General features: G+C 47.2%; 2 protein-coding genes across 4 annotated transcripts; both read right to left on the minus strand.

The window, feature by feature from the left end:
• Positions 1-12,998: 12,998 nt before the first annotated feature.
• TRANK1 (tetratricopeptide repeat and ankyrin repeat containing 1) lies at positions 12,999-99,454 on the minus strand. 3 transcript variants are annotated; one of them, XM_057706041.1, is made up of 25 exons: positions 99,277-99,454; positions 97,259-97,387; positions 79,743-79,874; positions 74,923-75,049; positions 73,391-73,541; positions 70,868-70,986; positions 67,970-68,053; positions 67,012-67,150; positions 65,094-65,225; positions 62,697-62,867; positions 55,813-55,974; positions 55,012-55,266; positions 54,160-54,336; positions 50,665-53,565; positions 43,130-43,329; positions 42,710-42,847; positions 37,333-37,479; positions 35,866-36,022; positions 32,236-32,324; positions 29,815-29,918; positions 29,585-29,717; positions 23,448-23,593; positions 16,473-19,522; positions 15,508-15,606; positions 12,999-14,498 (listed from the first exon to the last, which is right to left on the minus strand). In XM_057706041.1, the coding sequence occupies exons 3-25, from the start codon at positions 79,871-79,873 to the stop codon at positions 14,398-14,400; spliced, it is 8,913 nt and encodes a 2,970-aa protein (XP_057562024.1). In that variant the 5' UTR covers position 79,874; positions 97,259-97,387; positions 99,277-99,454; the 3' UTR covers positions 12,999-14,397. The 3 variants fall into 3 exon arrangements, with proteins under 3 accessions (XP_057562024.1, XP_057562025.1, XP_057562026.1); XM_057706042.1 differs by lacking the exon at positions 99,277-99,454 and having other exon boundaries at positions 97,259-97,427; XM_057706043.1 differs by lacking the exons at positions 97,259-97,387; positions 99,277-99,454 and having other exon boundaries at positions 79,743-79,918.
• On the minus strand, positions 34,349-35,062 carry LOC130835047 (protein kish-A-like). Its single transcript, XM_057706265.1, has 2 exons — positions 35,026-35,062; positions 34,349-34,602 (listed from the first exon to the last, which is right to left on the minus strand). The coding sequence occupies exons 1-2, from the start codon at positions 35,060-35,062 to the stop codon at positions 34,349-34,351; spliced, it is 291 nt and encodes a 96-aa protein (XP_057562248.1).
• Positions 99,455-102,353: the final 2,899 nt, after the last annotated feature.

The raw sequence follows: 102,353 nt of genomic DNA on the forward strand, positions 1-102,353 counted from the left end.
ACTCTTACCTAAGATAAAATGCAGGATTTCCCTTGGAGGACGTGGTTGCATATAATCTCTCTTCTCACTCTGGTTCAGATAACTGTGTGTCTGCTGTGTGTAGACATGATTTCAGGAATATATCTAAAATATGATACCACTTTTCCTGGATGCAAGCTCCTGCTTTTAGACAAACCAGTTTATTTCCAATGTCTGCTAAACTTGCCATCTGGGCCCTCCTGATGCCCGAGAATATGGCACTCGGTGCGATAAAAGCAAGATGCAGATAATTGTTTCTGTATTATAGCAATAAAAACAAACTCATTTGCAAAACCACTAACTGATTTTCAAATGTGGAATGGTAGTAAAAGCTAGTCCAAAATACTCTCCAGCCCTTACAGTATAGTAGCAGATTCAGGGCAAGATTTCAAGTATCACAGGACATGACATTCTCAAAACACTGCCTATAATTAGGTATAAAAGCTAGAAAACAAAATTGGGCTTAAGTCTGAAAAAGATAGACTGTAGTACAAAAATATGTGTAATCTCTCTTGAATCACCAAACTTGCCCTCAAAAAAAGAAGAGATAATAAGTAAATGATATCCAGTCCTAAGATTCCAGAATAAAACATGTAGACACACAAAGTTAAAGCCATAGATGTGCACAAGCATATTTACAAAATGTGATGTATGGTTCATGCCTATGTAGGGGCTACACTGAAACTGAGAATGTTATAAAGAAATTCCTAAGTTAGGGGCTCAAATTCTCTTACTAAAAACTTTAAATAAATGTATCGGTAATTCAGTTGGCCTCAAATAAATTCTTCCTGTTTTTCTTAATATCATATACAGGATAGAAGTTCACCTCAGATGTGAGTGCTGTCCTCAAAGATAAACAGAGACAGGACTTCCCAGGTGGCGCAGTGGTAAAGAATCTGCCTGCCAATACAGGGGACATGGATTCGAGCCCTGCCCTGGGAAGATTCCACAAGCCATGGAGCAACTAAGCCCGTGCGCCACAACTATTGAGCCTGTGCTCTAGAGCCCGTGAGCCACAACTACTGAGCCCATGTGCCGCAACTACTGAAGCCCACGCACCTAGGGCCAGTGCTCCACAACAAGAGAAGCCACTACAACGAGGAGCCTGTGCACCTCAATGAAGAGTAGCCCCCACTCGCAGCAAATAGAGAAAGCCCATGTGCAGCAACAAAGACCCAACACAGGCAATAAATAAATAAAATAAATAAATAAATAAATTTATATTTAAAAAAGATAAACAGAGACAAAGTTACTGCTGTGCAGGGGTCTGCAAACTGTATGGACAATGCAGCAAAATCTGGCTTGTTGCCAATCTGTGTAAATAAAGATTTATTGGAATACAACCATGCCTATTCATTTACATAGTGTCTATGCTGCTTTTGAATAGTTGTGGCAGAGACCACATGACCCACAAAGCCAAAACTATTTATTATCTGGTCCTTTACAGAAAAAGTTTGCAGAGCCCTGCTGTAATGTCAGCACATTTCTGTGTTCTGTCTTTCAATGAAGAAGTGCAAGCCACCAAAGTTTACTTCTTTATATGCTGAATAATGATGAGAACTTTCCTGGGAAAAAAGTTTCTCATTCTCAGGTTTGCGACAGTCATTTTGCTTTAATCTAACCCTTTTGATGTCCAACCCACTTGGCAGATTTAGCTCCTTCTCTGAATATTCTTAAAATCTCTACCAAGTGGAGAAGCCCACTATGAGAGGAGAGATGAACACTTCCTTTTCTTTTTTTTTTAGGACTTTTATTGAGATACAATTGATGTACAATAAATTGCGTATATTTAAAGTGTACAATTTGATATTTTTTTCTTATTAGTAATGTGTATATGGCAATCCCAATCTCCCAATTCTTCCCACCCCAACCTTCCCCCCGCTTTCCCCACTTGGTGTCCATATGTTTGTTCGCTACATCTGTGTCTCTGTTTCTGCTTTGCAAACTGGTTGATTTGTACCATTTTTCTATAAGAGATGAACGTTTCTGAACCACCTATCAGGAGGTTCCACGAAGGGACATCTCTTTTAAAACCCAGCACTCTGTAAGATAGGGTCATTCTTGCCATTCTTCTGAGGCTGTCTCCTGTTTTTAAACACTTGAGAAAGCCTAGAATCAGAGAGCTAAAGAAACTCACCCAAAGTCACACAGTAGCCTAATAAGATGCAGAGGCAGAATTGGATTCCAGGTCTGTTTGATTCCAACGCACGTGCTCCTTCCACCATACCTTGCTGCCTGATCAATGTATTCATTTATTCACCCAGTGAATAATCACCTAGCAGTTTGGGGGTATCTGCTGCTTTCAGTCATTATGCCAGACCTCGAGGACACAAAGATCACGAAAAACAATGAAGAGGGACTGACACCAGGGTAAGATACATTTCAAATAAGATTGATGTGACCTCCCCCGGGTCAGAATCCCCTCAATCCATAATTTAATTTAAAAAATTAAGAGTAACCATATCCTTATGAAAGATAGTTCCATCATTATACCTTCCTAAAAGATGTAGTGTTGACTAATGAGATGGTAACCCTGAAGTATAAGCATAATATATAGACTGTTGACATCATATCAGAGAAGTTGCCTGGCTCATGAATTAAAGCAATTTCTCAAACCAATTTAGTTTTTAAAAATCTAGATTACTTTTGAATTTCTATTAACCACTATACCAGACTTAATTCTGGTGTCCTGTTGGCATGGAACCCACCAGACGGTCGTGACATACATAGTCACTATTCCCTAGTCTCTAACTTGGGTGTCATTATTTCTTCAATGTGGTCTTGGGCAATTTTTTTGTCTAATGCTTAAAATATTGAAAGTTCAGGGCTTCCCTGGTGGCGCAGTGGTTAGGAGTCCGCCTACCAGTGCAGAGGACACAGGTTTGAGCCCTGGTCCAGGAAGATCCCACATGCTGCAGAGCAACTAAGCCCGTGAGCCACGACTACTGAGCCTGCGCTCTAGAGCCCATGAGCCACAACTATTGAGCTTACGTGCCACAACTACTGAAGCCCATGCGCCTAGAGCCTATGGTCTGCAACAAGAGAAGCCACTGTAATGAGAAGCCCGCACACTGCAACAAAGAGCAGCCCCCATTTGCCGCAACTAGAGAAAGCCCGTGCACAGCAACAAATAACCAATACAGCCAAAACTAAAAAATAAATAATAAAATAAATCTTTTAAAAAATATATTGGAAGTTCATTTTACAATCTTGACAGAGCATCTTTAATTTCCAACAGCAGCCCTGCTTACTTAAGGGATGATTATTTCTTTCCACTGAATCTTCAGAGCTGTATGAAGCCTTTCATAGAATCCTAAAAGTGCTAAAGAAAATAGTACTATACATTTTGAAACTCTAAATAATGCTTTATATGTAAATAGTGAAGATTCCAGGAGAAGTAGCAAATGTTAATCTGTGCTGGAACAAATGGCTGGTATGTGGTTTCACACAGTCAGAAAGGTTTTTTGCTCATTTGTTTGTTTTAAAAAAGCAAGTAAGGCTTCCCTGGTGGTGCAATGGTTAAGAATCCACCTGCCAACGCAGGGGACATGGTTTTGAGCCCTGGTCCAGGAAGATTCCATATACTGTGGAGCAACTAAGCCCATGCACCACAGCCACTGAACCTGCGCTCTAGAGCCAGTGAGCCACAACTAGTGAGCCCGTGTGCCACAACTACTGAAGCCTGAGCACCTAGAGCTCGTGCTCTGCAACAAGAGAAGCCACTGCAATGAGAAGCCTGCGCACCACAACAAAGAGTTCCCCCCACACTCTTGCAACTAGAGAAAGCCAGCACGCAGCAATGAAGACCCAATGCAGCCAATAAATAAATAAATTTATTTAAAAAAAAAAGCAACTAGGATGGGAATTCCTTGGTGGTCCAGCAGTTAGTACTTGGTGCTTTCACTGCTGAGGGCCCAGGTTGAATCCCTGGTTGGGAAACTAAGATCCCACAAGTCACTCAGTGCAGCCAAAAAATAAAATAAAATTTAAATAAATAAATAAATAAATAAACAAACAAGTAGGAGGCGCAACAGTGAAGATGTGAAATCCGATCATCACTGCATCAGCAATCTCCTAACCCCTAATGCTAAAGAATTGTCTTAAAACTGTCAGATGGTTGGCAGGAAGTCATCTACACATTCATTATTCTCAAACTAAGCACAGTGACAGAGCCACAGTTATAGGTAAACCAAATGCTCTTCACTCCCCCCAGAATAAGTCACATATTCCACTGTGAAACTGACCAATTATTAATTAATGGCTGAAAAAAAGACTAAGGCTCTGGTGCATCACTCCACTTTGAACTCCTTACAGCAAAAACAGGAGTAAGTATCCTAGCGACAGAGCAGAGATGATTATCTGCAAACATCCTTACCAAATGACAGTATAGGAAGTCCCACAAAATCAGTGGGACACACAAGAGGAAAGAGCCATCTGTATTGTGTGTGTGTGTGTGCACGCGCGTGATAGAGGTTTCTTCAACTTAGATTGGGACAAAACGCTGCAAAGCGTAATCTAACTCTTGACACAGGCGTGGCACAGACTCGAGGGAGAAGTGCTCAAGGACTTTCATGCAGCAGGAGGAGAGGTCGTTTGGGCAGCTGTGTTGTAAACTGGAAAACAAGTGTTGGGTCAGGGTTGGGGGAACATCAGCCACACCTGAAGCAAAAAAGGAGTATTTCTGTACCGTTCCGGTTCTGCCGCTGCAGGCCAATCCACACACAGCTTTATTGACAGTGGACAGGCAGTGGCCGTCAGCATGCCCTCTGGCCGTGGGACCATGTCGAGGGAGCCAGTGAAAATCACCAGCGTGATCAAATCTCATGACTTAACCTCAGCCCTCTCGGCATCCATGGGCAACAAGGATCTGTTTTGTATGATTTATGTGAATCACACTCAAGTATGATCACAATCAAGAGAGGTGTGCATCCATTAAATTATGGAGAAGAGGAATTTATAAAAATGGTTTTTCACATGGCTGATAATGTAAAGAAAGACCTCTTCTATCACTGTAACTGGCAAGTGTCAGTGACATGCTTAGTATCTTAGGGACACTTGAGCTTCTAACCTCAAAGCTAATATATCACAATTGTAAATATTGAAAATAAGATATCAGGGGATGTCCCTGGCAGTCCAGTGGTTAAGAATCCGCCTTCCCCTGCAGGGGGCTTGGGCTCAATCCTTGGTTGGGGAATTAAGATCCCACCTGCTGCATGGTGCGGCAAAAAAAAAAAAAAAAAAAGATATCAGAATTTCATAAGGAGGTTGAACTGTGGTACAAAAGACTGTTACTGAGTAGGATTTTTTTCTCATTTATTTTCTTCATTCACCAGAGAAAGAAGTCAATATCATATTATCAAACCTGTTGAAAAGTCACATTCAAACACTGCACCAGACCATGAAGAAATTCTTTCCTGGGCCAAGTCAGCCAAGGGTAGAACAGGATTGCAGGCAGTGTTCCCTTCCAGGCTCAAATATTCACCCTCCTGGGCTCCCAGTGCAGTGTAACTGTCAATCTAGCAGCCTCGGAGTGTAGCCTTTAGTAAGAAATTGCTCCAATATCCAAACCAACTAATAGAGCTATCAAACACCTGCTGGTGTCCTATGTGCCTACAGTTATGTTAATAGAAGCAAAGAGTTAGAAAAGAAAACAGCTAGAGAGTTAGCATGGTCTACTATTCAAGCCGGCAGATATAGATACCCTAGCGGGGAAAATAAAATACTTTTCTCTTAGGTGATCTGAAACTATTGTTATTAATCTTGACTTTTTAATGTCATGCTTTGTAATATTTGAAAGTTGTGATGACTTTTTGAACCTAAAGTTGGTAAATGGTATGATCCAAATTCCCATGAATTGTCTAAATTTACAAACAGAATAAATTCTCAAATAAGCATATTAAAAGCAAAGAAAAAGCAACTGCAGCACAGCTATTTTTGCATCATGAAAGCAGTGCAGTCATAGCTGCGTCTGGATAGCCATTGTTCTGTGTGTAGTCCTGGTCTTTGTTTTTTGCACTTGCATAAAACCTCCCAGTTTGAAATTTCAAGAATTTTGCAAGCGTTCCATGAACCTTTAGACCATCCCACTTACACTGAGAGTGGGTGGAGAACAGGAGACCCAGGGAAATGAAAGAGCCTCTTCTGTGTCGGAGAAGAGAACAAGGATGGAAAAAATGTCGTAACTTTGTTCTGGTTCATTTTTAATAATGCCATTTCTTGCAGCATTTTAGCAGCAGGAAAATTGAAAAAAGAAAAGAGAAGAAAACCTTAAATCATCCCTAAGTTTCAGGGAAGGTAGAAAGTGTAGATTTTTTTAAAAGCTATTTTCAGGAAAGCATTTAAAAAGTACAATTATCTAACAAAGCAAAACTGATAATTACATAATTCCACAGCACTTGGCAGCAGGATAACTTTTGTTTAAAGGAACAGGTGGGATTCATTGTATTCCTTCGTGTCTACAGATCTTGGTGCCTCAGACCTCTAGAGATCTCTAGTGCAAAACACGGTTAACATTAATCAAATGCTTTGCAGGAACAGACACTGTTTATCTTAGTCTTTGGGAAAACAAAAGTTGAAGAGTGCACATGGAAATTACTGGTAATGAAAAAGTCAAGATATGGTTGAAAGAAAGCTTTCTTTAAAAAATGAAAGCAAATGACACATAATTGATGACAGAAGACATGGCTCCCAGAAAGATGGCACCTCCTACACCTTGAACTTTAAGCAGGGATCAGCAGGTCTTTGGAAGAGGTGCTGGGACAGGAAGACTTGATTGAGAAGTGATGAACACAGCAGGGAAACTGAGGCCCCAGGAGTGATGGAGATGTCTTGGAAGTAAGATCAGAAAAGACAAACAGGAGGCAGGAGGCAGAGCTCAAAGGACAGCATTTATTACCCACCTACCCCACCCCTGCCAGCCAGTCGCCTGAGCTCCTCCAGCACCAGCAGCATCCTAGTCGACCAGATGACTAAAGCCTTTGTTACCCTTTGCTCAGCCAAAATTTTCATTCCAGGCTCTCCTCTCTGTGACTTGAGGCTATGGTTCAACCAAACTCCTTCTTCCTCAAGAGTTGCTCAGAAAAGCTGATGCGTTATCCTGGTGCTATGGGCTGTGTCCCTCCCAAACTCATATGTTAAAATCCTAACCCCCAGTACCTCAGAATGTGACTGTGTTTAGAGAGCGGGTCTTTAAAGAGGTGATTAAGTTAAATGAGGTCCTTAGGGTGGGCCCTAATCCAGTAGGATTGGTGTCCTTGTAAGAGGAGGAAAGTTGGACACAGACACGCACGGAGGGAGGAACCTGTGTAGACACAGGGAGAAGACGGCCGTCCGCAAGCCAGGGAGCGAGGCCTCAGGAAAGACCAAAACTGCCGATACCTTCTCAGACTTGGAGCCTCCAGAAGTGAGGACATACAGCTCTGGTGTTTAAGCCCCCCAGTCTGCGGTACTTTCTCATAGCAGCCCAATATAAGCAGACTAATCCACCTGGTCATCAGCAGTGGGGTGACAGCCCTAGTCAAGAAGGGCTCTAGTTCTCTCCTTAAGTGCAGCCCCTCCCCACTGCACGGAGCTCCCCCTGCCCCTCCCTGACCACCCCACCCACACACCTACTCCCATCAGTGCAGGGTGAAAAAAGGGTGTGTAGACCCTTCAGATTGCAGGCTCCCACTTGATTTTTTTAAATATCTCCCGTAAAAGAGTAGACAAAACAGTGTTTGTCCCTTGGCGAGGACTCCTTCTCAGATGTATTCGCGGATTGCAGTTCACTTGGACGGAACTGCGGTGGCTTCATTCCACCTGGACACCCCCGGGCAGCCTGTGCACTTTTTTTCCTTTGAGTTAAATACAAAGAAGGAACAGAAGGGATGAGAAATTCAGCCACATGCACCTTCTTCCTCCATGTCCTTTTCCCTACACACACACACACATACATATGCACGCACACACACACACACACACACACGTCCTGCCTACTCATAACTGTGCCCTTGGAGCCAGGCCACATTGCCCCTCCTCCAGCACAGACAGCCTGACACACTAACATCTTCAGAGTCTACTTTTATTCTAATAGGATTTCTGCTTCTTTAAGAATTTTATTTTAAAGCCCTCTGTAGGAGGAAGACTAGAGTTCTTCCGGAAAGTGTTTCAATTACAAACCCAGGTCTCCCTGAAGACTCTAACCTGACTTGGGTTCTTAAGAGCTGAGTGTTTTTGCTTTGGTTTTTTTTTGTTTGTTTTTTAAGTGTATTTATTTATTTTATTTTTTATTTTATTGGCTGCATTGGGTCTTCGTTGCTGCCCGCAGGCTTTCTGTATTTGAGGAGAGCGGGGGCTACTCTTCATTGCAGTGCACAGGCTTCTTATTGCAGTGGCTTCTCTTGTTGTGGAGCACTGGCTCTAGGCGCTCAGGCTTCAGTAATTGTGGTGCATGGGGCTTAGTCGCTCCGCGGCATGTGGGATCTTCCCAGACCATGGCTCGAACCCGTGTTCCCTGAATTGACAGGCAGATTCTTAACCACTGTGCCACCAGGGAAGCCCCAAGAGCTGAGTTTTGATGAGCTGAGAGAACTGATGATCAAGGTCAGCCATCCCATGGTCGGTTCCAAGGATTCCGAGGTTGGCCTCAGGCACACAAACTTTAGGAAGGCACGCTGCATCCTCTCCCTTTCATCCAGCTTTCAGACATCTCGCAGCCCCGGAGGGAGGGATAAAGTGTTTCCCCCTTGCTCTGACCCAGAAGCTTTGAGTAAAAAAGAAAAAGTCACCAACCTGGTCTGTGCTGTTTCCTTCTCTGTGAAGTCAGGAACATCCCATGTGAGAGGCTCTTTCCCTCCCTTGGATATAGCTGAGCCCTGTATTGGCCCAGGGGTCCCATTCCTAGGCCGATGAGACCAGAGACATGGTGGAAAAGAAGCCCTGAAGCTCTCACCCAGGGAAAGGGACTTTGTGAGCAGTGACAAAAAACAGCCGCTCCCCTCCACCCCCCACTGCCAAATTAGCACCTGCAAGATCAAAATAGTCCAAGGACCCCAGAAAATTGGAAACACACCGACATCTGCATGAAGGAAAACTGAAGGGAGGAGGAAATTGGTGGACTAGAAGATGAAAGAAAAGTGGTTTTATTCTAAGAAAAATTCTACCCTTTCTGTATCTGTTCAGTTCAAACGTACCTGTGATCCCCACAGGCTAGTGCTGGAGAGGGGAGTCCTAAGGGACAGGGCTAGATGGAGCTCTCAGAGCCCCAGTTCTCATCTGTATAACGGATGTGATCACGACATCTCCCTCATGGGGTCCCTGTGAGTACTCACTAGGGTGGTACCTGCATGAGCCAGCATGGAAGTACTCGCTAAACGACAGCTGTTATTGCTGCTGTTTGCTCTGTCTCAAGCCCCGTAGTGTGTCCTCAGAGTTTAGGAAAGAAGCCAGGGAAGGTAGCTGGAAGATGCCATCATCTGGGAGACTCAAGGGCAAGGATGCTCTCAGGGAGTATCCTTGAACCAGGATTACTAAGAGTAGGATGTACCAGGAACAGGTGATAAAGTTCAAGGTGAAATTGAAGGACAACCTTAGAAGCTGAGGGGCCCTCTTATTTACCGCTGGCTGCAGACGCACACCAGTTGGACGGGGATCAGTTGGATGAGAAGCACAGGACAGAGCTAGACCTGTGAGACCTTAAGGGGTGTCTCAAAGAGCACCCTTTCCTACTGGATTTTCATCACCTCTTAATATCACTTTGCAAGCACTTGAGTCGATGGGGGCATGCTCTTCTCTGACCACCTCTTTGAGCAACAAATACTTGCCCTCCTGCACCTCTCTGTTTTGATCTCCAAAAATATCTTTACTGTTTTTTTGTGACCACACATAGACTCCAAACTATTTTTAAAATCCCAAGTCTTGCAGAGTACTCAAGATCACCATCAACAGCAATTTGGAATTAAATTATTTGTTTTTACAAAAGTGGATTGAACCTTAGAGCCTCCTCTTTAGCTTGAGTTTTCAGGGAGCAACTGATCTTCGCCATGTCTCCATGTCAGCACACGTACATCCTTCCCCAACCTGACCCATATTCACGATGTTCAGCCACCCCCCAGCTGAATGCTTAAGTTGTCTCCAATTTTGCGCTCTCCTGGAGTCTCCAGAAGTGGACATTTATTTGGGCACTAGCAGGAATATTTCTCTAATAGAAATCCCTAGGGAATTTCTCGGCAGTCCAGTGGTTAGGGCTCTGTGCTTCCACTGCAGGGGGCATGGGTTTGATCTCTGGTTGGGGAACCAAGGTCCTGCATGCCGTGAAGTGCGGCCAAAAAAAAAAATCCCTAAGAGTGAAAATGCTGATAATATACATACAATAGAATATTATTCAGCCTTAAAAGGGAAGGAAATTCTGCAATATGCTACAACATGGGTGGACCTTGAGGACATTATGTTGAGTGAAATAAGCCAGTCACAAAAGGACAAATACTGTATGATTCCACTTACCTGAGGTCCCTAGAGTCAAAAATCTTAGTCACAGAGAGTGGGATGGAGGGTGCCTCGGCTGGGCGGAGGGGAATGGAGAGTTGCTGTGCAGTGGGCAGAAAGTATCAGTCTTGCAAGGTTAGAACGTTCTGGAGATGGATGGTGATGGCTGCACAACAGTGTGAATATATTTAACACTGAAAAGTGATGAAGAAGGTGAATTGCGTGTTGTGTGTATTTTACCACAATTAAAAATGATAGCAATTAAAAAACAAAACGTAGGAATGCTGGGTCCGAAGGGGAATCCAGTTTTAAATTCAATAGACACTATCGACATGCCTTCCAGGAAGGCTGTCCTGGTTGTGTTCCCGCTGCCATGAGCAAGCCCACCTCCCAAGGCCTCATCAGCGTGGGTGTCAGCCAATCTTTTCTCCACCATGATTTGATTCTGGCAAACGGAACGGCAAAAAAGATGGAAAGAGGGCAGACACTGACTCTCAACTTGAAGTGTGAAAAAGGATGTTCATGTGGGGACTTCCCTGGTGGTCCAGTGGTTAAGACTCCGTGCTTTCACTGCACGGGACATGGGTTCTATCCCTGGTCAGGGAACTAAGATCCTGCGTGCCGTGTGTCGTGGCCAAAAAAAAAAAAAAAAAAAAGGATGTTTGTCTGCTTGGCCCCTCCAAACACTCTAGAGTGGCCACAAAGGAAATAGGAGCTGCAGCGTTCGGCAGGGCAGGGGTAGGTCTCCGTGGATGCCTCCAGAAACTCGGGAGTTATTCTCGTTCTCCTCCCCCATCCCACTCCATAACCTTAAAATGATGACTCCAAATATCACAGAGTGGCCTACATGCTTGCCTGAAACAGCTGTCCTGCAGAATCACAAAAACTTGGGCTAAAAATAGTTTCAGTCTCTAAAAAGGTTGGGCCCCTGGGAACAAAGGCCTCTTAGAAACATCCCCCTCCGCCCAGGCTGCACAGAGCTAACCCAGCTCTGTCCCCAGAGCTCATCATCCTTCGTGACCACCCCTCCCTGCCCTGGAAATAGATGCCTGGAATCTTCCCATTCTTGGTCCCTCTAGGGAAGGGAGGCAGGGGAGGAGGGAAGATAACGCAATTACACCCGAGCTCCAAGCTTGTGTCATTATTTCCATTTTATAAATGCCCGAACGGGCTCAGAGATTTTAAATAACGTGTCTGAATGCCCACGGCCAGTATAAGAAGCCAAATTTCCATCTTAAGGCTTACTTCCAAAATCCCATGGTGACAGCTCTCCTTTTAGTGCAGCCCATCCCCCCAAAAGGTCCTATCCGATCCTCAGGTCACATCGCCACTGAGGAGGGTGAGATGCTGTGTCCTCAGCAGAGAACATACGATTCTGAGTACTGTTAGGATTCTGCAGAACTGGGAGGCAGATTTCTCAACAACAACCCACCTAAAGAACACCCAGTACCTGGCTGATGGCTTTCCCTCCCCCTTAGCAAGCGAGGAGACACATTTTTCTGCATGGCGGGGGGGAGTGAGGCTCAGCTCTGCACTGTTGCTGGCAGGCCTGCTGTCTCTGTCCTGGTAAGGTGTGTGGTTCAACAAGGAGACGCCCCATGAACTCAACCTCTATGCTGTTATGGGGGCTGCTGGGCAGGGAGATGGTTCCTGGGGGCCCCACCTGGCTTGCACTCTACAGGCAGAATCTCCGAAGCATGTTTAGAGGGACAGGATTGGATAAAGACAGTCTCAGTGCTGAGGAAAGATACTTGTGGCAGAGGGAGAGCAGTTAGCTGCTGTGTCGATTTACCCATCCTCTAGATCAGGCACTGAAGGATGACCCAGGGATGCAGATTTCTAGCAATTACATGGTATTGATCTGGGAACACACTGAAGGCAACTCAGACCCTGAGTAAGCCTGCTGGAGACAGCCCCGGAGAAGAGAGAAAGAGAGAGGTCAGGCACTGAGATTAAGATGGTGTCATGGCTGGAGGGCCCGTGAATGCCAGATTCCCCGCCTGCAGAGACCCTGAAGGAGACAGATGCCCGAGGAGGAATGACCAGCACAAGTGGCACCATGCTGTGTCGCTGTTAAATACTGGGCCCCAAACCCGCCACCCCAGATCCCCATTCTGCTGCATTCTGGCCTTCGGGAAGTATGGACCAGGTCTGACTTGTCCCGGGCTATACAGCTCCTTGGGGAAGGACCAGGATCCGATTCCAGGTCTCCTGTCTCCCAGGGAAGTGTTCTTGTTATAGGGCACAGTCAAAACCCCTTCCAGTCCACACCCTGCTTGCGTAGAAACATCCAAAAGGAAAGAATTCACACAGGCAGGCCCTCAAGAGATCATGCAACCAACCAGCTGCGGGTCTCTGGGCCCCTGGATTTCTCAGTTTCAGAAGACACAGCAAGCTTCTGACCACCAGCTGACCAGAAAGAACCCGCTCCAAGATGTACCTCTTTACCCTCTGAGTAGAGATGAGAAATAAACAAGTGGACAGCTGCATGTAAGAGAAATGATTTACCTTTATAAAAATGGGATAATACAGCAAGATTTGATTGGTTTTCTCTTCCCTTTTTTTTTTCCTGGCAAGTGAAGTTTATAAAAACATCTGGAATAAAAATTAGAACCATAACCTAATAAAAATTAGAAACCTTACATTTCAAGGAAACAGAGTCATTTAGAAAGACAATGCAGAAAAAAACAAAGAGCCGTCAAAGCAGCGGTAGCACGGGGAGAAGGCTGGTTCCACGGTGATGCTGACATGGTGACGGACCCACGTGAGCCTGACCTTGGGCAGCAGGCCAGGCTGAGAGGTGGGGCACGGGGAGGGCCGTGACCACGAGAGGCGGGCGAGCTTCCAGAAGGGGGCAATCTGATGGCTCAGGGGGCGGCAGTGGCCTCCTGCAAAGAGGCCCAGGGCCCCCTCTTCTTCCCAGACCTGCCCGCCACGGGGCGGTGAGTCACGGCCAAATCCCCGCAGATCGACACCGCAAGGCGGGCTTCTCCTCTGTCTGACTGTCCCCAGCCTGCAGCTCTGCCGGTTCCAGTGCCCCCATGGGGAGATCGGTGAGGGGAAACTCATCGGAACGTCCAGGTAAGCTAGGACGGCAAACTTGCCAGGGAGACCCAAGGAAACGAGACGTAGAGGGCTACATACAAAACACTGTTTGGAAGGTCTGCACCAGAGCCAAGGTAGGGTTGGAACAACCTCGGAGAGACAGGCCGGGAACTCCCAGCAACATCCCCTGGCCTTTCCTTCTAGAGGGCCGGTCCTGAGGCTGGCCGCCCGGAAGACAGTGGGGAGATCTTGACTACATTCTGAGGTAGTCTAATCACGCCTTGCACAGGCAGCTGAGAACGGTCTCAAAACACGGGGTGGGCGGGGAAGGCAGCAGAAAGTTGCCACACAGAGAAAAGGCTAACATACATAACAGAAGGAACCACGCCACAGGTGGGCTCGGAGATGACCAAGGGTGGCCTAGGGTCGGGGGTGGCCGGCAGTGTGAACAGAGATGAGGGGATCTGGGGTGGGGGGGTTCCCAGGCCAGGGCAGTGGCAACTCTGAAGTGAGGGTGTCCCTGCTACTAACCAGCGTCACGGTGATGATGGGCCGGAGACTCGGGGGGCCTCGGGGGGAGGGTCCCAAGGTTCCCTCCAGCGATGACTCCTCTCACCTGAGCCCGTTTTAGGGGGAATCAGTACTCCTGGACTTGAACTTGGAAAACACTTCGGCGGCCCCTGCTCGGAGGGAGCAGTCAGACCCTAAGCCACCACAGAGAGAGAACTAATAAGAATGAAAAGCAAAGGCATCGTTAAACCCCTCCCCCCACTTTTTACGCTAATGTGTATTCTTTTCCTCATCTGCCCCAGCACGCAGCATTCTAAGTTAGGATGGAATGTTCGGAAGGTTTAGGACAGAGCAGTGTGGACATCAGTACTTTCTCTTCTTCGCATATTTCCGAGGACGCCTCCTGGGACGGAGCTCACCGAAGTCTTCCACTTCATTTTCATAATCATCCTCCTGAACGACACCTGTTTACAAAGTGAAAAAACAGAACGTGCAGAATGGTGATTTTTTTTTTCATGCTATTGCAGTATATAATAATATCCTAGTAAAACCTGATGTCTCTGGGATCACTGTTTTAAATTAAAGGAAAAAAAAAAAAGCCAGAGCCAAAGTACACACCATTCTCCACAATGTTCATTTACAGGCTAGTTCCTCTAGTCTTATTTGAGAGGCTCTTTAAGTGGAAAATAAGTCAAACAAAACCTAAACTGAACTGCAGCCTTGAGCTGGTATTCCAGTTATGTTCTTCTGTCTGAAACAATCACAAAAATCATAATGCCAGCAGGGGCTATAATCTAGAGATTTTTTCATTGGCACAGACATTTGTGTCAAGTCTTTTCCAGCTTTCCCTGGCTCCGGGGTCTGCATTTTCCAGCAGCATCTGGAGTATGAGGACTAATCTGGGGCAGGTGGAATACCAGGAGGAAGAAGAAATAAGGTCCCGCCAAGAGTAGGGGAGACTTTCCAGATAACACAGAACTCGGCAAGATGAGCCTGACTGTCAGGAAACCTGACTCACTCTACACCTGTCTTCAACCCTCTGAAGGAAGATGTATGCAAGTTGCCCCAGTGGTTTTTATGTGTTTTATTCACAAATTTATTTCATATCCCCAAGCCCAGGACAGTGCTGATACATTCCAGACACTCAGTACATATTCATGGACTTCCCTGAACGGTTTTGCCCAGGCAAACATTTATCTGGGGATGGCTTTGCAACACTTGCCCACCATCAGAACATCACTGATAGCAGCCCACGAGTGGCAAAAGTTTTTGGAAAAGCAACGGGCACAAACCCTGAATAACCACCCTCACAGTCAGACGGGGGCACCCAGCCTCTCTACCGTTAACGACCTGAGTCACTGGGGTCGGTGCTTCTAGACGGTGAGCAATTACTGCTCGCATCACAGGCGGCCCCATTTCAGAACCAAGGACCACGAGACCCAGAGCATCACCCTGGCATGAAGGGCTCCTCACCTTCCTCCTTCAAGTGCAGTTCTCGTCTCCTCAGCCACTCCTGTGCATCCCTCACGGACGGGATCAGGGAGCTGACCAGCCGAGCCATGACCTCCTCCGCTAGGGAATCAAAGAACAAGAGCTCTGAGTGACAGGGCGGCTGCAGGGACCAGGACACCCAGGACTGGAGCCAGAGCCCCCACCTCCCAGGGAGCTTGTCCCTGCTTCCCCTGAGAGAAAGGGCAGCGTAAGGCTGCTGTCTGCCACCAGGAGCAGAAACTACAAGCAGATGCCAGCCTGATGCCAGTGCTGCCTGTCTGGAGACACTGCCAACAGCAAGCCTCTCGAGGAAGCTTTTGTTCAAAAAGCTTTCATTACCTTAAACCAGAGCATCTGGATTCTAGAATGACTTAAAAATATGCAATTTCACTAATTTTATACATCACGTCCACTCAGCATTGCTAAGACATAGCTAATAAGGACGTCAGAGGAAATCTGATTCACGGACCACATAAGAATTCTTATTAAAGGCTCTCACACTGGGTATGGTGTGAGGACCCTCCTAAAAGGAAGAGCCCAGCTATGCACTTCTAGATCTTAGTCAAGGGTTCAGCACATAGTAGGTGCTCCAGAAACGATCACTGAATGGATGAATCAGGGGAAGTTTAGTTTCCTCAAGGCTTGAAACATTCCCCCTCTATCTTCTCCATAAAACTGGTTAGCAAACCCTTTTCTTCTCTGTCATGCCCAGGGAAACCATCCTGACCTGAGACGATGACACACCATTAACGGGGGGAGGGGTGGTCCGAATAGTGAGGCTTTGCTATAACTGGATAACACATGGTTTCCACTAGTATTTCTGCTCACGCCAAGATGCCATCATCCCCAGGTGTCATGATCCATCACGATAAAGGACTCGAGTCAGACATGTGTTCTCAAAGCCCGGGTTCTGACACCATCTGGGCCCCACTTCTGAAGGCCCTTACCGTCAGCCCAGGCCTTCCGCCTGTAGAGGTCCTCCACCGTGTCTGAGACCTTCTTGATGTTCTCCTGGACCTTCCTCTGCAACACGTCGCTGTGCTCTTTGGAGCCCAGGTCGCTGCGGACCCACACGCTCTGCTCCATGTCCTGCACCACCAGCTTGCCTTCAACAATAGCTGGATCCACCTTCTCGTGGAAAAAGTCTGAGTACTTCTGGTAGGCCACCTGCTGCCTCTGGTGGCTTTCCAGGTGGATGTGCTGCTCGTAAGACTCAATGCTCCTCTCCCGACCTTGCTCGTCTTCCAGCTCAGCCCCGGAAAGGGCCACAGCCTCAGGAGCCTCTGCCTCGAATGCCTGATTGGGGCTGAAATAGTTCTCGGGCCCATGCGTGAACTTCACTCCACACAGGTCGCACTGGGTCCGGTCCACATCGGCCTTTTTGAAGCTCCCGGCCCCAGGCTCCCTGCCCTCCTCCCTGAAGTGCTCGGCTTGGGTCCCCACCCTCCTTCTCCAGCTGATGCACAGGGACACCACCAGGCACACCCTCCGCAGCTTCTGCTGGATGGAAGCCTTTCGCTGCTTCTGCGACAGGATGGCGGCCAGGAGGTGGTCCCGGTCTTCTGAGGCTAGCTCCTCCGTCTCGTCCTGACCAATCTCACCCTCGGGTTCGACAAAGTAGCCCGTGGGGTCCACAGAGAACAGGCGGTTCAGTCTGACCTCCTCGTGGTAGAGGCCTCGGACCGTGGTCCCTTTGGTGTGCCCGCTGTCCCACTGCCAGTGGCAGTCCATCAGGTACTCCTCATCTCGCTCAAAGAGCAGGTCCTGCAGCGCCTCCGCCACCGACTTCACGTTGACCGCCAGCCGCACCCGCTTCACCACTCTGAGGAGCCTCTCGGGAACCTGGCCCGGGCAGTCCGTGCTCAGCACCTGCAGCTTGGCCTCGATCTCCTGGAAGTGGCCCGACAGGAGAGGCTTGCAGGACGGCTGCAGCACCCCCTCAGTGTTCACCAGCATCACCAAGCACAGCACCAGGGTCCGCTCCGCCTCCCCAGACACCACGTAATCAATTTCACCGAAGGCGTCGAGCAGGACATTGAAGTTCTCATTCTCGCAGCCACAGAGCACCTTGACGAGGTAGGACAGGTGGAACCGGAAATTCTGAATGGCTCTGGTCACCTCCTTGGGTCTGTACTCCTGGATGATGGTGAACACGTCCCTGAGCTCCCGGTCCTTCTTGCTGAACAGGAACTCCCAGTAGTGCAAGAGCGCGATGTAGCTCTTGGGGAGGCACAGGACGGCGTTCTTACAGAGGCGGACCAGGACTGCCCCGCAGTGGACGAACTGGAACTCCAGCAGGGCCACTGTGTTCCCGATGCTGGGGATGAGCGGCTCTTTGCACCTCTTGACGAGGACGTTCATGAAGCGGAAAAAGCGCCTCTTGTAGTCTTCTGGGTTCCTGCACACGTAGAACTGGTGGATGGAATCCTCCAGCAGCCGGATGAAACACAGGTGGGTCTTCTCCGCACTCGCATCGTCCTTGTTGGGCGCCAGCATGCCGAATTTCCCTTCTACTCCTTTCACCCTGCTGCCCCTCCCCCTGCCCCTTTCCTCCTTTTCAGCCTGGAGGGCTTTAAGTTCCCGGTTGTAGCTGTCCTCCTCCTGGTGGAGCAGCTTATCCAGCTCGTCGGGGTAGCTGGAAGAGAGAAGGAAAGCCTGCATGGCGCTCAGCCACAGGTCCGTGGACTCCCGGCGGCTTCGAGGCCTTTCGTTCTGAAACAGGACACAGATGTACTCTTTCAGAGCGGACCTGAGGAAGCGGGAGGATGTGTTACGTGGTTTGAGGACTTCTTTGCATGCCACGGGGTTTTCTGACAACACTCTCTGATGGAAATGCTTAGGGAAGAGGACATTCAGCAGGGATTTGCAGAGGCCATACTTATCCGGAGACAAAATATCGTTGATTTCTTCAAGGTCTTCAGCTAGGACTTTAGGGAATACTTTTTTGGCTTCCAAAAGCAATCCGTTGATCACCACCAGGTGTATTTTTGACTGAACCAAACACTTGGCCTCGTGACGCCGCAGAGGCCTATGGAAATCTTCACAGCGTCCATCCTCGCATTTTAAGCCCACGATAAACCTCGTGCAGATGCCCGGGTAGGTCTTCCCAAGCAGGCTCCGCGTGATCTGACAGAGCCTGCGCAGAAGGTGTTTGTTTAAGGCTAATTTCACCTGGTCCGTGGTGATCAAGAAATGCTCTTTCGTTTTCTTCTCTCTCAAGTTCAAATCCAGGTCAAAAATGATTCTTAATATGGGCCCCGGGTCGCTCTGAGCTATCTGGCAGTACGCGGCATCCACCTGTGAAATCCCAAAAAACTCGAAGCAAGACTTGACCATCTCCTTCTCGGCATTGTTGTTCACTTTCTGGAGGGCCCGGACCAGATTGAGGAGGACCTCCAGGCCCCACGGAGCCAGGGCCAGGACCTCCTCAGGCCGGGCCTCGCAGAGGCTGGTGGCTTCGTAGAGTGCCTCCACTGCCCCCGCTGAGTGGCTGAGGCTGTTGAACCTCCGGAAGGCGTCCTTGAGCTTTCCAAAGTCTCTCTGGATCACCCCCTGCAGGAAATGGGCCTCAGCGATGCCGGACGCCTGACGGGTCTCATGGCACAGGTCCAGGGCTTCTCTGAGGATGGCCTCAGTGTGGTCGACATCCGAATCCCTGGCCACGTTGAGGCGGGCGGCCGCCAACAGACATGAGGCCTGGAAGGCCTTGTCGGCGGTGAGCCGGGCAGCCTCTAAGAGGCGGCCGTGTTGCTTCATCAGCAGGGCGGCCTCTTCCCTCCGACCTTCCCTGTTGAGCAGGTCGGCGGCCTCCGTGAGCCGCTTCCGAGACTTCAGGAACACCAGCTGGTCTTCCGTGTCGAGCTTGGAGAGCACAGCCATCATCTCCTTCATCTTATTCGCGCTCAGGTACTTGGCTGCAGCTTCCAAGTAAAACTGACTGGCTGAATAGGAGAGCTGGGAGATGGGAAGGGTCTTGGCCCTTAGCATTTCTTCATACCTGCAATGACAGACAGACAACACCAATGTCAATTCAGTATCACCCAATAGAAAATTTACAAAATGTAGCACAGAACAGCTTACATAAAACGCCCACAGGTAGATAGGACCTGCAAAATAGGATCTAAAGTTGCCCAGCATCTTTATCAAGGCTTCATTTTACACCGATAAAATGAATTCTTTATTCCCCAAAGGAACTGAGCATTAGTATGTTTAATTAATGAAATACAGTGGAGTTGCAGAAAAAGAAAAAATACTAAAAAAAAAACCCCAAACAAAAACACCCCCAAACCCCCCAAAACAAAAAAAGAATAAAGAGAAAAAACAAAAAAAAAGAGAAAAAAAATTTTTAAAGCAAAATAAAAAAAAGAAATATACTAGAGTTGCAACCTAGGCAAATGACAGTTACATTGGAAAGTCAATCTGTAGAGCAGAAATTATGCATAATCAAAATTATTCTTGAAAAAAAATCCTTTAAACTTGCATAAAAGCTTGCTAATCATTTCGGGTACATAACCCTGTTCAGTCTGATACAGGATTAATGAGAAAGAATGGAGATGGGGGCTGCAGATGCACCAGCCATTACATCAATCTTCCTCTTATTAACCAACCCATGACTCTTCTCTTTTGCCAGGAATGCATGTGGTTGAGTTAGTGTGAGATGAGTGAAGCCCCAAAGTCAAGCTTCCCTTGACTTTGCTGATCGAACTGAGTATATTCCACATACCAATTTTCAAGGCATTGGGCCAATTCAATGAAACATGCTTACTTTTGAACTCTTGCAGGAGACAAAATGTGAGACATTTCCTCACAACCAGAGAGGTACCCAGGGACCTCCTGATGCCCCAGGGTCATCCCACAAACATCATATCGCCTCATATGACAGGCCCTTGGTGAAGGGGTGCAATTGAGGATGAAGGAAGGGAATATACCTCGCTCGTGAGCTTTGGCTGATGGAGTAGGGGTTATTTATAGCAAGTTTAAGGAACTAGCCAGGTATTTTCTTTTCAAATCCAAAATGTCCTCATTACATTTTGAGTCAGGCCAGTCAGCAACTGAATTCTAAATCCAGTATGTAGAGCATTCAAAAGACACTCAGAGAAATCGAGTGTGAGGCTCCAATTACTGCTAATGACATTTAGATCTCAACTCAACATACCATTTAAGAGAGTCAGTTGAATATCTCAGGAAAGCTGATAAACAAAATAATGAGAGACGCCAAAAAAATGTTTCTGGGGGATATCTATGATTATTCAATGCTCTCCTGGAAAAGTGAGAACAGATTAACTGAAGAACTGAAAGTACAAAAAAACCCTCTCAGTTGGTTTCATCACATCACCTCACAAGGGAATTGGCTTGGTTGATTACTCACGGTACACAGCACCCTGATAATTGGGTACCCAATCAATGTCACAGGGGGCACCCTATTATGGATGACAGGTTGTGTCCCCTAAAATTCATATGTTGAACCTAAATGTCCATCAACAGATGAATGGATAAAGAAGATATGGTACATATATACAATGGAATATGACTCAGCTGTAAAAAGGAATGAAATTGGGACATTTGCAGAGACATGGATGGACCTACAGACTGTCATACAGAGTGAAGTGAGTCAGAAAGAGTAAAACAAATATCATATATTAACACATATATGTGGAATATAGAAAAATGGTAGAAATCAACTGGTTTGCAAGGCAGAAATAGAGACACAGATGTAGGGAACAAACATATGGACACCAAGTGGGGAAAGCGGGGTGGGGGGGGGGTTGGGGTGGGATGAACTGGGAGATTGGGATTGCCATACATACATTACTAATGAGAAAACAAACATCAAATTGTACACTTTAAATATATGCAGTTTATTGTTTGTCAATTGTATCTCGGTAAAAGTTCTTAAAGAAAAAAAAGAAAAAAAAACTTCATATGTTGAAGTCCTAACCCCAAGTATGGCTGTACTTGGAGATGAGGCCTCTAAGGGAGTAATTAAGGTTAAATGAGGTCATAAGGGTGCAGCCTCGATCCAACAGGATTAGTGTCCTTATAAGAAGAGACACCAGGGAATTCCCTGGCAGTACAGTGGTTAGGACTCTGTGCTTTCACTGTCAAAGCCCGGATTCAACCCCTGGCCGGGGAACTAAGATCTCACAAGCTACTCAACGCAGTCCAAAAAGAAAAAATAAGAGACACAAGAGAAGGAGAGCTCTCTCGCCTACAATCTCTCTCTCCCTCCATGCTTAAGCACCAGGGAAAGTCCATGTGAGGACATAGCAAGAAAGCAGCTGTCTGCAAGCCAGGAAGAGAGTTCCCACCAGTAATCCAATTGACTGGAGCCTTGGCCGTGGACTTCTAGCCTCCAAAACTATGAGAAAATAAATTCTGTTGTTTAAACCACCCAATCAATGGCATTTCACTATGGCAGCCTGAGCTGACTAATACATACACACTGTGTATATCTTACACATAATGGCACCAAAGACCTGGATAAAGGAATATGCTCAACTACCAACCATGGCACTAGACACCTACCTTTCCATTTCCAAAAATAAACTCAATATCTTTATCTAGGTGCTGGTTACATAAGCGTAAATACTTTGTGAAAATTATGTGCTTTTTAAAAATATAAGATATATTTTAATAAATGCTAACTTCAAAATATAAAGTTTGAACACTTGGTTAATCATGTTCATTTCGTCACATGTATAATTTGGTAGAAAGCAAAGAAAATATACAACTGAGCCATAGCCTACTTTTCCAGGAGCTGTTGAGCTGAAATGCAGACTAGCAGACCCTGCAATTCTAGCTGCCTTACTCCACCAAGAAGACCTCCTACAGGCACCTACCCTATGCTGTTTCCAGATTCCTTGTCAACCACTAACCCCACCCATCTGCACTTCAGCTTTGGAACATCAGTTAGGCTGAAGGCTCAAGGAGGCTCCACTGGACAATGTATGAAACTTGTGTGTCCCACAACTGAGGGCATGTGTACATACATATCATACACATACAAGGGTGAGTCAAAAATTATCCGCACTCCAGTTATATTAAACTTCTGTTGGCCGCACTGTCTTATCAGCGCTTCCCATTCAAGGCTACTGTCTTCCCAGTCACTGCTGTGCAGATGTGAACATGTTACATCGGTTCATTTGTAACTGTGGTGTGAGCAAAAATGGATGCCATACTTGTGATTTGCAGGAAAGAAGCGTGACATGCAATGATTCGTTTTTTGTGGTCTGAGGGAGTACCTAGTGCCATTATTTATCGAAGACTTTGTGCACAGTATGGAGACAGTGTTTTGTCTGGGAGAAGTGTGTGTCAATGGATAGAGAAGTTCAAAAAAGGTCGCACAAGCGTTAGCCATCAGGAAGGAGCCGGACGCCCGTCCACGTGAAGACAGTGGTGCATTCATGGTTCGTAGCTCAGCATAAAATATTTTTTAATGAGGAAATATGAAAGCTTGTTGACAGATGGACAAAGTGTATTGAAAAGCAAGGAGATTATATAAAAAAATTATGTAATTGTCTTTTCCAGAAGTTAATTAAAATAAATTCTACAGCCAGAGTGCCAGTAGATCATGATGAAGCAGAATCCTGGCCACCCACTAGTGCTCTGATCTACCTATCCACACATCAGTGAAACTGTCAACTCAGCAGGTAAAGCTGGAGAGGACAGAACTATCATTAAGCACAAAATTGCTGGGCATATTATACACACTCATAACGCATCCTTCCTCTTGTTCTACCCCTTCTCCTCATGACACTGTATTCAAGGAGCTCTTGACTCAGTACAGAGGCTACCACTCAAGTGGAAGGACAGTGACATAGTCAAGTCACTTCAGAAGAGCAAGATAACACCTCCCCAAGGAACAACGGGAAGGCAGGGCTTGGGGGGTTTGGGGGAGGAAAGAAGAGAATAAAACCACTTACTTTTCCACTGCCACAGCAGCTTCTTCAAAAAGTTCCTCTTGGCAGTACATTTTGAGGGCTAGATCAAATTCCTGAATCTGCTCAAAGCATCTGAAAGCATCTTGGTAGCACTGGCTTCGCTTATAGAAATAGGCGGCATCTCTTATCTAGGACAGAGTAAAATTTTACTCAGAGTATTTATAACAAAACTTTTCATCCTAAAAGTAAACCAATACCATGAACAATAAAGAGGATGTCTGTATGTCTGCAATTTGTTAGAATCTAGTGAAAAACACTAAAACATAGGTAATTTAGGAAAACTAATTCTTTACAGGGGCAAAAATAAAGTGAAATCCCAACCTCACACCATGCACAAATGGAAGCTCCAGATGGGTTAAAGGTCTAAATGAGAAAGCTATTGGAGGAGAATGTATGAGAATATCTTTGTGACCTTGAGGTAAATAGAGTCTTCAACAAAACTCAGAACACACAAACTTCGGGGGAGAAATGGATGGATGTGATTACAGCTGACCCTTGAATAACACAGGTTTGACCTGCATGGGTCCACTTATATGAGAATTTTTTTCAATAGTAAATACTACAGTGTGACATAATCTGCAGTTGGTTGAATTCCTGATGTGAACCTGAGGATACAGAGGAACCTCAGATATAGAGGGACAACTATAAGTCACATGTGGATTTTCAGCTGCACGGAGGGTCAGTGCCCCAACCCCCGCACTGTTCAAGGGTCAATTGTACATCACAACTGTTCAACAAAGAGCACATCAAATAAAGTTAACAGAGAGAAGACAAACATTAACATCTAGACCAGCACTGTCAAACAGAGCCTTCTGTGAAGATGGAAATGCTCTGTATCTATCTATCCAACACGGTAGCCACTAGCCAGGTGTGAACAGTAAGCACAGGAAATGTGTGGATAGTGCAACCAAGAAACTGAATTTTTGATTTCATTTAATTAATGTTAATGTAAACTGCCACATGTGGCCACTGGCTACGGTACTAGAGTGGGCGGGTCTAGAACATAAAGTGGATTCTTGCAAACACAAGACAAAGACTTTCCAGAAAACTATGCAAAGGGTATGAACTGGCAGTTTGCCGTTGGGGGAAACTTAAATGAATAACAAATAAATGAAGATGCTTGACCTTGCTAACAACCAGAGACATGCAGATTAAAGCCACAGTGAGCTACATCCATGAGGTCTGCAAAAATGAGAAAATCAGAACCCTGTGAATGTGCTCATGGATATGGGGCACATGGACCTGTCATGCACGGAATGGTACGGCTGCTCTGGAAAGCAAAGTGGCTTTCATCTTTCACTTGGTGAAATGAAACACACGCATCCCCTGGGGTCAGCAAGCCCACTCCTAGCAGTTCACAGTACTGGAAGCGGACGTGCTGTGTCAAAGGACTGTGTGCGGCAGCTGGGAGTTGGTGGTGACTTGGATGTTCACCACCAGGGAAACAGTAAGTCAGGCGCAGTGGGTGTCCATTCTGGAATACGACCCGTGGTCAGAAACCTGGCTGGACCTTAACACCACAGCAGAGGGTGGAAAAAGCAACAAACAGAACAAGATGCTATTTAGATAAGCTTAAAATAAATATGTACAGGGAATACGACACTATTTATTCTTTGGTTACGCATGCGGATGGGGACATATATTAACTGCACCGGAACGGCTGCCAATGAGACGAGAGCAGAAATGGCCACGAGGAGGAAGAGGATGGGGAAAATAAAACGATGGTGGGTTTGTGTGAACAGAGAGTATATCCCACTCCTTCCTCTCACGTTTCCTGTCCAGCCCATCGGCTAATCCTGTCGGCTTGGCTCTCCCAACATTTGCCAGACGGGATCCCTTCCTTCCTAGCCCCTCCACCACTACGGAGGCCATCCAAGCTGCAGCATCTCAGCCTGAGCCGCTGCTCTCCCCTCCTAACTGGCCTTTCTGCTTCTACTCTTGCGGCCTACAGAGCTGTCCACAGAGCATCCCAATCATTCGTTTCCCGTCACCCCTCCCATCAACACTCTCCACTGGCTCCCCTCCCCCTGGAATAAATCCAGTCCCTACCATGGACCACAAGGTGCTATCTGATTTGTTCCTGCCACCCTCTCTGGCTCATTTTACCATTTCGACCCCACTCACCCTGCTCTGGCCAAACTGGCTTTCTTGCTGCTTTTCAAATGCGCCCAGACTTCCCTCCTTGGGGGCTTTTATCTGCGATGCCCTCCGGAGGCAGCTATTCTCGTGGTCTCTATGCAAAAGTCAGCTCCCTGGGACTTCTCTGGTGGTCCAGAGGGTAAGACTCTGAGCTCCCAATGCAGGGGGCCTGGGTTCGATCCCTGATTGGGGAGCTAGATCCCACATGCTGCAACTAAGAGTCTGCACGTCACAACTAAGAAGCCCTCATTCCACGACTAAAAAAGATCCCACCTGCTGCAACAAAACATGCCACAACTAAGACCCAGCGCAGCCTACATAAATAAATAAAATCAATAAATATTAAAAAAAAAGAGTCAGCTCCCTGACCCAGCCCACATCTAAAAGAGCAACACCCGACACCCCCTCTCCCCTCCCCCAGGCATCTTCTGTACTATTGGCTCTGTCACCTCTCTCCCACGCGAGGAAGGGAAACTACAAAGGCAGAGGCCCCTGCCCTGCTGCCTGCTGGTCGCCAAGCACCCCCAGTGCCTGGCAGGCACTAGGCGAAGGCAGGGTTACCTATGTGTTGAACACCTCGCTTCCTAACTCGACTGGCTGCACCTGATGTCCAAAGAGAAAACAGAATCAAAATGGAACAAAACAAGATGTGTGTGCCAGACTCTCTAATTAATAAATCTTAGCTGGGGTTTATTTAACGAGAGAAGCCACACGAAATGCCAAAATACGAAGATTCAGGTGTGAGGTTCTTCTATGTCCAGAGACCTCACGGACCAGGGAGCTCCCAGACCTATCTTGCCACGTCGGTCACACCCCATTAACCATAACCCCTCGCCACCGCTTCCTCTCCTTGACGAGGCTGTTTCTAAGGAAACCCCCAGGGTGAACGCAGGCCCCCTTAGGTGCAAGCGTGCACCCAACTGGGTCAAGACGGGGCGGGCTGGCTCTAAGCAGGCCCCGCTCTTGGGTCTCTGGGCTCCCGTCACCCAGAGCAAGGGCCTTGAGAGGTTTCCAGGGAAACCAGTGCTGCTCTCTGGTGAGGCAGGAAGCAGGCACGGCAGAGGAATCCCTGAAAGGAAATCTTCCGTTCCCACGCGCCCCTCACAAACCCTTCTCCCCAGGGTCAGCACACGTTTGGGGGGTGGGAACAGGGAGGTCGTGTGGCCTAAGGATTTTGCAAAGGATGGTCGATTTGAATCATGCTGGCTAGTTTGGTGGGATGGCCACAAGAGTGGCCTGAGCAAAGAAAGGGACCAGGCTCTTTCCCGGGTGGGGCTCGGAGCTGCTGGAACATGCTGGTGAGAGAACGTGGAAGGAGCTGGCACCAGGGGTCAACCCTGGGGATGTGAGGAAGGCCGGCAGGCCGTGCGTGTCCGCAGGAGCAGGGCACCCTCCACATCCTGAAGGCACTGAGGTCCTGGAGAAGGGAACGTGGGCTGGACGTCTGGCCTCCTGGGCCCCACCCCACTTTCAGAGGCGGAGCTCAGCAGCCTGGGGGAGGCACGGTGAGCAGACAAGGAGGGGGGCTCGGGTTCAGCCGGGACAGGCGCTGTCAGGCAAACAGGGGAAAGCGACAGGTTGAGGCCTGTCCCCTGTAGCTGTCACTGCTTAGGGCCCAAGGGGGTACCTTGGAGATGGAGGCCGGGGGACAAAGGAACGTGGAGAGTTCAGAAACCATTCTAGTTCCGGGAATCTTATGACCCAAACTTCCTCCCCATGCTGAAATCTCCATTCCGCCCGCTTCTCCCACATCCTAACTAGTCACATCCCACAGTAAGCATGGGGCAGGGGGCAGCCTTGGGAGGGCCTTATCTTCTCGGACACTGACTTGGGGCCACACTTCAAACTTCCCAGTAGGTCCCACCCACACCCCTCCCAATGGTGCTCTGAGGGCCCAGGAGTTCCTCCAGTTTACATACAGACATGGACACCCGCCTCCCTGCTGGACGGTCATAACACCTGACGCAGGAGGAAATGCAGCAGCTGCAGCCAGGCACCCTAGAGCAGTACCCGTGGCGAGGACCAGATGGTTTCACGTCCAACCCACCACAACAGATACAGTAAAAATGAACGGCTTCGTATTATTTACCAAGATATGGAAGCAACCTAAACGTCCATCAGCAGATGGATGGATAAAGATGTGGTACATACACATATACACACACACACACACACACACACATATATATATAATGGAATACTACTCAGCCATAAAAAAGAATACTACTCAGCCATTGCAGTAACATGGATGGAGAGTACTGTGCTAAGTGAAAAAAGTCAAAGACGATATCACTTACATGTGGGATCTAAAAAATGCAACAAACTAGTGAATAAAACTAAAGAAGGAGACTCACAGACACAGACACCAAACTAGTGGTTACCAGTGGAGGGGGAGGGGCGAGAAAGAAGCAGAGGATTAAGAGGTATGACGTATGAGGTAAAAAATAAGCCACAAGGATATACAGTACAAGACGGAGCATATAGCTGCTATTTTATAATAACTATAAATGGAGCACATCCTTTAAAAATCGTGAATGGCTACACTGTACACCTGTAACTTACATAATATTACTGTACCTCAGCTATACTTCAATTTAAAAATTTTTAATTAAAATTTTAAAAATGAACTGCTTTATGTACAGCACTGTGACGGTAGTTAATAATAGTGTATTCTGTATTTGAAAGTTGCTAAGAAAGTAGATCTTTTTAAGCTTATATTTATTTTTATTTTAGTATTTTTCGTTGAAATGTAGTTCGTTTACATTAGTTCCAGGTACACAGCACAGTGATTTGATATTCTTACAGAGGACACGCCATAGAAAGTTGGCAGGCTGGCACAGGCCACAGACTCTTACATTGGCTATAGTCTCCGTGCTGTACATTACACCCTGTAGCTTATTTATTTTATACCTGGTAGTTTGTACCTCTTCATCTGCTTCACCTATGTTACCCCCACCTCCCCTCCCCTCTGGTAACCACTGGTTTGTTCTCCGGATCCGTAACTCTGTTCCTGTTTTATCTCTGTTCGTTTGTTTTATTTTTTAGATTCCACATATAAATGAAAGCAATCTTAAATGTTCTCATCACAAGAAGAAAAGACTGTCACTATGTGTGGTGACGGACATTAAACTTACTGCGGTGACCATTTTCCAAATTATGCATCTATTGAATCATCATGCTGTGCATCTAAAGCCAATATAACATTATACACCAACTACACCTCAATAAACAGAAGAAAAATGAATCACTAAGAAAGTCATCGCCTCTCGGATGTCACAGCAATACCAAATTATCATAAAAATCTCTATTTTCCTCTTTGGAGTTAATCGTGTTGCAGATAATAAGAACCTGTGGCCTGTGCCCGCCTGCAGGCCACGCTGCGGGTTCTGTGCTCGGACCAGCAGCTCTGTCCACCAGTGCTCCCAGCGTGATGGAGATGTTCTATCACAACACGCACTTGAGAGGCGGCTAGTGAGACTACAACTGAATTTTTTACTTTATTACACTTTAATTAAGTGAGATGTTTAATTAAGAGGCCACATGTGGCTAGTGGCTGCCAGACTGCTTGGTGCAGATCTAGAGTAATTGCTTTGGACACAAAGAAACCTCCATGTAACTGCCACACCGTCCACCCGGGCCGACTCCAGACTGAACATGGGAAAGGAAAAGGCAGGACTATTCTAAAACCCGTCTTCCCTTTGATGTGAACATTTAGCCTCCCTGTGGTTAATAACGGGTAACAAACACTCGCACAGACATGGATACACACACACACACACACACACACACACAGAGTCCTTGGAACCACCTAAATGCTTGAGCAGATGGAGAAAGAAGGGCCACCCACAGAGTCGACAGGGCCAACCTCTCCCTCTTGGGAGGACAGGAGCCCATCCTGACACAGGCGGAGGCTGGGGGCCACCTTTCCATCTGTCCCACGAAGCCCAGTTCTCCCAGGAGCAGCTGTGGGCCGGGCGTACCTTTCCCAGCCTCTCGCACAGCTGGGCGCACAGCTGGAACTCCTTGGCATAGCTCAGACACTTAAGGGACAGCTTTGGCTCCTTGCAATCCAGATATGTTTTGGCCAGTTCCAAATACTCCACCTGCTTTTCCCTGGAAGGAGGAGATAGAACAGAGTTCCCATGGGATGTGACACCAGGAGATTGAACTCTCATCACAGCAAACCTGAAATGACCCCCAAGGCTCTTACTTGGGGCTGACTTTCTTGGACTTCATGTTCAGGGCGGTGTTGTGGGCCAGAGCCAGCTTCTCCTTCTCAATCGCACCTCCCTTTTGGTAACACTTGGCTGCAACCTGGAATAGACCAAAGGTTTCTATTCCCAGCAAGGTCACAGAGGTGACATAGGAACGAGAGTTAAAGCACATATTCCATGTTCGCATATACAAAGCGCTGGGTCTCGCCCCAGCCACATCCGAGGGGGAGGGGCAGGAAGGTGCTGAAATGCTAAAGAAAACAGCCTCAGTTGGGATTGATAATATACATACTACTATATATAAAATAGATAACTAATAAGGACCTACTGAATAGCATAGGGAACTCTACTCAGTACTCTGTAATGGCCTATGTGGGAAAAGAGCCTAAAAAAGAGTGGATATATGTATAACTGACTCAGTATGCTGTGCGCCTGAAACTAACACAACATTGTAAATCAACTACACGCCAATAAAAATTAAAAAAAGAGAAAGAAAAAAGAAAACGGCCCCAGAGGATAAAGCCCAATAGTGTTACCAGCTAACACTTCAGACTCAAAGCTTCCTTTTGGAAACACCTAGGAGCCATGGAAAAGGCACATCAGACATATTTTTACAGGTCACCATAATAACACCCTCATCTAATCTTCAACAGCCCTGCTCGAGATGTTTCATCCTTCTCACTGTATTTGGTAACAACCTCGGGTCAAGGACATGGAGCAACTGGCCCGAGGTCACCCAGTGGCTTTTCTGGGCTCAACGCAGGTCCCCTCTAGTTGGTCACAAGCAAGGCTCGTGGACAGTGTTGGTGGGGCAGCGGCAGGACGCCTACTACAGTAGAAATGGGGACAGAGATGGTGTCCCGCCACATCCCAGAAGGTGACTGATCAGCTCCTCAGCACATGCAGACCTGTGTGTAGCAGACAGAAGAGGGGCAGACACGTGTCCCGGGGGAATCAGTCTGCTCCCTGATCCCTTCCAGCAGAAAGTTGCTGACATCACGTCTCCAAGTGAGGACTACAGGGCAGAAAGTTCATGGTCTGCCCAGCATGTAGAGATTCAGCCTCAGCGTGGGCAAGGGAAGGGTTAAGTGGCACTTACTGATAACATGGACAGGACGGCATCGCTCCCCCTGGGCTCTCTGTTCCAGCCTCCCCAGCCCCGTGGGCCTCCTTTCATTCCCGTGACACGTGCCATGTGCCTTTCTGCCACCGGGCCTTTGCACACACTCTTCCCTCTGACTGAAGTGCTCTTCCATCTCTCCTCTGCCTGGTTCATTTTATTTATCCTACAGGTCCCAGCTCAAGGCTCCCACTCAAAGCAGCCTTCCCTGGTCTCCCCCTCCAGGACAGGTGGTTCTGGAGGCAGCTTGTCATTCACATGTGACATCTGGAACCGCTGCCACTGTGCCCTCTTCTGTACACCTGTCCTGCCTACCTGCCTACCATTGTAGCCTGCAACCTAAACACAATGCTGGGCCCACAGCTCAACAAGAATATGCTGAATGAATGAATCTCGAGGGGTTTCCATTTGTACGGTGGTTCTGAGACCCTCACTGACATGCAGCCGAAAACAATAAACTTTCTGAGTCCGAAAGCCCTTTAGTGGAGTCAAAATAAAGTCAGGTGAGGAGGACACTTTTTATAACATTCTCATCTGTACTGTTTCCCTCAAAAGATTTTAGATTTAAACATTCGAAAGGTATCTTTAAAGGGATAAAGAACTGGAAATCCACGGGCAATATGTATAACACCAGCTGTGTCCTGAAGGAAGTAAGGGGAAGACCTTACGGTTTTCTAATTTCATACCCACACCTGCTGCCCACATCATCCCTCTCTACCCCCTCTCCGAAAAAAAAAATCTTGGTTTTATAACAACAGCCAAGTGTTTAGTCTTCCGTGCCCATTATAAGGATGGGCAATGAATACGGTCTGGGCTCAGTCAACTTCTGCAGCTGCATATTCACAGACATACTATCCCCACACAACCAAACACACAACAGTGCAAACTGTCTTCTCCTCCCTTACCCTTGATTGCAGGGGTGACCACAGGCCTCCACCCCTCTCTGTATCCACCCCAGCCCCCTTACAGAGAAACTCTGGAGCTTCTCCCATCGCAAGTTTGGCCTGTTCTCCATCCCTCCTGAGAGAAGAATTCCTCAGTGGGCAGGGGCAGGACCCTCCCTCTTCCTGACATCACACATTGGCACTTGGCCAACAAGAAGGGCTGTCGTGACGGCACGGGGTGGGGGAGGGGGGGAGAGGGACCGGAAGATCTCTGCATGGTGGGTGACCTGATGTTGCAGAAGCGGCAGCAGCACAAGGACCATGACCCCTGACCCCCGCCCTGTCCTGGTGACACATGCAAGGATAAGAAACCTGCCGGTGAGGCCACGGGTCACGCAGACCTCACCCCTTACCTTCCAGCACTGGTGTTTAGCATAGTAATCTCCTTGGGCGATCCACTCCGCAGGGGTCGAGGTTTTAACAAACATGCTATCGTCGAGGTCTAAAATGAAAGAGAAACGAGAGCTTGCTTCTCTGGGGATTCCTTCACTGAAACCTGTTGCTATAGGCTCAGTTTTGTTCTCCTACCCCCCAAATTTCCAATGTTGAAGTCCTAACCCCCAGTCGCTCGGAATGTGACCGTATTTGGAGACAAGGGTCTTTAAGAGGTGATTAAGGTAAAATGGGGTCACACAGGTGGGCCCCAATCTGATCTGACCGGCATCCTTGTAAGAAAAGGAGATTAACACACACAAAGAGACACGGGGCGGGGGGGGGGGGGTGGCTGACACGGAAGAAATGCCATCTAACAGCCAAGGAGAGAGGCCTCAGAAGAAACCAAACCACTGACAGCTTTATTGATCTTAGACTTCTGGCTTCCAGAACTGAGACAATGATTCCTGTTGTGTAAGCCACCCAGCCTGTGGTATCTATTACGGCGGCCCGAGCAAACGCACACACCTATGTTGTCTGTTTAGTGTTCACGTAAGATAGAATTTAGCTTACCAAGCCAGGTCATGGCAGGTTTTGGGACAAGCGGGTGGGGGTGAGAAAGGATGTTGTTTGATTTTTGAACTTTGGTCTGCTTTTCTTTCCTAGAGATATGAATTAGAAGACAGATAGCAATTTCTAGTTCCTCCTTGAAAACCCAAAGCCATGTAGCTCTTGGCAAACTCCCCTGCCTGGGCCTTAGCAAGGGACAAGGTGACAGGATGTGACCGCACTTCCACTGTGCCCTCATCCCAGGAAGCAATTTGACACATTCTGGTTGGTGGACATTGACCGCTGCCACCACCTGCTCTCCGCCCCGTCTGTGAGCTTCAGCGGCCGGCAGGACTGCGCTGGCCCCGCCTTCTCAGGACGCCTGAACATTTCCAGTGGGGGCATGGGCGGCGACACTCCCTGGGGGTACCGAGCCACTGCTTCATAAAACACACCGGGGGCTGAACACCGAGACGACGACAGAGACAAATCTGAGCCGAAAAGGTCAGAGTCCCCTGGGCCAGCAGATGCCAACCCGAGAAGCCCGGCAGACAGACCGGCTTCGCTTAGGAGGTGCAAAAACACACACAGGACCCCCGCCACCACGCACTGTGTGCAAAGCTGAATTCGCAGAGGCTGTATGCACTGTGAGTGCCCAGGTGACATCTTATTCCCACAGCAAAGCCCCACACAGTATCTCTGCATCTGGCTGGTGACCTCTGCTGGTGCCACATTGAAGAGACCCCCAAAGGCAAAGCCACCACACTCATCCCCAGCTCCCTAGAACAGGGAGAGCAGATGTCCTCGCAAAGACTTTACCATGTGCAACTCGTAACTGACAATTAAGACCGGACTTTTCCTTGCACTCTTTTTTTTTAAAATTCTGAATTCTTTCATGTTAAATAGGGACATTTTCTCAATAGTACTCAAGTCACATCTCATTTATCTTCCTCCTTAAGAACTGCATAGGCTTGTTTTAAATAGTTTAAACACCTGTAAGAAACTACGGTTTGCTAAGAGTAGAGGTACTCTGGTTAATGCTCAAAATGCTGTGGCCAGAGGAAAAGCAAGCACTATTAAATATGAATGCAATCCTTACCAACACAAATTGAACCTTTTTTTTTCAATAAAAAAGCTAGTCCAAAAAAAGGTCTCATCCTATAAAGATTTATCATTTCCAAATCGCAGTGAAAGGAACTTAAGTAATTTACCAATGTTGTTTTCTACTATGTGCCTTAAAGATACCTCACTAAACACTGGTATCTGACACAACAGAATGACATATGTAGAATGTAACATTGTAGGGACGGTACTGAGGTTGATGGTTACAGACACATTTAAACCAAGTATTAAATGGTTACATCCTAATTATTTATATAGAACATTGGTCCAGTAACAAAAATAGAGAACCGCAGCTGACAATGTATCTCATTCAATGTTGAGAGAGAAATGGGTTAACCATTCTTTCCATTATTTTCTGCAGATAAATCTTTTTTTTATATATATTGAAATCTGATGGCAACTGAATTCTGGCATTTTCCCAAGCTATTGTGTGAAGAGGATGCCGAACGCCATCACAACACAGCGTACTGCAACGTCAGGACCCTTCCATTCACCAGTCCTGCCACACTTCCAGAAGACAGCCAACAACCCAGTTTTACTTCTGTCCAGGGGCCTGGGCGCCAAGGCTCGGATATACACACAGGTACCTATAAGCAGCAAGATTCCAGTCAACAGACTCCGAAAACTGAAAATGGCAGACACAGTGAGGCCGGCGAAGCCCCTTCCTTGCACGCGTACTGTCAGCAGGAGATAGGATAAATGGTAATCCTTTTTCCTTTTGAATTTTTAAATTAGAAAAACTGCCGATCTTGATGGTCTCTTATAATGGGTTGCCAGGACATATTTTGAGATAAAAGGACTAAGAGCTGCGGGGAAGAATAAGAGCCCCCACGGTAGGCCAGCCCACTCATTTTCCTTTTAGTCGAGGAAGTGGAGGCCCAGGGAGAGAAAGTGGGAGCTGAATGAAGTCCCGTGGCTGCACAGGGGAGAGTTCTAACGAGAGGCCAGGTGAACCCCAAGCCTTCCACTTTCCCCATTACGGCACCACAGTCAGGGCCCAGCAACAGAGCCTCTAATCCTGGTCCCCGATGGAGCCACTGGCTGTAACCAGAAAGAGTCTTCCTAAAACGGGCTGGAAAATGCTCAGGAAACCAACCAACCTCTCTGCAGCCACAGAGCCCTGGGCTTTCCCCCCATCTTTGGCGAAATTCACCATGGCCCGGAGAGGCCAACTCAACAGCTAACCCCCAAGAAAGAGAACAACTTTCTCCTTTATGAGGCTTGATTATTTATCTCCCAGTTATCCCATCAGGAGACCTTCATTCCATTTTTTAATTAGCTAGACTTTGGAAATTATGAAAGACAATACATGACGATGTTGGGGTTTTGTTTTTGTTTTTTTAAACACCGCCAACAGCACAGAAGGGTATCATGATGAAAAGCGGAAGAGGTCCACATCTAGTCAATAACCTCACACCCACCGGTCCCAGCACCGGAGGAGCCACCGCAAAGAGTTCCATCTCCATGGACACTTAGGTCATTTTTAGTTTCTTATAATTACAAACGGGGCTGTAATGAACACGCTTGTGCATGTATCTTAGAGCTTTTATAAAAGAGTATCTCTGGATAGATCCCTCCAAGTGGAATTACTGGGTCAAAAGGTATGGGCATTCTTCATTTTGACGGATATTGCCAACCAGCTGTCAAAAAGCCCACAGTACTTTGTATTCTCCCAACAAAGCCTATTTTCTCTATTCTTTGCCCACGATCCTCACCTTTAAAGGACAAATAAAAGTTCTTCCCTGAAGGAGTTAACCCTCCCAATCTCATCACAGCCTCAGCCTCCCACACACCTCAGCAATAAATAGGAACACTCATTTCTCAGAAGAATGTGGAAAGAAAGTGCTTTCCAAAAACTATACCCTTTACACCTGGCCCTAGAGCAGCTGAGAGTAACATGCGTTCTGTCCAACAGCCAGAATATTTTCATGAGCTCTTACCTTTATTTTCATCCATTTTCACAACTTGGACAAAATTCCTTTTCATGAAATATTTGAAAGCAGGAGCCCGCTTCTCTGGGTTTTCGTCAAAGATCCAGAGGTTGACCCGAGCCCGGGTGATGGCTGTGTACAGCTGCTTCAGCTCCCCGTTCAGGAGCTTGAGACAAGATCAAGACAGAGGCATGAGCCTTCAGGCTATAGTGCAATGTGTCTCACTTCAACAGGCTTACTCTGATTTTGGAGAAATATTCAATGAAATACAGCCCAGGCCCGAGCAGGACATGGAAGAGCAGCGCTGTGGCCGCCACACAGGGAAGCCAAGCTCCAGCGAGGGAGGCACCGTTCGTACAGGCCCACCCTTGAATCTGCTGTACTTGTCCATTTTGAAATAATTACAGACTCATAGGAAGTTGCAAGGATACTGCAGAGAGGTCCCATGTACCTTTCACTCAGTTTACCAGAATAGTCACATCCTACCCAATTACTGTAACTTATTTTTAAAAATTAGAGCCATGGGAATTCCCTGGAGGTCCAGTGGTTAGGACTCTGCACTCTCACTGCCAAGGGCCCAGGTTTGGTCCCTTGTTGGGGAATTAATATCCCGCAAGCTGAGCGGCATGGCCAAAATTTGAAAAAGAAAAAAACAAAAAAGAAAACGCTGGAGCAGTCATACACTTCTCTTGTGACTATCATTAGCAGGACATTACTCCTGACCTACCCCATGTCTTGGACTCAGGGAGGGCCTCCTTGATTACATCAGGCACATTTCAAAACAACAACGGATTTGTGGCTACCCAGAGGTTTGCACAGCTTGTGGTGATTTAATATCTATGTGCAGAGCCTTCCAGGTATTTACAGAAATAACCTGGTAACTGCTCTTCTGTTTATTTGTTTCCTACTTTGTAGGAGACATAAAACTAGGACAGTAGCTTCTCCCAAAGCTTTTGGTTTTGCTGGTTCAGTTTTCTGTGGTGCCACGCTCACTCTCGAGGCCTCCATCAGCCTCTCTCATTCGAGAACTCTGCAGAGCTTCTTGGCTTTGGGCTCCTTCTCGGGGATGTAGTGGGACACCCAGGGGAAGAGAAGCAGGGTCCCTTCACAGACAATGCTGGAAGACAATGGGCCCCACTGACTATAGTCGTGGACTTCACTTCTGAGTTCACCATCAGCAAGGTCAGAGTTTCCACACTGAGCTCCAGAGACGAACAGAAGGTGCCACCCTGCCCTGCCACCACACCCACCCCAGCCCCACCCCCGCCCCACCCCCGTCAAGCCTGGCTCTCTGCTGAGAAGAGGGGGGTGACCAGTGCTGAGCCCGCCACGCTCCCTTTCCCCCCCTCCACCCCCCAGTGCTAACGGACAGGAAGACCCCTAGCACAGGCTCTGTCTTTAACCCCATCTTCTCGGCCGAGCCCTGCTTACCAGCTCCTGGTCAAACAAGCGAGTGGACCTGCGGCTGATACGCACCTTGTACATTTCCGGGTTCACCGGGAAAGCCCGGCCCTGGGAGGAGCTGCATGTCTCCAGGGGCACCTCCATCAGCGGCAGGCTTTCCTCTCTGGACTCAGAGGATGAGGCAGTAAATGAGGAAATGATCTTCCATTCCTTGTAAGCCTGAACAACAAAGACAAATGAAAGACCAGCAGAGTGTGCGTCTGAGCAGGCACCCAGCCTCCCCGCGCCTCACAGAGAACGGAGCCCCCTTTGCCTGGCATGGGGCCATGCCTTCAGCACCAGCCGTGAGGAGGGGGCCCTCCTATGGCCTCAGAGTGGGGGTCAGGGCCCAGGTGGTGCAGGCAGGGATCAGGGCAGCCACCGGGAAGACCCCCAGACGCTCGGCCAAGACAGCCAAGGAGCAGGCACGTGTGCTCACTTCCAGGAGTGTTTAGGGCCTGGAGGTTCCTGTTGTTGAAAGCACGTCCACAAGCAGAATGGAGAAAGGAAACCAGTGTCCTCACCTCTTTACAAAATGTGTTTAAGAAATGCCACGTAGGGTCAGTCATTGAGACACAAGTGACGCTTAGCGTGGTACCCTCAGGGGCCATCCATGTTCTTACAAAGGGCAAGATATCAACTGTAAGGTGACAATGGGAAACTAAAATTTTTTTAAGGTTCATTTTATTATTTATTTATTTATTTATTTAGGCCACGATGCATGGCATGTGGAATCTTAGTTCCCTGAGCAGGGATCGAACAGTCGCCCCCTGCATTGGAAGCACGGAGTCTTAACCACTGGACCACCAGGGAAGTCCTGGAAACTAAATTTTTGGTGGTAAGCATGCTGTAGGGTATGTAGAAGTAGAAATACTATCTTGTACACAAGCGATTTATATAATGTTACAAACCAGTATTGCCTAAATAAAAAATAAGTCTAAAAACTATAAATACAAAATAATTTGTGTTAAGCTTTGGATTTCATACGACTAAGAGTCACAAACAACAAAGATAATAAAAATTTAATTACTGCTGTTGCATGTGGATAGTTTAGTAATGTTTAGATAAGTAATAAAATTAAGATGTAATAATTCAAAAATTATTTTTACATCTATTAAATAGTCTTGCCTTTATGTCAGCAAAATTATTGAATTTTCATATAATTTGTGTTATATTAAATGACCAAGATTAAGAGATGTAGCTGCATTCAAAGTGTAAATAATTTAAAACATTTTCACAGAAAATATGAATGCTAAGAAATGTAAGAATAAAAAATTAAAATTATTTTCTTATGATTTAAAAAAAAAGACACAGGTGACAAAATTTCCTAACCAAGTGATTCAATCAAGTATGGAGCGCAGGACTTCCCTGGTGGTCCAGTGGTTAGGACTCCGTGCTTCCACTGCAGGGGGCATGGGTTCAATCCCCAGTTAGTTGAGGAACTAAGATCCTGCAAGCCATGCAGCCAAAAAAAAAAAAAAAGAGAGAGGATGGAGTGCCATTCAAGAGCCCTGGGGTACACTGTGCAAGGTGGACTCTGAGGTCAGATGGAACAAATTAAATTCCAATTTGTCCACTTATTATATAACCTTGAACAAACGCCTCTTCTAGGTCTCATTTTCCTGTTCTGTAAAATGCAGGATGACAGAACTACCCACATTTGTTGGAAAAATAAAAAGGAGATAATCAATGTCATGTATCTATACAATGCTTGATAAAGAGTTGACATTTTAGCCATTTTCCCCTTTACCCAAATCAAACCACAAAACCATGATGACTTATAGACCAGAGTCTGCAAATTTCTTTGCTAAGGGTCAGATGATAAGTAGTTTTGGCTTTGTGGGCTATCTGGTCATCTTGCAACTTACTCAACTCCATTACTGAAGAGCAAAAGCAGCTCTAGTCAACAGTAAATGAATGGGCCTGATGTGATGCCAAAAACATTATCTTTTGACACTAAAATTGAATTTAAGACAATTTTCACATGCCACAGGATGTGATTTTCCTTTTGATTTTTTTAACCATTTAAAAATGTAAAAACCATTCTTAGCTCACAGGCAGTGAGCTGGGTTTGGCCCCCGGGCCATGGTTTGTAGACCCTGGGGAGGCAAATGTTACCAGATTACACCCGGTGTTTAGAGTGAAGAATTCCCATGAAATTTCAGTTTTCACACTTTATTGTGTGTCTTGGGGGAGTAGGTAGTCAACTCTCCTATCCTTCAGTTTTTCATAAAATGGGGCTACTTGCCACCTGTGTATCTTTTCAAGCATGATGGAAAGGTCGAGTGGATATAGTTCATTACCTCCCTTCAGTTCCTCTATAACGCAAAGTCTATAAACATTAGGTTAAATGCCTTAAACACCACCTGTTAAATAAGAGTGGCTATGCGACTAACCGATTAGGGAATTAATCACCATGTTCTGAGAAGAGATGTGAGTCATGTTGGAAGTTAAAAAAACATCTCCAGGACACATCTGTGACTACCTTTTCATCTTTATAGAGCTGTTTACCCAACTTAACTGTTTGCCAAAGAAAGCAGGCAAAAGGCACACATGCTGCCATCTGAGGAGGGTTGGCAGGCAGCAGGAGGTGCAGGCTGCCTGAACTTGGAAGGGCCAGCAAAGCACCTGTATTTTGAAACGGCTTGAAGGAGACACAGAAGCTGCGTGCGTGGCACACGACTAACCTGTTTCCGTGAATAAAACACATTTCACTCTCAAGACAGAGCTCCCAGGAGCGAACATGTGTGTTTCTGGCAAGAATACAGGCCTGCAGCACGTCCCGCAACAAAAGGAAGAAGCACTTAGAAGTCTTCCAGCTTCTTCTCTGGGGATTCATAATCGTGAAGGAAGAAGGCAGCAAGGCTTCCTTTGTGGGGCCTGTTCTCTAGGCTAGTTCAGCAGCCCTTGAAAGCTGTGGTTCTGAAGGTCCCTGCTGTCCTAGTCACACCCGAGTGTGAAGGAAGGGACCCCCCGCTGAGGCCGAATGGCAATGGCAAGCACCCCACCAAGTCCCCACAGGAGGAGAGTTTGGGGGCGACCAGAGTGACTGCCCCTCCCCCAAACGAGGCAAGTCCTGCAAGAGAAGCCCGTGACAGAACCATTCCTTGGTTCCCTCCTCATTTCAGAAGATGACCCTGGGGTCCATGTGGTTGAACAGGTAACAGCAAATCCTCTAAAGAGGAGAATCACAAGCCAGGGCAACCAGAAGCCCCTACACACACACACACACACACGCGCACACACACACACATGCGCACACACACACATGCGCGCGCACACACACACGCGCGCGCACGCACACACACACACACACACACACACACACACACAGGGCCCGCCAGACACATAAACAGGGAGGAAGAGGAGGCCAGGGATACAGACAGGAGTCTTCAACAGTCTCCTGTGTCAAACAACAAGGACTGGTCATCAGCCTTCACCCGTCACCCCAAAAGAAACCCCATGTGAGCAGCCAGACCACGGACGCATGGGGACTTAAGTGACCTCTGTCTTTCCTCTCCTTGGACTGTAGCACCTCCTCCCATCTGCTGACTGGTGCCTTTTGGTCTTGTGGTTATAAATGATAAACCAAGGGTGTGGTTTGTGCTGGGGGAGGCATGATTCCATTCCCTGGCAACTGGGAAGCATCACATCACAAGTCTTTTCAGAATTCTCATTTTATACACAGGAGAAAATAGATGTTACCACAAGACTTAATTTGTGATTGTTTTAATTTCATGCAATTTGCTAAGTCATTGGTGGGAGCTTAGGGTCAAGGAATCCAGGATTTTGCCATTTCAGGATCAAGGTGAGAAAGAATTAACTCATTTTTCTTTCACGGAGTTGACCACAAGTTACCAATCCATAAGTCCAGAGCTCCTGGAGCTTCTTACTAGCACAAGCATACAACTGGCACTTAATAAAGGACAGGAACAACATAGTCTTACCCCTTCCTCTTTTAGGAGAGCCTCGGTCCAACCATGACCAATGGATGTATTATGAGAAAAAAAAGTTAGTCCTCAGAGATTAAAAATGGTTCCAAGGTTAATGAGAATGCATCTGATTTTATTAGCAAAAGTCAATAGAAAAGGAATGCACTTAAGGTATGGTAATGATGCATTCATTGTGGAAGGCTCTGCAAGCTGATTTGCATGCAGGTAATTAAAAGGAAGGGAGTACAGTGGAAAGATTGTGAGACTTGGAACTCAAAGCATCTGAGTTCATATCCGAGCTCTGCCACCTACATTATGACTAGAGGCAATTTACTTAATTTCCATGACCCTCAGTCTTACGTGTAGAATGAGGGTAATAAAAATACACACAACCTCAGAGGGTTGGTGGAGGATAAATTGAGACGATGCATTAAAAAAGCACTTTATAAAACGTAAAGCATCCATTGCAATATCAGTCATAGGTATTATCAAGGCAAACATGACATTTAAAAAAAGGTCAGGAAAAGAAAAAAACCAAAGGACTCCATTTAAAGGGTCAGTTCTTGGGCAGATTTTAAGGAGTCAACGCTACCAGTGCTCCTGACTTGGGTATGAAAACAGCCCCTTCAAGCATGCGCCGTGTGCAGCGGAAAGTCTGCAGTGGGGACCGGGGCACAGCCAGCTAAGTCCCCAAAGGGGACCCCACAGCAGGGTCAGCAGCCAGCCTGAGCCCCCACCAAAGACGGTGGTGAAGAGAAAGCAGTGGCTACAAAACTGAGGACAATGGCCTTGAGTTGGTGGCTCTACCTATAATGTTCTGAGCTCGGGAAGAAAAACCATCACAAGGACTCCAGCCAAGTCAAAACAATGGGCTGGCACAGAGGTACCCGGGGGTCAGTGCAGGGGCTCTTTCGCTGCTATTGTGGCCAAGGGAGGCAAGCAGTGGTGGCAAAGCCATGCCAGAGGGGAGCTCAGACAGGGCAGCTGTTCTCATCCCCTGCATTACCTGATCCCGTGGGCAGGAACCAAGGCTCATATGTCTTCCGGCAGTTGTCTCTCTATGAATGACCTTGCCCAGTTCCCTCCTCATAGGGTGGGCACTGCTAAGTTTGCCTTGGTTTGTAAGACTCTCCTTAGACCTTGCTCCAACTTGAGCATCCTTGGGAGTCAAGGATAACAGTAGCTACTGAAAACCGGAAGCGGGCACTTGGGTACCAGGCATTCATAAAAGATGAATACAAGAGAGCAGGGAAGGGCAGGGCACGGGGAGAGCCAGCCCATGACACACTATGAAACAACCCACAGCCATTGTCAAAACCCACATCCAAGCACACGAGACCCCACACCAGATGGATGACGCTCCAACACGGAAATGGTCACTGGTGATAAACTCTCATCTACTCAGCTCCAAATTCTCTTTCCTGGTGTGGAAGTGGAGCTCATATGCATACATGCGAAAAGAATTCAGTCTGACATACCTCAGAGTCAGTGAAAAAGTTGTAAAGGAGGACGTCATCAAATTCTAAGCCCTTGGCTTCGTAAACTGTTAGCACAAGTGCTAATCCCAGCTCTTCTGGAATTTTCTCCTTTGCCATTTCATGGGCTACAAGGATTACCTAGAGAAAAAAAAGGGGGATAGAAGAAAAAAAATTCAAATTGTACAAAGAGAAATCTTGTGATGCTGAGTCTATTTCTACGGGAGGCAGGTAATGTCTTTGAAGAGGAACAGCCGGCGTGGTGGGAATATTGATAACAATTAGTCACCTGTCTCTGAAACGTCCTCATCCTGGGACAGGGGCTACTGAATTCTTAGCCCTGTCAAAGAACTCAGCTTCTCAAACCTTTTTTCAATCGCAACCTGCCTTTTATTTTAAAACATACAATCTCAAGAAACTCACCTGGTGGGCTCCAAATTCAATGGGCTGGGTTTTTCTTTTGTTGCCTCGAAGCAATATTGCCAAGTCACTTACACTGCAGGACTCCAGGACAATTGGTTTGGGACCATCAAAGAGGCCAGAATCCCTTGGAAGGCGATCAAAAGATTCAGGGAAATAGAACTGAAGTAAGTCTACTACTCCAGATGCCAGATTGAGGATTCCTGGGATAAAAGAAAAAACAAGTCAGATATTGTACAACACGGCTGGGTTTTTTGTTTCTCTTTTTGTTTTGATTTTTGGCCACGCTGCATGGCTCACAGGATCTCAGGTCCCCGACCAGGGATTCAACCCAGGCCATGGCAATGAAAGCCTGGACTCCTAACTGCTAGGTCACCAGGGAACTCCCATGCATTTTGTTTTTTTATTTCGGTTTTGCTTTTTTCCTGAGAAAAGGTATGGGTCCTCAGAGGACATATAATTGTAGCCAGTTTCCAGATCCCATCAGATTATCACTTTGGCTCCTAGCTGTATTACTTTGGGTACAGCGGACAAAGGCAGAGATGCGTTTGCTGTCCTGAGAAGGTTTTGTAGAATCTCATTCCTAGACTATACTCATGCTGGAGAAAATGACCTCATGGAGAAGAGTCAAGGCAGAAATGCAACTAAACACTTCGAGCTGTTAGAATGGTAATACAGGGGCTAATACACACAGTTAAAAAACAAGAACTATGCTGTCCCCTGTCGTTGGTCCTCAGAGCACTGGAGACAGTGTTACGTGGTAAGAGCTGGACGTTAGCTAGGGCAGGAACCTCGGCTTCCATTGCCCTTTTCCACCAGGTTTACACCCAGAGGAGAGAGGACTATACTAAGAAAAACTGGCAGAGCTGGGTAAAGGATTTTCTAAAGAGCCTTCTCCCTCGGTCCCATTTTTATCTAAGCGCTGCAGTAACACTGATGGTGATGTTGACCAAACAAGAGGCACCTTCATAAAAATTAACCTGTTTAACCCTCACAAAAGCCCAGTGAGACGGACCAGACAACCCCACTTTTACAAACAGGGACTCCAAGGTCTGAGAAGTTAATAAAGACCTCCAAGTGTCAGGATTCAAAGCTGGACTGAATACAGATCATCCTGGATCTCTCACTATTCTTAGGGGCCATGTGCCCTTTGCCTAACACCAGCTAGAATTCTGTGCAACGGGCGTATGTGTACTCATTACTATTACCAAATACTAAAGGGAAATTTTATGATCCAATGCTACTATTATTACAAGTATGCAATATAAAGAAATCAAGAGTATAAGTGAAGACCGTTGAATCTAAGCCAATCAGCTGCGACTGTGGTTCAGGATGTACATTAATGAGAGGATCAGAAAAAAGCACACAAGTGTTCCAGTGAAAAACTGGAATCCACTTAAATGCCCTGCTAGGGAACTAGATAAAAATGTTTATGTAAACATACTCAAAGAATAAAAGATGGTTCAGCTACAAAAAGCAATAAAGTACTGGATACATGCTACAATATGGAAGAACCTTGAAAACACTGTGCTAAATGAAAGAAGCCAGACACAAAAGGTCACATATTGTGTGACTCCATTTATATGAAGTGTCTAGAACAGGCAAATCCACAGAGACAGAAAGTAGACTGGTAGTTCACAGGGGAGGGGATGTGGAGGGACTGCTAATGGCTACAAGGTTTCTTTTGGGGGGTGATGAAAATGTTCTGGAATTAGATAATGGTGATGGTTGCACAATTTTATGAATGTATTAAAAAACCACTAAAGTGCACATTTTAAACAGGTGAATATTACACTATGTGAATCTCAATTCAGAAAAGAATAAAAGATGTGGGGAAATACTCATACTCACTACATAATCAATCAATAAATGATAAATGCATATAAGTACATGGAAAGTAAAGAGATCAGAAGGCAACAAAACAAAATGTGAGTAGTGAGCAGCCTTACAGGTGGCTTGAATTTTTTTTTAAGGTTTTATGTGTTTTCTAAAGTGTCTCAAATCTAGGGACTTCCCTGGTGGTCCAGTGGTTAAGACTCCGTGCTCCCAATGCAGGGGGTGCCTGGGTTCCATCCCTGGTCAGGGAAGTAGATCCCGCACGCCACAACTAAGAGATCCTGCATACTGCCACTAAAGATCCCTCACGCCACAATGAAAATCCCATACACAGCAACGAAGATTCTGCGTGCTGCAACTAAGACCTGGTGCAGCCAAATAAATAAATATTTAAAAAAAAAAAAAGTGTCTCAAGTCTAATACATATTATTGGGGCTTTTTCTGATTCTATACAGAAACATAGATACACAGTCTTCCCTCCATCCTGAGAGGAGAAGGGAGATGGGGATTAATGTAGTGATCACCTGGGCAGGTTGCTTAGTACATTCAAAAAGAAAAACTGTTCACCAAACAATTCCCTTTGCCATGTTCTATCTTGCTGATCGTAAAGGGTGCTGCCTCAGACCAGTGGTGCTGACCTGGGGTACACATTGGAATAAGGGGCTCATTCAACTACTCATGCCAAGTCCTCCCTACAGGATCCAACAACGAAAAAGGGGGTGCCATCCAAAGCTACTCCCGGGGACAGAGAAGTGTAAGCGTCTTGGTCATGGAGCCCCTGCACAGTGCCAGGCAGGGTAGGGGCTCAGTAAATGTTTCCTGGGTGGATGAAGGAAGAGTAAGGTCTAATATTTCCTACGAAGAGCATAAACCTCTTTGTGCCAGTTCTTCCTGCACAGCACAAGTAGAAGGTCACGGGAAAGCGAGAGCTGCTCGGACCCAGCCACTGACAGGCAACACCGGCAGGGCTGTGAGAGCCCTAGGAAGCTGGGCTGAGCTGTGTGGTGTATGCTGCGCTTTGTGAGGCCACCTGGCTTCTAATCGTTTTCTGCATCCTTAGCTAAACAAATCAGAATGTTAATCTACTTTTACCCTGTATGTGTGTAAGAGTACCCGTGTGTGCGTATGTGTATGTACATGTATATGTGATATGTGTGTGTTTTCTCTTTCCATCAAACCACAGCCTACCTGAAACGCACCTAGAAAAAGAGATCTATCAGAAACCTACAATAAACACCAGACTTCAACACGAAATGTTAGAAATATTCCCATTAACTTCAGGGATAACACACAGATGCCTGTTATTGTTTCTATTTAAGGTCCTAACCAATAAAATATGATACGAAAAAGAAATGACAAGTATAGGAAAGAAGATCAAACCTGCCCTATCGGCACAAAAATGTCAAAATCTAAATGGTAGAAGTAGTAAGAGTATTCGACAAGATTGTGAGATACCAGATCAATACACAAGAGCCAAAAGCATCCCTCTATACCCGTAAGACATGGCTAGAAAATGTAAAAAAAGAAAAAAGCTACAGCCATGATAGTAACAAAAAGTACAAGGTTCCTGGGACAAATTGAACAGCTGTGTAAAATGTCTGGGGAAACTTACAAAATATTATTGAAGGCAGTAAAAAAAAAAATCTGAACAGAGAAATATACCAAGGTCATGGTTCAGAAATCCCTATAATGTAAAGATGTGAATTCTCCCCAAAGAGTGAGAAATTCAATGAAATTCCAATCAAAATTACAAAGAGGGCTTCCCTAGTGGCACAGTGGTTAAGAATCTGCCTGGCAGTGCAGGGGACACAGGTTTGATCCCTGGTCCGCGAAGATTCCCACACACTGTGGAGCAACTAAGCCTGTGTGCCACAACTACTGAGCCTGTGCTCTGGAGCCTGAGAGCCACAACTATTGAGCCCACATGCCACAACTACTGAGCCTGTGCTCTAGAGCCTGCGAGCCATAACCACTGAGCCTGCTCTCTAGAGCCCGTGCTCTGCAACAACAGAAGCCACTGCAATGAGAAGCCGGGGCACCACAATGAAGAGTAGCCCCTGCTCGCCGCAACTAAAGCCCACGCGCAGCAATGAAGACCCAATGCGGCCAAAAAATTAATTAAAAAAAAAATAATAAGATAAAATTTAAAGTACCTGCCTACTATAGAACACTGTTCATAAAGTTAAAACGACAAGCCACATAAATGGGAGAACTTGCAATAAATAATCGACAAAGGATGAGAAGGCAAAACTCACAGAGAATTCTTCACAGATCAACAAGAAAAACATCTCATTAAAAAAGCAGGCAAAGGATAAGAACAGGCAATGCACAGAAAAATACCGAATGACCAGGAATCACATGAAAAGATGCCACATCTTGAAATGGAGCAGGACACTATGGTCCCTCCCCGCATGTCCTCTGCCTGCCTATTGTCTACGGAAAAGTTTTAGCCAAAGAATAAGTTTAATCAGAGAAGCGAGAAAATGTAGAAGCAAAGAAAAGCAGTCCAGCAAGACTAAATAATAGTTTAGTCATTAAGCAAAGTCAAGGGCCTTTAGTTCCTCCTCAAGGGCTATACATTATATTCTGAGCCATGTCCTGTGAGCTGTGTTGTAGATATTGAAACCCCCACCAGGTGGAAGAAGTTAACTGCATGAGGACTGGACTATAGAGAAACAGGAACAAACTGATCCTGGAACTGAATAGTAATCGTACTTAAAAGAATCAAGACGATCCTAATTAGACCAGCCCATGAGCAATTTCAAGATGACTGTCAGAGCTGACTGTGCTGTTTCTGCATGGAGCCCCCTCCCTCCATCTATAGGCCCCTGCAATTCCCCTTTAAAAGCTCTTTTAGATCCTGCTTGCCGAAACGAAGATCCCGAGTGCTGCAACTAAGATCTGGCATAGCCAAAAAAATAAATATTGAAAAAAACAAAAATAAACTCTTGCCCTCTTGCCCACTTATTATCAATGGGGGGAGTCGACCTTTGAACACGAATCTGCCCAGCCCCCTGGTTGCTGGCCTCTGAAATAAAGCACACTTTCCTTTTCACCAACATTACCCCTTTACTGCCTTTTAAGTGCAGCTGGACGCACTTTCGGTAACAGACTTGGGCTCCCAATGCGAGACTGCGCTCTCGCGATATCTGGCTCCCGGGGCGGGGTCCCTAAGCAGAGCCCCCGCCAAGATGATGCACCCGGATGGAGGCGAAGAACTGGCTGCTCGTGGCTCACTGGCCCTGGGAGGGGGATTTGGGGGGATGTTCCTAGCAGTTGCCGCAACCATTTGTTTCGGGGCTCCTCCCTGTTTCTCCCCAGTTCGGCAGCAGCTGCCAACCTATGCTTTTCTTTGGTGGAATGGAAAGATGCCTCTGGATGAGCTGATGAGTTTCAAAACCGAGTAAGTCCACTGGTGTGCACCCAGTGGACTGACTTACTACTTACTTACTTACTATTTGGGCATTTTGTCAATTGGTTCTGACCTGTGTCTACCATTGAGGACCATTTGTGCTAAGGAAGTATTGGGACTCCCTATTGGTCATCCTCTTGGAGGATTTCTGACATTTCTGTCTTCTGGTGTGTGACTGTGTATTCCATTTGTGTGATTGGTATTCTTGTTGCCTTTGTAAAATGGGAAATTCAGGTTCAATTAATTAAGAAAAACTTTAGCTATGAACCTATGACTAAGAAAAAGAAATGATTTTTTTTAATACTGTGGGGCCAACAGTATTCTTGAGACTCCAGAGAAAATTAGTTAAGATGAAATTCTTTTGAAACTCTACAACTGGCTCTTTTTGCATAAGCAGTTAGAGAAAGCTGGCTTGATAAAATACTATTTTCAGAATTCTGACCCTGAGAGAACAGATATGCCTAGGAGAAAGCTTGAAGTTAACTTTCATCATGTCCTTGAAATACAAACACAGCCCACTTTGCCCGAGACGTCAGCTTTGGGTTAATTAGTAGAACTTCAAAAGATGTTTGGGTTTATTAAATAGGCATCTTGTACCACATTAAAGAGAAATTGTGCTATGAGAAAAATGTATGTTTTTAGAGGTTACGGAATGTGTTCTTACGCTTGCCGATCAGAAAATGCTGACATAACAAATAGTTCAATTGTTTCTTGGTTTTGTTAAGATCTTTTAAAGGTTAAAAACTGTACTATGTAAAAACGATAAGGGAGACATTTCAGTGTGTAAAGCAAGTAAGCTATGTGTTGTTGGCAAGAGAAGGTACAAAAAAGGAAAATATTTTTGTTGAAGGATAAAAGAAGAATAATTTTGTCTGGAGAGTGGATACCAAAGTGTATCCACTAACAGCACTGAGAAATGCAGACTGCAGCTCCACGGTATCAACATGCAGAAATCCCAAAACATTGTTATAGGCAAACATACAAAGTTGCAGAAAGATATGTCTGGCATGAGTCCATTAAGTAAAGTTTGTAAACATGTAAAATACTCTATGTTGTTCATGAGCACATGGAGAACATAGGAGGTGGACTGGTGAGCAATCTATAAACCATAAAGGAAGTATTCTCTGAGCCTCAGTTTCCTCCTTTGTAAAATGGGAATGATGCCTACCTTGCAGGGCTGTTGTGAGGATTAAAAACGGGTACCCATGGGAGTTCCCTGGTGGCCTAGTGGTTAGGATTCTGGGCTTTCCCTACCATGGCCCAGGTTCAATCCCTGCTTGGGGAAGTGAGATTCCACAGTGGTGGAGCATGGCAAAAAAAAAAAAAAAAAAAAGCAGATACCCTATGTCAACTGCTTAGCATCATGCCAAGGGGCACACATGAGGCACATATTAAAAGCACCTGAGCTCGCAGTGCCTCCCACCCCCTCCCACCCCCATCACCCCCCCCCCCCCCACCCACCATCTTTTCTTGCTTCTTCTTGGGAGAAAAGCTGCTTCCTTTCAGGATTAATGACTTGTAATTGCTGTATTACCTTACATTACAGAAGCAGGTGCTTCCAAAGTGCTTTAACAAAAGTTCACAAGCAGTTTAAATGTTCCCCTGAAATGTTTTCATGTCAGGGCCAACACCTTAAGCTGTAATTACTCAAAGGTTTGTTTCCATTCAACCAGAGCTTAAATCATCAACCTAAGAATGAGGAGTGGCAACTACTTAACTTCTGGTTACCAAAGAGGGAAGGAGAGGGGATAAACTAGGAGTCTGGGATTAACATATACACGCTACGGTATGTAAAACAGATAACCAACAAGGACCTCCCGTATAGCAGAGGGAACTCTGCTCAATATCCTGTAATAATCTATAAGGGAAAAGAATCTGAAAAAATACATGTATAACTGAATCACGTTGCTGTACACCTGAAACTAATACAACACTGTAAATCAACTGTACTTCAATAAAAAAAAAGGGAAAAAGGGGGAATTCCTTGGCAGTCCAGTGATTAGGACTCCACGCTCTCACTGCTGAGGGCTTGGGTTCAGTCCCTGGTAGGGAAACTAAGATCCCACAAGTGGAGTGGCCAAAAAAAAAAAAAGAGAGAGAGAGAGAAGAATGAGTAATGGAAAAAATCGTAAGAGCTCCTGTTCGTGAGGGTAGGTACTAACAAACTCCAAAATACTGTCCTTACCTCAGCTACAAGAGCCCAACAAAAGTTAGGCCACAGCTTCAAAAGCAGCCCAAGGTCAGCGCCCAAGCACCTCCCCCGTAGGGCGGGCCCAAGGCCTGGACGTACCCGAGTGGGACCTGTAGTTCTGGTACAGCTGGTGGATCCTCTTGGGCTTGCGCACTGCGCACTGCTTGTCCACAGCGTTCCTGCTGGCGTAGTGGAACAGGGAGCGCAGGTCGCTGAAGCGGAAGGCCACGCCCTTCATGATGCTCTGGGCCGTGTCGCCGGTGAGGAACATGGCATTGGGGTCATTGATGCACTTCATCAGCAGTGCCAGCTCCGCTTGGGTGAAGTCCTGGATCTCATCGCCATAGAGCTCGTGGATGGACCACGGGAGCACCTTGATCTTCGACAGCCTCCGGGACAGGTTGTACAGAACATCCTCTTCATCAAAGTACCCTTTCTGAGACCTGATCCGCTGATACAGGCAGAAGAGGCCGTAGATCTCGCTCCGGTCTTCCTTGAAATTGGGGGACCGCTTCCGCCCTAACTGCTTGTATGCTTCTTCCGTGAGTCTCCCCTGGGGGGAGCTGAGGGCCTCAAAAGACCCCTTCAGAAAAGATTTGATTTCTTTCCAAATCAGGGCGGGGTTATAGGAGGTTTTCCCTTTGATCATTTTGGGCCAGATTTCATTGACGAACACCTCAAATGTCACGTATACCCGGGGGTCACTGTCACACAGTCGCGTGTCCACAGCTTTTTCCTCCTCTCCGTAGTCCCCGTCCACCTCGGCCTCCTCCTCCTCCTCCTGCCAGTTGGTGATGGTCAACTCTTCCTGTGTGGACCATCCTGCGATGGCTCTTTTCAAGCTGCCGTCTTCATTTCTCAGAAAAAATGGTTTGGGCAGAGAAGCGTCAAGCAGGAGGAGCAGCTGCTTGGAAGTGACAAACAGAGGGAAGTTCTCATCCCTCAGGTCCTGGAGTTTGTGGACACTGGGGTCCAGTGGTTTGTAGTGACTGGTGGCCTTGGTAGACTTGGAAAGCTCCACGAAATTCCTCTGCACCTCCTGGCACAGGACGTGGTTCTTGGTCACGAAGATCTGATGTAGGTGCTCCAGCGAGTGGGGCTGTTCTGGGGCGGGTCCTTCTGCCCCTTGTTGGGGCCCCCCTGGCTCCCCACTGGCTCCTCCTGCACAGGCTTCCCTCTCCTGCTCCTCATCTGGGCTGTCCACTGCTTCCTCGTCCATGGGCCCTTCCTCCTCCTCCTCCTCGTCCTCCTCCTCGTCCTCCTCTTCCTCCTGCCGCGGACCCTCCGTTCTGGGTTCCAATTCCAACCTTCGCTTCAGCCAGATCTGCTTGGCCAGCAGTGGGCTTCCCGCCCGCTCGGCTTTCTCCCAGTAACCGTGGAACTTCTTCCACAGCCTGTACAAACAGCAGGTCGTCTTGCCGGTGCCGCTCCGCCCGATGAGGATGATGGGCTCCAGCGGCCTGGGGTTGAGGTCGATCACCGCGTACTCGAGCTCGCCCACCCGGAAGGGGTACTCCACCGTGGCCGTCGTGTCGTTGAGGATGTTGGAGGCCATGCTGGTGCTGAAGCTGTGGAACTTCATGATGTTGTACTCGGTCTCCACCGCGCTGGCCGGCGGGAAGTACTCAGGATCCTCGTGCTCCCCGCCCCTGTCGGCCTCCGTGTCCTCCACGTAACAGCGGGGTATCCGCTTTTGGATTTTCAAATTGGCGGACACCTGACCCTTGTTGATACCCTTCAGCTTCTTGCGCAGGATGCAGGACAGGCCCCGGTTGTAGGCACTGCAGATGGCCCTGATGGAGTCCGTCAGTTTGCCGTGGTCTAAGACGATGTCCCAGATCCGGATGATTTCCGTGTAGACCCGACCGGCCTTCTCGGTGGGGTGCGTGCTGCGCTCCGCAGCCATGATCTTCTCGGGGTTCTCGCTGCATCGCGGGGAGAAGTCAATGGCGAGCTCCCACAGCATCCGAGCCCCTTTGTCCAGCTTGGCCTCGAACAGCTGGATGCTTCCTTTCAGGTTCTTCAGCCGCTTCCGCAGGCCGTGGGTCCACTCGCCATTGCCCAGCTTCTGGATGGCAAGGATGATTTTCTTCTTCATGACCTTCGTCATGACCTTGCTGGACAGTTTCTTCAGTATCTCCGAAGTGCACTCAATCTCCCACGTCATGTTCTCGAAGTCCAGGGGGCCGGCCTCCATCTCCGGCACGTTCTGGTCGTCGCTGTCCTCCGTCCCCCTGCGACCCGCGGGCACGCGCTGCGGGGCCCCGAGGCCTGCCTGCACGTGTCCCTCCGCGGCCTCAAGGGCTGCAGGGTTGTTCCCGCTGCAGCCAGAACCCCCCGTCCCTGGGGCCCCCTGCGGCTCGTCTTTCTGTCCTATGGCGCCAGCTCCTGTCTCCAGAGGCTCGGGGTCCTGGGGACAGCCCTCCAGGAGGGGCGGATCCAATTCTACCCGCTGAATCGAAGCTGCGATGTCCTGCACAAGGCGGTCTCTCTGCGAACTAGCAGCCCCAGGCTCCGGCTTCGTTGCCTGGGCATCTGGGAGGGTCTCCCAGCTTTCAGGGACGCCGGCTCCCCTGGGTGGGGCTCTCACAGCGCTGCCGCTGTGCAGCGGCTTGGAGGGGCCTTTGAGCTGGGCCGCGTGAGCCGAGTGCGCCGAGGCTGTGGGGCGAGGGGTCTTCCCCGGGTGGGCGCCGGCGTCCTGCCGGCCCCGGCGCTTGCTCTCCCCCAGGGCTTTGTTCCAGGCCAAGAGCAGCGCGTCGTTCTTCTTCACCCGGTGCCGTGCGTCTTTGCCTTCCTTGTTTTTCAGGTTGAGGTTGATGTCAAACTTCACCAGCAGACCTATCAGCTTCCCCACACGCTTCAGCATGCCCTTCTGGAAGAGGATGTGCATCACCGTGTTTCCGCTGCTGTCCTGGATGTTGGGGTTGAGATAGTGAAACTCCGCGGGCTTGGACCAGAACAGATCGAGCAGGTGGCTGAGGAAGTCAAAACCGATGTCAGCTGGAAGACACAAAAACCCTGTGAGTGCTGAACGGCTCTTCTGGGGGGTCCTCAGAACACAGAACTTCAGTGGTTCTCAACTGGGGGCGATCTGTTCCCCAATGGATAAGTGGTCGTGTCTGGAGACACTTTTGATTGTCACAGTTTAGGAGGTGCTACTGGCATCTAGTGGGTGGAGGCCAGGGTCGCTGCCAAACACCCTGCAGTACACAAGACAGCCCCCACAACAAAGAAGTATCCCACCCAACTGTCAACAGTGCTACGGTGGAGAAACGCAGAAGTCACCCGAAATATTCCAGTACGAGCCTTTATGTCAGGACCCTTGAAATGGTGCAAATAAATGGAAAGTATCTACAGCTATGGACAGCCAACTTTGGAACTTAAGAATCGTCTTCCATCAACCCGCCCCAACTGTTCCCCATGATGGTCCCTCCTTCCCATCAAGCTGTGGGTGAGGGGCCAGGAGATACGGGCCTGGCCAAGAAATGGGCCTTTTCCAGATGGTTGGTTTTCCTAGCAGGAAAGACCAGAGAGCACAGCATCCATTCTAATATTCAGTTTCCTCCTCAAGAAAAAGACAAAATAAAGGCCTACCTTTGACATCTAGAAAGATGTGCAGCGCGGCATGTAAAGGAGTATCGCCTTCTGTGAGAGAAATACTGCGGGGGTCCGCGCCCTTGGTCAGGAGGAGGAAGGCCAGCTCGAAGTCCTTGTGCTTCAGGCACACGGCCAGCGGCCGCTCCTGGCTGCCCTGGAGACCCTCGGGCGAGGCTGGGGGAGGCAGAGAGAGGGCCCGATTAGCTGTTTCCCTGACCCGAGGTCAGCTGGGCCCACCTGAGGCGGGCGGGACCCCTCCAGTGGCATATAGAGTGTGCCCAAGGCCACACAGTTAGTAGTGGCCGTAGTGGGGAGCAGTGGGGTGGGGGGGTAAGGAGGAGGTTGGTGTTTCCAAACTAGTTTTAAAATCAAACTCGATCCAACAGGACGTCTGCATACTCCAGACATACATCCAGCCAAGCGTGACTGTGCTGATTGTGATGGCAGATGTTTCCACCCACCCATTATTTGGCTGTTTCTTTAAAAAGCAAGCATCACAAATCCCAATCCGTGGGTCAGAAAAGAATGTCACAGAGCTTGACAAGGACCCGTGCAGCACGCTGAGTGCAGAGAAACGTCCAGCCGGAGGTCGGGAGGAAATGACCCATGTGGCTACACCGGGCCCCAGGCCCCTCCGCAGGCCTGAGGTTTCTTACACAAGAGAGAAAGGGAAGAATTCACAGAAACACACCAACCCTGTCACTGTTTCTAATGAGAAGATATGGACGAGGAAGAGAACGAGGCAGAATTTAAGAGAGTCTCCAACATCAAGCAAAAAGCCCTGTGACCGGCGGCGCCTGGACTCCCCTGGGATGTCCCCCCGGTGCTGACTCAGCATCTGGGACTCACCTCCGTGGTCTATCAGGCAGCTCAGGAGCAGGGCCCTCCGCTCGCCCCAGGCTCTGAGGTGGGGGAGGATGGCACAGAGGTCTAGGTTGGAGAGGTCACAGTCTTTGATGAGACCGTCCCCAAGCGGCGGCTCCCCGCTCACTTTGCGTGTCAGCAGCAGCAGAACTTCGGGCCATTTCTGTTTTTCCAGTAAAAACTTGATGAAGGCGTTGGCACAGTCGCGGTCAATGTCATACACCAGGTCAGGAGGGATTTCTTTCAAAAACAAGAGCACACCACACTCCAGAAACAGGTTCATGTGATTTCTGTCCCCGACCACAACCCAACACAGAGGGACATCGTCACCCCAAGTTACGGGTCCGTATGTATTTTTAAGACCTGGGGAAACCATGTACAGGTGCTTAGTTATTTCGGCCACACTTCTCAACCACGTGTGATCCTCAGTGTCAGCACTGGCGTGTGAGCTTCTTGGAAAGGTTGGAGATACCCAAGGAGTGTAGAGTCTTAGCCAATAGAAAAGAGAAACATCTGTGGTATTTTAACAAAGGACAGTATGTGCAAATTCCAGGAGGATGCATGAAAAATTAATAACAGAGGTTGCCTCTGGGGAATGAGATTTAGAGACCGAAGTTCAGGGGTGGATGATGGACTTTTCACTGTAGAATGTTCCGTGTTGTTTGAATGTTTTACATGGGGATCATGACATTTATTTTTTAATCAATTTTTAAACAGACAGTAGCAAAGAGTTTTAAGGTGCAGAGAGCATCTTCGAACACTACTGAAGGTTGTGAGAAATCTTACCTTGCACAGAAGAAAGGAGGCGCAAGAACCTCTGAACCACTTCTTGCTTCAGAAAGTTTTTCTGCAACAAGCAGCTTCCTGAGTTCATGTACGTCACCAGCTGCTCAGAGGCCTTCCGGAAATTGTCACCCTCACTAGCTAGTCCCTCGCCATTGCTCAGTCCTGCAAAACACCCCAGGGGCTGCTTGTGACTCCAGAAATCACAGCAGCATAGGTTGCAAGGGGGACCACATCCCTCCACCCCTCCGTGGAGCCAGGAGACTTTGAAGTGCCTGTTCCCCCTCCGCACCCTGCCTCTGGCCCGGCTTCACGACCTGCTGTGACCAGGAGAATGCGGTGGATGTGATTTTTGTGCCAGTTCTGAGTCTGGGCCTCAAGAGGTCTTATTTAGTTCTATTCAGGTCCTGACTAGATAAGAAACATCATAAAACAAAGAGGAATCGGCCCAGTTGTCCAAACTGAGCCCCGCAGAGGTGAAAGAGCCCATCCAAGATCAGCAAGAGGGATGCTTGAAGGAGTTCTGTTAAGGCTATGAGAACAGCCCAGCCTCAATTGCTGAGCTGCAGGATCATGAGCTAAATAAGTGCTCGTTGCTTTAAGCCACTAAGTTTGAGGACTGTTTGTTAAACAGTAACAGATAACTGATGCAACGGTTCAGAGAAGTGATGGTGGGAGGGTGGCTTACTGCAGTAGCAACATCCATCTGTATGCCAGCCACCCATGCATCTAACTGGCAAGAGGAAAAAGCTAAGAGTAAAGGGCCAGCTCTCTGGCAAAAAGGGAAGACACCATCCCCTTGGTTCAATTTACTGAGAAAGTAGTCATGATTAGAAATCACCCACCGAAGAAAGGTTGAAAAAGGGCAAGGCCTTCCCTGGTGGTACAGTGGTTAAGATTCTGTGCTCCCAATGCAGAGGGCCCAGGTTCAATCCCTGGTCAGGGAACTAGATCCCACATGCATGCTGCAACTAAGAGTCCACATGCCACAACTAAGGAGCCCTCGAGCCGCAACTAAGGAGCCCACCTGTTGCAACTGAGACCTGGCACAACCAAATAAATAAATAATTTTTTTAAAGGGGCAAATGTTTTATTTGGTATCAGATTATACACTCAGAAAGCCCTCTTGATTGAAATAGAATCTTACTGAACAGATAACTGGACATCTGTTTTCACACCCAATGAGATGGGCCTGGCCCACAGAATAAGTCCTATCATGTGGTGAACAGGTGAATGCATGTTCAATGTCATGTTCTAATAGAACAGGAACGCTAAAGGAGATGGAAAAACAAAAGCATCCCATCCTCAGTCACGTCTCCCACAGCAGACCCTGAGGCAAGGATCTGTGTGTGAGTGGTTTATGAAGGAAGAGACCAGTGAGGGGGCTGGGGGATTGGGTCAGGGCTGGGGAGGAACCAGGCAGGGTGTGAGCTCAGGCTGAGTCCCACAAGGGGTTGGGGGCATGCCTCGCCTGGTCCCTGGGGAGATCTGGAGCGAGTCATACCTCAGAGCTGTGCCGTCCAAGGCAAGGGAACCGGACTTTCAGGTCCTCACCTCTACCTGCCACTGGCCACAGCCTGCCTTGGGAGGATGTCAATTCCCAGGCACTTCTGGTCTGAAGGAGCCTGAGCAAAACAGGCTGCATGAGCTCACAGCCTGCTGTCCTTGAGAACAAGCGAGTGAAGGTTCGCCAGGGAGCTCACAGCACTGGGAAAGGACCCCAGGCACCCAAGCAGAGTTCTGACATCACCTGCTTGCCTTCTGACACACACCTGGATCACCTTTCAACAGATCAGGTCAGAGTACCAGAAACACACACACATACACACACCCCGACTTCCGGGGCAAACGCCCACTGCCCTCTAATCAAGAGACCTCCCGGTGCCAGATGGAAGCAAGACCCACCCTAGCACCAAGCTCCAGAGAAAAGGAAATGGAAACCCTTGGCAAAGAAAGCCTGCATCAGCTCAGTGAGCAGCCCGTTCTGAGGCAGAGAACATGCACTGTGGGGTGTAACCACGACCAGCCAGCACCCCTGGGCTCGGCACGCCACCCTTCACGCCACACAGAAAACAGTGAAAATTCACGATACAGGAAAACGGGACGCTTGGTCTGGGAGGAACTTCCCTCACCGCCAGGCAGGAGGAAACCTGCCGCTCGTCCGCCACCCCACCAGACCCCGCCTCGTGCCTCAGGGCATCATCCCTCCGCCAGGGCAGTTAATTTCGTAAAAAAGTCACTTGAAACTGAACAGAAATATACCAAGCTTGACCACAGAGACAATTAGATGCACTTGTATAATAAATGCATGGTTGTGTGGTTCAGAATAATTAATAAGGTGGTTATAGATTAGAGAAAGGGCCAGAAATCAGAAAAGAAACCAGAGAGATATCAACAGCATAAAAAAGCATAAAAGGAAAGGTGTTGAAACACTGACAATGGTAGCCCTGGGTCAGCATCTCTGGGTAGGTACGGGTGATTTGTTTTTTATTCTGAACCTGTCTGCTTTTTTTGTTCTAAATTTTCTATACGCTTAATAAGAGAGAAAAGAAACATCGGGATATAAAGTTGCTTATACATTATAATCACAGGTTTTTAAAAAAGATGACTATGCAAGTACTGAACAACAACCAAAAGACTGGATAAAAATATGCCAAAGTGTAATTACAATAAATTTTTGTTTTTATATAAAATGATATTTTTACAAATTTTCTACAATGATCATATTTAGTAGACACACACAAGCAGATTTGAAATTAAAAATTAAAACCAAAAGTGATCTTCCAAAGCTGCAATAGTTCTCAGAGGTGTTAGAAAATAGAAATCATTTCAAAAAGAGATTTTGTTTTTGCATGAAATTTTCCTTTTGAACTAAAAATGGTGAAACTGTTAAGTTTTACTACATATATTTTACAGTTGAAATTTATGAAACCATCTCATTTTTATAAAAGAAAATAAAAATGTGTAACTATAAATGCATGGAATAAGAGTAAATGACTAAATCACAACTGTATTAATTTTTTCAGGCAGGTGGGTTTATGGAGAATTAATATTTTCCTGTTTTCTTTTCCAATATTTGGTAAATTTTTTTTTAAAAGAATCTATTGCTTTTATAATAAGGAAAAAGTATCATCAATACTGCACGCCTGCATTTACTGAAAACAGGGCATTGCGTGGTGCTGAGGGAGGGATTTGAGGACGACACACCATGACCTCTGAGTCACAGGCTCCGTCTATGGGGAAAACAGACACACAGAGAAGATTCGCGTCCTCTAGTGCTGAGCTAGAGGCGCCTTCCCAGAGCAGAAACCAACTGGTGCCCAGGGGAGGACCAGAGAGAAAGGCTTCAGAGGCCTGGATTGGCTCTTACTCTGAAAGGCCATGCACTAGTGAATCAGAGAAAATCACAAACAACTGCGAGAAAAGCAAAGTCTCCAGTCTTGTTCTTGGTCCTGAGGACAGTGGAGCATCAGCTGCTAGAGAAGGTGGACATGCTGCCATCTAGTGGTGGCCCATGAGAGGCGGGGAGAGACAGTCAGGTACCCCCACCACTCAAGTTCACACTCCAACCCTCCCTACTCCCCATGTGCTCTGGCTTAGCCTGCCAGCTAGTGAGAAAGGCAGAATCAGCAGATATTCGAGATTCTATTACACAAGGAAACTGAATAAAATAGAAGCTTTAAAAACAAAAGTGCATGACTTATGCTGAAGTCTATAGCTAAATATATGACATATAAATGTCTACAGCAGTCTAAGAATTAAGATTAGAATTAATGAACAATAAATTTGCAAGAAAATCAGCCATTTTCTACCATTAACTGGTGGTCCTTCTCTAAAAGGTTATTTTAAAACCTGGAAATTCATTGGCAAAGAAATCTGTTTGGTTAGTTTCAATTTCCCAAATAGTAGAAACCATCCTGAAACTGGGGTTACAGGTAGAAGCTCTCAGGAGGCCTTTCACAATGATTTATTCATTACGCCACCTCACAGAATTACAATTCCTTAAAATAGAAGTCATTTAAAAACTAAACATGATACATCACAGCTTTAAAAGAACATCCCAGAAAAACAGAACTCTGAAAATACATTTATTCCCATGTTCTCTTAGAAACAACAGGAGATATTTTAAATAAATGAATAAAAATTTAAAAATAGATGGGGAAGTAGGGGGTGCTATTAGGGGAAATGCAGCTTCAATCTCCCCCACATAAAACTTTCCTGACCCTGGAAACTGCCATGATCCCCAGCCTGGCAGGGTGCCTCCCGCTCTCCCTGCCACACACCACACCCCATGCACTGCCTTCAACCTGCTGCCCACTCACCCATTCCAGGGAGGGAGTGTTTCTGGAAAAACACATCCAAATAACTTCAATAAACGTGAACTAACCATCTATTAAGTATTAATAAGTCTAGTTGTTCATTCATAAATACAAACCATCCAAAGATCAGAAGATAAAATAGGAAAAGTAAGAGCATAAAAGAGAAGCAAGAAGATGGATCAACTAACCCCAGAAGAAACATAAATAATTCAGAGAAGAGAGTACGATGATCTTTAAGAAAATTCTATGTTTAAAGGCCATTCAAGAGGAAGTGGCAAATGTCAATCAAGCACAAGGTGTCACAGATAAGAAACAATCAGAGAACCAGAAAGGGCTCTTAAAAATGAAAACTGAGTTTCCAAGTTAAAAATTGCAGTAGGCATGCTGAATTATAAAAGGAAAAGCTAAAGTCCTAGTTAAAGATCTGGAAAGAAAAAAAGGAGATAGAAAACATCAGGGAGGGACTTCCTAGGTGGTGCAGTGGTTAAGAATCCACCTGCCAATGCAGAGGACACGGGTTCAAGCCCTGGTCCGGGAAGATCCCACATGCCACAGACCAACTGAGCCCGTGCACCACAACTACTGAGCCTGCACTCTAGAGCCCGTGAGCCACTACTATTGAGCCTATGTGCCACAACTACTGAAGCTCACTCGCCTAGAGCCCGTGCTCCATAACAAGAGAAGCCACCAAAATGAGGAGCCCGTGCACCACAATGAAGTGGCCCCTGCTCACTGCAACTAGAGGAAGCGCATGTGTAGCAACAAAGACTCAATGCAGCCAATAAATTAATTAATCAATTTTTTTAAAAAAGAAAAGAAAACATTAGGGAAAATAGAGAGATGTTTTATAAGTTCAGAAAGCTCATCCGTGTAAAAGTGGTGGCAAAGAGACGCTGGATGGGAACAAAATGATGGAAGATAATTTCTCTGAGCTAAAAAAGTTATATTGAAAGAGGCCAACAGGTGCCAGGCAAGAAGAATGACTAAGGACCCACACCTAGACACATCCCAGGGAAATTCCACAACTGTAAGGACAGAAGATTCTAGAAGGGAAAAGAAATGAAACTGACGTCACTTCTAATCAGTAATGGAGGCTAGAATACGAAGTTGTAAGGAACAAGGTTTTACAGAGTATTTCATAAATCGAAGAGACCTCAGATTGTCAGACACACCAGAAAAAGCCACCATTAAACTGACACGTCACTGATGGTGAAACACATTCCAGTTTCAAAGATGGCAAAATGTGGGTGGAAGTGCAACTGAGGATCGATAAAATACAGTGCCTGAATGCAGACCAATTCTAAGGATAAAGATATTTTCAAAAAACTCATAAGTCTACTATGCATATCTCTTCCATGAAAAACTTACTGAATTGGTACTTAGCAGAGCAAGAGAAAAATCTAGGCAGACAGCGTGAGCCACAAGAGCCACATATGAGGGCAAGAACTAAAAGCAGCATAATATATATGTGCTGGGGCTACGGTCTAAAAAAAAAGTGTAAAGTCTAAAAATATGTGTGTACACATATATACACACACACATATACAATAACGTGTATATATATGTTTCATCAAGCCAGGATGCTTAAAAAGTATCACATTTAAAGAGCAAAGTTTTGGGGACATTTGGTGATTCTTTTCTATGGGTCCAACTATGCTACTAGTTCTAGAAATCATACTACCATGTAAATGCAATTTCATGGTTTTCAATCTTTAGAATCAATCTAATAGATGAAGCACAGAAAACCCAGAGTTAATGAGTAGGATGTAAATGACACAAATAACTTTCCTAGACAAAATTCAACGAGGGCTGACTTGTTGCACTTTATCTTATACAGCAGTTAGTCCACAGATGCTGTCCCAAACTGAAAGATCAAGAAACAGAGCTATAAGTGTAGTTTTAATTGTTGGCTATTGTTGTTTCTGAAAAGTGGGCTTGATTTTTGTTATCTCCCGTTCTGTCTGAATTTTTTTCTTTCTTACTGTGTGCATGCATGGAAAAATAAAAAATCACCCTTACTGCCCAAAGGTAGTCTTGCCAAATTTCCAGAATATGGTAGACATTCTCGCAGTAAGAGTTGTTGCGGGACTTCCCTGGTGACGCAGTTGTTAAGATTCCCCTTGCCAATGCAGGGGACGTCGGTTTGATTCCTGGGCTGGGAAGATCCTACATGCCATGTAGCAACTAAGCCCATGTGCCACAACTATTCAGTCTGTGCTCCAGAGCCTGAGAGCCACAACTACTGAAGCCCAAGTGTCTAGAGCCCATGTTCCACAACAAGAGAAGTCACTGCAATGAGAAGCCCGCTCACCACAATTAGAGAAAGCCCACACGCAGCAATGAAGACCCAACGCAGCCAATAAATACATAAATAAATATATATATATATATATATATATATAAAGAGTTATTCTATCTTTCAAAACCAAACAAGTTTTCCAAACATTCAGGGGGCGGGGGGGAGCTCACTTCCATCTTCATATACCAGGAAAAGATAAACTGATCTGTACCTAATTTCACAGAACCAGTTTTGCCCCCTTGAAAAAGCTAATTCCCTGGAAGCTGTACCTGAGAGGTCCTTAGAAGATGCTGTCAGCTTTTCCAAGTGACTGTTGATTTTCTCAATGGCTCTGAAGTTCTTGTTCCTCTTCAGGACATCCACGGCAGACCGGGACTGTCGATCCAGCAAGGTGGGGTCTGCCCCAAAGCGCAGGAGCATCTGTACGTCGTCTGTTTGTCCTAGAGCAGGCCAAAGCAAGAAGGGGGGGTCATCATGGTTCCTTCCGTAAGGAGACGTCCCCATGAGTGCACTTCCTCCCAGTTCCCAGCCGGAGCAGCCCGGAGCAAGGGGACCAGTATCTCTCTGCTTATAGAAGCTGAACTGCTGGCCTTGGGCAATTCAGCCAAGTCCCCAGAGCAAGGAGTCCTGTGTGGAGTGCGAAGGACAACAGCTTTTAAGAGGTTCGGAAGTGCGCTCCTCTCTACCTTTCTCCCCTCTCCTTGGCAACAAGCAAGGAGAGGGGGAATCTGGTTCCTAAGCAACAGTTACAGCTGTAAGGATGACAGCAAGCTGTGACTTCAGATTTCTTTATTCCCTAGAGAGGAAACAGAATATACTTCCAGAGAAAAAAGCCTGTCTGGGGACAAGAGAAGAAAGTGGCAATTGCTTTTGCATCAGGGTCTTCTTGTCTTCTGTTTCAACCCTTGCAGCCCCACCTCTGGCTGCCAGCTCCATTTGCTGCTTTGAGATATACCTATTTGCCAAGCATCAAGGTGTCTCTGTGATCACAAATGCAACGGTTTTCAGGATGTAACAGGTGTATCCCTGGAGGTACCAAGACTTATGTGAACACAGAGAGCTACAGGAATCCATGCCCGAGTCTCAGCTTCCATACCTGTGCTTTCCTAAACTTCACCACCTTGACAAAGCACCTCTGCGCCAGGTATCGTCCTGCTCATGACGCTCTCCCTCCCCATCTACCCAGTCATAACCGCCTTCCTCTTATTTTACAAAAATAAGACAAAATTACAAAGTCATACTTCTTACCCAGTAAGTATCTCACTGTGATAGGCAGAATTCTCAGACCCTGAGATTTCAAACCCCTGGTGTACACTCACCTTCTCCCAGTTATCCATTTAATACTAATCTGAACTCTGCTATGATGAGACTTTGCAAATGCATCTAAGGTCCCAAAGCAGTTGACCTTAAGATACGGAGATTATCCTGGCCTGATCACATGAGCCCTAAAGGTCAAAGGTTTGGAGGTCAGAGATGGAAGAGGGCAGAGATTCAAAATATGAGGGATTTGATGCACAAGAAGTTCTCCCCTGCTGGCTTTGAAGACAGAGGAGGCCATAGGACAAAGAATGTGTGTGGTCTGTAGAAGCTGACAGCCAGCAAGAAAATGAGGACCTCAGTCCTACAGCCACAAGGAACCAGATTCTGCCACAATCATGTGAGCTTGAAGGAAGGCCCGGAACTCAAGCAATACCTTGATTTCAGCCTCGAGAGACACTGAACAGAAAACTCAGTCAGATCACACCAGGCTACTAACCTATAGAACAGTAAGCTAATGAGCATCATTTTAAGCCACTAAGTTTATGGTGATTTGTTACACAGTATACAGAACTAATGCAGTTACCAAAGTATTGTCCCAGAGGAGGTGAAAACTCCTGACCTCCAGAGAGTATCAACCTAAGGGAAAATTAAGCAGCTGCCAAGCCCCTTTTAAAAGGCACCACAACCCCCCCTTCTCTTACTTCCCTCCAAAATTATTTTTTTAACCTTTAACAATTATTTATAGAAAATTTAATATATTTATGTTGCTCTGGTGATCTCTGTAGTAATAATAATTTTATAATAATTAAATCCAGAAAAAAATTAATACTTAGAATCTTAAATCACAGACTTTTTTTTTTTAATTTAAAGCTATATAAGTACTTTTGGTCAAGAAGAGTATCACTGGGGCTTCCTTGGTGGTGCAGTGGTTAAGAATCTGCCTGCCAGTGCAGGGGACACGGGTTCAATCCCTGGTCTGGGAAGATCCCACATGCCGTGGAGCAACTAAGCCCACATGCCACAACTACTGAGCCTGCTCTACAACAAGAGAAGCCACCGCTATGAGAAGCCTGCGCACCACAATGAACAGCAGCCCCCACTCGCCGCAACTAGGGAAAGTCTGTGCGTGCAGCAATGAAGACCCAAAGCAGCCAACAAATTAATTAACTAAAAAAAAAAGAAGAGTATCGCTGGATAAGACTTTCAAGCATAAAATATATTGCAGCAAACTTCTTTCTGAAAAGCAAACTGAAAATATGATCCAAAAAAACAAATGCAGAATTTGATACTTTTGACCGTTACAGCCTGTCGCAGGGTGGCACAGGTAAGCCATCAGTCGTGTGGGTTCCCTAGCACCGGAAGTCAGCCCACCCACAGGACCGCCTCTGCATGGTGCTGCCACTTACGCTTGGCGAGGTACCCTGGGGAGTGGGCGGCAACCAGGTGCAGGACGGTGCGGCCATCCTCGTCCTTCTGGTTGATGCGACCTTTCCACTCGGGTTTGTAGTCCATTAACCACCTGAAAAGATGGTTTTCCCCTGAAAGAATGAGTTACTGATGTTATTTTCAACACAGAGAAAAGCAGCAAAGCAAACCACTGTGCACCTCACTGAGGGGACCCAAGGGGCACAATACACATTGTCACGTGCCCCAGACAGGTGCGGAGACAGAGTGTGTGCATTGAAAGGATGAGTCATAGCAAGTTATTCATAGAAAACTTAAGTCAGATTCCCTAGAAGCAGAGCCTGAGACAGGGATTCTTGAACGTGTGATTTATTGACAGAGGGCACTCGGGAGAAAGAGGGGGAGGGAAGCAGGTCAGGGGATGGAGGCAAGCAGAGATGTGGCCTCAGCTGAGTCAGCGTCAGCCTGATCCCACGGGGGGCTCTGGAGCAGGAACCACACTACAGCACTGACACACCTTGAGGCAGGGGCTCACCTTTTGTACCCTGGTGTCAATCAATCGAGAGCTACAGACCCGCCTCCAGAGAGGGAGACGGTGCCTGTTGGCAAAGAGCAGCTCCCTGGAGAAGGAGGCAGCTGTGGTGCAGCAGGTAGGGATAGGGGCTCTGGTCATAAAGAGGACCTGGGCAGGGCAGCAACAGCACACCTATCAGTAATCATTACCCCACTAAATTACTATCACTAGGACAGAGGTTTCAAATTCTTTTCCCAGACTCCTTCCTTGTAGGTCCTGGAAAGCTACACAACTCTACCAACTCTGTGGACACCACTTGTCACCGTGTCAGGGTTTTCCTCTGAGAAACAAATCAGGAATAAACTTGAAGACTTGATCTCATCCCACCTGCCTGTAACCGCAGGAGCAAACTTAAAAAGTAGACACAGAGAGGAATCGTGACTTTCACACCCAGAGGCACACCTAATTTGACACTGGCAGGATTGGATCAGATTGTTTTTAATCAGACTTCACACTTTTAAATGTTTTATCCACCAATCCCTATGCAAGAGTAAACTCTCTTATGGATTCGCCAACAGATGAAATGCATAACGACAGGGTAAATCTGGCTGAAGCAAAGATGGGGGCTTAGGTCTCCAAGCCCCTGGTCACCCCCACTCCCATCCTGAGGAGATACTACAGTCTAGAAGAGGATGACACGTTCTCTTGGCTCCTTCTGGCTCTAACATGGTATGAGTCAGTGTCCAACAGTGATGCTTGGAAAAGAAAAACAGATTTCTATGTAAAGTGTAAATGTGGATATTGTGTGTGTGTGTGTTTTAATGATAAAAATATTTTAAAATTCAAATCCTATAGCTGGGTGGTGAGTACTAAAAAAAGAAAAAGAAAAAGATGTGTATATATATATATATATATATGAAAATAGGCTTCTTTTAAAAGAACCACAAGCAAACTGTATCTGCGATAGCCAGTGTTTCCCTTGGGATTTCCCCCCCACTCCACCAAAAGTAGCTGATCCTCTGGTCTAGAGAAAAAATGTACTTGGAAAAAGACCACAACTGCCTTCGCCAGTGGGAGGAAACTCCACAGCTCCCCTGAGAGCTCTGTCCAGCAAAGGCTGTCTGTCCCAAGGCCCATCCTGGAATCCCAGGGCTCCAGTCTGTTGCCAGGATCTGAGAACACAGAATCCTTTCAACGTGCGCCTCCTGTAGCTATGAGGTCCCAGGAGAAAGAAAAGTGATGCTGTTTCCCAGCTGCCTTCGTTCATCTGAATAATCAAATCACTGACTATTCAAATCATCTGAATATTCCACCTTCAAGTAGCCACGTTCTGGTTTCACTCGAGCTAAGCTAAGCGCAGTCCCCGAGGTCTGAGATGGGGGGCGTGCCACCAGAAGAGAACTCACCGGCCTGGATGCAGAGGCGCACGAGGGCGTGCAGAGGGTATGGTCCTATGGTCTCGATGCTTGCACCCATGGAGATGAGCCACTGGACTAGCCGGGGCACCTGTTCCATATTCTCATAAAGTCCGATGAAGACATATTTCTGGGAAAAAAACACACACACACACAGGAAGAATTACGGCAGTTGCCATATCAATGTGAAACTTCAGACTCCTTCCCCATGAAGTCTGGGGTTTTTTTCTCCTGGTTTTCTTGAGATGCAATTTGACACACAGCACTGTATACATTTAAGGTACACAGCATAATGATTTGGCTTACGTGCGTCGTGAAATGATTACCACAAGTTTAGAGACTTGTGGTCCGTCATCTCATACAGATACAAAATTAAATTAAAAAAAGAAAAGCTTTTTTTGTGATGAGCGCTCTTAGGATTTACTCTCTTAACAACTTTCCTATATAACACACAGCGGTGTTAAATTATCACATTGTACATTACATCCCCTAGTACTTATTTAGCATATAACTGGACGTGGGTACTTTTTGACTGCCTTCATCCAATTCCCCCTCCTTTCACACCCCCCCCCCCACAAAGTTGAGAATCAGTAAAACCCTGATTCGCTGTGGCCCCCACCTAAGATGACCATAAATAACAAATCCGCAGTGAGGCAGCTGAACGGGGAGGTGCCGGACACCACAGGCCTGACGTGGCCTGACTTGAAACCCTATGTGCCAAGAAGCCACCTTAAGGGTGGGACAGGGAGGGTGGGAAGGAGTTGCAGGAGGGAGCGGATACGGGGATATACGTATAAATGCAGCTGATTCACTTTGCTGTACAGCAGAAACTGGCACAAGAGTGTAAAGCAAAAGAGCTAAAGATAAATAAATAAATAATAAATAAATAAATAAATAAATAAATAAGAAACCATGGATAATGAATTAAAATAAAAAGAAGCCACTTTACCTCAAAGAGACTTTTCAGCGATAAATCTGGGACGTGGAGATTTCTTGGTAGCCGGTCTTTTCTCGCTGACAGAAGCAGAAATGACTGAGGAAAGGGGAGAAACAGAAAAAGCTGGAACAATAATGTTCTCCACACGGGTTATTAGCACAAAAGTAATCTTCGGCTTTAAAACACGGAAACAAAAAACAAAACAGGACACCCTCTCGCCCTGTCTGTTTCTCTAAGCCACCTGCCAAGCGCTCCGGCCTGAGCCAGGGTAATGAGTGTCTCTGTCTGGCGAGCTCGCTGTTGGGGCCGAGAGCTAAGCTCTCCCCACGTCTCCTCCAAGCCTGCTGAGGACAGGAGCAGCCGATGGCAGGCAGCACTGGGAGAGCACAGGGGCAGGTGAAGGAACTTCCTGCGACGTTCTTAAAGCTTAGCCAGCAGAAGAATCAAATCCTTTTGAAATAGCCCATCCCAATTCATTCTTTAGCACATTAGTGCTCTTTGGGGTCCATGAGACCCTATCGAGTGGTGTGCTGGGGTGGCTCCTATCCGAGGGAGATCTCACGACGCACACCTCTTCCCAAATCCAAGTCCTGCAGTCGACTGACACTGGCCACTGAGATCGACAGCGTTTACGCTATAGAAAGTGGCAAATGCCACAGATCAGGACTTTTTTTTTCTCAGAAAGCCTGTTGTTAAACCACTGACCCTAAACGGAATCCTAGAGAAGTTAAGCAACTTTCCCTAGGCCACACAGAGCAAATCCTGGGAGGCTCCTCCTGGGATCATCCAGGTACACGAGCTGGGCCAGGAGTTCTAGGCTTGGCGTGGCCATGACTGGAGACCGAGTCTGGGAACACACTTCCTTCACGCATGCTCTTGCCGGTGGGCGTGGCACCACGAGAACTCAGCCTGTGGCTACATCCTGCTTCCAGCTTCTCTCAGTCTGATGCCCACTCTTAACTGCTCACCCTAAACAGGCCCCACTGCCCAGACGCGCCCAGATGACAGGTTCAGGGCTCTACAAATCCTGATGGCGGGCAGGGCTTTTATAAGGCGCCTCTGTCCGCAGTGTTTGAAAATGGCCTGGGCCCCACGGCTGGTAGGATACGGGACCACCACTTGGGCCGGATTCCTGGGCCTCCTTGGCTGGCTGGGTGACAGCCTGTCAGGAGCTACTGGGCTCCCACTCCCTGCCTCCCCACCTACAGGCTATGGCGCTTTACTTACGGTCATCCCACAAGGGGAAGAGGAGACGTAAAAGGTTCTTTCCTGGGGGCTGTAAACAGAACTGCTTTCCTGCTAATAAGGCCTAGCGCCTCCCACTCACGGACCTACCCTAATACTTGGAATCACAGAACTTCGGAACTTTTTTTAATAAAGCTAGAAAGATCTCTTAGCTTACCCATCTTATCAGAAAAGAGAAGACCCCCAGATCTTTTGTTAACAGGGTGCCGGATTTCTGATTCCCGGTTCCCCAAGAGCCAAGCCTGCTTTCTTCCCCCTCAGTGCCACGTGCTCAAGACTGTAACATGGGGATGAGCTTCCGGGAGTCCATGGCTGGACTTCAGGGGGTTCACATGAACTCCCTGAAGCTACACTCATAATTGTGTGTGTGAGTGTGTGTGTGTGTGTGTGTGTGTGTGCTCAGAGAGTCCCATAAATTTCATTTGATTCCCATGACCTTTTCAAAAACTGAAGAATCCTGTAACCTAAGGTCATCCGGCCTCCCTGGATCCAGAGTCCTTATAGGCTGCCCTTGCTTTTGGTGACTCTTCTGGACTGCCTGCCTTTAGAAAGCCTGCAGGCCCTTTCTAACCAAACTCCCAGCCTGGGCCAGTCCATTCTCAAGAGCATTTATAGGCTGCCATCAACAACAGCTACTACCCATTGGGCACTGAGCATACAGGTGCCAGGTGTTATAAAACCCCTTTGGCTCAGTGTCTGGCACCCTGTAAGCCCGCACTGAACATTATCATTAGGTATTAGCTGATGATAATATCAGGTAATGATATTCATATCAGGTGCTGTTGGTCATTACGTCTAATCCTCACCACAGCTGGGAGGGAATAGGTTTATATCCTATAACTTACAGACGAGGAAATGAGGCTCAGAGAGGAGGGAATTAGCCCAGTCTAGACAGGGGAGGATTTGGATTCAGGGAGGCCCCTGTGTGGCATTGAAGCCCAGGTTCCACAGTCTACTGGGCTCCTCCATCCTATGGATTCCTGGCTCTGGGGTCAGGTCCTACAGCCTGGCTGCTACCTGAGGGTAACAGTCCCTGGAAGTCATACAGAAATGCTCTGAGAAGCACAGGCAGGTCCTCAGGCCCCAGCTAGCAAATGCTGTATAAAGAGGATTATGAAGACGAACAGGCAATTGTTTATTTTCCTCATTCCACATCACCAGTAGCATCTGGACTTTACATTTCTTTGATGACAGTGGAGACACAGCCAAGAGTGAGGTTGCCACAAACTGAGTGTTTCTGTGGCTTCAAAAATGGAAACTGGAAAACTAATATATGTCAGTGACTTTCCATCTCTGATGAAGTTGCAGTTTAAAAGTTACTCTGGCTTTGCAGATGAGCAATTATAATCCCCCGATTTTCTAATTAAATTTTACATGCAACATGATTTTTACAAGAATGACACTTCGTTTAAACTAGCAGCTGTCAGTATTTTACTACCATTTTATTATAAACTGTACGTTATCATTAAATGAACTTTGATTTTAAAAATCAAATTAGCCTTAGTTGTATATTATTTTTTACAAATAAAGGTAGACTAGTAGAAAGGCTAAAAATAAATAAATAAATAAATAAATAAATAAATAATAAGCCCCCAGTGCCAGCAGAAAAAAATCATTTAATCAGGAATGTACTTTCCCACAAGAGAGCCATCTCCTTTCACTTACATGCCATAATCCTTTCTTCGCCAACTTTTCTATTACAGATTGCCACACTTCAGTTGAGAATCCAGTAGTGAAAACATGATCAAAACAGGGCAAGAAGCTTTGCAAAACAATAGGGTCACCTGAAAGAAAGTTGCAGAGTTTAGAAATTTTAACTTTGGGAAAACCTAGAACATCTAGGCAAAGGTCCTCTAGTTAAGACCACACATAGATAAGTGATAAATGTAAGACATCAAAAAGAAAAGAGAACTGGGACTCCCCTGGCAGTCCTGTGGTTAGGACTCCACGCTGCCACTGCAGGGGACACGGGTTTGATCCCTGGTGGGGGAACTAAGATCTTGCAAGCTGTGCGCCAAGGCCGAGAAAACAAGAAAAAGAGGCCACACGGGGTGGGGGAGTGGGAGATACAAACTCCTGGGTTTAAGACAGACTCACGGATGGATTGTACGACGTAAGGAACATAGCCACTATTCTGTAATAACTGTAAATAGAAAGTCACCTTTAAAAATTATACAAAAATTTTTTAAAATTTAAATAAAATAAAAAAGAAGGGCCTCTTCAAAGGACAAAGCCCTATATAACTGAAGCGGCAATCATGTTAGGTTCGGGGGAAAGTCAGTCCCCTCAGGCAGCATAATGTGAGCTAGCATTCACGTAGCTTCTCTGTCAGCTGAACCCAGTGATATATGTTATATTAATCCCTCAAACAAACCAAGAAGGCAGTGCCTATTACCTCATTTACGGAGGAGAAGACCAGCCCTTAGGGGAAGTTATGCAACTCACTTCCTCTAAGAAAGATGTAACAAATATTATTCTCATCCAACAGTGAGAAACTATGACAAATGAGGTCAAGCTTCGTAGCTTCTCATGCCGCTGGTTCATGACAAAACCAAGACGGGAACCCAGATGGGGCAGCTCTTTGAGTCCATTTGCATTCTTTCAACCTAGTGGCCTGTCAACATTTTGCATCTCCTGACCCTGCAAACCCGTGGACGGGAACATCCAAGGCGGCAGGTCGGGACCAGAATGACATGGCGCCTCTTCTAGGGTTATCAATTTCCAAACATGAGTAAATAGCAAAATGAACATGTATAAAAGGATATACAATTTTCATAAATATATTTTTCAACATTTAGAAACGGGCCATGGACATACATTCATCCTCCAGACAGGCATACTTTGGTAGAAAAGTCTGAGATGCTTTACCCTAAGGAATCCTGTTAAGTTCCCCCCAATCAGGATCCAGATTTCTTAGAGGGAGAGTCACCAAGAGACAGTTGTCTGAAATTCCCATAACTCTGGCCTGGCTTCTGAAAGAAGAACTCTGGCCTGGCTTGTAAAAGACACAGAGAACAATGAGGAAGTGTGGGGAATGGGTCAAGCCATCGGGTTCAGAGGAAAGGGAAAAGCAGGCTTTAGTCACTGTTGGCAAAAGGCTGATGGGAGAGCCTTTAGCACCCGTCTGGACACCCGTTAGCACCCGTCTGGACACCTACTTCTCTGCTGGGAGACACGGCTGAGCTCATCTCTAACCCCTTCCCACCCACTGCCTGACACTACTCTTTCCCCCTCTCTGTGCCAAACTTGCCCCAAATCTGTAGGCTCCCATCCACAGACCACAAAAGCTGCTTTCCCACAGTCGCAGTGGGGACAGCGGGATCTTTATCAGTTGAATCTGTCGTCAGCAGTGATTTCCACATTCCTGAGAGCCGAGACCCCTGTCCAGCAATTCTAACGCGTGCCATTGTTCACGTTTTAGCATCTCTAGAATCGGAACACGTGCTGCTATGGATGCTGTCTCAGCGGCAGAACATACATCAGTGGCACATCCTACATGAGTACAATCGTAAATTTGATCAAACAGTATTTGAAAACAACAGCCTGGCCACTGGCAGAACTTTAGACGGTGCGGTGATAACCAGGGCAAGAGCTCCTTTGTCCCTGGCAGGGAGCATATTACATTGTGTGTCATAATTGTCTGTGTTTGCCAATTCCAGGCCACTGACAGAGCCGTCTCAGGGGCCGGGTCTTCAGACTAATAACCTAACGAGCGATGCAAACTGCCCCCCACCCCCCCAACCCAGTGTGTCCCTTGCAGACTGTCGGCTGCCACAGGACCCTCCCTCATCCCTTTCAGACCGTTTTCATAGCAAACGGGAACATGTTCTCGACCCACTGGAGAAATGCATGCAAAAATCACGTAACACATGTTGTATGAGGAGGGAAATCCCTATGGCTAGCAGCACAGAAAACTTAAGAAATCTGAAACAAAACTGGAAAATCAGGACAGCTTTAAGTGATTCGTGGAAAGAGACACAGTTGTTTTCACAAAGGCCCGAGCCACCAAAGCTTCCCATGTGTTTTCTAGTGTAAAAACCAGTTTCATTCAAATGACACAAATAAGCCACAAAGAAAAACACCCTGCAATTATCTCCCCAGAAACCCGAGTTCCCAGGAGCCATTCAAAGAAATCACAAGGACTTTAAAAGTGAGAAAGAGGGCAGGCCTCCCCCAGTCCTGACTTACTGCCCATGGTGGTGAAGACGCCCACCAAGAAATCAGCCACCTGGGTCCGGTCCTGGCTGCCCCGCACAAGGTGCAGGCCCTCAAAAAACATGTGAGCTGCTTCATAGGGCTGGTGCAAACACAGCAAGGAATAACCAGCTCGGTAGTATCCCTGCAACGAAAACAAGCAAAACCGTAACACACCCATCTCTTCTGATCTGCTGCTGAAGGCAAGCGGGAGGCCACGAGCAAACGGACTGCAGGAGTCTGACTTCTAGGGACACACAGAGGTCCAACAAGCTCTGGATACAAGATTTCCCCATTGTTCCTGTCATTTCGTAAATGGCAAAGAAAATAATCCCTTTCAAGTCCATGACATATATAGCATCTAACATATGACCCAGCGAGAAGGCAGCCGGCTTGGTTCCAATGACATGTGTGGTTCAAATCACAGCCTGAGCAAGAAGAGGGGAATGAAACCAATCCAGTGAATACTGTGTTCTCGTGTCAGCACAGGAGCTGTTCCCTGCTCCTTTCAGTCAAGGCAAACACAGTTTCCAACGGTCATGGTAAGCACTGAGATTTATCCAGCCCCGTATTATAGGCAATATACACCAGAGGCCAAAAAATTTTTTTGGTTTCTGTAGAGGGAGGAAAATGGCAATGATTAATAGAGGAAAATGGCCTAGTTTTGCTTGTATACAAACTGCCAAATTCTTCAGAAGAAACGAAATGATACGTACTGCCTTCCCCACTTTGACCATGGAAATGAACCAGTATGAGCAGCTTCCAAAACAATTTTCTGTCTGAGATAACACAAAGTGTTCACCAACTGGGTTCATAAGAAAGGAAGCACCTGAAATGCCACTTGTTGCCACATCTCTGATTATTTACTGATTAGTTTTCACCTTCATTTAAAAGTCTAAACCTTAGATAATGATCAAAGGAAAGCTAGTACAGAATTTCTAGTTTCTTTGCTTTTCTCAGTTCTAAGTTTCAACTTTTATTTTGGAGGGAGGTGAAGGGGATCAGAATACATCATCCCCAAATGTGATACTTTGGCACAAGGAGTATTTTGAACTGAAGGCACCTGAGATTCAACAGATGAAGAAAGAAGTCTTTGTGGAGCCTCCCTTCTGTGATTAGAAGCAGAAACTCCAAGAAATAAGGATTTCCATAAATCCCCTTTCCTGGGGAATTCTAATGGCCACGAAGGAGACAGAGTGAAACTTGCAAACATCAAAGAACAGGAACAGACTATGAGTTTTGGTGCAACTACATCAGAACAAAATGAGCTCCATCAGGATCTCCACTGGACTCCATCTGCCAAGAGGCCCGGCTCCCCTCTCCCCTGCAAATGCCTTTCAACACTTGGCCGCCATCCTTCTTACTCTCCTGCAGATACTGCATACATGCTCTGTGCACATCTGTCTTAAGTGCAAACAGAGTTAAATGAGAAGCACTCCTAGAGTTTCCATTTTAAAAAGAAGGAAGGGAAGGAGGCAGATTAAGGGGAAGGAGGCAGCAGCCACAGCGTCCGGCAGTCACCATACCTTCACGTAGGTTGGATCCCACTGGAGACACTCCTTGGCAGCCACGGAGGCCTCGTTCCACTTCCCGAGGTTGTAAAACGCATAGGATTTGTTGCACAGCAGCACAGCCAAGTCCCTGGGGGGAGCCCTATGAGAAAGGACAAATTGGCAGTTGGTAAATCGTCCTATCGTCTTGCAAACACAGAACCTAGTCCTTGAAGACTACCATTCTGGTGCTGGTTGTTGCCGTGGCGATGGGGCTTCGGCAGGAAGTGTCCCAGTGATGCCCATGACATCTGACCCTCACAGCCTGGAAAGCGTGGAGCGTTTGCAATGTCCCAATCTCCCTTCCTCACTCCCGCATCCTCTGTTCCCATCTTTCCGTGACAAATGTTCTCAACACCTTGGGTCTACCTTCTACTGATCTCCACAGGTCTTTTTATCCTTTAGAGATCACTGGTGAAGATGCCGCAAAAAGGATGACTGGTCCCAAGGATGGAGAGGATGGGAATTCCTACCAAGCCCTCACAGAGAAGAGACACGGTGGGAGCCATGCTCATGCTGAATGGAGACAGAGCTCATCAGAACACGTGGCCACACTGTCCCCACAGACCCCGCAAAAGATGCAGGATGAGCACTGTTCTACTACATAGGCAGGGCCACCCAAACGTGTGCAGGACCCAGGGCCAGAGTGCAAAAGGAGGCCATCACACCATGTGGCTAATCCCTGTCCGATACAGTAGCCACAGGCCACGTGTAACCATTTAAATTTAAATTAATTAAAATTAAATTTAAAATTCAGTTCCTTATTTGTATTAGCTACCTGTCAAGTACTCAATAGCCAAATTCTCTACTATAGTACATTTTCATCATCACAGAAAGTCCTATTGGACAGTGCTAGTCTAAGGATTTGAAGGCCATAAACCAAGCTTGCAGATGTTCGATAAAATATGTTCTAGCCTTCCACTTTATGATAACTGAAAGGCAAGCTTCAACTTTAGAACTGCACGCACTGTGTCACGGCGGAGCGAGCCAGGCCAGCACCCCTGCCCACTCCCTCTTCGCTTTCTATCTCAGCCCTCACTGTGCAATGCAGGAGACACAATCCCAAGCTCTGTCCACATTCCTGACCTTGGACCGTGCTCCAAAGAGTGGGCTGCAGGTAAGAGGCCCGTGCAGGCCCTAGGAGCAGGGTCCATGGACAAGAATTCCAGGGTCCTGGTACCCACAGTGTGGATGAAAGGGGGGGCAAGGGCTCTGGGTAGGTAAAGCCCCTGGCCCCCGACTCCCACCTGTGGGGAGGGTACAGCTGGAGGATGCCCATAGCAGGCCTGTAAAGCATGGCAGGGCAGGGCCCCTCCTGCCTGGGCCTAGTGGTCATACAGCTGCAAGGTTAGAGCTGAAACGAGCCTGGAAGAAGCAAAACACAAAATATACCATAACAGGTCAACAGAAGCCCAAGTGCTGTTGAATTCAAGACACAAAAGGTGAAACAGCAAGGCTTATGCTGCTTTTTTTTTTTAATGCTTTTTTGTTATTGAATACTTTAACTGTAAAAATAATGCAAATAAAAAAGCTAGGTAATACAAATACTCACAAAAATAAAGCAAAGTGAAATTCCCCCCTGCTATGTCCCTACCACAGTGCTTTGTGTAACTGGCTCCTCTCACCATTCATCATTCCCTCTCAGTGAAGAATGAGGACCCAGAAGCACAGGAGAGGCAGTGGGGCCGTCAGAGGGTAACTGACAATGGAGCCGAGACCACAGTGGAGTAGGTGCCATGTGCCCAGCCCAGACACCCTGGCCGTGCAGCCAACCCAGCAGGAATAAGCGTTGGCCGCAGCTAGGGTCTCCTAGTGCCCCGCTCTCCAGAGATTTAGCCTCAGCCTAATGGGAGCTGCCCTCTCCCCAGGAAGTTACACCCCCATTATGGACTGTGTCGCCCCCTCCAAAATTCATATGTTAAAGCCCCAGCCCCCAGAGTGATGGTATTCGGAGACGGGGCCTTTGGGGAGGTGATTAGGGTTAGAGGAAGTCAGGAGAGTGGGGCCCTCACGATGGGATTAGTGCCCTTATAAGAAGAGACCGCAGAGAGTTTCTGTTCTCTCTCTCCACCATGCAAGGACGCAGTGAGAACGTGGCCTGCTGCCAAGCGGGCACTTACCAGGAACTGAAATGGCTGGCACCAGGGCCTCGGACTTCCCAGCCTCCAGAGCTGTGGGGAGTAAATTCCTGTTGTTTACCCCACCCAGTCACTGGTAGTTTGCTTTTGCTGCCTGAGCTGACTAATCCAGCCCCACTCCCTAGGACAACTCCTGAGGGCCAGACAGCCTACCACCAGTGACTGACTGACACGGGAATCAAAAGGTCAGCCTCCTTGTGTTCAAGTGGGACAGCTCTGCAGTACAACTGAGGCTTCAAAGCTCCCCAGGGGATCCAGCTGCAGCTGACTCCAGCGGAGACACCATCCCTGCCCCAGCCTGCTTCCCTCAGTCCCCTTCTCCTGAGAGCACCTGCTCAGCTAACCACAAGCCCCTAAACCCCTATGTCCGCTGGCAGTGGCAGGAAGGTGATGGGCACGGGGAACTGTGTCAGGAAGGTCCCATGACAGGCAACATGGGAAGATGCAGGCAGGTGTCCCGTTACACAGCCAGCAAGGGGTGGCGCTGAGACCTGAGTACTCATAGTGTGGTCAGTCTATAGCCACAGCCACGATACTGACAGGCGTGTGATGGGAACGGGATAAGCTTAAGCAGAAAAAACACCCAGTTAGGAACATTTATGGGCCTAGCTGTATACATTTCATGTGCCTCGGAATTTAGGACGCTTAGGACCCTTTCTCCTAATTACGTAAACAGAAGCAGAGTGATGGTTAACAGGTGCAGGACGGCATTCACTGAACTTTAGAGCTCTTTGGTGATTATCTGAATGTTTGTGAACGTGCAAGGAGAAATTCTGAATCTTGTGAGCTAGTTAACTCCTAAAAGAAAGGTATATAATCATGGGACTTATAGCCTGTTTTGGGGTCTCTCTACCCTCTTCTGGTGTCTGTGCCAGAAGCTGTTTGTGCTCTCTTCTTAATAAACTGTTATTCTGTGACTTACACCCGAGCAATGACTTGTTGTTGATCCCAAGGAGAAATTCTTTTCTTCCGGAGATCACGAGTCCGTTCCCCTAGACGGATTTCACTGGCATCAATACAACACCACCTTTTCAAGAAAGGTCAATGTTTTCCCCCAAATGAGGAGCTCTAGGCCCAGCTCTGACATAGCTCTGATCTGAGCCAAGAGGGGGCAGAACAACAGAACTATACAGGCTCAGGCCAATTACAGTCAGTTCAAGTCCAGCTGCAGTGTAGACACCAAGGTGATAGGAGGGAGGAGGTGGGAGCCATGTGTCGGGAATTCAACTCTGTGCCATTTCTTGGTACAAGTTTAGGCTGCATGCCAATCTACAAATGCCAACCTCTGCTTCCTCTACTAACGCTGTCCCCAAAGTATGACCTGGGAACCTCTGGGGGTCCCCAAAACCATTTCAGGAGGTCCCCAAGGTCAGAATATCTTCACAATTGTAGTTGGCTGAATAATGGTTTCCAAATAATGTTTTCTTTTATGGCAAAAGGAACTCTGGAGATGGGATTAACTTAAGGATCTTGAGAGGAGGAGATTACTCCGGACTATGATACAATCACAAAGGTCTGTATGAGAGGGAGACTGAGGGAGCTGGCCACAGCAGAGGAGAAGGCGATGTGATGACAGAAGCAGAGACTGGAATGATGCGCTTTGAGGATGCAGGAAGGGACCACAAGCCAAGGATACAGGCAGCCCCTCAAGGAGGAAAGAGACAAGGAAGTGGAGTCTCCTCCACAAGGAACCAGCCCTGCCGCCACCCTGATTTTAGCCCCATAAGACTCCTTTCAGACCTCTGACCTCCAGAACTGTAAGATAATAAATGTGTATTGTATTAAGCCACTTAAGTTGGTGGTCATTTATTACAGCAGCAACAGGAAACGAATACAATAATACCAAAACAGTACGTGCCTTTTTCACACTCATTCTCTCACACGTGGATGCGGAATTTTCCAAAGGCTACCTGGCATGTGATATCACAGCAGACTCAACACAGAAGCAGATGTGAGAAGCCAGACGTCGTCCATTGAGACAGACATTAAAGAAACTTGCAAAAATGTAAAACTCTTCTCACTAAATTTTTCGTTTTGAAAAAGAGTTATTTTTCATAAAAAGGATGCTTTCGTTAACAAGTCATCGGTTTATTACGGATGTTTTAAAATAGATAAATACATATTTTAAGTGTTTCTCAGTTTTGAGTTCTAATATGGGCTTTATCGATAGCTACAAACTACAACAACAAAAGCTCTTTGGGGTCCTCCATGATTTGTAAGCAGGTCGTGATCCTGAAATGTTTGGGAACAGGTCTGCTAGAAGCTGAAGGGACAGGGGGAGAGGTGAGGCTTAGTTCGGTGGTGTGCTCTGTAGCCAGGGGGTTGATGGCACGGATAAACAAGATGAAATGAATGACAATTAGAGGGGCCTGGGGACTTGAGTCATCCCGGGAACTCTGATCCTGGAACCAGACGGAAGGGGGAGTGTTGTAATGTTTATCAACAGTCCCCTGTGTTTCACTTTCTGTTTCCCGAACTCCTCTAGTCCATGAGCTGACACTACAGAAAAGATAAATAGAAAGTGGGAGGAGGAAGGAAACAGAAACTAGGTGGTGTGTTAAGAAATGAGAAAAAAACGAAAGCAAGAGAGTGAGTCCCCCTTGCCTTAAAAACACTACCAACAGCAAACAAAAGGCAGGGAAAAATCCAAATACTCACCCCCACTGGTACAACTGCAGGAGAATCTGGATGGCTTCGTCGTACTTTCTGATGGCCAAAGAGAAGTTCCCATTCTTAAAAACCTGGTTGCCAGATTCTTTCAGCAGCTCGGCGTAAGCTATGGGGTCCATCCTGTGAGGAGACAGAGGAAAGGCTGGCTGCCTGCGTGCGTGGGCCTCTTTCCCCTCTACATCTGCATCGCTCAGAGTCTAGAGAGGCAGGTTGTTCCTCTCGGCCCCTCCCACCAGCTCAGGGCTCACCCTGACCACACCCCTCACAGCCCAGGGGACCAGACCAGCTGTCTGCTCTGATGAGCCCCTTCCTTCCTCAGTTCCTTTCTGACCTCAGGAGCAGTGGCCAGAATGATTCCATTCATCCTGTGTCAATGACCAGCTAGGCCCTGAGCAAGGAGGCTGCTTCCATGCACCAGACGACATAAAGCTGGCAGGCAGTGGCAGCTCTTCCCATAGCCGCAGCTAGTATCCCTCTCTCATTGACCCATCACAGCAGCCCAGAAGGAGGCACTGTCCTCACTGTTCAGAGGGGGAAACTGAGGCTTAAAGCGGTTTAAGTCATTTTGCCTAAGGATCTGCTAAGGGCGTTCCCCTGTTCTGACCCCAATTCCAAGTTTCTGCCCTTGACCCTGTCTTGCATCACTTACTCATACAAGGAGCTGAGAGTTCTTCCACTGTCTTAGGAAGTAGGAAAGGGGAGGGGAGGTGCCGTCCTAAAGGCCTCAAGGGGCTGGGGCACGGGGCCACCGCCACTGGCCCTCCCACCCTCCTCTCTTCCTAAAAGTACTAGTAAAAGATGCCTCGGAGTATTTGTCCCTGAGATTGCCATTGGCTGCTCACCTGTCTGTGTCCCCCAGGAAGCACAGACCTCTTTCATAACTCCTGTTTTATCCATTTGGTAGCCCTATGGCCTAGCACAGACAGGCACTTCAATATTCGTGGTGTAATGAATCTGAATGCCAGACTCAGGCAGGCTGCCTGTTACTGATTCTCTCTGGTGTGACCTGAGTGGTTGGAGAGAAGGGCCTGGAGCCCTGCCCACCTGATGGGCCTCAGGAATTTGTTGAACCAAGGTAGTGGAGAGGAGAGGCCTTGGAGAGCCCCGAGAAGCAGCTGCCAAGGAGGCAGGGAAAAGGTGGGGGTCCCTGGAGGTGCAGTCGTTAAGACCCTGCACGTCCACTGCAGGGGGCATGGGTTTGATCCCTGGTCGGGTAACTAAGATCCCACAAGCCACAAGGTGTGAGCCGCCCCCCTCCAAAAAAAAGGTGGGGGTCAGAAGAGATGTCCCTTAGAATTTTATCCTCCCAAGATGGCAGCGGGACAGGCAGGGCAGTGGGAGGGTCTTAAAAATGAGGATACTTCAGGTGGCTGCATAGGCCCCGCCCCTGTGGGGTCACAGAATCTATCAAAGGCCTTCTTGACCGGCACAGTTCTTGGATAGAGAATAATTCTTATTGTGTGTGTCATTTCATATCTTGGCGAGGGGTTTGGGGGCCGGGGAAGCAGACTCAGGCAGATAGAAGTGGTAGCTTATTTTAAACCCGTATGAGCTTATTGGGCTTTCGAACTGCGTCCCTGTGCTCATCAGGCAGGGCTGTACCAGAATGCGGCGTGTGACTGCTAACCAAGTCAGAATACGAAATCCCACCTAGACTTTGCATTAAATAATCTCTCAATTCTACGGCTCTCATTCATACAGAGATGACAGCAGAGAACGTGAAAAACATTTAAAGACTTGACTGATTAGAGAAAAACATGTTTCTCTTTCAAATATTGCCAGCCAGGTGTCCAATAAATAATTTTAAACTGGCCATTTCTGGACAACTAGAAAAAGGAAATGGCTGTAACAAGTGACAAAGGGTTAATATCCCTCTTTTTTTTTTTTTGGCTGCACCACGCAGCTTGCATTGCAGAATCTTAGTTCCTTGACTAGGGATTGAACCCAGCCCCACAGCAGTTAAAGCACTGAGTCTTAACCACTGGACAGCCAGGGAACTCCCAGTACCCCTCTTTTATAAGTACCTTTTCACTGCAACAAAGGACCAACACCCTGACCAAGATGTGTAAGGCCCACGACAGAAAATTCACAAAGGAATACAAGTAATTGTCAAATACATGGAGAGTGGATACCCAGGACCACCGTCACTGGTAAGCAAAGAAATGAAGAATTAAAACAGCAAGGTGGGCTTCCTAGGTGGGGCAGTGGTTAAGAATCCGCCTGCCAATGTAGAGGACATGGGTTCAATCCCTGCTCCAGGAAGATCCCACATGCCGTGGAGCAACTAAGCCTGTGCGCCAAAAAAATAAACAAATAAAAATAAAAAATAAAACAAAACAACAAAGTATCACTGGGAAATACTTCAAAGAACAACCCCAAATGGTGGAGCAGTCATGTCCTGCTTACAGGGGAAATATGCTACATGGCTGATATATTTAGCCTCATGGATGTTTGTCACTGTGAGAAAATAGAAATAACCCTAAATATTCCATAATGTGTAACAGATTTTGAATCAGTTATACAACATCCATATGGTAGCACACCACACAGCTATGTTTAAAGTCATGTTGTAAAAGAACATTTAATGATAGGCTAAGTTAGTAAATCAAAAATACAGGCTACATAAAAAGGTGTATAATCCCAAATTAAATTTTAAACTCATCTAACACATTGAAAACACGCCAGAATGTTAACATCCACGCCACTGGGATTAGGTAGGGTTTTAATTTTCCTCCACGTGCTCTTCTGAATTCCCAACTGCCTAAGAATGTGTCACCTTCATAATCAGACCGTAAATGTTATTCAAGTGAGACTCTTTAAGGGGTTAATTGAAGAATTCAAACACAAAACGTTTCCACTGTATTTACAAATACGATAAAAACTGTTCATGTCAGAATTTTTTTCATACTCCTCTAGAAACCGAGTGAGCTCTTAGTGTTATGCGAGTAGACATCAAACATTCATCCACTTACACCTCTGCTTTTTCTTGGTGCAATCATGTGACAGCGGAAAGGGGGACTGCCAACCACGCGGAAGTCTTCCTGCTTCTCAGTAGGATTTACTGACAGTTACATCCTCATTGCAGGGAAGAATGCTTTTTATCTCTGCCTTGGAATACTTAGGGCTCGGCTGTTGAGTCTTTTCTTTAACAAGTGAGCAGTGAAACAGTTAAATACAAGTGGTGATAATTTACCGTAATGCCAATACCCTTGAGAAGGAATATGTAGTGAGCACCTACTATGTGCTTTGCATCATCATGTCATTTCATTTCAAGAAGCCCCAGGAGGTAGGCTTGATTGCGTCCTCATTCGACACAATACGGGGAACCGAGGCAAGGAGAGGTAAGCGCCCCCACAGTCCCGGGGGGCAGTGGCAGCGCTGGAATCCAAACCTAGGTGGGCTGACTTTGGGAGCTTGCCTCCACTCTGAAGAGCCAAGGCAGAGGCTAAACAAACAGTCAGCAGGCAGCCCTACCCCGCAGGCTGTGACACTGGCTGGCACCGAGCACTCACACCCTTGCACTTTCAGTTTTGGCAGCGGGGCCAAAGCTAAAAGATTAGAGCGTAAAGGCAGTTTCACAGGGGTGGAGTCAGCTTCTGCTGTTTCACTACGTCCCTAGGAGGATTCAAGGTCCAGTTGTTGGGAGGTGGCCAGGGCTGCCTGACAGCAATGGAGGAAGCAGATGCAAGAAAAATGCAAACGCACCGGGGAGGTTTTCAAACAAGCAAGTTTGAAATAAAGCAGATGCAAGTTGTAGTTTTGTGTTTGGAGTGTGTGTGTGTGTTTATTTTGTTTCATTTATTGAAGGATGGTTGATTTACAATGCTGTGTTAGTTTCAAGTGTACAGCAAAATGATTCAGTTATACATATATATGTATATATCTATATTCTTTTTTTCAATTCTTTTCCATTATAGTGTCATTGTGTATATAAACATGAAGTTCTATAACTGATTTATAGGAGCAAAACTGCAAACTGGGGTGGGCTCAGGGCAACTGAAAGGGGCAGAGAGAGGTTTTTCCTCTGTCCCTTATCTGGATACGACTTGACATCTTAACAGCAAACGTTTTTACTTTTTTTGGGTTTTGGTGGTGGTGTGTTGTTGTTGTTTTTTTTAATTAAAATCCTTTCAAAACATCCCCAAAGTAGTGGATGATCCAAGATCAACTCTGGAAAGCTGGGTGTAGAGACAGTGCCAAACTGAGGCCAGAGACGGCAGTTCTTAAAACCGACTCCTTCCTGCTCCCCCCAGGAAGGCAGGTACAGACAGTCCAGGATAAGAATCCAAAATCAGAACTCATTCTGGGGACTCCAATTTGTTTTCTTTGCTTTTCTTTCTTTTTCTCCTGGGGGGAAGGGGTGCCATTTCCAAGTTCCTTGCACTATCTTACTCGTACCTCTGAGCACCGTGCTGTCTTTCTATCCCACGCAACATCTAACACGTCGAGATGAGTAACATCTGCCATCAGGAGCTAAGTTCTCATGGAATTACTTCTGCACCATATTTTGGCATAGGTCATGGGGTCACAGGTTGCCGTATATCCTCCGTTTAGTGCCTGCAGAGGTACAACTAGAAACTAGCTCACTGCTCCATAGCTTCCCCGTAAGTAAAGAACCTTAAGTTTCCATCCTGCTTATTCCCTTAACAAACAGAGCAAAGACATGAAAAAGCAAGATACAAGTCAATAAAACTGTTATTGACCTTGCAAAGCAAGCATGAAGAAGAAAAGGTTCTGGGATTTCCCTGGTGGTGCAGTGGTTAAGAATCTGCCTGCCAGTGCAGGGGACACGGGTTTCATCCCTGGTCCGGGAAGATCCCACGTGCCGCAGAGCAACTAAGCCTTCACGCCACAACTACTGAAGCCTGAGTGCCCTAAGGCCAGAGTGCCACAACTACTGAGGCCGAGTGCTATAACTACTGAAGCCCACGCACCTAGAGCCCATGCTCCGCAACAAGAGAAGCCACTGCAATGAGAAGCCTGAGCTCGCTGTAACTAGAGAAAGCCCGTGTACATCAAGGAAGACCCAACACAGCCATAAATAAATAAATAAATATTTAAAAAATAGTAAAAAAACAAAAACAGGGAAAGAATGAATCTGTTGACACAACTGGTAAAATATCTGGAAAAGAAGTTAAATTTCTAACTCACACCATTTGATACGCCAAATAATGGACACGGACACACACACACACACACACACACACACACACCCCACACCCCCCTGCCCCAAGGATGTCTATGCCCCAATCTCCAGAACCTGTCAGTGCATTACATTGTGTGGCAAAAGGGCCTTTGTAGATGTAATCGAGATTACAGACTGTAAGACAAGGCTATTATCCTGGCTTATCTGGGTGAGCTCAATCTAATTACATGAATCCTCTAAAGCAGAAAACCTTCTCTGGCTGGAGTCAGAAAGATGCTGGGGAAGAGGAAGGCTGGAGAGATGCAGCAGCAGGTGTGAAACCTGAGAAAGACTAGCCCCATCACTTCATGCCTTGAAGATGGAGGGGAGGCATCGTGGGGAGGGATGTAGGTGGCCTTGGAAACAGAGGCTCCTGGGTGACAGTCAGGAAACAGGAACCTCAGTCCTACAGCTTCAGGGAACTGTATCCTGCCTACAACACGAATGAGCTTAGAAGAGGATTCTTGGCAGACCTTCCCTGTAAGAGCCTAGTCAGCCAACACCTTGATTTCAGCCTTGTGAAACCTGCCACACAAACCCAGATTTCTCACTTACAGACTGTGAGGTAATTAATCTGCATGGTTTTTTTTAATTATTACTATTTATTTATTTGGCTGCACTGGGTCTTAGTTTCAGCACATGGGATCTTCGTTGCTGCATGTGGGATCTTTAGCTGTGGCACGTGGGATCTTTAGTTGCAGCATGTGGGGGTCTTTTTAGTTGCAGCATGTGAGATCTTTTTAGTTGCAGCATGTGAGATCTTTTTAGTTGCGGCATGTGGGCTCATAGTTGCGGCATGAAAACTCTTACTTGCGGCATGAGGGATTTAGCTCCCTGACCAGGGATCAGACCCGGGCCCCCTGCATTAGGAGTGCTTAGTCTTAACCATTGGACCACCAGGGAAGTCCCAATCTCTGTGGTTTTAAGCCGCTAAGTTTGTAGACAGTTATTATGGTAGCTGTAGAAAACTGATACACATCATATACCAAAATTCGTTCTAAGTCAATGAAAAAAGTGCTAGTGTCAAAAAGACACCACGGCAATGAAAAGAAACTGCTGGCACACACAGCAACATAAAAAAACCTCAAAAACATTATGCTAAGCAAGAGAAGCCAGACTCAGAAGAGTATATACTGTGTGATTCCATTTGGCTGAAGTTCTAGAACTGGCAAATCTAAAAGAGCAAAAGAGCGGTTGCCTAGGGAAGGAGGGAGGACTACTGACTTGGAAAGAGGGGTGAGTGCACTTTCTGGGGGATGGAAATGTTCTCTACTCTGATTGGAGTGGTGGTCACACAGGTATATATACATTGGTTAAAGCTCATTGAACAGCACCCTTAAAATCTGTGCCTTTTATTATATGCAAATATCTCATTTTTAAAAAAGCATTGAGAAAAAGAAACCAAAAAAGCACTAAGAGAAACTATAGCTACAAATTTTAGATTATCTTCAACCGCTCCAGGAGGAAACTTGGTCAGATCTAATCAAGTGCCACATGTATCAGGCCTTTGACCCAGCAGTTCCACTTCTGGGAATCAGCCTTACAGACTGATTGCACACACAGGAAATGGTAGATGTACAACATTATTCACTGTCAGATTGTTTATAATAATAAAAGACTGGGACCAGCTTGAATGTCCATCAACAGAGGACTGATTTAATAAATTATAGCACAGCCCCCCCACAATGAAGTATTACACAGGTTTAAAGAAAAAAAAAGAATGAAGATGCTTTGTATTTACTGATCTGGGATAACCTTCAAAATATATTTGCACAAAGCAAATGCAGAATAGTGTGTACATTATGCTCCATTTTGTGCAAAATTTTTAAAAGATGGGACGACTAAACAACATATATTTGCATTTGCTTCTATATGCATAAAGAAATTCTGGAAGGATGCACCAGAAATAAAATTATTTACCTTTATTGGGGTATGGGATGGAGGCAGGAGGGGAGAGACCTAACCCCGTCTTTTCATTGTAACCTTTCTGTATTTTTTGATTCTTGAATGACATAAATTCGAGGTTTTAATGCAATGAAAAAAATGTATGTAATCTTCACATTTGAGAAAGCCACTCTAATGATACCAAAAGCAGAAACCAAACAGTGATAGCTATGAATTCATTAAAAATTTAAAACTTCATGGGACTTCCCTGGTGGCACAGTGGTTAAGACTCCCAACGCAGGGGGCCCAGGTTCGCTCCCTGGCCAGGGAATTAGATCCTACATGCATGCGGCAACTAAGAGTTTGCATGCCACAACTAAGGAGCCTGCCTGCCACAACTAAGACCTGCTGCAACCAAATAAATATTTTTTTTTAATGTTTAAAAAAATTAAAACTTCCATACATCAAAAAGTCCTGAAGTGTGGCGCACTAGTTAAGAATCCACCTGCCAATGCAGGAGACACAGGTTCGATCCCTGCTCCAGGAAGATCCCACATGCCACAGAGCAGCTAAGCTCATGTGCCACAACTACTGAGCCTGCACTCTAGAGCCCGTGAGCCACAACTAATGAGCCCACATGCCACAACTACTGAAGCCCGCGTGCCTACAGCTGCACAACAAGAGAAGCCACAGCACTGAGAAGCCTGCGCACCGCAAGGAAGAGTAGCCCTCCGCCCCCACTCGCCGCAACTAGAGAAAGCCCGTGCACAGCAACAAAGACCCAACGCAGCCAAAAAAAAAAAAAAAAAAAAAAAGCCCTGGAAATAGTTTCATAACATCTTAAGTAGCAACAGTAGCAAGCTAATGGTGGGGAATCACTCTCGCATACAGCTGATGGCAGGATTGAGTGGGGCAGCAACTGTCTACAGAAATGCACAAACTTTTCACACAGCTGGGGGAATTTATTCTGCAGACATTTCATTCACGTACAGGAGGATGTTAATTGCCTCATTCTTTGTCAAAGCAAAAAGGATACAAATCCAAAAGTCCAGCAAGTGGAGACGTTTATATAAAGAATGTACGGAACACTATAGTTAAAAAATATAAGGCATATCTACAGGAAGAGGAAGAGGTGCCAAAATATGCAATGAAGGTGAATAAAGTCAGTTGGAGAACAATTTGTAGAACAACTTGGAGAATGCGAGGATAGATTTGTGTACGTGTATGTACTGACTTGATCTATATGAGAATTTCTGGAAAGACACTTAAGAAATGAATAAGAATGGTGATCTTTGAGGAGTAGATCTGGAAAAAATGGGGAAGATGCTCCTGAACTAGAAGAGAATACCTTTCTTGTTAAGTCACCCAGTTTGTGGTTGCACGATTTCTTACTGCAGACCTAGGAACATAATACAACACCTCTGTGAATATGTTCCCAAAATTATACAAATAGAAAGGATTTCAGAAAGGGAGAAGGTTGGACTAAAATTTCCAGAGCAAGGAACCCCAAGCTCAGAGATTCGGGGGCCTGACCACGGTCACACACTGGTGAGCACCAGGGGTGAGACCCAGGCTGACTCCTGCCTCCACCCAGCACCCTGGTCCACACCACCTGTGGGTGGGCAGGAAAGCCAGGACCAGAAGCCGGTTCATGAAGGTTCAGGTGAGCGGTATGGCTGGTGGCGGTCCCCGTCTGTTATTTGAGCGTGATCCCTGCAACATTTACAGAAAGAACCTTTGCTTTGTTTACCCAGCAAAGAGAAAATATTTTGTTAAAAACATAGCCCTGGGGTCATACGGAGTGTAGTAAGTCAGACAGAGAAGGACAAATATCGTATGATATCGCTTACATGTGGAATCTAAAAAACGGTACAGATGAATTTATCTACAAAACAAAAATAGAGTGACAGATGTAGAAAACAATCTGTTACCGGGGGGAAAGGAGGGGGAGAAATAAATTGGGAGATTGAGATTGACATATACACACTACTATATATAAAATAGATAACTAATAAGGACTTACTGTATAGCACAGGGAACTCTACTCAATATTCTCTAATGGCCTATACAGGAAAAGAATAAAAAAGAGTGGATATATGCATATGTATAATGGATTCACTCTGCTGTACGGCAGAAACTAACACATTGTAAATCAATTATACTCCAATAAAAATTTAAAAACAAAAACAAAAAACCATCGCCCTGAGGGGAAGGGGGAAACACCAAGGCCCTAGGATTTGCCTGTTTTCACAGGGGACCCCTGAACTCACCAGTCAGTTAAGCAGCTGAGAAAAAAATCTGTGATTCAAGGCCTTGAACGAAGGGTGGGAGGGATCAGCGCTGTAACATCTGAAAATGGGCCCAAAGCCTTCTCTCCTGCGACTGCTCCTTTGCAAGGATGGGCCCACGTGTGCGCAGGCAGGCCCAGGGCCTCCCATGGGCTCCGGGTGCCAGACCTGCAGGCCAGGGAGTCCCCCTCCCTGGGAGGTTTTGGACTGGGACTTCGGGAAAAGTTCCTCTGGAAGTGGCCACTTGGGTAGGCGGCTCCAGAGGGGTACGTGCGGCCTTACCCCCAACCCTGAGAAGAAATCACGCTGGGTGAGCGCCCACAGTACCTGTACCCGGAGAGAGGAGAGGCAGAAGGAGGGCCTTCTGGGGCCCCACAAGCCCACATTCCCCTGTCCCTTCCCTGGTTGCCAAAGACAGTAGCAGCCTCCCAGAACTTTCCACCTTTTGCCTAAGTCGTTGGCGTTCTTTCTCTCATTCCCTAGAAAGGAAGGAAGTGAGAATGGCTTGCCAATGTCACCCCTCTCTAGAACTTCACAAGGGTCCCTATCGGGGGTCCTGCCCCTCCCATCCGACACCTCTGGTGGAAGAACCCTTTCCACGTTTATTCTAGGCGGCCACACATGCGGGCCCCAGACGAATCCTGTGTGTGCCATTCCCAGTTTGCAGAACAAAGGCTTGGGCCGAAAACAATTCATGCAACCAAGCACAAACACCCAAAGTGCCCTACAGCAAGTCACTTCTTCCCCTCCTCACCCTCAGCTTTGTCTCCCCTGAGAGGCATGCAGGCCCCGGAAGAGCTGTCCCCAGGCTGGGTTCACACACACCCTCTGGGACATCGTCCTCGTCAGCCTGGGCTGCTACCACACCAGCCTCGTTATTAGTTCTCCTTGCCCCGGACTCACCCAGCTCCCGCTCGGCCTCCTCTTCGCCATCATCGAGACGGTCCCCAGATCCACCAGATCACGTGCTGTGCCCAGGTTAAAAAAGCCCCCAGGGGACTTCTCTGGTGGCGCAGTGGTTAAGAACCTGCCTGCCAATGCAGGGAACACCCGTTCAATCCCTCGTCCTGGAAGAGTCCACATGCCGTGGAGCAACTAAGCCCGTGAGCCACAACTACTGAGCCCACGGGCCGCAACTACTGAAACCTGCACACCTAGAGCCTGTGCTCTGCAACCGGAGAAGCCACTGCACTGAGAAGCCCACGCACCCACGAAGACCCAAAGCAGCCATGAATAAATTAAAAAAAGCCTCCAGGATCATGAGGCCTTCACCATCTCCCACCTCCTCTCAAGCACAATTTCCATGAAAGTTCCAAAGGACTTTCAGATTCTATGGCCCTTCTCCCCACCCTACACTCTAAAGCCCTGCAAACCTGTCACCTGCCATGCTCACCCCAGCTTAAGCCACCACTCCTGCTCTGAATGCCTCTGTCAAACCCTGCGTGTAGCTTTTATAACCACTTAATGCTAAGTTAGGATCTAATCATTCTTTCCACACACATTTCCCCCATAAGCTCCTTGTTGCAGGCCCTGTGCTAGGTCATAAAAGCTCCATGCTAGGCACTGTTTTTCTGCCTTTCCCCAGGAGCCTGAACTCTTAAGGCAGATACTAAGTTTTACTAAGTTTTATTATTTCTGCAACTGAGGACTCAGCGTTGTTGCCTGAATAAATGAGTCTCTGGTTCTTTACTTATCAGAAACAGATGATTAAGCTGGAGAAATGGGAGAAGAAAAAAGGTTGGTGTGGGGGGGGTTCATTTAAACTAGCCAATTTTGCTGGTGGTTTGGCTTTCTGGCCATCTCTGGGAAACCCAAGAAATGTCAATCGTTCCCTCAGAGAAGGACACACATTTAATAAAAGCCAACCACACAAAGTGCAAACCAGAAACAACCAGATGACTCCAACCAAAATAAAACTGCCAAAGCTGCTGGCTATTTGGGGAAAACAAAGGAGAAAGACGTTTACCCAAACGTACAAGCACCTGTTGAAAATTCAACAGCCAGCAAACAGCACCATTTCACCTGTGAAATGATAGTCCCAGAGATTCAGAAATGCTAAAGGCAAACAATAATCCCGCAGATCAATGGCTCCTAGACTTCTGGAACTGACAAGCAGGAACATCTGCACACGCAGAAAAGAAACTGAAGGCAACCTAAATGAGGGTGCCAACTCCTTAATGTGCCAAATCAGAACATTTTTTTAAGGGTACCATCTTTACAATAAATAAATAAACAAATAAAGGTGTGCTGTCCCCATAACTTCACAAGAGAAGGAATATTTTAACTCCAATAAATAAATAAATAAATAGGAGGAAGAATGTAAACTCAGACTAAAGAAAATCACTCTCAGGGAAAGGTGAGCTGAGAGCTTTCCAGCACATTTTAGTCTTGCATAGTGTGCAGATGGTTTGGGCCCTGAAGGGCAGAAGTTCCAAGTCCCTAAAACCATCAGGTCCTCGGAAGATGCTTAAGAAATATCGCTGAAGGGCCAAGATGGATGCATCTCAACCCCTGGCTCTGACGTGGAGTCTCAACCACTTGACCTCCAAAGAGGAAGGCCATACAGAGGCCCCCGCTCCCAGCTGGTGGCCAGGGGTGGGCACGATTTCTCCTCCACATGTGCCACAGACTGCCCTTTCTGCACTGCTCTCTTCGAATGAGAGTAGTCCAGGCAGCTGTGTGATAACAGGTACCATCCACTGAGCACTGGGTATGTGCCAGGCCCTGTGCTAAGCCCTTCTCAGACATTTTCTCATCAAATGTCCCTAACAATGCCAGTGAGGGAGGTATAATTATGATCCCAATTTTACAGATCAGGAAACAGGTTTAATCAAAGAAAACTGACTTCTCCAAAGAAGGCACAAAGCCAAGTCTGATACCAAAATCTGTGTTCAAAACACCCCAGAGAGATGAGGTGAATAAAGAGTCAGGGGGGGACTTCCCTGGTGGCACAATGGTTAAGAATCCGCCTGCCAATGCAGGGGACACGGGTTCAATCCCTCGTCCGGGAAGATCCCACATGCCGCAGAGCAACTAAGCCTGTGCACCACAACAACTGAGCCTATGCTCTAGAGTCCACGTGCCACAGCTACTGAGCCCATGCATCGCAACTAATGAAGCCCATGTGCCTAGAGCCCGTGCTCCACAAGAGAAGCCACCACAATGAGAAGCCGCACAGCGCAGCAAAGAGTAGCCGCCCCCACCCCTCCATCCCTCACCACAACTAGAGAACAGCCCACACGCAGCAACAGAGACCCAACAGAGCCACGAAATTAATTAATTTAAAAAAAGAGAGTCAGGGGGACTGGGGGAAACAGGAAGTGTGGCCTTGAAAATTAAAACTAACCCCCCCTAAAAGCGACCCTGAAAAGCTGGCATTCCACACTCTGCTTCCAAACAAATGAGGAAGTTACACATTGGCCAGCTCAGGCTGCTAGTAACTCTTAACTCGGTATCTGTGCTAAATCCAGGCTGCCCCACTACTGCCACGGTCCCTTCATTTAGATTTCCCGCTCTCCCTCAGAGCACCTGGGAGCTACAGACAGTTGTGAAGTTGGAGCAGCCCCTAGGAGCACATAACCACCTCCCAACCTCCACCCCACCCCCCAGCCCCCACCTCCCCGGCCCTTGAACAAAGGTGCTTTCTCATTCAGAGAACTTGAGTTAGATAATAGCAGCCCAGTCACCTTCGCATCCCTCCCCAAGCCCCTCTGTAATACTTCAGATGCAGATTAATGGCCTCCTTTCCACTTTCCACTCCTAAGACCACAGTAACCTGCTTACCCCTCAGTCTGAAAGGCAAGACAAACTCAGTGGAGAGCCTGAAACACCATCCACTGGGACATAGGAAAGGTCCAGAGGTGCTCAGGAGCTCCCCATAAATGTCTCCCCCCGACAGGGGTCCCTGAAGGGCACCCCCTCAAAGGGAGGTCCTTTAGCAGTGCTGGAGGGCCCTGAGGTCTAGCCCAAGTTCTAACACCAGCTGACAGTTTCCTGAAACACAGGGCCTTGCACTTGGCCTTGAAATGGGTATGAACTTTGGTCAGGCTGAAAAGATGTAGTCATCCACTCTCCCAGCCTTCTAAATAAAAATACAAACACACACACACACCCCCTTCAACTTCCCTTTCCAACCTTCTCCGTTGTAACCACAAGATCCCAAATGCATCTGGCTCCCTCCCTGTCACATGCTTTTGTACAGCGAGTCACAGGGCTGGGGCCAGCACTGCGGGGAGGATAGGAGTGTCTCCCCCTCACAGAAGAGAAAGTCCAAAAACTTGGGATCCACTCCCACTGCGCCTGTTGCAGGCCTGGCGTCAAGTAGCCAATTCCCTTAACCCTGGGCCTCAGTTTCCTAAGTGCACAAGAGGGACAGTATGACCTACGTGACTGGACTCCCTCTTTCCTCAGCCAGTCAACAAGTATTGAGCACCTCCTGTGTGCCAGGCACTCTGCTGGACGCTGGGACATGGGAACAAGCAGGACTGACCCAAACCTCTGCTGCCCTCATGAAGCTTACATGCTGGTGCAGATAAACCTGTAAGATGGAGAATGCTTACAATATTTTTATGAGGATTAAATAATATATGAAGCACACTTAATATAGAGCCTGGCACAGAGTCAACTCTTATTATTATCATTATTATAATAACATTGGTATTTAGCATATAAGGCCTTTTGCTCACCATTATCCTTTTTTCTCTTTTTTTAAAAAAAACTTATTGAGATATAATTGATGTATAGCCTTCTGTAAGTTTACCGCCTACAGCGTCTTGATGTGATATTTACCTTTCTTCTTTTTTTTTTTGGCTACGCCACGTGACTTGTGGGATCTTAGTTCCCTGACCAGGGATCAAACCCATGCCCTCCATAGTAAAAGCATGGAGTCCTAACCACTGGACCGCCAGGGAATTCCCGGTACTTATCGATTTCAATATGATTACCGCCATAGCATTAACACACACCTGTATTATCACACACAAGTATAATTTCTTTTCTGGGGTGAGAATAATTCAGATCTAGTCTCTTGGGAACTTTGAGGTTTACAATACAATACCAGTTGACTATAATCTCTGTGCTGTGCATCAGGTCTCCAAAACTAGCAGTTGCAAGACTGTACCCTTAAATGACATCTGCCCTGGCTCCTCCCTCACGGCCTCCTGCGCATGCCCAGTGGAAGAAGCCGGCCTTCCCCCATAGAGGACCACTTCAGTCAGGCTGTACCAGCCCCTGAGCTCCCGCGTCAAAACCTTCAAACACGCTTTCAAGATATATTACCTCTAGTTGTATACGAGGAAATGGTGCTCACCATTATTCTTCATAAGAAGCTGTCCCTTTTACCTGGAAGGTCCCCTCTCCCTCCTGGCGCCCCTCGATCTGCTTGCTGGAAGTGCCCTCCATCTGTCCGGGCACAGCTCAAAACTGACCTCCCGGACGTAGTCCTGGGAAGGATTCAGAAGCTGGGAACCCTCTTGGTGGGCTTGACTGCAGGTCCACTCACCCTTTCTCACAGGGCTGCCTGGCACTGCCTCTGTTCTGCCCCCGTTAGCAGCGCCTAGGTCTTAGGTGTTTACAGTATGTGCCTTCAGGTGTATGAGGAGCGCACCTGCCTTGGAAAATGAAAAAGCAGAAAGAGGTGAGACCCGGTAAGACACTGACGGGAGAAGAAAGGGTATATTAGAGAGAAAGTCTGAGGCCAGATTACAGGGACAGTGAGTTCACACCTAAGACACCCGTGGGCCTTGGAAGTCACCAATTTTGGAGCCTCCAGGTAGAGTGGACTCTGACGGTGGAAGGATGGGCTGGCCTGAGGGTGACCAAAGGAGACAGTTCCGGGGCCACAGGACACAAAGCTCATCCCAGTTCAAGGCTATGATTTGAGTATTTTTCATAGTAAGTCCAACTGCTCAGTAGAGCACTGTAATTCTCTCTGTTTTCTGTTGTTGTGCAGTTTTCCCCCCAAATGGCCTGATTTCCTCTGAATATGCCACCCCATAATATGCTACTCTGGCATAGTGATTATTTTGAATTAAAGGTACTTGAGAAACAGCCAGTGCAGAAAGGACACTGTGACCCTCCTTTGTCCCCCTGGAAGCAGAAAATAAATTTCCCATGTGAAAGGCACCCTCCCTGTACCAGGAGGGTGGAAGGCATCCTTGTCACCAGAGACAGGGAAATTAGGGCCAAGAGGGCTGTATAAACAAATCTTGTTACTTTTTCACCAATTTATTACCCCAAGCCCAAGCCCCTTTGCCTTGTCAGTGCTTCACAAATGTATTGTTTCTTTGCCTAAAAGGTATAAAAGCTTCCTGTATCCATCACATCTTTGAGTCTCATATTTTTACGGGGCTCCCATATGCAGGAAATTAAATTTGTTTTTCTCCTGTTAATCTCTTATGTCAATTTAGTTATTAGAACCAGCCAAAGAACATAAAAGGGAAGGGAACATTTTTCTGCCTCTACACCTTCAAAAGGTCATCACTGTTTTCTAAGACTAGCAATCCCACCCCCTTTCAAAGTGCTGCCCTCATTGATGGGAGGACTCAGTGCTTAAAAGATAAAAACATCTCAGTCTAGATGTCATCAGAACTTCAAACACAGACACAGCTAAGCCCAGATGTGGCTTGTCTCCAGCAGACACACAGGAGGTCCCACCAGCTGGCCAGGCTCACAGAAGCTCAAACAAATGTGCCATGGGGGTGCAGGTGGGCACTGATGCTGATGTTCGACCCCCAGGCAAAAGATGAAGTGGATTCAGGTAAGCTGGGTCAGGGGGTCACAGGTAAGGCTCATTCACACTTCCAGATTTTCCACAAAAACAAAGAAACAAGGCAATGCTTACTTAGGAAATTTGAGACAAAGAAAAATGTCTGGTCAGGCAGAATGGACAGCCTCACTGAGCAAAGGAAAAACTCTGCTCTTGGTTTGGGCACTGTGACATTTTGGGATTGCGAGATGTCTGTTTACCTGTTCAATACCTTTTTTAAAAGTTTAAAGCCAGGGAATTCCCTGGTTGTCCAGTGGTTAAGACTCCATGCTTTCACTGCTGAGGGTGTGGGTTCAATCCCTGGTGGGGGAACTAAAACCCCTCAAGCCATGAGTTATGGCCAAAAATAAAATTTAAACCCAAATGTTCTCCCCACCCTTGCCACTGTCCCCCCCATCAATCTCAGCAGTAGCATAAAGTGTCATCTTTGCTAAAGAGACTGTCCATTTCCTCTAAATTCTTTCTTGTAACGGTTTCTCATAACATAGATTTCTTGGCCTTAAGAACCTCAGGCCACACTTCAAGGACACGTTACAAAAGCCATGAGCCACAGTCAGCTGTGTCACTTACTGGAAACCCAGAGGCAGGGCACTGATTTGTCAGCTCCACTTCTTCCTCTGGAAAGGCAGAGGAGAGCTTGTTCCTCGAGGTCAATAAAAGCAATGCCAAGCCCACGACAATGACCAGAGGCCTACAACCCAACCCCACTTCAGTTTTTAAAAACATCCTCAGGGTCACTTACCTTCCCCACCCAAACATGGGGCTTACTGGCTCTACTTTGGCTGCTTCACAGAATCTTCATCCCACGAAGCAAAAATAAAATAATTAGAGGGTACGCAGCATAGCAATGGGCCTTTGGTAGCAGGGCAGGAAAACAAAACTGGTCAGCAAAGAGAAGTTTAAGAATGCCACAAAGACAAAGTCTCTTTTTGGTTCCTGAGAGCCTGAGAGAGTGGGTGTCTAACCCCAGATGTACTACTAATTAGCTGTAATGACTACCAGGTGATGGACCTCAGGCTCTTCATCTATAAAACAGTCACAGCCCTGCTCCTGACCCTGCTGTGAAATTCTGTGCAGAGACTTAAAAGAGCCCCCGTTGAATTTATGAATCCAGAGTTTGTGGCAGCCTTTCAGCACTCTCCTTCCTTCTTCCTCAAAAAAAAAAAAAACAGTATATATATATATATATATATATATATATATATATATATATAATGGCAAGAAGCCATTACTTTCCTACCTCCCCAGCACTCACACAAGACCCCACTCACTGTGCTCAGGACAGGCAGCCAGCTTGGTGGGGCCAGACAGGTAGACCCAGAGTAACCAGAAGTATCCTTCAGCCTGCCTTTGCAGCCACAACCTGTAGTGCTCTCCTTACCCAAGTGGGGATCTCCATACTCAAGTTTGAAATCTCAGCCTCCTTCATGTCTCCACATCAACCACCTGGTCTCTTCCAAAGTTAGTTCCCAGGGAAATGCTGTTGCTCTCCTCAGCCCCTCTGGGGGTGCTGCAAAGAAAGCTTGCAGTTGCCACCTAGAACTGGTTAGTCGGTCAGTAAGGCAAGTTAAGGGATTATGACTAGCTTTTTTTTAAAAAAACAGAAAACAGGACTTCCTAGGTGGCGCAGTGGTTAAGAATCCGCCTGCCAATGCAGGGGCCACGGGTTCGATCCCTGCCCCAGGAAGATCCCACATACCTCCGAGCAACTAAGCCCGTGCGCCACAGCTATTGAGCCTGCGCTCTAGAGCCCGTGAGCCACAACTATGAACCCCATGTGCCACAGCTACTGAAGCCCACGCACCTAGAGCCTGTGCTATGCAACAAAAGAAGCCACTGCAATGAACAGCCCACGCACCACAATGAAGAGCAGCCCCTACTCACCGCAACTAGGGAAAGCCCGTGTGCAGCGACGAAGACCCAACGCAGCCAATAAATAAATAAATTTATTAAAAAAATAAAATAAAATAAAAATAATAAAAAACAGAAAACAGACTAGAATAGAAAATGGCACTGTGCCTCACCCTGTAGAGAGAATAAATACCCTGTGAAGCTCTTCTTGCAGTTTTGCACTGATATATGTCTGTGGGTGGGTGTGGTTGTCTATTGTGGATCTTCATCAGGAAGAGACTGAGAAGCTGATAGGCCTGAAGCAGTGGGATCTGATCCTAGGGACCAATGCCACACACACCCATCCCACCTCCATCCCCTGTGGAGGATGCAAGGGCCGGCACAGGGTACTCAGAACTCAAGCATCCATCCTGCAATTCTACAGATGACTGCAAAACAGTTGAAACAAACTTCTGACTCTCCTACAAAGGTAGTACTTCCTATAGAGCACAAAACAGTATGATCTACAATAGACCAAGCCATCCTAGTAATGGCCTTGCCTCAGAAAGATGTCTGGCACCCAGCAGGCTCAGCACCACCTCAGGGGGCAGAACCTGGGTGTTGGGAACGGAAGGCCCTTGGCCCCCTGCTTTCTTCCCGCGTAAGGATTGAGTGGGCCCACCAGCAACTGGGCTGGGGACTAGAGACCTCAGAGTCCACCTTTCGGGCTCCTGTTTTAAAAAAAATTTTTTTTCAAGTTGCACGTCTCCCGAAAAATTTTCGCTAGTAATCACGAATGCTTGCAGCCTCCCAGAAACGCCCCCGGCTGGGAGTGGGGCGGCAGAAAGGCACGGTTTCATCCGGTTGCAAATGCTCAGGGCTCCCAGTGGGCGCGCGGCGAGGGGGTGGAGTGCGCCTCCCAGGCTCCGAGCTCGGAGCCCGCGTTTGCAAACGCTCGGAAGCAGAAGCCTGGGGCTTCTGGGGACTCTGCTCCTGAGCCCCGGGCCGCTACTGCTGCCCCCTCCCCACACTCGTTTACCCGAGGACGGTGGGCCGTGCAGCCCCTTTCGGGCAAGCCCAGCTCACGATCGGCCGGGCTGGGGGAGAGGCCTGCCCGGGGCTGGAATCGCCAACCTCCTCCTGCCGGGAAGTGGCCGGCACTCTCCCAAGTTCCCCGCAAATCCCGCCCCGCGCCCAGGCGCCTGCCAGCCCGAGGCGTGCCCCGGGGGCGCGTCCGCTGGTCTTTGCGTTCGCGGCCCCGGGGTCCCCCAAAGAAGGCGGGAGGCGGGCCCGGGAGCCTCAGGGTCGGTGCCCGGGTGGGGACGAGGCAGGCCGCGCGCCGCCGCAGTCCTGTCGCAGCGCGCGCCCCGTCCCCCGGCGCCGGAAAGGCCGGGGCCGCCCCCCGCGCCCAACCCCGCGAGACAGGCCCGAGTCTGCACCTGGATGAGCGCGGGGACCGCCCGCTCGGCCGCCTCCTCGGGGGGCGCCGGCCCCCGCGCGCAGCCGCCTCCTGCCAGGAAGAGGCGCGGGGCCCGCAAGGCCGGAGGCGCCCCCCGCGCCGCTACGCACCTAGTTGCCCGCGGGTCCCACATGGCCGGCGCCGCCGCCTCGGGGGCTGCTTTCCGGGGGACCGGCGCGGCGGGCGGGGTCCCCTGCTCGCAGTGGCTCGGCCCCCGGGGCTGCGACGAGCCGGGCGGGCGAGGGCGCGGGGACCCCGGCGCCCGGCTGTGTGCTGCCGCAGACCTATTCCAAGTTTCCACGTAGTTGCGAGGGCCCGAAAACTGTCACGTGCACGTCGCCGCCGGGTGGGAGGGGGTGTTTGTCACCGTGTGTTCAAAAGAGGCGTTTCGAGGTCTCCCATCTTGCGGGCGAGCGCTCCAATGGGGTGGCTCTCGGCCGCCTTCGGAAAACCAGTGCTTCGAGCCGGTCACCACGAGGGACCGCGCGCGCACACACCCCCCTCCGACAGGTTCGGTCACGGTGACTTCTCGCCCTCGCTGGGTCGCCGCGATTGTCGGGGGCACTGAGGAAATGGTCAGCCCACGGCCCTGGCCCGCCTCCGCTCCTGGTCTCCAGTCCCCGCCAACAAAGAAACCAGGGGGACAAGCCCGGGGTCGACGCACCTCGAGCCCATCATCTCCCACTTCCTCTTTGCCTCCGTTGAGTCTTTCCTTGAATATGGAGTACTTACTGTGAGCTTGGCCCTCCATTCTGGGGGTGCTGGGGAATCGGGGGGCGAGAGGCTGGCGAGGCCCCTGGCTTCTTGAAGCTCTCTGGCGTGTTCATGGCGCCGGGGGACCCTCTCACCGGAGGCGGGAACAGCAAGGAACCTCCTGGAAGGGCAGTGACGACCTAAGGAGTTGCAGGGGAGGTTAGGACGACCTCAGGTGTCATTTCCCCTTCGACGGTTGGTGCAAAAAACTGCACAGCCTCCTACCCACCGCCGCCTGCTTGGCCCTCAGCTTCCCTGGGAAAGGGATCACTTTCCTCCGCTCCGGGAATTTGGCCCAATTCGAGAGCCGAGCCCGCCGCCCTCTATCGGGCCGGGCTTTGGCGACACTGCCTCCTGGTGGTTCTGGCGCCCATCTGGGGACCACCACACCAGAGTGGCCCCGTGGATCTTGAGCCAGAGAACAGTAGAGTTTCCTATGAGGCAGGGAGGATTCGTTGACCCGTGGACATCCCTAAAGCACATAGCCCAGGTACATCTCTGCACAGTTTCCTCCGAGTCAAGAACTACCGTATCAGTCTAGCAAGTGTTCTCCATGCTTTTGGAATCTCACCTCCTCCCATTTCTTCTGTGCATGAATCTCCCCAGATACCACATTGCATCACTGCCAGTTCAAAAGCCTTCAGTGGCACCTGCATTGCCCTCTAGTAGCTGGGCATTTGAGACCCTTCACAGTTTTACACTACCCTTTCAGTTTTAGCCTCCTCACACACACACTCTGTCCCAGTGGTTACCAAACTTGACTGCACACTGAAATCACCTGAGGGTCTTTCAAGAATACTGATATCCAGGAATTCCCTGGTGGTCCAGTGGTTAGGACTCTGTGCTTTCCATGCCGATGGCCCCTGGTGGGGGAACTAAGATCCTGCAACGGTGGCCAAAAAAGAAAGAAAGAAACAAACAAACAAACAAAAAACTGATGTCTGGCCCCTGCTCCTACTGAATCTGATTTAACCGGTATGGGGGTGTGACACTGACCTCAGGATTTTTAAAGGCTCCCCAGGTGATTATAACATTAAACAAATTTGGGAAACACTGTTAGTCTTCAGATCATTGGAGCTATTTGCCATTTCCCTGACATCACTGGTCCTTTCACGGTTAAGAAACTTGACATGTCCTTTCTTCAGTGTTTTTCCCAACATCTCCCACTTCTGTATTTAGAAAAGGCCCATGCCACATCTTCCAGCATGTCTCTTTTTTTGTTTTTGTTTTGTTTTTGTGTTTGTGTTTTGGCCAACTGCAAGGCGTCCCTTTTTCCAGAAGGCCTAGCCAGGTTTTTACATCAAGGAAAGCAAGCCAGGAGATTGGTGAGTACAGATGGTTTAAAAGGTGCCTGTAAACTGTGATGTTTTGACCAGTTTCCATACACATCTCAGAATTTTTGTGTTATACTTCTTCCTCTGTATCTTTTATCATAGTCTTCAAAAGTTACATCAACTTAAAACAGTTCTCAAAAGTTATCTTTCTTTTAAAAACTTTTTCTTCTCTCTCTGCTATTTTTTATCTGCTATTTTTATATTTTTATCAAAACTATTCATTCTCACAGTCAAAAGAGCAGTCCCTCCCCCCCCACCTGATCTGTTCCCAGGGGCAACTGCTTTTACCTCTGTGAGCTGATGGTTTTGATGGCTGTGTTTGTCTCTAAATAACAGCCTACTTCTTGTTATTGGCTTTTTTTCCCCAGCATTATGCATCATAGGGTTTTTTTTGTTTTGATTTTGCATGTCTGAAAACCTTCACCCTCAATATAGTTTGGCTGGGTATAAAATTCTAGGTTGGAAATCACTTTCCTTTAGGACTTTGAAGCTATTACTCCAGTGGCCACTGGCTTCCACTACTGCTGTTGCAAATTCTGAAAACATCCAATTACTCATCTTATGTGACCTTTTTTTTTTAATTTTAAAAAGCCTGAAAAATCTTCTTTTTCTCCCCAGTGTTTTGAAATTGTACAATGATATTCTGAGACTATTCATCCATCCACTGTATACTGAGTAAGTTCTTTCAGTCTTGAAAGTCAAGCTCTTTAGTTCTTGGAAATTATCTTAAGTAATTTGTTATTTCTTCTCCTTCGTTATCCCTATTCTCTCTTTTAGGAAATCCTATTATTCAAATATTGGACTTCCACGATTGGTCCCTATGATATAGTCCCCTGATTTTCATATCATGTCTATTTTGCATATTTCTGGGGTTTTGGTTTTTTATTTTTTTGCTCTAATTTCTGAGAGATTTCCTCAACTTTATCTTCTGATCCTTCTTAATTGAGGTTTTTTTTTTTTTTCTGATTCCACACTATAACTTTTGCAAGAGCTCTTTCTTATTCTGTAAGCATTTCTCTGTTGGTATACCCTATTCTCTTTTCCATGGTTACATACCTTTTCTAATTTCCCTGCAGATATAGTAGTTTTTGTTTTCTCTG

Source organism: Hippopotamus amphibius, chromosome 13 (assembly GCF_030028045.1).
Source record: "Hippopotamus amphibius kiboko isolate mHipAmp2 chromosome 13, mHipAmp2.hap2, whole genome shotgun sequence".
Classification (NCBI taxonomy): domain Eukaryota; kingdom Metazoa; phylum Chordata; class Mammalia; order Artiodactyla; family Hippopotamidae; genus Hippopotamus; species Hippopotamus amphibius.

What these genes read in the sequence shown, in the direction of transcription:
- LOC130835047 (XM_057706265.1), bottom strand. Translation starts at nt 35,062, where the DNA reads ATGGGGGGAAAGCCCAGGGCTCTGTGGCTGCAGAGAG. An exon ending in GGCTCTGTGGCTGCAGAGAG is followed by an intron (nt 34,603 to 35,025) that starts GTTGGTTGGTTT and finishes TCCTGCTGACAG; the next exon opens with TACGCGTGCAAGGAAGGGGC.
- TRANK1 (XM_057706041.1), bottom strand. Translation starts at nt 79,873, where the DNA reads ATGGACCCCATAGCTTACGCCGAGCTGCTGAAAGAATCTGGCAACCAG. An exon ending in GAACTACAGGTCCCACTCGG is followed by an intron (nt 43,330 to 50,664) that starts GTACGTCCAGGC and finishes CTTTTATCCCAG; the next exon opens with GAATCCTCAATCTGGCATCT. An exon ending in GCGGAAGGCCTGGGCTGACG is followed by an intron (nt 15,607 to 16,472) that starts GTAAGGGCCTTC and finishes TTGATTCCCTAG; the next exon opens with CGGAGGAGGTCATGGCTCGG.